This window comes from Myodes glareolus, chromosome 7, assembly GCF_982192425.1.
Source record: "Myodes glareolus chromosome 7, mMyoGla1.1, whole genome shotgun sequence".
NCBI lineage: Eukaryota > Metazoa > Chordata > Mammalia > Rodentia > Cricetidae > Myodes > Myodes glareolus.
The window spans coordinates 31,550,885-31,695,063 of record NC_142032.1 but is presented as its reverse complement, the minus strand read 5'-3'; the positions used below and the strand labels follow the sequence as shown (position 1 = coordinate 31,695,063).

Genomic DNA, 144,179 nt, shown 5'->3' with positions numbered 1-144,179 from the left:
CTATTTAAAGTTAAATTGAATAATTGAAGCCAGAGCATCATACTTTGAATGAAGTAAATCAAAGCACATCACAGTCATAAAAATGCAGACGAGGGAAAGCATGAATGAAAGAAATCCATTATAAAAAGAAAGCCAGACTATTAGAGACCAAAAGCGCTGATTAAAATTTATCATCTCACACAACACTGATAGGAATCAATTGGTAACTGGTCATAGTTCCGAGACCAGAATTAGCAAGCCTGCCTCACTATATAAATTAGACAGGAGCCTTTTGTCAGAATGACCTTCTCCACGAGAACTCATGCACGACCATTCTTCTCTTGAATGGCTGTGGGGATCAGATGTAAAACCTCTGGCTAATGATAAGAGACATGGGCCTGAAATCTAACCATTTGACCAGCATAATGCTTTCAGAGGTTTTAACAAATCAAGGCTTAGCTAATGATTGATGGTAGAGAATGGAGACATGTTTTAAAGTCTGATTTAAAAGAAAACGAAGACAGGAAGGACTGTGTGATTAGAGAGGCAGACCATGAGCCCTAAGCATTAATAAATGTGGATTTTAATAGGGAAAGATCTGGCAGCCTGCACACGGAAAGAACTTGTGCTGATTGAAAATAAATGAGAACTTTTAGCATTACTGCTAAATTAAATATCATAAATATGCCAAATAATAATACTAATTTAAAAGCATAGACCAAAGCTACTGAGACTGAAATAAATGTGAAAGCGTGGCAGGATATAATTTTAAAGAAGTTGACTGGTGCATTCCATTTTATACTTTTTTTTATAATTAATGGTCAAGTACATGAATTCCCTCTAAAGAATTTCCCTAGAAAGCTGTAGAAAAGTCACTGTCTAAATATTGATAAATTATTGGAGCGTTATTTGTTTTTGTCACACTAAGATACAAAAAAACAGCAAAGCCTATTATATAGGATAATTTAAATATTTACTTAGTATCTTAATAGTTTTTGGTTAATTATAAGACATAACAATGCTGATGTATAGGAAGTGAAAAATGCTTTGTTCAGAGAGGATGGTAGAGTCTGTTGTATGAGAAGAAAGACCAAGAATAAACTAGTTTGGATAGTGTACACATAGTTAATAAGTGATGCATTTGGCTTTGTCTAGATGTAGATAGAATGTATCAGAGTCGTGCAAACTAAAGAAGAGGAAGCCTGTTTTGTAAGCAAAAGGAGTAAGAATTTTCTCTAGCCTATGACAGCTGGAGGAAAGAATTTAGGGGATCTCAGAAGAAAGGGGGAGAATAGCAGTGGCCTAATACAAGGAAGACGGCAACACCAAGGGCAAATGAAGTTTTAGCTCATAGAGATACACAGTCCTTGTTATCATTTGGAAAGTAAATCTTTCAAAACTTTAGAGTTATGATACCTAATCTACAAAGATACAATGCAGAATGTATTTTATTTTGTACAAACATCCAGCTAAAAAATTAAACTTTTGATATTAATTCTCTTTGAAAAAAGGGACTAATATGTTGGCGAATATGAGAGAAATGTTCTTTCACATGAACATAAATAAATGTAAAAAACGTATGATTCAGATATATATATGAATGATGAGCCATGAAAAAATAAGACCACGATTTGTCAACTGCTGTAATATTGAACTTGCACAGTGACTAATGAATACAAAGGAAATGCTTTGTTTCTTGTAATTTACCATATTAATGTGTCAGTAATTTGAGAAATGGCTTAGTGATGTATCACCAAATCTGTCAAACGGTTATTAGTCATTGACAAAAATTTGCTCACATTACTTCTTTTCCAACCTTACAGTGTTTTTAAAATTTAAAGAGAGATTTCTTTTTATCTCTACACGGATTATGCCTTTCTCTTTTTGACTTTATTGGCTTGGTTATCGAAGTTTTGCATTACCATTTCAAATTGGTTGCACTCAGTTCTCATTGGGTGCAGTTCTCATGGCCCAGTTTCTTGGGCCATGGGGTATCTAACCAGATTAGCTCAGTAATGACGATTTTTCTGGGATGCCACTGTACCAACACAGACTGAGGCTACCGTTGCCATCTTCTCACCATATGTGTGAAGTGTTGGTAAAAAAAATTAGAACACAGAAGCAGATAGCCCTTAGGAATTATGAAAATCTGGATCTTGCTATATTTTTTTAAGTCCAAAAGCAAGATGAGTTTATTATCTTTATTTAGACTTTGCTACATGAATCAACAAATTCCATTTTTAGATGAAGACTTTTTAGTCTCTCTCTCTCTCTTGTGTGTGTGTGTTTACCAAGAATCCTAACTTATGCAATGAGAGCTTTACAGATGAAACAACATCAGTGATAATAATGAAAGCTATCATAATATTAAGCAGTAAATACTATGACTTTTGGACAGGATGTGATAAGATGACAAATTCTACATGGTTTATTAGCATCTGTTCATAGTTTTCAGACATGACAATTGACAAACTTATTTTAAGATGGCATATATACTCAGAAATAAAAAAAAAAGAAAATTTCAGTTTACCAGTAGTAGAAAGTGTAGACATAATGATAAATGTAAGAAGATTATGGGCACATGTTTTTGTTTGTTTGTTTTTCTCATATGATTGCACCTGAAGTTTAATGACCACTTAAGAAATAACAGTAACTTTGTAACAGTTATATATATGGAATTATTCTAAACTCTTGCATACGTCAGATTGTTCATAAACCTATTACATTCTTACGACTATTATTATTCATTTTAAAGAAATTGGAGTAAAAAATGAATTCACTTGTCTAAGACTAGACTGTGACCTGAAAGAAAAGAAGGACAAGTCTGCTCTAGTAATAATCTAGACATTCTTTATCTTACTAGTCTAAAGGGGAAACAAAAGCAGTTGGCCCATGGTACGAGATACTTTAATTCAGAAATGAATTTAATCTACACTTAAATCATCCAGACCATATTAATAGAAGGCAATTGTCTAGTAGAGGAAGAAGGAATAGGTTTATGGGTGGAGACATTTGACAATGTCTGATGTGAGCTTCTGAGAACAATAAGGAAAACCATAACTTCCTTCGTCAAAGTAGTGAAGAAAAACCCCAAACAGGTTAAAAGTATTAAAAATGTCCATATTTTAGAGGTTTGTTTCTTCAAAGGCAGCTTGAGTTTGGAATAAAGGGTCCTGGCACAGAAGAAATAGATGCTATGGGAATTAAAAGAAAGGAAAAAAAGAACAAAGAAGAGAGGGGTCAGGAAGTAAGGTTAAAGGCTGGGAAACAGAGTTTGAGTTCTTATAGTGAGAAACACAGAGAACTAAGAATGCTTGCAGTTGATGCAAGAAGCTGGGTCTATGTTGGCTACCATTTCTCATAGTACCCAAAGTTTTATATATATATAAAATTTTGTTTGAATTCTTAGCTTGAAACAGCTTAGGAGTAGATACTCACACAGCAATTTTGGATTTCTGATTTAACACTCTGAGAAAATCAAGACCCACCCTTGGGAAAGGTCCAGTCGTAGATTCTAAGAGACCTGATCATTTGTAGTAGATAGCGAAAGCTTGAGGGTAATGTTTGCCTCCTATTCAAAGGGCATCACTTCCCTGTGTCTGTCTCTTCTTTAAGAAAGGAGCAGATGGTTGTCATGCTCTGTAGTTTTGCTCATTCAGCTCCCGGGGAGATAGATAAATTTCCTTACTGGACTATTCAGATAGAAGTAGCTATTTTGTTTTTTACTTTTATTGAATCAACTTTCATAAGGTCTCAGGCATTCTATCACACCAGAAATGCTCTGCCAATACATCTTCTCTATGTCCATATGGAGAAGTCTGGATAGATGACAACACATACCTTTGGGCAAAATCCATGTTACAGTTGCCTGAAGTAATACTGACATTTTGATCTTTCCATTTTTCTCAATGTCTTACAATATTTCTAAAATTAATTAGGCTGTAGGCAGGAACTAAGGACAACATTTACCATATTCTCCCTGTCATCATCATCTAGTAAAAGGCTGTGTGATGGTATGAACATTCTGACATGTATGCTGGCTGATTTGGTAGCCATTGGATGTATGTGACTCTTCAGTGTGTGGAATATGCTCATTGCAACTAGAGAACTGTATTTTAAGTGTTCTGGAAGCTCAGCTTGTCACATGTTAGTTATCATATTAGTAAAGTTCAAACCCAACACAGAGGTTACTCACCTGTTTTTCCAAACTCACCATAGTAATACATTGAAGAGTTATTGGTATGGTTAATTATAATTAGAGTATTATATTATGGTTTTAGCTTAAGTGACTATATCATAAGAGAGAGTTCTTAATAAAACATAAGTAATTGCACAGAAGGACTAATTATTTAGAGAAGTCCATAAAGATTTTCTGAAAATGTGTTACTGACAAAAAACACATTTATAAAGTAAATAATAGGCCCTCGGTGTGAATATGCATGAGAATTATAGATTTTACCTGCTTTGTAACTGTGACTTAGGTTTTAAGCATTTACTTTTAAGATACTAAATAAACACAATATGTCATCAACAGAAATTCTATGTCACTGGAATAAAAGATAATTCTGTCAGCTCTATAAAGAATGTACTTCTTATTTAATATTGTTTGCTGTGTGTTGATGATACAGCTGTCATTGGCTGAACATGTGAAGGAACGTCACAGGAATGGGAAATTCTGGTCATGCTATGCTGTGGAATAATGTTCTTGTACACTGTAAAGATTTGTCACCCATATTAGTTAATAAAATACTGATTAATCAGTAGTCAGGCAGGATGTATAAGCGGGGCAACCAGACTGAGAGAATTCTGTGAAGAGGAAAAGTAGAGAGTCAGTCACCAGCCTGACGCAGAGGAAGCTCACCAGTTAGATGCAGAGGAAGCAAGGTGAGAATGCCTCACTGATAAAAGGTACCAAGCCAGACTAAACATAGACAAGAATTGAGGATTAAGTTATAAGTGCTAGTTAATAATAAACCTGAGCTAATAGGATGAACAGTTTATAATTAGCATAAACCTCTGTGTGTTTCTTTGGGACTAAATGGTTTTGTGACTGGGTGGGACAGAAACTTCTGTCTACAATGTCCCCATTAGAAAGTCAACTAGACATTGAGAATCTCCTCATTCAGTCACAGGTCTTGTGGTTTTTTTTTTAACCTCAGTATCTTTCTCTACAACCACTTTTTCTCCTTCTTTTTTTTTACCCTTCCCTTTCTCCTACCCCTCCTTCCATTGGCTGTCTTTTATTTCTTGGTCATGATCCTACCACACTGTTTATAGTTTTAACCTCCAGGACAAGGGCTCCAAAATAAACATTTAGAATGCCTTTGCTTCAATTGCAAATTCATCATAAGCACAATTTTAGCCAAATACCTCAAGAGGATAAAGCAGGCAGACCACTGCTGTACCGCTTCCCCATATTAGCTTTGAGAATGTGGGGAAGCAGACACAGATGAAAGAACAGGTCTGCTTATCCTGGCTCCTTTCTACATATCAGAACACTGGAACTCAGAGAAGCTTAGCAATACACAGCTTAACAATGTTGGCAGGAAAAAGTGTTTTTGTGCTTAAAAACATTCTTTGTTCACTCTTTAGGTTTACTGTCAATACTGAGTGCCAAGACTTTCTAATAGATAGGAAGCAGGTAGATTCTGAGATATACCATGAATTTTGGTGGGCTTTCTGCTAAAGACTAAACTCACAAGGAACTCTCCAGGCAGCAATTAGATCTATGGGTTTATGTTCCATATATACACAAATGTATATATTTGTGACTACATGCATATGTGTGATACTTTCATGAGACTGGTCATGATTTGAGCATGGAAAGACTTAGACCCTTGTTTTAGTCTTTGTGTACATTTATACTCTAAGTAACTAATCCTCAAAAAAAACTGAAATCACATTGTTACTGAAGTACAGAGATTTCTAAAGGTAGAGTTCAGGTCAAGAGCTTTGGCATCAATTAAATCCCTCTGGATTTGCTTTTCCTTGAGACAGTGGGAATGGCTGATCAAACACAATGTGATTTTTATTAAATACTCATGGAAGGTATAAAGGGCACTGCCCAAAAATTTAGTCTTTGAGTATACAGACAAACAGCAGGATCTGAGTTCTGTGCAAAGCCCATGGAGCGTTATTTACAGAAGGACCAAATACAGCTGGAGAGTACAGTAGAAGGAAAATAGAGAAGTAGCCATGCATTGCGGGCCAAGCCTAGAGTTGAGCTGCACTATCTTGAAAGTCCAATAACTGAAATTCTATTTGTATTTTATTGCTGGAGAGTTTTGTAATTTATATAATAATAGTTATTTTCATCCTCTGTTCCCCTCTCTCACCCCCTCTCCTTTAGCTGGAACCTTCTCAGTCCCCTCCTACTTTCATGTCTTCCGTTAGCAATGGAAAGGCTGATGGTTTTAATTTGAAGCACATTCTTGCTCTAGAGTGAGAACAGTGTGAGGGAGACAAGTAGAGATATGGATAGTTCATTCAGGAAGCTTCAAAAAGACCCACAATAAGAATGACATCTTGACCGGAGTGGTGGTGACACGGGCAGCGGAGAAGATGGGTGGGTTGTAGAGACAACTGCAAGGCTTAGTGACAAGAGAGGGAGAGAGCAGACAGCAGATTGAATGGGTGACTAGGATTTGAATTATCAGAACACAGAGGCCATTGACGGACTAACACAATCAAGGACTTCTCCAGAGTCATAAACATAGATTTAATTATGTTCAGCTTGAGGCAGTTTTCAGGTGCTCGGGATGAGCCACTCTTCTATGTAGTTCAGAGAAAGAGATGCAGGTCTGTGCCTAGCAACTTATAAGTGATACTCAGAATCAATGACTGGCTTGAAGCAGCACAGAACACAAGTAGAAAAGAGAGGGACTGGAGTGAAGGAATAGGAAGTGGCTGATCATGCAAAAGGAGGAGAAACTAGAGGCCGGAAGAGTTATCAAGACAGCAAAGAGCGAATGTCACAGGGCGTAGATGAAAGTTCACATGCTGCCGAGACTATGGGGAATGGAGACGAGAAAGCTAGTATTGGAACCCAGAAACACTGGCGCTCATTATTGTCTAAAGCAAGAGCAACCTAGGATGAAATTATAGAAGCAGAAGTGATCTTTAAAGGGTTTGGGTAGGAGGGGCTGGGGAAATGAGTTAGAGGTTCAAAGCACTTATCTTTCTTGCAAATTTGATTCTGTTCCCTGCACCCACATGGTGGTGCACATCTGTAATGCTAGTTCCAGGGTGACCCAGCACCTCTTCTGCTCTCTGAGGTCATGGAGCACACACAGGTGGTATGTACACAACGTTCAGGGAAAATGCTCATTACATAAAATAAAATAAAATTTGACAAAAAAGAAGTAACTGTGACATAAACGAATGGAATTGGGCTGCAGAGAAGGGACTGTTTATTTTGTTGGAATTTTACTTTTCTGATGAGAAAAACCAACAGTAAGATCCAAATGGGAGGAGAGGCAGCATGCACAAATGGAAGAAGGAATATGTAGTAATAAAAAGATTAATTGCTTCACCAGCAGTAACTTTTAAAATAGTCCCTTACTGAGCCAGCACAAGAGTATATTCCTAGAATCTACTACTCCTGGTATATATAGTTAGACTTACAGTGTGGAAGAAAGGGCCAAATGTCTATGGTTCCATCCTCAGGAGTTGTGTTAGGAAGAAAGAAGACAACCTTCATCCAATCAGCTTCAGAGGACAAGGAAGTGCTCCTAGGAGCACTGGGGAAACAGCAGAATGAGGAGTGGTGTCTGTGCCTTAGGGTGTTTCCAACTCAGGGCTCCTGTTTTCTTTTAAGTACTTCAGAAGGCTGAGGTAGGTACACATCAAGGGGAGGGCAAAAGAATGAAAACAAGATCCCAAGAGAGGACAGAGTTGCCATTTGTAAGTCCCGGAGAGTGGAATTAGCTGGTCCTGGTGCGAGCTTCTTGGAGGCAGGTCGTCACAAATCTGTGGAGGTTTTACAACTCCTTCTGTAACTTATTTTCTGGCAGGCCTTGGATGCTTGTAAGCAGATATGGAAACAGGAGATGAATTGTTCATTTTAGGGCTCAAGACAACCCTCATGCAGTGCAATTAAAAAGCAAATTCAAACTTCTTTTAAAAAACCACCCAGTAAACTGTCTTCTATAAAGAGTTTTGTTTGTTTCCTACAAAGGGGAAGAGAAAGCGTTGTCACTTGTCACTTTCCAAAAATGGCAACTTAATGGTTGTGGCTTGATATATAAATAGGCGTGAAATAGTTAAATTGGGCAAGTCAACACCAGCTGCTGTGACTAAGAAGATTTCTAACCTTGAAAAGGAAAAAGTCAGAAAATACAAATAGGGCTTCCCAGTCATATAGGAGAATCTTTCTGACAAGACAAACACAACTCAATGTCATTGTCCACAGACCAAAAGCCTGACCATTTCCTTCATGTAAATGGACCCCACAGCATGTTAGACATTTGATGATGGAGGTGCTTCCTGATCAAAAGTCAAAACTTCTCTATCATTTTGTTTGGTATTACTCTGTTGTTTCTCTAAGCGTGTTTTCTGGGAACAGTTTGGATGGGTTATAAATGAAGACAAGAACATTAACTAAATAACGTATTCTGTGATTAAGCTTAGAAAGAGGACCTAGGGTTACAGAGGCTCATTCTGGTACACATTTTTGTATATTAAAGCAAGTCATGAATGTCTGAATCTTAATTACAGCATGCAGACCTCCTGGAATTATTTGAGACTGGAGTTCTTTATCTGAGAAGCAGTTGGTGATTGCTGTGCAATAGTTCTATAGATAGGTGTGTAGCATGCTTGTGTGCTTTTTGTCTGCTTGCATGTTACCTAAGTTCCTTGTGCTATAGCTTAAAACAGAGTTTCTTTAGTATGGCCCCAGATCGCCTATATTAGCATCTAGTGGTTGTTCTTCTTCTTCTTTTTTTTTTTTTTTAAAAAAAATGCAGGTCTCTTGGTTTAACCCAGAAAATAATAGATCTAAAGTGGAGCCCAGGAGCTTACTTGTAAACATAAGCCCCAGTTATCAGGACTGTTTAGGAAGTGAGGATTTCTGTCTACATCCGTTTACCAGGTATCAACCATCACCCATGCAACTGACTTTTAAATACACCAGGACGCTGATTTGAAGTTCCTTCTTCTCACCAAATCCTTACTTTGGCAGGTTCCTTATTACCCTGCACATTTGTTTTTGGGGTTTCTGTCCTGCCTGGTTCCTGCAGTTGTTAAATCCCAAAGAAATCACACAGAGGTCTACATTAATCATAAACTGATTGACCCATAAGCTCAGGCTTCTTACTAACTCTTATAACTTACATTAGCCCATTACTCTTATCTGTGTTAGCCACATGACTCACCACTTTTTTCAGCGACAAAGTCACATCTTGCTTCTTTTGTGTCTGAACAGGACTGCAGAGGGAACTTCCCTCTTCCCAGAATTCTCCTGTTCTCATTGATGGGCCTCTACTTCCTGTCTGGTTGTCCCACATGTACTTCCTTCCTGGCTACTGGCCAATCAGCGTTTATTTAAAACATAATTGATAGAATATAGACAATTGTCCCACACCACACATTTATATTGGGTTCCTAGTTTATATTATCTAGCTCTGGTTTTTCTTTCTTTGCCAGATATATGAAAAATTTTACAAGTATAATTTGCTAAAAAGAAAGAAACAAAAACCTAAGTACAAACATTTCTTCTAATGAAAATCAATGCCATTTTCATTGATCACTCATTGATGTGACCGAATGCCTGATGAAAGCAGTAATTCTTACCCTGGGCAAGTATTTACTTGAACTCACAGTTTGGGGTACAGGTCATCACGGTCGGGAAGGCCTGGTGGCAGGAGGGTGAAGCCGTAGTCAACACTCCAAAAGCTATGGAATATAGCTATGGAATATAGCTATAGTATCAAATACTATGTTGATACTATGCTTCTGTTTTCATGTTTATTCAGCCTCCTGCATTCAGGATGGTTTTCTAAGACACACCCACACCCAGAGATCTGTCTCCCAGGTGGTTCTAAACCAAGATTGATTATTGCAGCATGTGTGAAAATATTGGTAAAGGGAAAAAATGGAAATTTTTGTGCATTTAAAATCTACTCACTTACTTTGTAATAAAAAAATAAGCCTTGACATATCTTCAACAAAAGAAGAATAAAAACAACTGAACTAACCAAAATACTACAAAAATTGCCCCTTGGTGTAACCATATAAATGCAGACTTCAGAGTGCTGCCAAAGTTAAGGCACTGTATGATAAGGTGTTGTGGTTGCATAAGGCTTTTGTCATTAAGGAGAAATATTTAAAACTTAAAATACTATAAAACATACATCACATTAACTTTGGATTTTATTTTAAACAGTAAAAATTTAGATATAGCCCAATCTCTTTTGTGAGAACTAATACAGTCTTTGATTATCTTTGGGTTTGGATGTTTGTTTTCTGCTGATTTGGAATCTAGTCATTGTATGAGAATGAAAATATGCTTTAAAATTATTGTGGAAATTATTATTCGTAGATCTCAACTTCTAAACCTTTAAAATAGAAGAACTGACTGGGAAGCATTTTCAGTCCTCCTTAAGGCTAAGATACTATTTATTCGGCTTTTGTTTGTTTGTGGGGACACACACACACACACACACGCACACGATTTGTCCACGCTAGACTCTGCACATGTATAACATACTTCTTAAAAGACATGAAAGATAGTCCCTATTACATTTATCTGTGCATATTAAAATCCTTGCCTCCTGTCAGTAATAAGATGAATGCTGCTTTTCCTTCCGCTGACTCTGGTCAAATGCTAAACTAAGCCAAAAAGAAAATAATTTATTCCATAGGAGGAACTTTCAAATGTGTATTTTAATTGCCTTTACATTTTGTTTAATTAGGGTGAGGAGTGCACACTGGAGAGCTTTGTGTGGTACTGATTACTATTTGGAATGCAGCTTCCCGATTGAAGTCGTAATAACTACAAGTCAACACAACTTGTATCAATAGCTGCAGCCAGGCAGGAGCCACGGCTCCGATGTTATGTCTCTTGTCACTAGCATGTGCCATTGTGAGCCAGGCTGCAGCACAAGGCCTGTCTGCTTCCTCACAATAGCTCTTGCTCCCAGGGGAATGCAAAGGCAGACAGCGGCTTTTCTCTTGCCTTCAACAGACACTCATAGGGTCTGTTACTTATTATCTCTGGAAGAAAGGACACAGGTTTCCACAAGCAACTTGAGCTTGTATCAGCTCTGAGATCAGAGAGGATGAGTTAGGACCCTAAGCCCCTTCTGCGAGGCAAAGTTTATTGTCAGTGCTGCTGATAAGAGTTAAGAGTTAAGATGCAGGGACTTTAACTACATCCATTTTTTACTAATGTTGTTGTAGGAATTGATTACATCTCCTGCAGAGAGGGATGGAAGCTTCATTGTAGTGGCAGAGAGAGAGAGAGAGAGACAGAGAGGAGGAGGAAGAGGAAGAGGAGGAGGAGGAGGAGGAGGAGAAGGAGAAGGAGAAGGAGAAGAAGAGGAGGAGGAGGAGGAGGAGGAGGAGGAGGAGGAGGAGGAGGAGGAGGAAGAATTTCATGGACCCTACAGTTATAATTTGAGAAAAGCACCCCATCATGTTCAAAAACAGCTGACTGGGTTGCCATTTAGCATAAGAGACTTTCTTACTTGCCTCATCCAGTTGATACCACAAAATTGATCACATTTTTAAAATCTTTAACTCATTTTCTCCTTTAAATAAAAAAATTCATGTGGCCTAAAAAGGAGTCTTGTACCAGAGTCCACAAGAACTGGAGTCTAAGCCTGATAGTGGCAGTGGTGAGTGTAAGGCCTTGGGAATATGATTCCGAATCTCTGCATCATGGTCTCCCTGACTATAACGTAGGGAATTTGACACAATACCTTTGGAGCTGCGGAGAGGAAGTGGAGACTCAGCTCTCAGACACAGCGAGCCATTTTCTTCACTTGGTTGGATGTAGCTGTAAACTTCAACCATTTTAAATTAATGCAAATTTACTCAGGCAAGCTAGAAGCCCCTCAGTTTACTTACACTTTCCAACAAAATATCTGTGCATCTAAAGAGCAAAACTGTATTTCAGCAGGGCCACCTAGGAGCAAGAATAAAAACCAGCTGTAGCATAATACTCTCAAGGACGGGCCTTGGTAAGAGTTCTGAATGTGTCTGTTCATGATGAAAACCAAAGGGAAAAAATGCGATGTTATATTTCCCTTTCATTGGATGGAAACCAATAATACATAGAATAAAATAAAGGCCCCAACCCAAAGGCTTTCTTCTTTTTAACTAGAGCATCTGTGTGGACATTGTGGAGCCGCCGAGACTGAATTCTGCAAATCCATTAGGAGAATGCTCATTTCATCCCAAGTGATCGAACAGCAAGTAGAAAAGTGACTGAGAACAGAGATGTTTAGGGCAGAATCCCAAGGCCGACTCCGCTTCTGAAGCACCAGTCCAGAATCGACCCTGGTTTAGGCTCTGCTAATGGTGTGTTTATTGTCTGGAATCAACCCCAGATTGTATTTTTCTCTTAATTGTTTAAAACCCAAACAAACATTTGTTTCATTTTTAGAAAGCAGGATTCAGATTTACTGCGGAGCCAAGTGGGCTGATAAGAAGGTTGCTGACGCTGTACCTGGAGATGTCAAGATTCTAACAATACTACTTCCTTGTTGAATTATTGAGCTTCTTGTAAACAGGCATAATCCTGCCACCCCCAAGAGACTCACCACCGGCACTGGCGTGTTTAGCCCTCACTCGTATACTTAAAGCCTGGCTTTGACGTTTTCCTGGAACAAAATGGCCCTCCTTTTCCTATGCGTGTCTCAAACGTGGTTCTTTGGGACCGTAATAAACCATCAGCAGCACACATTCCCATTCCTTTCCTGCTATCGAGAGCGCTTTGCTTCACACAGTGTTGGACCAGCCAGCCTTCCTTTTATAATTAACTGTGCTTTCAGTGTTGCTTAGAATCAATAGACAAAATCATTCTTTCCTCCAAATTCTAAGCCAGCTGAAGTACAGATACAAGAGCGAGTAGAGAGTAAGGGTACTATATTTACTGGAGGCAAGGTTGAGCTGAAAAAAGGGGGCTTGAATCCAACCAAGTTAAATATCTTAATCTTTGTTCTTTAAGCCGAAATGACTAGTCATGGGCAAAAATGCAAAACATGTCAGCTTATGTGGGGAGAAATAAAGTGTGCCTAGAATGCTTTCCTGTGTCCATTAAACACACACACACACACACACACACACACACACACACACACCCCTTATAGAAATGTATTCCTCCTCTAATTACCTAAACAGAATTTCCTAATTAAAACAAATTAATTATATATTTTTTTTTCTTCTCTGAGTTTGGCAGATTCTTTTTGTACTATTTTAGGCCATCATAGCAGGTATTTAAAGAATCACCCTGCACAAATATAAGGGATACTGAGAAATTATTGATGACATTCATTTGAGTAAGTGAGAATCACATTTACCAGTCACAGGGCTGTTCCCAGGTTCGCAGCTCTAAGAAAAGATCCAGGGAAAAGCGCAGAGCAGGAAAACGAAAGGAGGACCATGAGACTCAAGCTGTTTCAAGTTTGTGTTAGGGCTTTCTGGAAGCATGCCAAATGTTCAAGCATCTTTAAAAAACCACTAGATTTCCTTGTAGACAAAAAATAATTAAGAAAGCCTTTGAGGAATGGTAGAAACTGGCATTCGCCCATCATTACAACATAATCCCTAGGATACCCTGGGAAGCCACCACAGTGCTACATCAAAACCCAGAAAGAATGGTTATTTAAAAAAAATACCCTCTGTGTTATAAGCCCATGGCACATAGAGATTTTGGCTTTCAGGCTGTTGCTCAGTTTGATATTTCTCTTTTATAACAACTGCTTATTAAAATAGAAGGGGCAGGCAAACACTAAATGTGGTCCTGATGTTTGTTCTCTTGTAATGGAAGCTACCTACCATTTTCGCTGGATATGTAGCAGTCTAAAATAATGATCATCTTAAGTCTCTTGATCTATGTATTGCCCTGTGTCTACATTCTTACTAATGTAGTGTGACAGCTACAGGGAGGTGCCATTAAATGATGTGATTTAGCTCCTTTACTTCTTGTTTAACATTTTGCTTGCTGGAAAGCAAATGGAACGGCTGATGCTCCAGCATTGCCTCTGCCTCATCCATAATATGACCCACGATCAAAACTCACACAAGAAAATGTCAAGTAATAAATGCAACAGTGGACACAGCAGTCATCAAAGATCTGAGACTGCTTTTGGTAAGATTGCTATTTTTACTATGGTAATCCTGCTGATCCATGAAGGTTGGAGATCTTTGCTAGAAATCCACAAGGAAGAACCCAGCTAAGACTCCTAGCAATAGTGGAGAGGATGCCTGAACTGACCTTCTCCTGTAATCACTTACCTATATTATATTTATACTAAAGTAATAAAACATTATAATGCACCCATTAAAACTAAATCATTAAAAAAAATACCTGGGCCCTCAATTCCTATTTAAGGTAGGTTAGGTCTTACAACCTGTTTATTTCAGTCCTTTCTGGTTAGTCAGGCAGGATGGTTATGCCTGAAGTTCTGCCAAGTCCCTGATGTATACACCCGACTCCTATAACCAGCACCGACCGTAGGTTTCTTGGGATTTTATTTCAATCATTGAATAGTTTTCATTTTTGCTTTCTTCCTATCTCTATTTCTAAGAGTTTCAGTTGCTCATAATCCAGGAAATAAAAATAATATGACTTCTTTATGCTCCTCGGTTTTAGTGTTCTGGGACATAAGAAGTGTGAAGCCTCCCAAGTCAATATTTTTAGTTTTGTTGCTAACTCTTCTCACTTTTATGACATCAGTGTTATATGTTATGTCTTTCTGTGTTTTACTTCTTCAAGCCTTATCCAAGTTGCAAAGATGCTAGGATTTAATCATGTTTATGGTTTAATACAATTTAATTGTGCATATATATCACATGTTCACTTCAATAGATTCTATATCTTGTCTAATGTGGATACTACCATTATCAATGTGGAGTTGTTGATATCTTTTTGATATGTTAATTCATTTTCTTTGAATATATACCAGTAGTGGAATAACTGGACATGTGAGTTCTAATTTTAGCTTTGTGAGGGATGTCCACACTATTTTTAATAATGGTTCTACCAATTTACAGTCTTGTCAGCAAGAATTCCCTTTTCTCTGCATCTCACCAATGTTTCTTTTTGTTCTAAACCCTGAAATAGACTTTTTAAAGAACAGGTGACAGTCCGTTCATGCAGTTCCTTATGCACTACATGCAAGTTACATTCTTCTTCTAAACCATGTAACAAGCAAAAAATTATAAAATCTTTTTAGCAAAATAAAATATTAACTCTAAATTTATAAGTAGATTGATCTACCCTAGCAGTTATATAATTAATATATCAACTATCCACTTTAAAAATTAAATGCAGAAAAGTCAAAAAGCATGAGAAAAAGTCTAAGTGTAGCTCAAGTTCTATTCAGTTATTAGTTCTTCATAGGACATGCTTCTCATGGTCATACGCATGACTCATTTTACGAGGCAAATTGTTAGGTCTTCATATTCCAGTCTGCCAAGGACAGGAGTTGAGATCTATCTTTTTAAAAATTTAATCACTTCATTGATCGCTTTTCAATTTATTTTCCTGGTTGGAACTAGAAGGACATTGAACACATGAATTTCTCTACCACATCTATATTTTCTCAAGAAGTTATTGCAAATGGCCACTCACAAAGACAAGGATAATCTTCTCCAATGGTGTCTCACTGTTTATACAAATCACACTTAAAGGCAGATCTCATGCCCAGCTGTAGATGACCAACACAAAACAAACTCATTGGTATTTTTGGAGTTTGTTTTGTTTGTTGTCTCCTAATGCTCTGTTTGTACTTTTATATTTTTCCCTTACTAGGTCTTTTGCTTATATATTATATTATGGTTTCTAATTTTATGTTTTTATGGTGAATGTATGTGTGTGCATGTGTGTGCCTCTGTGTGTATGTGTCTTGCCTTTTACTTTTTGTTTGTTTAATTTAATTCTATTTTTTAATTGCCTGTTTATTTTCTAAAGAGAGAGAGAGAAAGAAGGTGTAAAGTTTGGGTGGGTAGGGGATTGTGGAAGATATAGAAAGAGATGAAGGAGGAGAAATTTTGATCAGAATATAGTCAATGAAAATTTTTATTTTCAATGAAGGAGTTACTGCAAGTGTCAATGTACACCACACAAACTGTCTCAAGTTGTTAGTTATTCTGCATATACTACTACTGAGATAATTATTTCTCTGACTTTATCATGTATCTACTGGTATCTGAAGAATTAGTTATTTTAAAAGACACATACAGAGTAGACTACTTAAATATATACTAAAATAAAAGTGTTCTTGAAAGAGCCAGAACCAAAACTAGAGTGACGTGGGTGTCCTGAGCATGACAGGACTAGAGGTCTAGTCTTCAGGATGGAGCATGGCGTTTGGTGTGAGAACGTGTCAATCAAGAGTATGTCAATCAAGGTTTTCTCTGTTTTTGCCCAAGGTGAGGGTCTCATCTGCAAAGTCATTGCTCATGACTTTGGAGCTAACACTGCTCTTGTATTGGCATTTGCTTTTCTCAAGTGGAACTGTATGGTGTGCTTTGGATACTCTATAAGAAAACTGGACAAAATTGAGTTTAAATGGTATAGGATGTTTTTCCTTCTATGTGTTGCTTTCATTGGTCAAATAAAGAAACTGTCTTGGCCTTTTGATAGGGCAGAATTTAGGTAGGGAAGACAGAACTGGATGCTGGGAGGAAGAAGGTAGTGTGGCAGACGCCATGATTCTCCTGCCCAAAACAGACGTAGGTTAGACTTTTGCCTACGGTAAGCCACAATCACGTGGTGATACACAGATTAATAGAAATGGGTTAATCAAGATGTGAGAGTTAGCCAATAAGAGGGTAGAGCTAATGAGCCAGGCAGTAATTAAATTAATACAATTCCATGTGGTTATTTTGGGGGTTAAGCTAGCCGGGCAGTGGGACGCGGCCCGCTTGCATCATACTACAATTGTCTTTTTGCTAATGTGTATTTCTAAGACTAGGATTAGAGAGAAGTAAACACACTTTGAGAGAGAATGTATTACCATTGCAATATAAGGTACTCTTTCCTTTATTAATATAGTTTTGTCAAAGTACCATTTGGAAGTTTTATCTTATGGTGAGGTATATGCAGTTTTTAAATTTTAACACTTGTCTGACAAAGGTAATATACAGAGGCTTATTTCTGCTTTTGTCATTGTTGTTTGTTTACAAACTGCAGAAGAGAAGAGAATGTATTCCTAACACAGACCAAAACCAGTTAATGAAAACAGCCCATTGGAACGGAAATTCAGCCCTCTAGGAACTGAACTTGCTAAGTTGCTTCAATGACTCATAAAAAAGTTAGATAGAAAGCCGTTGATCCTGGAAACTGAGAGATATTTTGATGAAAAGTAATGGCACACATCACACCCACAGTTTCCCCCTCATTGCCAGGGCTTTTTTTTTAATTATGTTTTATTTTTTGTGTTCTAAAACATGAATATTATTGCAAAATGCTGTATCAACAATCTTGCATGAAGTTCTTGCCCTAGTCTCCCTGTCTAGATTTCATTTTTAATTACTTTTATATGTTTTCTTTTATGTGTAAAAGTTTTGCCTGCATGTATGTATGTGCCCCATGTGTGTGCTTGGTGCTCGAGGAGGTTAGAAGGGGGTACTGGAGCCCTAAGAAACAGAACTACACATGGTTATAAATTACCAGGCAGGTGCTGGGGATTAAACCTGCAAGAGCAACGGGTGCTTTTAACCTCTCAGCCATCTCTCCAGTTCCTCTGCCTAGATTTTAAAATCAGAATTTGTAGGCTTAGATGCATGTCTTTCTGTTGATTGAATGGACACACAAATTTGAAGACCACATGTTTGAAACCGATCATATCAGCCAAAGACAATGTAATGTTTTTATCAACAGGAAATTATACCTGCTGTAGTGTGACACTAAGAAATTTAGATAGTAAACAAATTAAATATTATGTGGTTTTCTAAGTCATTAGTCAGGCTTCAGAAGGAGAGATTGTTGAGACTATTATGGTCTTCTCATAGTCAATACTTTTGTCAAAAAAAATGTTCTTGGACCCATCCCACCTCTACCCATAATTAGGGCAGAGATGAAGCAAAGGTTGCAGGATAGGCCAGGAAACTGATTTCAACTTAAGACCTTTATCTGGTACCTAACAACGTGAATTATGGAAAGAGTCTAAACTATCTTGTCAAAATTAAACTTATACTGAAATGAAGCTAAGTTTTTACTTATTTTGAATACTTATGCAATTAGTGTTTCAGCACACAACCTTTTCATAATGTTTCTAAACTGTGTAACAATGTGAAGAAATAACATGATTCTTGGTAAATAATATGGCATTGTTCTTAGAACAGCAATAGTAAAAGCAACTGCAAGGCTAACATTCACTGAAAATACCCCACATTTTAGGTACCATTGCAGCCAACTGTACATACAATAACATGTTTATTATTCATAATTAGTAAGCATAATTAGTATTCCTACATTACAGTATAAAAGCAACTTATAACAAAGTACCAGGATTTGAACAAAGAATCTCGTTTAACAGCCCATGAACGCAGGTGAGCAAAATATAATTGATTCAAGAGAAACACTGGATTTAGAAGGAAATTACATTTTAAATATGGTAAGTTCCTTGAGTCATATTGGCAGAAATTCGGTTATTCTCCACTTAGGTAGGCACAAGGCCGTGTTATGCAGTGTTCTCTTCCTTTTCCACCCAGCAAAGTGGCGATTTAGGAAGACTGAATCCCTCAGTGAAGCCAGTATCTTACAAGTTAAGCACCTAAGTTTTCAAAGAAGATAACTTTGCCTTTTAGATGCCCGCTCCTCTGCTACACAAATGCAAAGCAACCATTGTCATTTCACTTGGTGATTGGTCGCGGATACCAGGGCATTGGAAGCAGATGACATTTAAGTTCATCATAGATAAGAACTACACGCTATGTATATTGTTCCTCTCTCTCTCTCTCTCTCTCTCTCCCCCACCCCTCTCTCTCTCCTCCTCCTCCTCCTCCTCTTCTTCTTCTTTTTAAAACATGTTAGAAATCAAAACTAACGCCCTTTGTTTGCTAGACAAGTGTTTCTCCAGCCCAGTTCTTACATTTTACCCACCACTCTGGAGAAGATGCCACGCGTACCCATTATTAATCTTCGAAGGTCATAACTTCCTGACATTAGCTAAACTTCAATAATCTTTCAAGCCTAAAGCAAGTCCTAGGGAGAGGCAAAACATTACCTCCCCTACCTTCACTGATAATAACTTCTAAATGAAAAGCAGAAAACTTTGGGTGCAGGAGCAAGAGCTCCAAATTCTGACAGTCTTAGAAAATTTAGTTAATCTCAGCCACGGAAACTGGGCATTAGCCAGTTTTTCTCACTGTAGTTTATTGGCTACTTTAACAAATCATTTGTATTTTCTGTACACAATAGCACTTTCTGACACCAGGTGGCGATAAAGAGTCACCATTGCTTGAGTTTTTTTTGGGGGGGGGGCCTTTATGTTAAAAACTAAAACAAACAACCTCGAGAGAGAGAGAGAGAGAGAGAGAGAGAGAGAGAGAGAGAGAGAGAGAGAGAGAAAACAAGAAAAAAAGCAACTATTGAATTAGTTTCGTTGCATGAAAAAGAAACATTAACTAGGGACTTACTTGGAGAAAGGAAGACAGCAGTGTAAAAACTGCTTTATCTTCTTGACTGAGAGTGCCAGCTCCAGTTCTCAGTGTAGCCTCCATTTTCAGGCAGGTGGTCTGTGTCTGTGTTTTTCAACCCTAGCTTCTCATTAGAGTCGCTTAGGGGGCTCCATTTGTGTCCACCCCCTTCCAGTCTAAATTGGTTGGATTTTCTTGAAGTTGAGCGCAGATATTCTATATATTTCAAAATTTCAGATAGCTTCATATACAAGCAAGGTGACACTTTCTATGTTTGGGCTAAATGTTTTGATAGGGCTGCAGATTTTGGAAAGGAATTTTTATCAGGTACAGAGTCTGGCCTAAACTCAATGACTTATAATAATAGTTTAACTCAAGACCTACTTATTCATTGCCAAGGTTATGATTATGACCCAGAAGGTCAATATGTTTGTTTATTTCAGGAAAATTCTTAAGTGGGCTATTCTGGTTATATTAGAGAGTAGAATCTTTTATTAAATATTTTTTATTGACTTTTTCCCTTTACCATTTAGAAGCAGCAAAACTGAAAACTAAAATTGAGATGTCCATTTAGATAATTTGATGCAAGCAGGAATTTAACCCAGGATGGGAAGAAGTCTTCAGAGACAGTGTATCAGCAGGAGCCTGATTGACGACCTCTTTGTTGCTCAGCATTTGTACAAACCACAGTTGCCCATCAGTCAGCCAAGCCCCTCTTTTTAGGTTAAAGTTAAAAAAACAAAACACCGACTTATTAAAACTTTCGATTTTCTGTCTTTATTATGAACATAGGATTCACCTGTGATGGGCTAAGGGCGATAAAAAGGTTATTTTCTGGGGGAGGGGTGGTAGAGAAAACATCACCACCGAGGCTGGCATGAGATCAGACGGCATGCACAGTGTGATAAAGACCAGTCTGAGGCCTCAACAAATAATCAGCCAAGAGGGGACTCTCAGGCTAGCGGGCTGACAAAAGAATGTCAGAGAAGTCACCTCCCAGTGCCTGAATTGTCGTGTTGATGGTCGCTAAGCTCTGGACACACACTGCAGGATTAGAGTGGAATTAAATATGCATCTAAGGCGCTTTTAAGATGCATAGAAAAGGAAGGTTAGTCAGAGCAAAGCTGCCTGTAGTTAGTTTCTGGAGGCTGCCCCTCCCTGGAGGATGCCTGGAGTCCAGGAGAGGTTACAAAGTAAACCCACTCCGTGAGGTACGTTGGCCCTAGAGTCAGACTGTCTAGGACTGACTTGGGCTCTGACACCGCTAAGATGTGTATTTTGGAGTAAATTTGCTGTATCCCACAGAGCATCTTCTTCCCCATCTGTAAAACGGGAGAAATAACCGTCCCTGTGTTCCAGGGCACCTTGGGAACTAGAAATTGAGGACCGTGGAGATGGCACAGCAATAAAGGACTTGCGCTGCCCTTCTAGGGGAATGAAGTCTCTGCACTCGCATCAGGGGTCTCCCAATCACTTCTTAGAAACTCCAGATCTAGGACCTGGTCACGGGCAATGTTCACTCACACTCACACACTCATGTACACACACACACACACACACAAACACGCACACACACACTCACACACATGCTCGCACACACACCACAAAAGCAGAAAATATTATTTTAAATGAGTAGAGGCAAATCATTGCAGTTCTCGAAATATAGTTTTGTGGATTCTCGGCAGCCTCCTAAACTGGGAGGTGATAGTGTTCTGACCCAGGGAGCTAGGAACTCTGGAGGTGGGGTTCCGAACTCAGCATTTTACTAAGCATTCCAGGGTTTTCTGATACACACTAAAATTTGAAAACTACTAATTTAGAAGGTAGTAAACACTGAATAAATGAAAGTCCTGGCCAGGGGCAGGACTTGCTGCTATAGAAGGAGAACCCTGCAGGAAAATGGACTCAACAAGAGTCCCTCCCTCTGCCCCTGCCAGCCACTGCCCCTGTCCTATCAACTGCAGTCAGCCCAGAAGTGGGAGAGCAAATATATGACTCCAGCAACTGGAAAAGCGTCACCAGCAGTCAAACTCTCTCTCTCTCTCTCTCTCTCTCTCTGTGTGTGTGTGTGTGTGTCTTTTATTCCTAAACTCAGGACAAAGCTGAGAGTCCAGTGTCTTGAAGAGGCAGCTTGGAGTAAATACTGTGTTGGGAACATTCCCAACTAACTCTATTTATTCTTTAGGGAAAAAAAAATCAAAACTGAAGATGGGCTTGCAGCTTCCTCAAGCAATGGCCATCAGAGAGAAGGTACTTTGCTTGTTTGCAGCAGTCATGTTAAATCCTCTATTTGTTTGCGTTAAGTAGAAACAGATTTTCCCTTAATTTTCCCCTTCACTATCTGACTACAGTACTCCAAACAGATATATCTTTATTTTCCTGGCCAACATCCCTGATTCAATACGACACACTAATCCCAAACACGCCTTACGACACGTCAACCCTATCGGCATCGCATCCCCCCCAACTGCTAGTTAGTTCTGTCAATCACTTTTGCTCTGGCTGGCTCACGTCCCTATTAGATTACCAGCCACCTAAGATCCAAGAATCTGCATCTGCCTTCATTTCTCATGTCTATTATAGAACTCTGAGATTGTTTTCACAGTCCCAAGCACATCCCTGGAAGCTTCCTATATGGTGCTCCATTCATGTTTTAACCATAGAAGAATGAATATTTTTCACCCATTAGAGAGCTATAATTACCTCACTGTTTTAAATGGACCACCTACCATTTTGTATATGTCTCTTTGCTAGCTGGCATTAAAATATAAAGAAGGTCACAAGCACATTTTACCATACATCCAAATAATATCCAGATGCGTCTTAAGCTTAGCTTTAATATATGGATCTGCATCATCTCATTTTAAACCAGCTATAATGATAAAAAGGTCTCAAATAGCTATGTGTTCTATAATCATAGACAATGTACACAGTTCACAAAGTTAGTCTTATAAAAGTCAATGGATGGAAGCATTTTGAAGACTACATATCACATCCTTTGAACTTAGGCATAAAGCATAGCATTTGAAAGTGAGTATTTTTTATAAGGGGGGGGTCTCTAGAAAACCAAAGTATTTGCCAGCCTAATTATTCACACATTCCTGCCCTTGTCACTCTGCATCAGCAGATTTGCTGAGGGCCAGAGGACTATATTGTACTGAGTAGAGCGCATGTTAAAATGGAAACAGTTGGGGTGAGAGAAGAGGGAAAACCTCTCTAAGGAAGGTGAAGCTGGAAAGTCCTCCTCTGAGCCTTGGGCAGAGCCACGGCTAGATCATGCCTGGAAGTGAGAAAGGCTTTTGAACTTGTTAATTTATGATTCCCCCAAACTGAAATGAAATTGTAGATTCAGGGGAAAGGATCCATGCTCACTCAGATCTATGGCCTTTTCTGCTGGTGTAGAAAGACAGACATAGGTACAGAAACAGTGCCAGACTGCAGACAATCAAGATTTCTAAATATACATCTTTTGTGGGGAGCATTTTTGAAGGTCTTTTTGAGATTTTTCCAACTGCCAAAGCTTATGTAATTTATTTTATTCTTAAGTTCATACAATTTTTTCCTCACTGGCAATAAACAAAAACAAAGGACATTTTCATGAGACTTTTTTCCTTATAACCAGTCTCTGCCCCCTTTGCTGCATAATGAACTCTTGTTCTTCATTTCTTTATATCATATACAAACATAATCCCTGGCTAAGAGTTTCCTTAACATGGAAGCTTATGAGTGGGTATAGTTTGGTGGTGGTGGTGGGTGGTTATCTTCTTGGTTTATTTTTTTGAGTGCCGTTGGTTTTTGATCTTACAAACTCCCTATAGTAATCACATTAATTCTGAAAGTATTTCTAAATAGATAAAAATGTTCTCAATCTGACTTTTTTCCTTAACTGGCTCTTCCTCAGTTCCTCCCCTCTTCTTGCAGCCACACGAAACACCACCTTTTATTTTTCTGAACTCTCTCCGTATGCAGCGTACACTTACCTATGTTGGCTAAACAGAATTTTGAAATCTAGCCCAGAACTAGTTGATATTTCTAAGACTCTTGGGCTGATTAAAATCCAAGATGCCAAACAACTAGTGTGGCTATCAGTTTTAATCCAGTTAGCAAAAAAGAGAGGGCAGCAAATTTGTTAGGGTGTTGCCGCTCAGTAAACATGGTGGTTTAAGGAAGTCACCTAGTCTTTCTTGGCATCTTATCACTTTCTTCTAACAGAAATCCTCAGTGGTATTGAACAGGACAATTAAAGTAAAATTGTAGCTTGGAAAGGAGTAAAGGGGCGGCGGGGGTGGGAAAGGTTCAAAGGTGGATGGACAGACCAGATGTCTGAGTTAGACCTCAATGAGACACTGGGGATCTAGGAAAACCCTGATCTAATGAGTTAGTCACCACTTTAAAGTTAACATGAAGCTTTGTGAAGATCCATACTAACACCAAACTAGAATAATGAAGAATCCTGCACATATGAGGCGGGCATCTCTAATTGGGATAAGTGCTAGATTGTGGAAAGAACCCTTATTGCCACATTTCAATAGCCAACTTGGACTTTTTACACCTTTGGTAATCAGGAGCTGCAGCAACCTCTTCTCTGTGTATACGTTCCTAAGTCTTTTCTGTTCTGAAACCAACTTTAACGGAGAAGAGATTTTCCTCTAAGAGAAAAAAAAAAAAGAATCATAGCTTGAAAAAGCTGTATGGAGTCTAAGCTTGGACCACCTGTGATTGACAAGTTCTCAGTAAAGATGGAACCTTTGTCACCAGGATCTTGCCATCTTCTTGCTTGGTATTTTAGGACCGTCGGCTGTCTGGAAGAACCTGCCTACCTGAACAACATCTAGGTTTCTATTATAGCAAATTAGCGGGTATATGGACTTTTTGGAGGCTCCCTTTAAGCTCCACCAAACTCAGTATTAAGTTTCCATGGTAACCAGTTCTCTTTGGGATGCTCTCCTCCTGGCTTTGGGCCTCTTTTGATCGTAGGTATATGTCTCTGTTTGTTGCTAGCCAGTTCATTTCTAGGACTTCAGCCATAGTAACATACATTTCAGATTTTCCTCCTTGAGCCTCTCAATTTATATAAAACCAGTGCTATCCCACCATTCTACAATGGTATATATTTTAATTTTCTCTGTCTTTGATATTCACAGTCTCCGATGTGCCAACAGAATGCATCTCAACTAGGGAAATCATAAGGGTTAATGTTTCCAATTCTATAAACCAGAATCTGATTTTTTTAAATAAACAAAACCCACCATACACAAGCACATTCAATTTTGAGAAACTTTCTTTTAAATGTGTGATAATATGGACACAATGGCTCTGTGAGGAGACTGTCCATCTGCTGAGACTGAGCGCCCCTATAGTCAGTTTCAAGATAGGAGACACTTTTCCCTACTTTAAAATTAACTTGACCTCACCACCAATCCCACCTGTAAGTATGTCATACATACTTTGGCTAGCCTCAGATGCTAGCATCCTTTCATATGATCTTCCTTAAAGCATGTTAGGGTAAATATTTTCTCATTACCTATTATTCTATATCAAAGCAAGATTATTTAAGTACTTAAGCAAACTATTCATAGCACATGATTTCAAGTTTCATTTCACCTGAAGACATCCCAGCTTGACTCTGTTTAACAACAGAAATCCTAACACTTGAGGCTCTCTGAGCCTAGCATTCAGGGACTAGATGGTTGGCACAGTCCCAGGATGGCATGCCTGAGGGATGGAATTTTCTCTTCAGTCTTCTTTCTGCTGTGCTCTTTTTCATCAAAATTTTAATTCTCAATATATAACATGCTATATGCTTGAAATTTTATCTCTGGCTGATATACATACTGGCGTTTTCTCTCTTTAAGAACATTTTAAATGTACTGAAACCTAAAAATCCCCAATACATTCACCAAACCTTTTTAAACCTTTACATACATTTTAGAGGGGCTGGAGAGATGGCCAAGTGGTTAAGTATGCAGACTATCCCAAATTTAGTTCCCAATACCCACACTATGTGGCTTACAACTGCCTGAAACTCCAGCGGTCAGGAATTTGATGCCTCTGGATCTGAGGATTCCTGTTCTCACATGTACATTACCCAGTATGCATACACAATAAAAAATAATGAAGTAAATCTTTAAAAATATGTTAGGTTGTTGCCTTGTTTGGAAGAGATGAGGTTCTTCCTTTTAATAAAAGCATCCCTGATAACTGGAGCACCATTTTAATTCTCTGAACTTGCAGCCACTAAAAGAGAACCATTATGAGGGCTTAAGCAGCAATATTGGCATGGAATTGTAAGAGTCAAATGCAAAAATAGAAGGCTGTGTTCTCACAGGGGAAAGTGCAGTCACCAACTCTATGATGACATTTAGCCCTGTGGAAATACGAGTGTTCTCTAGCGTTCCAGCACTTAGACATCAATTCATGGTGGTCTCGAGCTATGTTTTTGTTCTGGCACATTAAACAGAATGAAGACATATGTCTAAATTTAAGACATCCTTTTAATGCTCTGTGCACGAGAGCCAGCTGAGAAATGTGAACTATTTCAAAGCACTCGAAGAGGAATTGTAGACACATCCTTTGTTTGGGCATATATTTTTAATTATCCTGCCTTTTAATATTCTTCTCCATTTGAGGATAATCAGACAAAATGGATCCTGCTGGGTATTGTCATGCTTAATAAACGTAAGACTGAACATCTGCAAATATGGCGACAGTGTGGCGCATAGGACGCACCAGTGACCAGGCTGCATTCTGATGTAATTATAACACCACATGGAGCTGCAAGAATGTAATTCCCTGTTTACATTAGTGCTAGCGCTTGGAGTAAACTCTTTTTCAGTTAGGTGCTAAGCGATGTCTACTGGGTGAGCTTGCAGGCTAATGAAGGCACGGATTAAATGTGCAGTGGGATAGAGATGGGGGCAGGCAGATGAAAGGCTGTAAGCTATCAGGGCTCAGGGCTGCAGCCCCAGGTTAATTTAATCAAGCGATGGCTGTGTTAACCCCGAGCATCAGGGAAACCCCTGTGCAGCTCTCATGAAGCTCAGGAGAAAGGGAAGCATAGTAATATATGTGGCATTTTCCTTCTTCTATTTGATTTCCCCCATTCTTGTTACCTATGTAAGTATTTATTGTCCACTTCACAATTTCCAAAAAACAATTAGGAAACACCAGCTGAAGTGTTTGGGCCAAGGTTGGTACATCTTGCCCTTTTTGGGTCCGTGAACAAAGTGAACAGTGGCTAGGTGGTGTCAGAAAATTGATGACACTTGAGAGTCTGAGGTAATGAACGGCAGGTTCCTTGCTGTCAGACAAGTGAAGTGTGAAAGTGGAGAGGAGGAGCGAGGATAAGTCCTGTGGTCTTGGATTAGAATTCAAGGCATCATTAGATGCTTAGCATCTTCCAGATGAGACATACACACAAATAAATGTAGACATACATTGTGCATCTATTCATATATATGTTATATATACACTTACATGTAATCTATAACTATACCAGATGATTAGATATCTATCATTTATCTGCTTGTTTCTCATCTATCACATCTATCTATCTATCTATCTATCTATCTATCTATCTATCTATCTATCTATCTATCTATCTATCTATCTTCTATTACCTCCTAGCTTAATACCCTGAAAAACTCCAAGAACAAAATCATGACCATGTTCACATTTGATACCCTGGTTTTAGTTTCCAAGCATTGCTCTCTAACAAAAGGAAACTGAGAGCACTAGAAAAATGTCCACCCTGGGCCCATGCCAGGAAGGGAACAGGACTGTGCTCCAGCTCTCTCTCTCTCTCTCTCTCTCTCTCTCTCTCTCTCTCTCTCTCAAGAAAGGACCTCACCACAAACTGATCTTGAACTAGTGGTCCTCTTATCTGAGCCCCGCAGGCACTAAGATTGTAAATTATGCACCATCCTGATCCTGGAACTTTCTGTTATACCATAAGGTATGGACAGACTCAGAGAAAATCAGCTATTCCAGAACAGAGAGGCTAAATTGAAAGGACTGCTTCTGAGCATCAAAACAAAATGTGACAGTAGAAGATGAGAAATCACTGGAACCTGTGAGCCCATGGGGATGGAAACCAATATACATATATAAAGATGAATGTATGAATGAATTTCCACACTTGAAAGGCTGATACAAGGAGATTATCACAAGTTCAAGCCCACAGAGTGAATTATATGTCAACCTGGTCTACGGAGTGAGACTTAGACTCGAGAACAAGCAAGCAGGCTCTGGAGAGATTGTCCTTGGTTCCTAAAGACACGAGTTCAAGTCCCTAGCATTCATGTAAAAAGCTAGGTACTGGGCACTCCTGTGTAAATCCTTTGTTGTGTGGAGGGAGGGCAGAAACAGGAGAGTTGTTTGGGCTTGCCAGCTGCCAACCTAGCTTGTGGCTCAGTGAGAGTCCCTGTTTTGAGAAATAACATGGAAAGTGAGAGAGAGCAGGACAGCTGTGTGTACATGCACACACAGAGAGGACAACTGTTTGCTACAAGTAAATAAGGCAAAAGAAGTGAATGTGAAAATGAATTTGAGTACTCTTCTCTGTCATAGGAAGTTGGCATAAAAACTGCAATGGTAGGAAATTAAACATTTGTTAAAACTCAGAAAGAATCATCAGTGATGCCACAACTCGCAGGTGAGCTTGAAGTAAGAAATGGGATTTTATGTGGTCTCTAGTATCTGCCATCAAAATATTTATTTATTGTTTTAAATGAGAAGGAAGACATTTCATGTGGAAAAAGCTGGCAAACATCGTCTGCTAGGCAAGGGATTACAAGTAACACCAACAATAATGCCATGTGCTAGTCACAGTGACCCAGGATGGAATCTGGTCGAATGGAAACATCACACACACACACACACACACACACACACACACACACACACACACACACACACACGCACGCACACACACACACCTAGCTTTAAGGACATTCTACCCAACTGACTTATGGCCATCAAGGCACAATGAAGTCACTCAGTCATGGCAGCAAACCCTGCAATTCCAGCTCTGGGGGAGCACAGACAGGAATGTCACTAATTAAGGTCAGCATGGGAGACAGTGTGTCTGAGCATCCAGGTTGTGAAAGAGAAGGGGATTCTAAAGAGCTATTCCAGACTAAAAGAGACTAGATAACCATACAGAGTACTAACTCTTGGCAGATGTTTGTGCTAGGGTATTACTGAGAAAATAGGCAAAAATTTAAATTTGAATGAACATACGGCACTTGAGGGTTTTTTTTGTTTTTTGTTTTTTTGCAGGTTTTACAACTTTTCTTTAAGATTAGGTCCTATTCAAAACAAGATTATTAAATTTGTTAGAGCCAGGCAGTGGTGGCGCACGCCTTTAATCCCAGCACTTGGGAGGCAGAGGCAGGCAGATATCTGTGAGTTTGAGACCAGTCTGGTCTATAAGAGCTAGTTCCAGGACAGCCTTCAAAGCTACAGAGAAATCCTGTCTTGAAAAACCAAAACAGAAAAAAAGAAAAGAAAAAAAGTATAAGAGAAACAAAATGTTATGCATCTGTCATAGCAGGGACACATTAGAAATTTAGCAGTCTTATTTCTTCAGCCATGCTCAGAAAACCTTTGATAACAGATACCACCCTACTATTCTAGCCATCCTAGAAAATCAGAATGTTTAATCTTTCAGTGATGTGCTGCTTTATCTTTTCGTTAGACATTAACTTTTGTAGTCTTGTGCATCAAAATAAGACAAGTTTAGCTGTTGTGTCTTCATTAAGAAGACACAACTAAGAGTGTCCCCAAGTTATGGAAAGAGTAAAATGTTAAACCTGTAAAAACGTGAGCATCTTCAGCATTGTTTATAAAGACTGTTCAGATTTCTACGTCGTGACACCATTTGCTACAGGAACATAAGCATTCACTTTGGCAGACAGTCTACAAAGGTTTACCTCTGTGTCCAGACTCCTATTTGAAAATGGGGAGCTAAAAAGAAAGGGGAGCGTGTTTAAAGGGAAACACAGAGGACCCCACCACGTCCATTCCCACAGTACTAGCATTTCAGTTACAGACTCAACACATCATGTGCACAATTAATTCTTATTTCCTTCTTTCTTTCTTTCTTCCTTCCTTCCTTCCTTCCTTTCTTTCTTTCTTTCTTTCTTTCTATTTGTTGTGCATGCATGTGTTCATGCTTGCGTGTGTGTGCACGTGCGCATGTGTGTGTGTGCATGTGTGCATGCATGCACATGTGCCCCAGAATACTTATTGAGGTCAGGGGACAATTTATGGGAGTTGGTTCTCTCCAGGGTCTGAACTTGGGTCATCAGTCTTAACTGCAAGTACCTTTATAAAATGAGCCATTTCATTGACCCAAGAGGTTTTTCTGTAATCCTTGCCAGTATCTGCTACCTTTCATTATTATGACAATATTCATTTAAACAAGTATGAGCTGACTTATCACTGTGGTTTCAATATCTTTTCTCTGATGAATAGTGATATTGAGTACCTTTTAAAAAATATATTTCCTGTTAAACTGTGTATTAGCTTTTAAGAAATGCGTTTTGGGTCCTTTGTTGAAAGAAGTGATAGAAATGAGTATCCTGGTGTTCTTGATTTCTGAGGTGAAAAAGAAAATCCTTAAGCATTTTGTTATTGAATACACATAGGGTCTTGTCTGTGTTAAGGTACGTCTTTCTTGTGTCAAATTTGTTGATGCAGGATGTTTAATTTTGTTAAATACTTTCCCTAAGTCTATTAAGATCACCATAACTTTTTGTCTCCTTTATGGTTAATAATGACTATTAATGTTTTTATGTGCTAAAACTCACTCACGTCCTTTAATCTTACTTCATGTAGTACTTTTCTCTTTATAACAACCTAGCAGCATTGGATTTACTTTATTTCTGCATAAATAATCTTCCTTAGCTGATTCTTTTAACTTTTAACTTCTGTGAACCAAATGCTACCTGCAGGCGTTATGTGTGAAATACAATATGCCAAGCTAAGAAATCCTTTGATAACAGATACCATCCTACTATCCTAACCAACCCTGGAAGACCAGAAATTTGAATCTTTCAGTGATTTACTTTTTTATCTTTTCACTAGACATTAATTATTTTGTAGTCTAGAAAATAACATGTTCAAGAAGATTCCTTTCTGTTTGGTAGCGCTTATAGTACTGGAGGGTGCTGAGCATGTTACCGGGACAAATCTTGTCAATAGTTATATCCAGCTCAGAACCCCATGAACTACAGTACTGGCTACATAGTATAATGCTCATGGGTGTAGTAGTGGCATAAATAGTATAGGAGAAACCACTACTTGCTAATTGGATGTAAGGCCCGATCCATAGGCAGAAACACATTCCTGGTAATGTAAATCTGAACAAGAGCCCATGGTTGAGGAACTCATAGGCTAAATGGCCAGAGTATCAACCCACCCTCTCACTTCACATCCCTATTCATAAATGAGTGTAGCTGTCAGACCTTCTCAGAAAAGGTTCTTTGTGCAGCCAATGGGTGGGTAACATAGAAATTCAAAACTGACCAAAGTGCAGAGAAAGTATCAATGCAATTCTCAGCTAAAAATGGTGTGTGTGTGTGTGTGTGTGTGTGTGTGTGTGTGTGTGTTTGTGTGTATCTTAGCCTCAGGGACCATGGTGGAAGATGAGCCAGAAAGATTGTAGGAACCAGATTTCAGGGAGGACTGGAGTGAAGCAGTACTTTTTGGATATGACGGAGTTGCAGTACCAAAGAACTCACAGGAGCTGTTGTTAGCTACACAAGACCAAGCCAGTCAACATTCTAGCATGGAGGTGGGGAGGGCCTCATGAGCCCCTCCCCTCAATGAGAAGTTATTGACTGTTGATGACTTCTGGGGAATATAGAGTTAGTTTTCTTTAAGGGTGTTGTTCCAGATAAGCTAGCCACCGCTTTCCAGTGGATGGCTTCATATCTAAGAATATACGGGCAGTGTGAGTTAGATTTTGATCATATATGCATATGTCTATATTGGACTATTATACATATATGATACATAGATACATATGCATATGGACACAGTGCTGGGAGAGAGAAGGAGGTGGGGGTGGGTCGGGAAAGATGTAGAACGGGGGATGAAAGGGTGAATATGATCAAAATGCATGTATGGACTTGCTCAAAGAAGTAATGAAAATGTTACATTAATAAAAGCTTAGATCTCAAGGATAACGAAATAATGAATATATACAGACTAAAATGCATTCTTTACTAAAAATGATCACTTTAGAAAATAATGAAATAAACTTCACTAAGTAAAGGCATTATAGATTGTCAAAACAGATGTTTAGGGACTTTTCAACCTACGTATTATGTTTAATAATATCACAAGAATTCTTAGAATTAATTTTTCAGGATAACACTGAGGATGTTATTAGGCTTATTTATGTGAAAAAATTAAAGTTAGGAACCGTTGCTGTATTTCCCTTTAGAGACAAAAAATATAAAATAATAAAATCAGAACTTTATTAATTTAATTTTGGGAATGCAGCTCATCCGGTTTCATGAAAACCATGAGAAAGCATTGACACTTTGCAACTGAACATGGAGACACTTGTAACATTTGAAACTGAACATGGAGACATTCTGCTACTACAGCTAGCATGAGCTTTGTGACCTCACTGGCACGTGACTTTCAAAAGCACAGCCTACAAAGCAGTCATGAGCCTCAGGCAGGAGCCCCGCACTTGCTCCTCCTCTGTCATTTACTATTCTTCACAAGAACTCCACAGCACAGAAACATGAAAGAAAAACTGCAATGAAAGGGAAAATACAATTTTCATGTGGCAAAATTATATGATTCTTTAACTAAAGGAATTCAAGAAAAGCCAAAAGTGTATGCTTACATCTTCTCTATTCATAAAGGTTCTGGTGCAAATTCCACACACACACACACACACACACACACACACACACACACACACACACCAGTGTCCTGCTGCTCACACAACCAACCATCTAAGAAACTCATATCTTTGTCTATCAAAGTAAATTCTCTATGAAGTTCTGATATAGACTTCTAATTTGCCTCATGGACATAAAAAGCCTACTCGAATGAGACAAATGGAAGATATCTACTCATAAAAAGTTTTCCCTTGATTGGGAATGTAGCTGAATGGTAGAGCTCTGGCCTAGTATGCAAAAGGCATTGGGTTTGATGCTCAGTAACACACACACACACACACACACACAAGCATGCACACACATACATGCACACACACATGTGCACACACACACAGAGAACAAAGTGAAAACATGAAAGAAAATAAAATAGCAAAGAAAAAACAAAGTGGAATTGGCTTGGCTTTGAAGGTGCTTTCGTGGAAAGGTGCTTGTTATCTACCTATGAAGAGCAGAGTTCCAGCCCCAGAACCCATATCGGAAGGCAGGCATTATAGTGGATACTTGCATCTCCAGGGCTGGGGAAATCATAAGTATCAAGCTCCTAGGGCTTGCTCTCCAGCTAGCCTAGCCTAATCATAGAGTTTCAGGCCAATGAGAGTTCTTATCTGATGAAAGCAGGTGCTGGCTCCTCAGGAACAACTCTTTCCGGCTTCCACACATGTGCATCCACACATGCATATGGTTTTACTCCTACACACACACACACACACACACACACACACACACACACACAGCAGCAGCAGCAGCAGCAACCAGTAGAGCAAGGACAAGAAGAAATAGCTTTGCTTTTCTAGTTCCTTGTCCTCTCTGGAGCTTTGGCTGACCCTCGAGTCCACATCTGCTCCTCGTGCAGCCTGGCTGTGATGTTGTACAACTCACTTTGCTAAGCCTTATCTGGGACTAGCATGTTTCCACAGTCATCTACAACAGCTCCAAGTTGTCCGTACTCACCAAAACTTTGGCCCTTGTTTGTCCAGGGAATACTTAGTGGTAACCGTTTGATGCTTCAAGGACTTTCATTTGATCTTTTGGTCCTGCAGCCTTGCTCTGTAATATAAGGAAGTTTGGGTTGCTAAATTTGTTTTGCTTCTTGGTTGCCTTTTAACTGAGTTCTGACTTAAAGATTTCATACTATAAGACAAAAAATATGATCATTGTGATATTTTCCATTAATATTAGCCAAACTTTAGTAGGACTGTATGCAGAGAGAGGGTATTATATCCTCCAGCTGAGAAGCAGAATCATTATCCACAGTGATCTATTCATACTAACTCCTCAAAGGATGCAGTCTCATTAGCTGTGGTTATTGGGTAGCATATTCAAATTTTAAGAATAAGAATTACCAACCTTTTGTGGTTTTATGTACTTCCCCTTAGATGCCAATGCTTGCTAGTGTTTGGAGGTCAGAGTTCGCCTACTAACTATGTAACTGGTGAACCAGATGTCACAAAAATTTGGAAGCTATAAAACGATTCCTTTAGACCCAGCTACAGTTAGAAGGAACGCTGTGTTGCCATGGAGGTGCATATATATTAAACTTGTTTACAAGACTGCTAGCATGGATGAGATATTTCTATTTAGAGAATGATTTGTTGACCAGAATCTAACCCTTACCAAGGTATGTGGGCAACAGCGCTAAGGGCAGGGATTACAGCAGGCTCAGCAAAACCCACCAATTTTCAAATTACAATGCCTTACAGGCAGCAAGTACAGCCATTCCTTTTTTGATATCACAGAACTTGCTTCTAAAAATTGGAAATGACTGATTAATTTTATGGCCTTTGCCTTAAAAAATTGTTAAGTATTTTCAATGAAAATCAACAAGGCTCTTCCATCTGTAACTTCTTGTTCTTTCCCCTTGTTCTTCCTATGCTACAACATCCTCTTGTGTCTTTTATGGTTGATTAAACCTGACATTTGCTTTTGTTCTTAACCTGCATAGACCAAGGTTTGCACTGTTTAGTCTTGGATGGAGAACCTACTTATCTCAGTACTGATTTAAGCAGCTCATAAAGGAATTTTAGTTTGGCAGAAATTATAGTTGGTGAATGAATCAAGAGGATCAATTTGGGTCACCAAAAGTAGGGTAGTAGTAATAGAATATCAGTTTTAGATTGCAAATATTGAGACAGACAACATGCTATTTGATCTAAAATTGCAGTTAACGATGAGGCCGAAATAATGTTCCTTTTCCTAATGTCAAGTCTGCCACGCATTTCAAAATTTTAACCCCAGGAAGCTGTGGAAAACAGGCTCACACCACTCATCTACACTGTAAATCATCAGCTTCAAAGCTGGTCAGATGAAAGGTACAGGCAAAGGGGATATTGTGCTTTGTCCAGCCATACAGTGTTAAAGCCAAGAAGACAGTCTGCTAGATTCTTATGGGACTTATTAACTAAATAGTGTTTGTCTTCCCTTCCTGGCTAACTAACCTACCCAGAGTAAGTAATGAGCTCAGAGAAAATAAAACAAATACTTAGCCCTTTCCAATGCTTCCAACTGCTCTGCCACCCACTAGCCCTTTGACTGCTGTCTTCTTAATTTTGTTTGACTTAAGGGTTCCAAATGAGCTAAGCAAGAGAGTGCAGGAGATGGTGCCGAGAAGGTAAAGAAGGTTTCTTTGTTTTCCATGTGTAACCAGAAAGATTCTCAGAAACATGTCAGTCAACACATTACACGACTTTAAGATTCAAGTTAAAAAGAACTTCCATTCCCAGCTCTCAATCTGTTGCTTGTCTGAAAGGGGTGTGTGTGTGTGTGTGTGGTGAAAGCATTTGTTCTTAGCCACATCTAAGGCACTGATGGGTTTTCCCAAGACTTCCAACCTCTGCCGTCTCTTTTGTCCCAGCCCAGGGATCCTTCCAATCTACTTCTCAAGACGGGGACACCAAGAGGATTCTTTTGTTTGCTACTTCACCCAAAGCCTTCTTGCGGGTAAGATCAAATTCAGTGCCACTAGTAATCAAATGACAATTTTCAGTAATCAGGAAGATTTTTAATTTTGAAAGTATCAACAAATAATGACTCCTACAAGTGTGCAATGCTTCTATTTACCATAGAGAACAGCAGAGAGTATAAAAAACCTTTGACATTCATTATTCCTTTTTTTTTTTCTTTTTGGTTTTTCGAGACAAGGTTTCTCAGTCACTATGGAGCCTGTCCTGGAACTTGCTCTGTAGACCAGGCTGGTCTTGAACTCTCAGAGATCCACCTGCCTCTCCAGACTGCTGGGATTAAAGGCGTGTACCACTACCATCCGGCTCGACATCACGTGTGTTCACTCACAAGTGGCTTTTAGACATAAAACTAGCCTACAATTCACAGTCCCAAAGAACCTAGACAATAATGAGGCCCCTAAGAGAGACATCTATCTACCTAATTTACATGGGAAGTAGAAAAAAAACAAGATTGGGAGTGTGGGGACCATGCGCGAGGGTAGAAGGGGAGGGGAGATAAAGGGAGGGGTACAGAGAAAAATAAATAACTCAACAAAAACAATAAAAAACTTTGACATTCAAAAAACACGGAATGGTAGGGTTAGAGAGATGGCAGTTAAGAGCACTTGCTGCTCTTGGGAAGGACCTGGGTTTAGGTCTCAGCTTCTGCACCAGGCTGTTCACAACCATCCTTAACTCCAGTTCCAAAGACCTAATGCCCTCTTCTGGGCTCCACAGACATATGTGTACACTCAGACACCCACACATATATGTAATAACCCGTAAGAAGAATAAGGAGTATAGATTAGGGAAGGGATGAAGAAAGATGGGCTTGTTAACACAACAAATGGTGTACAGCCTGAGTTGTCCATTTTCCCGAGAAATGGCGGCATGAAGTCACAAGTGTCCTGCAAGCTTCCTATTTCCTGAGGCTTTTCAATCAATGGGCGTTTGAGTGGGCAACAGAGAAACCCAAATGTGCTATTGCCGCTATGAATCTGTGGCAAATTCATTCCTGCTACAAACTGATTAGTTTTTCAGAGCTATAAGTTGATTTGGCTAATTGAATTTCATGTAAGGAAATCCCCTAACTTTAAAAAAAAATTTCCATATTGTAAACTAAGTCTTTCATGTAAATGTTTTAGGACGTAGTTTCTCATTACTTTATTTTCCTGATGTATATATGTGTATATTAGTAATGGAATAGATGATACTAAATTAAGGGCCTTTTTATTTTATGGCATATTAGAATACCATGCATCTCTGAAAGTTCTTAAGTGGCATTGCAAAATAGCCAGTTTATTATAACATTATTCCTGTAGTTATAAAGTGTGAACTTGAAAATATCTATAATGTTTAAAATAAAATTAAACATTGAAAGATCAAGTTTATTGAAATTTTTTTATACGTGGGCCTTTCTAACTCGGATCTTGCCTCAGAGAAGAAAAAAATATTAAAAAGTTTGTAGGCATTTTAGAGTAATTGAGAAACAGAAGAGGCTATTGGTGGTTTTCACTAAGAGATAAGATGATGAATTCTTAGAATTTTAAATTATTTTCCATTTTTCACTTTAATCATACATTACATGTATCGTTTAAAATAATGTGTCTGTGTGTGTGAAGCGTGCGTGATATGTCTGTGTATACGTGTTCATGTGTTTATTTAGGTATGTATGCATATGGGCACACATATGGAAGTCAGACTCAGTAGGTGTCAATCATTTGCAACTTTATTTTCTCAGACAAGGTCGCTAACAGAACCTGGAGTGCATTGATTCAACTAGACTGGCTGTCCAGCGATCCTGTGGATCTGCCTGTCTTCGTCTCTCAGAACTGGGGCCACAGGCGCTCACTGCAACGCTTGGTGTTTATATGGGTGATGAAGATTCGAGTTCAGGCCCTCGTGCTTATGCGGCAAGTACGTTACCAATTGCCATCTTCCCAACCCAAAATGACAATTTTTAAAATGAAAAAAAAAAAGAATGTCTTTTCTGCTTTCATCCAGACATGGATATAAAAGGAGCAAAGATGGAAAGATGAAAGCTACAATCCTTACTTTGATATATATACCTCTTCCTCCCCTCTCGCCCTCTCTTCCTCCTCCTCTCTCTGTACATTCATGTATGTGAATATGGGTGTGTACATCCATGGTATGTATGTGGTCAGAGGACAGCCTCCAGTGTTGTCCTGGCCTTATACCTTATTTGAGGCAGGGTACCTTTGTGTTCGCTGCTGTATATACTAAGCTGGCTGGCCCATGAACTCCCGGGGCTTGTCCTGTCTGCCACTCATCTTTCCTTAGAATCACTAGCATTATAGACGCATGCTACTAAGTCAGCTCTATATGGGTTCTGGGGATTCAAACTAAGGTCCTCACCTATGTCTAACAAGCACTTTATCTCCCCAGCCCAGGTATAATACTTCTAACGGAGGCCATATAGCTTACCAAGCTGCATGCGCATGACCACACATTGCAAGGCTGAATGGGGCAGTTTCCTAACTTGCTGAACCTAAGGAGCAAGACATTCAAATGAATTGTTCAAAGTTACACAGTACATACATGACTGAGCCAGTACTCAATGATTTTACTCTTGTAAGTTCTCTTTCCATCATGTCAGTATCATGCACTTGCATCAGCCCTGAAAATCTGTTTGGTTTTGCTGCAGCTAATACATCGCAAACAGACTGTTCTAAGCACTTCACAAATATGAGCTTATGCACACCAACCTTATGGAGTAGATATCATTATCTCCGTCCCTCTTTGCACAGAAGGATGCTGGGGGTACAGAAGCTGGCTCGAGGTCATACAGGCAATGGTAATTGAGAACACAGACCAACTGATTTCCAGGTCTACTTGATCACCACACTGAGTGACATGCTAACTCGTGCCCCAGAGGTTGTGTTAGTCGTTAAGCGCTCCTCTTTTTACTGCTGGGTCATCTACGAGATGGCTGATAAGAAACATTTCATAAAGAGCGAAGGGAATTGCATTACTTCCTCCAGGGATTGCTTTGCTTATGTACTCCCTGATTATGAAGGTCCCATTTGACATATTCATTCTCTTTGGAGCTTGAGTCAGTGTTTGGTCCTTTAACAGTGCAGGAAATGGTGCCCCGCGCACGAGGCTGACGGCAGAACCGAGAGTGTACTGTTCCGCAGACCGTTTGCCCAAGGGTAATTTCCTTGGCCTCTACCATTGTTTGCTGGTTACACTGTGGCTTACAACATTTCAGGGAGCAAATACAAAATGTTCTCCTCATGCTATGGTAGAACTTTCCATTTCAAGGAAGCAGATTCCAGTGGGCGCGAGGCCGCATAGAAGCAAAGCCCTTCTTATGAGGTTAATATAAAACACAAAACCAAAAACACACTGCGGAGCATGACCCTTTCATGGTGCACGTGTACTGCATCTGGGCTGCTGTGCAGTGTGGGCCCCTGGCAGGGGCTCCATCCACACATGAAAAACAGGGGAGAGAGACTCCAAGAATAAGAAGAGGCGGGCAAAGCTAATACACTCTGAGTTCCCATTTGGACTTGTAGTAAAATACACATAACATAAATTTGTCTTCTTAACCATTCTCAGCATGGAACTCAGGGACAAGAAGTAGGTTTGTGTTAAGCAACATCGCCTCTTCTTCCCTGTGCAAATTTCACCACATCACCCAACACCCTCTAAAGACAGATTCTCTATTTTGTGTCTCCTCACCCTTGGCAGCTAGTGGTCTACTTTCTATCACAGAATTTTCCTATTCATGATACCTTCTATAAATGGAATCATGCAATGATTTCCTTGTGTGACTCGCTTATTTCATATAGCTTAATGTCACCAATTTTATCTGTAAAGTAGCATGCGCTATAATCTCCTCCATTAAGGATAATATTCCATAATATGTGTATAATAAATGATTCACCTATTTATCAATAGATCAACTCTTGAATTTCTTCTACCTGTGTTTACTGCAAAGTAGACTTGCTAGACCTTGAGATTATATATATATAATAATATATATTAATATATATATCCCAGCCATACTGTTTCCTACAGACTCTACCCTATTTGACAACAAACAGGTTTTTAAGTAAACACATGTCTCCAGTGTCTCTGTCCTTTTTATTTTACTTCCTCATAAAGGTTAAGTGTCTAGCAAGTACGTTTGGTTCTTAATCATTTTGTGACTGACAGCTGGGCTAGCTTTCATCTGAATCCAAATCAGTTTTTTGTAAAGCATAATAAACAAATAAAAATAGGCAACTCAAGGATTACAAATCACTGTGTTTTACTCCCATCATCTTTACCCCCAAATCGAAACAAATCAAAATAATGCAAAAAGCAAGCGCCCACATAGATCTTTGGAACATTCTGAGGGCACAAGGAGTACAGAGGGAACAGAGAAAAAGTCTTGACGTGAAATAAATGGTTACTGACGACCGCAGTATTCCACAGAAAGACTCCTGTTTGGGGAAGACAGACATTCTCTCTTTTCCTGGATCAAGGAGGAGAAACAAGGTCCAGAATCTGGGGCCGTCTTTTCTTCTAATTGGAAATGGCTGGTGTCAGAAGAGTGGACAGCCCAGGGAAGAATGTGAGCTCAGTGGCAGTCACAAAGCCAGGTTCTCATGGTGCCGTCAAGCTAGAAAGGACACACGACACCAGCAGCTCACACTCTGGGGCCTGGCCTCTTCATAGCTGGCTGACATCTTCCTCCAGCTGGCTATTTCCTGGGCTGCGGCCGACTTCTTCATGCACATCCCCTTCGTAGCTGTGGTTTGGCACTCGGCAAGGACCCCACTGCCCCAAGTTCCCTCTGGGCTTGTTTCCAGAGAGCAACGGTCTGACTATTTCCACTACTGAATTTACCCACAGAGACAGGCGGAGGCAGCTTTTTTTAGATGGCCAAAGCAAATTGGCATAGCTGACTGGGAGTCTTGTGGTCATAATCCGATCTGGTGTCTGGGACACCGAAGCACACCAGCGCAGTCGGTGAGCTGCTGGAAAGGTTTTTTCTGCTGTCAAAGAGACACCCCTGGCTTAAGATGTGGAAGCATTTGAAGACTGAATGAAAACTCCTCCTCATACATGGTGTCTGGCTGTGGCCAGAGGGAGTTTAACAGTTTTACAGTTGTTTTTTGTCCCCGGTGCCAAGAAAGTGACTCTGAGTCTATACACCCTGGCGGTGTCGAAGCAGAGAGCTGCAAACCATGGCCTGCAAAGCCAAATACATCTTGCCTGCTGTTTTCATTCACCCTCTTCTTTCGGCCTGGTTTCTTCATGTTTAGATAGTTGGGAAGAATCAAAAGAATATTTTGTGACACATGGAAATGATACGAAATTCAAATTTCAATACCCATGAATAAAGTTTTATTGGAACGCTGCCACACCCATTCACTTACGCACTGTCTCTGACTGCTTACAAGCTTCAAATGCAGAGCTAAGTAGTTGCAGCTGAGACCTTCTGCCCTGCGAAGTCTGAAATGTTTACTATCTTGCCCTTTACGAGCAGCTGGTTTCCCAACTCCTGTGCTGAAGCAAGGGCCAATGGGTGCAAGAGAAGGAAGGAGACGTGGGAGGGAACTTGGAAAATGAATATTTAGACGTATTGTTTTTTTCTGTCCTTGCATTCTTATGTTGGACTGTGGCCTCCATCACACAGGGGAACAGTAAGATTTCCTTTATTATTATTGGTATTGGTATTTGTCATGTCAGATACACACACACTCAACACACTCACACACACACCACACACACACACACACACACACACACATACACACACACACCACATGCATGCTCAGATCACTCTTGTATCTCAGATGAACGGAGCAATGGGCTTGTGCTTTTCCAAGGCTTGACAATTGCAGAAAGAAGCAAGAGCGTGTGAATTGCAGACTCCCCTCCTGATGGACCTCAAAGGATTAAGCAAAGTAATCTGGGGGGACGTATTCAAATGTACAGATGAGATGATAACATGCCAGCAAGCATGTCAGTGCAGTATTCTAATTACAGACACTATTATCAGAGTTCAATCAGGCTGCATGGTCAAGTTATATGTTATGGACCCTTCAAAACGGCGTGGTTTAAACTGACCACTTAAAATGAGGGCTATAGTTTGGAGTTAGATAATATGCAAGAATGACTTCAGAAACCACCAACCCCCTATCTAGAGTCCACAGGGAGCATACTGCTGCTTGGGCTGTGCAGACCTGTAATATCCAGTGAGTAATCTGACAGCCAGCGGCAGCCAAACAAGACCCAAGAGGAATTAAGAATTGGAAAGGGAGTTGAAAAACATGCCCACAAAGGTCCAGGCCTTCCACACTTCCTTCTTTAGTTTAAGAATCCTCTTTGTTTTCTCCTTGTGAAACCTGATCTCAGTAAGTTTGGCTCCCCACTCACCGGGCTGCATGTAGAGAGAGATGTCTATATCACCAAAGCATTTGGAGGGAAGTAGAGAGTGTACTATGCTATATATGATAGAGGCCTGTTTCAGTCCACCAATGCAATGACATATTTGGTGAACTCTTTTTGATGTTGAGATTTCTCTGCTATTCTTTTTTTCAACACCAAGGCTTTTGGTTCTCAGTTGAAGCTGCCTGTAATTCCTTTCACTAATTCTTTCCTGCTCCTGGATGTCACTGAACCACAGCCTGTAGACTGAGACCGCACGTCAGTTTCCCGGCCACCTAGACCCGAGTTATCACACAAAAACTACATCAATTACAACACTGCTTGGCCAATGGTTCAGGAATATTTCTAGCTAGCTCTTACATCTTAAATTAATCTACTTCTGTTAATCTATGTATCTCCATGAGGCTGTGGCCTACCAGTTAGTTTCCAATTTCTGTCTCCTTCGGCAGCTACATGGCATCTCCCAGACTCCACCTACTCTCTCTCTTTATCTCTGCTTGGATTTTCTGCCTGACTTTATTCTGCCCTGCCATAGGCCAAAGAAGCTTCTTTATTAATCAATGTTAATAAAACATATTCACAGCATATTCACAGAGAGGAATCCCACATCAACAACCTGTTGACGGGATCTATGCGTAGCTCAAGCTTTTTTTTCTAGATGTAATATGGTCATGTCTAGCCCTTTTTATCAAATAGAATATGCAGCTTCCTTCTGACCATAGGGACTCCAACACTTCTGTTCTTTACTAGAGTCTTAAACTAAGAGACCGAGGCAAAGTACTTGCACCCTCTGGAAGGACCTTGGCCTTTTTCTGATGCCTTTTCTCACCAGACATCTTTGTGAGACATATCTGCATGCCTGTTCTATTGTAGGCAGAAGTTTCTGTCCTGCCAATAACTCCCAAACAAACACACTGAGACCTAATATTACTTATAATGCTTGACTGGTAGCTCAGGCTTGTTACTAGCTAATTCTTACATTTAAAATAATCCATATTTCTTATCTATGCTTTGCCATGTGGTTCATGGCTTGTTACCTCATTTTTTACACACACTACTTTCTTAGCTGCTGGCTGTTGTCTCCTCTGACTCAGCCCTTCTTCCTCGTCCCAGCATTCTCTCTGTCTCAAGCTGTTCAGCACCAGTCTCTTCCTGTCCAGCTATCAATCAATCAACTTTCTTACTAACAATGAGAGAAATACATATTTACACTGTACAAAATTGTAACATGAGGGCCTGCTTGTTGTCTCAGCTGCCCAGCTAGCTTAGCTCCAAAATAATCACACAGAAAGTCTATATTAATGATAAACTGATTGGTCTATTAGCTCAGGCCTCATATTACCTCATATTAGCTTTTATAACATATTTTATAACATATATTATAGCATATTAACCCATTATCCTTTTCTATCTTAGCCACATGGGTCAGTACCTTTTTCAGTGGGGCAGGTCACATCCTGCTTCTTCCGTGGTCTTGGCAGGACTTCAGAAAGAGCTTCCTTCTTCCCAGAATACTCCTGTTCTCATTGTCCCACCTCTACTTCCTGTCTGGTTGTCCCGCCTTTACTTCCAGCCAGGCTACCGGCCAATCATCGTTTATTTAAAATATAATTGACAGAATGCAGAATTTTCCTATACCACAAAATGATTATTACACAGCATTTTCTCTTTTTGTTTAATTAAAAAGAAGGTTTTAACTTTAAAATATTAAAATTATATATGACAAAAACAGCTATCAAGCAAGAATCACAGTCACAATAATCAGTCCATTTACAATTGGCAAAATCAGAGAAAATAGTCCATTATTTATTTTATCTTTGTGAGTTCAAAGGTCTGTACTTAATTTCCCTTTTATCATAACTACGAAAAACTATGACTATGATTATCTAGTCTTCAATTCCATTAAATATCCCAGAAAGATGTGATGTTACCTAATTACAGTGACATCAGGCTATCTGAATAGTCTTTTAAAGTTCCTCTGCAATACTGTGTCGTCCAACTCTAGCCTATAGGCCTAGCATATCTGACAGACTTTTCTGTGAAGAAGGAATTTTGAAGAAGTGTCCTACCTTGTCTTGGCAAGACACCTTTTTTGTGCCTTGTTTGTCCATTTGGGGCACCATACTGTCAACAGTTGAGGCAAACGTAGTTTCTTGTCCAGTGGCTAACTTTTGCCACAAAGAAAACAAGTTCTATATGGAATTTCTTTGAGGTCCATCATCTTCATTGAAGTAGATCAGTGCTGCCAGGAGCAGACATGTCTCATTGTCATGAAATTCCTTAGGCTATTAAACATATTAAATGCTATATTCTTTAGGTCTTTGAAGCGTGTGAGCAGAATGTATTGTGTAAACCCTTCCTGTAAAATCAGTACATTAATGAATTTGAATCTGTTTAATTTTCATATTAATCTTGAGAGCTTTCAAACTCCCACTTTATGCTAATTTTTAAAGGTAATTAAACTCAGAACAGAAGGGGAAATACTAATATTTTTGAAAATTAATAAACAATGAACCGATTACATGGAGAGAATTAATTTCTTCTCTCCCTTATTCCAACTTGCTTTGTTTTGAGTGCTGTTCTTGACACCTAGGCCGCTTCTACTGGGAGTGAAAAGGGCAGAACACTTTAAAGGAAAAAGAGCAGAAGAAAGGTTTGTCCTTAATAGTAAATATTTGAATATTCTTCAGATTCAAAGGAGCACTACAGCTTGAAGCAACATACCTCTTCCAAGTTCAGGGTGCAAGTTGAGACACACTTCCATGCAAAGAAAATAAAACACCTTCAAACTTTCAAGGCAGGATGAACACAAGAAATTCTGTGATTAAAATATACTTGTTATAGATAGAGCTGAGTCCACAATTAAGTTAATTTTCAACTTGCTCAAGTATCGTCTTTCCTGATGTAAGCCTTTTATTTGCATGAGAAGATTATCAAGCTAGCACTTGGGTTCATGAGAAAAAAACTTCCAACAATTAATAAACAGATACACTTCCAGAAGTGTTATTATAAGTTAATACAATTAAAAAGAGTGGTAATAATGTCTGTCCCATGTAGATTTTTTCTTTGTAACTGTTCTTTGAAGGCATTGATTTGTCTGCCTTACAAGATCCATACAAAATACAAAAGAATCAATACTGTTATTTTCATCTTAAGGTAACAATATCTTCCCAGTATATGATGTGCTACAGTCTTTTATGCATGTTCACAGTACCTTGTGCTAGATGTAAGTCAGTCTGGTGTGACTTTCCTAAGTTTGTCTTCAGAGAGATGGAGTATCTGTGTTCTGTGCTTAGCAAATGGGGGTCAGGGTCTGTCAGGTCAGTAATTGCTGAAAAAAGACCAAACACATAATTCTGTATATCAGATGATGTCAGCTCAACAGTGTTGGTATTTTTATGTTTCTAGAATTACAGATTCCATGCTGTAAGTTTCTCAAGTACAGGAAAGTACCTCCTAGACTTTATGTATTAGGATCAGTGTTATGTGTTCCATTCCAAAAAATTCTAGCTGAATGTAGAAAGTTTTTTTTAAACTCTTTGGTTTTTCATTTTTCAAGCCTTGCTCAGATGATGCTATTACATACAGAATAAATATTGAATTGTCTCCTTGTCCTGATGATCTTTGTGGTGGCAAGTAGATACTTCTGTGAAGATATTTGCTCCCTGAAGATCCACAAGTGGTAGTTAGAAAGTGTCCCCAAATTAAAGGCAATGAATGCTCACTGACCACCAAGTAAGATACATTATTAAAATGTGAGTCACATAAAATAGTTTTAATAAAGACTTGTGAACTGGATTCCCACCAGGTGGCTACTATGGGACTGTTTTCTCACTTTTATGTATACCAAGAAATTTTATATATGCAAAGATGCTTTCCACAAGCTGTGCAGGATAAATATTTTCTATAATTATTTGATTTCATTCCATTTTAAATGGTGGTAATATGCGAAAAGATTGTTGTCCAAAGTTTCTGTTCCACCCGGTCCTGCAGCCATTAAGTCCCAAAGAATCACACAGAGGTCTACATTAATTATAAACTGATTGACTCATTAGCTCAGGCTTCTTATTAACGAATTCTTTTAACTTACATTAGCCCATAATTCTTGTCTGTGTTAGCCATGTGGCTTGGTACTGTTTTCAGTCAGGTAGTCACAGCTTGCTTGCTTTGTGTCTGGTTTCCTCTGTAATGACAGCAGGCTGACTGGTTCCTCTTCCCTGAATTCTCATTGCCCCCTCTTCCTGCCTGGTCACCTCACCTTTATTTCCTGCCTGGCTACTGGCCAGTCGGTATTTATTTAAAATACAAATGACAGGTTACAGACCATTTTCCCACAGCAGAAGATAACTTGAATAGTTCAAAAGCTTTAACGTTTCTCAACAGTCATACTTTTGAAAGACTTGTGATTTTAATGAGAGAAAAAATGGAGTAAAAACATCATTGGGTCAGTGCTGGTGCAGACCTCTGTAGGTCTAGCATCCTAAGGACAGTTGGAGAAAAACAGAAAGCAAATATTTGCTTGTTTTTCCCACTAAAGAGGTTTGTCTTCTCCTTTTTTACCTAATAAAAATCAATTACATCTTTGAAGACTTACTTCAAAATCTTTCAAGAAACATCTTCTATAATCTGATCTTTGTTCGGTTCTATTGTGTCTGTAGCTAAAGTCTGTCCCCTTCATCTCTTCTTTCCGGCCCCCATTCACCCTCCTCTATCTTAAGCTTTTATCTCATTTTGATGAGATTTTATCTACGCTATCCTAACTTTTCCTTGTCTTGTCTGTCTGTTTCTCCACCAATCCCATTTGTAAACAGCTACGGTTTAAATCTTCTTAAAGGGCCACCCCAAATCGGCTCTTTTTGTTGAATTTTTTTCTATTGATTGTTCCTATGTACCAAATAAAACAATCATTGAATCTTGCATTGTTCAGTTTTCACTGATGAAATTTGCCTCATCTTCATCAACAATATTTCAGCCAAGAGAACAGAGCAATATCTGTGTCTTTTCTTTCCTGTAACCAGTCTTTACCTGTTCCCCCAACTTCCTTTCCCTCAGCCATATTTTATCCAGTTTTCAAAGCCCTATATGAATGTTGACCTTCTGAATACTTTTCCAGAACACCCGTTTAATGGTGTCTTTTTTTGTTCCAACACTCACCCATTGTCTTTAGCTGCAACACTTACTCTAGTTCTTGCTTGGTACCTAAAAATTATAAGTAGAGAGTACCAATAGAACATAGTTGTGGGGAATAGTATATTTTAAAACAGGTAAAAGTAAGTGCCAGTCGGCATTAGATCTTGCTAGGTACCTCATTTCTCCCCAAAAACTTCCAAATTCTGTATGAGGATTTAGGCTGCTTATTATTGTGTCCTAACACACTGTCAGAACACATGTTCGTGTTTAACCTATGTATGCCAACGAATCTGTATTTCTGAAGTCCCATTCTGCCCCCTTCCATATTTCAAATAACCTTAGGTGGCTCCTAAGGATCATAGTTTACTCTTGATCTCAGCAGCTTTCCCATTCCATTCTTATGATGTATATGGTATACTTTTGGGACTTAGATTGCATGCACCAATATTCCTTAGAAGAATGCTTTCCATTCTCAGAAAGGTGGGAAGGGTGATCTTTGATTTTCTGTTTAATGAGATATCTAGAAACATTGATGATGAGGAGACATTGGAGATGAGGTGCAGAGTAGGTGCAGATTCTATCTTTTAGAATACTCTAAATTAGAACTGGGGATATAAGTCAGTGGTAGAACATTTGTCTAGAATATACATGACTCTAGGTTCAATCTCTAGCACCACCAGCCTCCCCAAGCAAACTAGATAATAGGCATTTCTAAACTAAGAGATTAGGAACCAAGAGATTCTGTGTGTACTTCACTGAGACCCATTTTAAGGATCCTCTTTGTCTACAGCTATATTGTGTGTCTTTAAGGAAACAGGGTACTTACTCTGTGTTGACATTGAAATATATAGAAAGGGAATGCTGTAGAATCACAGAGACAGCATTTACACACACACACATACACACACACACATACACACAGAGAGGGGGAGAGAGAGAGGGAGAGAGAGTTACAAAGACTTCAGTTTGTACTAAAATACTAATATTTGTCTTTCGTATTAATAACTTGTGTGTTTTCTTGTGAAAAGGAAGAATTTCCTTTGCTTGCCCGTCAGCCTCTATTATTAACACTCTCAGACACCCTTGTAGAAAAGCAACCACCATTTGCTATGTATGTAACAATACAGTCACTATTTTAGTTTAAAATCGGCTTCAAGGTAGGTATCATTATTACTCCTGCCTTGGAGGAATGATATAGGAGCTTAGGGTGGTTCACTTGTTTGAATCACAAGTCATGTTTTTCATAAGCAGAGGAGGCAAGACTCACCACCCCCCATTTTAGTCTCAAGACTGCTTCATCTGGAATTGGTTCATAAATTTGGTGTATAAAGTTTTTCCTATAAAGTGTATTATAGCTATAAAAGTTTGAAATCTGTTCCTCTCTGAGTACTTTAGTCCACTTTTATGGTCTCCTGTCATGTGATCAGTACATATTTATTAGAATGGACTTTGGGGAACTTATCCTGAAGATAGCTCCTTCACTCAGCCTAAGCAGATATTCCTTAATGATCGACACTTTTCTCTTGATTCAACACAAAGTCTTAGAATGGTTAGTCTAGCCAAGGACCTCCTGTCCTTAAGTCAAAGAGGCAAGAAATATGCACCTTCTGCACAGGCTTCCTAGACTGGCTCAATGCTCCTTACAGAGAGGTGACTTCATCCACTAACAAATCGCAGATGTCTTGAAAACATTCTCAGGAGCCAGAAGGTGAGATAACTTGTATCTAACAATGGAAGGCTGGCTTAAACAATTCATAGTACATAAATGTAATGGAAACCTGTTCATTCTTACGAAAGGATGAACCAATGTTACAATATGGACAAACCAGCCTGGAAGACATGCATAAGAGAGATAAACAGTGTCTGATTCCATTTACAGCAAGTACCCGGAGGAATTAGATGCTCAGGGGCAGAAAGTAAAGTGGGGGTTGCCAAAAGTGGACAGGGGGATGGAGTGTCATTTTTATTAATGGATTTAATGTCCCAAAATAACAATGATTTGTTGCAAAAGAGTGCGAACGTATTTAATACTATTGAGATATAATCTTGAAAATCGTAAAAACAGTAAAAACGTTATGTACAGTTTCCCACATACACTCACACGCACACACACATACAGTGGGAAACATGATTATGGTAAATTATCAATGTTTCAGTGTATAAGAGAGAAGACCATTTGAAGAGTATACCAATTGCCAACTGTAAATGATGTCACTACCATGCCAGCTGCCAAGGGAAGGAAGCAATTAAACAGCCCTGCACAGCTGCAACACCTATGAACCAGGATAATTACCAGCACAGCAAGATTTATATAAAGGGGCAATAAGGGGCACTCACCCACATGCTGGTGGCAGCGCACAGCTGTTTAGCTGGACCTAAGGCCCTCTCCACAGGAGGAAAGTCATGCCCAATACTGGAAACCTAGCCAGCTTCCTGGGGCTGGTAGGTCATGGATCTGAGAAAAGAGTCTCTTACCATTGTTTCTCAGTTAGCTGATTTCTCCATTCCTTACTACCTTCCAAAGCTTATCCTTATACCCACAGGTGAGTGTAATTACCACTCCTCATCAAAGAAGCCTCTAGCAAGTGGAGACCATCAAAGAAAACCACAACTAGATGCAACAGAGAGAAGAACAGATTGTGGGGAGCCCAACCCCAATGGATACATCCATATCACAGCTCCCGTATCTACGGTTCAGAGAACATCTCGTCAGAAAGACTGTAAGAGACAGAAGTCTGTGACGCAACAAGATGGAACATTCCTAAGATTGTCTATCTCTCTCCCCGATCATCCTCTTTTTTAGTAAATGCTTTGAACACACCTATTAAATAAAAACAATCTAGCATCTCTCCCAAATCATTCTTTAAATCTCCCAGACCACCCAATCCATCAGCATATTCTTGCACGGCCTTTGTACATAGAGGAAAGCACTGTGAGTTGAAAAGATGCACACCAAACAGTTCAGCTATAGGGGGACCTTAATTATAGTGTCAGCTGCCAGATAAAGCTTGGCTTCACCTTCTCTATCTTCCTCTGCCAGCATGCTCAGCCCACCCACCTGCATTCACCTGGACTCCTCGCCTTTCCTAACTTCATGTTATCTTATATTTCAATTCCATAGCCAGTCCTCAAGTGTATTTCTGTAAGGCGTATTTCTATAAGGTAGAATGATCATCTCAAGGCAAGTCAGACTTTGGAATTTCATGCTTTTAAGTGTCCTTTACTTACTTTATTTTTAATTTGACACACGTTTATCATTTACTTATTGTGTTCCCTGCACTATCCTCATTGTCAGAGAGACAGCAACAAACACAACAGGCAGAGGTTCCTGTCAGATGTTACTTACATTTAATAAGGAAAAAGAAGAGCGATAGAGAAGAAATGAAGAAGGGCAACGATGTAGCATGTTGGGCAGTGACAAATGCAATGGTGAGACGTAAAAAGAGCTAGCCAGGGAGAATGGGAAGAATGGGAATCGTGACTTGAAGTAGGGTGGTCATGAAAGGCCTCGCTGAGGAGGTGGCTTTTGAGTAAAGGCCTGAAGGAGGCTAGGAAGCAAGCAGGAGAAATTGGAGGATGATCCCAGGACACAGAGAGAGCAGGTGCACAGGAAGGACGAGAGGAATCCCATTACTGGGCTGTAGTGAGCATGCTTTTAATCCCAGCACTCCGGGAGGCAGAGACAGGTGGATCTCTGTGAATTCAAGGCCAGCCTGGTCTATAAAGTGAGTTCCAGGAATGTCAGGGCTACACACAGTGATACCCTGTCTCATAAAACAAACAAACAAACAAGCAAACAAAAAACAAACGAGAGAGAGAGAGAGAGAGAGAGAGAGAGAGAGAGAGAGAGAACACACAACTTCTCTGTGACTCTTTGGGTGAGATGGTAGAACTAGGTAAGCCAAAAACATAGTGACATGGTGTGCTGCTGTTTGGTGGGACAGAGTAAAACAAGGTTATTTCCAAGGTTTCAGGCTGTTCAAGTAGCAGCCTAGGGTTACCGTTCTAATATGAGAAAACGTGAGGGAAGAAAAGAACTTAGGGAACTCACCAGAAACCTGGATCTGAGTGGCTTTCGTTAGGGAATCGCATTAGATACCCAAGCAACGACAATCAAGCAGATGTTTACATATAGATTTCAAATGAAAGGTAGCAGCTACAGATGAGATTCTAGGGCTTTCTCAGACACGTGTGTTTCTGGGGGTCAAGCGAGCTCCTTGAGTCGGTCTGGAGTCAGTCACCCATGCCCCCAGTGTGACCTAGGTTTCTTCTCTAAGACTCCATGCCTGGGTTGACTCAGCTTTGTTTCTTTATTTCTGGTGGGTTTTTTTTTCTCCATCAGTTGTTCTACTGTCTATGTTCTTTGCACCTCATGATTGTTTGCTATCAGTACTGCTTCATTTCATCTCCTTCCACCCACTGTCTGAAAATGATTTTGTCCCACTCACTTTGTATGCTTTCTGATACTCAAATGACTAGTTTACTATTGACCTTCCTGTATGTGTCGTTTTGTTCACTGAGAGAACAGGCTAGTAAAAGGAATAATGCAGTATGCAATCAATAAATACTCACTGAGTGAGATAATTTACTCATGAGGCAATTAAACACTCAAAATAAAATCATCATAAAACATACCTGAAACCAAGTGCAGGCAAATAACTCTGTATTGTTGTATAGAATGACAGAATTCTGAGAAATTTTATTTGGTTAAGTTAGTGTCTTTTGTAAGTGATTTCCTATTTCACGCTACTAAGAGTATAGACCATATTAACAGTCCAGTCAAGACTATAGTTCATTAACAGTTTCTCCCTCTGCTCTTGGGTCTTTTCTGATGTTCACCTGAAAGTTTTGCTGTGTTTGCCTTGTCACCTTTCAGAGTCACTGGCATCTGTAACAGTAATATTTCTATAGATCTAACAGATGGTAAACACTTCTGGACTGCTCATTGAAATGATGTTGAAATAGATTGCTTGAAATCATCATGGAAGAATGGCTAGTAAGCATGGGTATGGTCATGTATGACCATATATAATCCCAACCCCTGGCCATTGAGTGGCAGAGGCAGGAGAATCATTCCAAGCTAGAGGCCATGTAGGACTACATAGTGAGTTCCAGGCCAGGAAGGGCGCCACAGTGAGATCCTGAGTGGCAAAGGCAGGAGAATCATTCCAAGTTAGAGGCCATGTTGGACTACATAGTGAGTTCCAGGCCAGGAAGGGCACCACAGTGAGATCCTGAGTGGCAAAGGCAGGAGAATCATTCCAAGCTAGAGGCCATGTTGGACTACATAGTGAGTTCCAGGCCAGGAAGGGCGCCACAGTGAGATCCTGTCAAAATAAACAAACAATATAATAATAACAACAATAACAACAATGCAGAGGCTGCTGAGTGGTCATTTTTCCCCCCTGTCTCATTTCCTTCCACATTTCTCAGTGTTTCCTTTAAAGAGGTCGACTTAGCTTTACTTATCATCACAATCTCTTTTTTTCCTTAAATCTCTCTGGTGAAATCCACGGACTCACTAGTCACGGGGTCTGGGCCGTCTTTGCCCTGGTAATTTGGTGTGGCCTTTCATCTTCCCCCAGCAGACCCATGCTTATTGTTTGGTGTGGTAAAGCAGTAAACGCTGTTTGTCTTCACTGTGAAACCAAGGCTAGGGAACTTTGAAGTGTTTTCTGTTGCTTAATGTCACCTACTGTTCCTGTCAGCAAACCGAGATAAACCTGATGGACCGAGGTGTCTGGTCTAATTCCTTTATTGACACACAGTCCTGTCTTCAAACACCAGTGTAAATGAATAAGTACTGAGATAGTAATGTGTCAGTAATAGGCTGCCAGATAAATGCTATTGTTTATGTACTGATCCCTGTTCCCTAAGGCCCAAGCAGCTCAAAAATCTTACAAATTAGCACCTCACTGAGATCAAAGATTTGTCTCTTCTTTCTGCACTTGGAGGGCCAAGCTAGCAAATGAAGTAAGTTAAGCTGCCTCTCTCCAGCACAAATCTTTCTTTGGAGGTAGACCAAATGGGGCTTTGCACTGCCGCACAGAGAAATGCTGTTAAAAGAAAATGTTTTACTTTATTTTGCTGACTTGCAAGAGAACCCTCATGCTCGCTTCTTCAGTCATTTTACCATTTCATCCTCATTGCAAATCCTATATTGGAAGATCAATAGTAGAGCCATGTTCACTTTTAGCAATCAGTCTTTTGAGAACAAATTAAACAGCGATAAAGTGATTTTTGAATCAATTGAAGTACCATTGGAACCACAAGCTTAAGCAGAAGACATGAAAAAGATAATTTTTTGAAGGAATTAAAAATTATGGTTTAATTGGAAATCAGCCTTAGTGGCATATAAAGAAAACCATTATCAGTCATGCCAACATCCGCATATTTAATATGTTGGTGGCATCACTCTTAGAATCTCCTTGTTCCCTGAGTAGAGGGGCTTGTTCTCAAGCACATTCTGGCTCCATTAGGCTATAGAAATCATTCATTGACTCTTTGAAAGACAGTAAGAGCAGAGAGAAGCTATTTGATGTAAGCAATTTCCTGCTACTCAGCATTCCCATATTTCATGTTAATCACACAATTTTGAATTAAGAAATCAAGTGCTCAAGTCTTGATCTGGCTTCCTTCAGCATCAACTTATTTATAAGTAGGAAAAAAACTTTTTTTTTTGATGTCAGGTTTTACCTTTTAGGTAAATAAAGAAAATCTTTAAAATTTTAATAGTATAATGGTTGATACTGTCTTCATTGAAGCTTTGATTTCTATCAGTGAATAGTTTAAAGATATACATATCAACACAAAAAATAGCCAACTAGAAGAAGAAAGCTGGACATCTTGCCCTGACATGCATGTACAAACTACACTTATTCATGCTATTATTTTTATTTTTAATAAAATTTTACATTTGCTTATTTTATTTTTTGTTCATTCATTCATTAATTTATTGCTTATGTACATGTATATTGATGTGGGTCTGTGAGTATGTGTATATGTGTGTGAATGTGTGAAGGCTGGAGGAAAATTTTTAGGAGTTGATTCTCTTCTCCCATCCTATGGGTCTTCAGGCTTGGAGGCAAATACCCTTAGTCACTGGACTATTTCTCCAGCCTCACAACATATACTTTTTATATCAAAATTCATAAAAATGAATTGAACCTGAGAAGCAGGTTTTAACATAATTTGGTTATTTTTCTTGATACATTTCTAGAAAAAAAATTCCTAACGTCTTTGAAACCAACCAAGACTAGAGAAAGGCTATCTCCATGTTTCTGCAGAGTGCTCATCCATAAATGGGACATCTACATCACACTTGCACCCTAAGGTTCAAGCAACATTACTGAAGATAAGGTAAAAAGAGCGTAAGAGCCTGAGGTCAGGAAAAATGGGGGTGAAACTGAGTCTTCTGAACACCACTGGGCCAGGGCATTCAAGAACTCACAGCACCTGTGGTTGCTTGTGAAGACCTGCGCAAGGTCAAAGTAGTTGACATTCCAGCACGGGGAGGGAAGGGGTTCACGAGCCTCCACCATCAGCTCTGTTGGCAGTTGATGGATGCTAAGGGAGGGAGAGTCAAACATTTTTAGAGGTATAGTCCCTGGTAGGTTAACATACCCTGTGGATGGTACTACACCCATGAGTGTATGGATGGGTAGCACAAATTGAACTCAGCTGACTTAAAAAATAAGGAGGGTACATGAAGCAGGACAGAGATAGAGGGTGGAGATGGACCCAAGAAAAGTTGGGGGGAGCGCAGTGAATATAGCTAAAATAAATTGTTGGGGCTAGAAAATTGACTCAGCGGTTAAGATAACTGGCTGCTCCTCCAGAGGACTCGGGTTCAATTCCTAGTACCCACATGGTAACTCACAACTGTCTGTAACCCCAGTTTCAGGGGATTCGACACCCTTTTCAAGCCTCCATGGACACCAGGAAAACACTTGTTGTCCACGAGGCATGCATGCAGGCAAAACATTCACACACATAAAATAAATATTTTAAAATACATTTTATTCATATATGACAGTCTCAAAAAATTAATAAATTATTGTATTAAAAAAAACAAAAAGACCTGCTAGCAGCTAAATCATGCTAATGAGTCTGAATAACCAAAACAGCACTTACATTTCTGGACTGTATAAATACAAAGGTTATTGAGCGTTGAAAGGCCAGTCTCCTTTCTTTCTTATTTTACTGAAATAGAGGTTATATTGCTCAAGCAATTTTCAAGTCTGGGCTCTGAACTCATTGGAGGGAATGGATTCAAAGGAGCACACATTGAAGAGAATGGATTCAAAGGCACACATATTGGAGGGAGTGGATTCAGAGGCACACACATTTGGAGGGAATGGATTCAAAGGCACACATATTGAAGGCTCCAGTGTATTTTCCTTTTGAGTCAGGTTTCAGGCAGTTGGATGTCAGATACCACAAACCCAGACCCTTAATCTTTTGCCTCAACCTAGTAATAATGTTTTTGAGGCTAATAAGCCACAAAGTGGATATTTTCTCCTTCCTTTTTTGAAGACTACTAAAAAAATAAAGTAAGTTCTTGTGCTTTCTTGTTACATTTCAATTTTGGTCTTTGAAAGAAAAAAAAAGTACAGGGAATATTCCAACTTTGGTGTGTGTTTCTTTCCTGGGAGACAGTCAAAGAAGATGCAGGTGAAATTTTGAATGCAGTTCCCTAAGTGAGCAACTTCAACTCTCTAGTATAGCTATACTGGTCATGCAGATCCAGAGTAACCGCACCAGAGGGATGGGGTGGGGTGGGAGAGTGCACCAGAGGGATGGGGTGGGGTGGAGGAATGCTTGGTCTTTCCAGAAACCTGCAAAGCACCTGTAGTGAAAGACTGAAAAAGGTGTGGGCAGTCAAAACTTGATTCCTTTGCCACTGTTTAGAGCAAATAAACCCCTTACAGATTCATGGTCCCACGGATTATTTATAAAAATGCTGTCATTTGAATTTTTTTCCTGCCACTATATACACAATAAAGCCTGCCCCCCCCAAGTGATCAGTTTCCCAAAATAAAGGAAACTAATGTCCACAGTTGCTACACTGCAGGCTCTATGATGTCATTATTTTTCCTTTTGTACAAGTTTCATACCTAGTCAACTGTTCTGTGGGTAATAAAGATGTATTACCTTTACCATCACAGATTTTGGCATTAGCAAAAGACTCAGAAAGTGTTAAAAATTCAGATTTATTATTTTTTCTTCACTTTGGAAAAAAGTAATTTCAAAATGTATTTTTTTTAAAAAAAAGATCATTTCGAAGTTTAAAGTATGAAAATTAAAATAAATTTTAGAACAAAATAGAAAATTTATTTCTTGTACATACTGGAGGGTCATTTAACAAAATTAACAAGAAAAGTGCTCTGTGAGTACCCTTCTGAGAGACGCCTACTTTTATTGACAGGAGCAAGGGATGAGTATGGAAGACACTGGCTCTTTCCAGTTGGACAATAAAAAGTCATCCCTCTAACGTGGGCTAGGCAAACAACCCTTCATCCAATATCCTTTGTGTTGATTTATTTCTGCTCTATTTTGTTCCCCAACCAAGAATGGACTCCACCTACAGCCTGCTGACTTACCTAGCTGCCACAGAGAAGGGTAGTCTAGTTCCTTGAAATCCACATAATTAAGTTCCTGTGGGCACTTCTAAGGACCCATGAGCTCTGTCCTGGCACAGTCCATCCCTAGGCTGGCCTTTGTCCAGAGTGCAAAAAACTGAAAAGAGATCATGTTTTGTCCTACCCCACTACTTCATAAATCATACTTTATCCCTCCAAATAATCCTCATACTCCACCATGTTCTGAAGTGCACACTGAATGCATTCTAATTTTACCAAATGGCTTACTTTCTGAATAATTCTACATAATTTTTTCCACATAATCGTTTTAGCAAATATGTATAATTCTTTATATTTATGCTATACATTTATATAAAAACAAACTAGGAAAATCAGAACATCAATATTCTTATGCCTCATAAATATTTATTTGTCTATTTATTTATAATCCTGTTTTGAAAATAGAAAAAGAAATGGTTACCAGAAAAGGAAAGAACCAATGGAAGAACTATGGAGCAATTTGTAGAAATAAAGGCAATAAGAAAGGTAGATTATAAAAAAAATATGCTTAATTAGGCTTAAGTTGATACTTATAGTGCTGATCCTAGGGCCCTATCAGGTTCCAACTTACAAGAGGCAATTTTCAAAGCAATTACCCTAATACTTGAGACAAATGTAGTTCAATTCACAATTGCATACAGAACAGTCATCTCGCTAGTCCTAAATCACACCACATTGAGAGAAAATATGCTTTTTTCTGTTCCTACAACACATGAGTGATTTTCCTAAAGATTTCTCACAAAGTAGATATGAAGTAGCAAATGGTTGTTATGAATCAAGCATTTCAGGGAAAATGGGAGACAGTGTAGGAAAGAGTCACTTGTTGGTTTCCAGACACTTAGCTCGAAATAATCACACAGAAACTGTATTAATTAAATCACTGCTTGACCCATTAGCTCTAGCTTCTTATTGACTAACTCTTACATCTTAATTTAACCCATCTCCATTAATCTGTACATCACCATGAGGTCATGGCCTACCAGCAAAGTTTCAGCACATCCGTCTCCAGCTTCTCTCTCCCAGCATTAGTCTTAGTTTTTCTCTGCCTAGCTCTGTTTCCCTATAGCTCAGCATACAGAGGGAAATCCCCCATCATCTCCCGCCTTTTCTGTTTAAGTGAGAAAGGTTTTAACTTTAACCTGGTAAATTTGCATATAACAAAACAGGTATCAAGTAAGAATTACAGTTACAATATTTATATCTACTTTATCTTTTATCATAATTAAGAAAAACCATATCTATTCTTCAACTCCATCAAAGACTCCAGAAGGATATTATATTACCTAAGGAAATATTCATGGAAGTGTAGTGTTTGCTTTGACCTTGCTTAATAGTTTTATTATGAATTAATCAGAACACACATTGTGTCAAAAACAACTAGGCTCACCATTTTTTAAGTCTCCAGGCTTTTATCAAGTATGAGCCCAAAACATTCAGATTTCTGAAAAATTTTATACTCTTCCATCTTCTATATCTGGAGATGGTCAGGAGTGTGAAGAATGGAAAGGAGATGCATTCTCCCTTACAGGATGCACTTCAGGCTTTGCAGAAGGCAGATTTCAATAGTCTTTGCTACAGGACTCATGTTTGCAAGCTACCCAGTGTTAGAAAAGTTGAATGCCCTCTACACACAAACTTTACAAATGAAAAGTAGTGTATTTTGCAAAATCATGTTGAAGCTTTGATCTGGAAGTCTATATAAGTAAGGTCCTAAGGGTTTTATGAATTAGATATAGGACAATGTACCATGGAAGTGAAGGCATCATTATCCATGGAATTTCTTGAGTCTCTTCCTGTAGTTCTCAGAGCAGTCAAGAGTGTGGGCAAAGCCCTCACAGTCAGACATCCAGTCAGAGTTCCCAAAGGATAAAACTAGTCAATTATCAAGTCTTTCAAATAAATATGTAGGGTTTTCATTTGAATTTGAATTTTAGATTTGCAAGAAGTTTTAATAAGTATATTCCAAATATCTTATACTAAATGCTATCTATTGGGATCAGAAACTCAAATTTAATTTGGTGTCTTTTATTCTATCTGGCAACTCTACCAGGGTAATACTACTAGGTTTTCAAACTGAGGTTTGTGAGATGCAAAATTCAACATTTTTTATCTCTTATTATTATTGTTATTATTGACATATATTGAACAATTAAGCATGATTTTTTATCTAAGTAAAAATAAACTGTGCAATATTACTTAGCATTTAAAAACTGAAATTGTATATAATGTACTTATTAAAAGCTGTTTTAAACCTTTTAAGTTAAAAGTTTAATTTAAATAATAGTTATAGAAAAAATATAAATAGATAATAGAAAATATTAATAGTCCTTTTCAGAGGTAATTTTTCATTATCATCTAATTTATACTTTTTCCTTTTTATATAAATATACATTACCTTATAAATGATTTGTACTATGTATGCTTATAAAAACCAAATGATTTGAAAATACCTTTTTTTGCATGCTGGTCTTTGTTTGTGATGGTTAATAAACATTTGGAAATCAATTACAGTATTTGGATTGTAAACATCAGCAAGTATAAAACCAGATGTAAAAGTTTTTCACAAAACATCTCCCTTCCTTTGAAGAGGGAGAGTAAGGGCTCTTATCAGATGGTGAGTCCTGTCTAGTAGATAGAATGTGAAGCATGTCAGGCTCCCGCATGGTGCAGGTATGAGGAGCAGGCTAGAGGCTCCCGCATGGTGCAGGTCTGTGAAGCATGCCAGGACCCCACATGGTGCAGGCATGGCTGAGGAAGAGATCTTTTGAACTCAGATGAAGTGACTTGTCTCGTCATTATGACTTGTGTCTTATAGAGCCAAGAAGACATGAAAAGAAAATCTTCTGACTGATGATTTGAGTTCTTAGGGCACATTTAAAATAAAATAAGTGGCTATTTTAATAGGAAAATAAGTCAAATGCCTCTGCAAGGTTGTTCTTCATTGTGTATAAAACAAATACTAGGTTTCCTTTCAGAGGAGAAGCAAAGAAAAAGACAGATATACATCCTTTATGTCCAGGATGACTTTTTTTGTCAATTCGACACAAGCCAGGGTCATCCTGTGAGTGTGAAATTTAATTGAAAACATGCATCCATCGGGCTGACCTGTAGGCAAGTTTGTCGGGCTTTTTCTTATTAATGATTGATGTGGCTAGTGCCACCCCTGGGCTGGTGGGTCTGAAAGCAAATAACCAGTGTTGCTCCACAGAGCTTGCTTCAATTCCTGCTTTCCCAGTTTCTGTCTTTAGCCCCTGCCCTGCTTCTCTGAATGGTGGATTAGAAAACAAAACAAAACAAAAAACCTTTTCTTTCCCAAGTTGCTTTTGTTCACGGTGTTTATCAAAGAAATAGAAAGTAAAATGACAGAGTATAAAACTTGTGAGAGGATGAACAACAGAAACAAGCCCTTCACAGGTTTTTATATGTGAATTTTATCCTTCACAAAATAATTTATAATAGACAAAAACCAAACACATCAACAAAAATCCAAACCAAACAGAACTGATATCCAAACTAAAACAATCAGATAGATAAGCAAATAAAGCAACAACAACAAAACTCTCAAACCAATGATCCAGCCCTCTGATCACATTTAGAAAATATAAATTATTGGCTAAATATTTTTTCTTCCTTATTTCATCTTGGTTGGATATATGGACCTAACTCAAGCACACTGAGAATTTCCCAAAAGTGCTGACCATGTGTGCATGGCTATATTTTTAATGCATAGAGTATGTCTAGAATAAACAGAAGATAGACATTAATACTAACTAATTATTTTTGCAAAAACACATATGAATAGAATGACATTCTTGGTTATTAAGCAAGTTATCTCAGAGCAAAAGTAACTGAAAGGCATTTATTTTTTGGGAGAATATGCAGCAGTTGTATTTTATAAGTTTTTCACAATGGATTGAAATGTATCACATATATAAGAAGACAAGTAAAGTTATTCATTACGAAACAAGGAAAATCTGTAAAGGCTGCTACCAAGCTAGGTTGACGCAATGGTTCCATCCTATTTACATGAAACATTTTTTAATTGAAATATATGAATGGGAAATTTTTGTGTGAGGGGTACATCATTCCATTCCCAAACTTACATAATTTCTGCAAAAAATATGTAATTTATTTCATCTCCCCAAATATTATTCAACTATTTCCACTCATCAGTCAACACACTTAAGAGGGAAAGCTTCAAATGATAGCAGAGGGCTCCAGGGAATTCTCACATGGCTCACTGCTGATGCTTGGGTCAGTGCTTAATGATAACCTATACTAGTTTTGTTCAATATTGGAGGTCCATTTATTAACTCACTATGTATTCAAAAAGTATAGTTTTATGACTCAGAGGAAAAGAGACACAGTCCTCCATTTTTGGAAGCTTGTACATTGGAACACAAGGCTGAAACTGAACACGTTATATACCTGGGAAGCAGAATGGAGACTGGAGGGGAAGAAGGCAGAGAAAGCTGTGAAAGTCTGCCGGAATGTTAGCATGTTAATTTATTTTTTAGACAATAGAAGTAATTATATTAACTCTTTTTTATCTATTTATTTATTTTTATTGATTTTATTGAGCTCTACATTTTTCTCTGCTGTCCTCCCTTCCTCTCTCCTCCTCCCTTCAACCCTCTCCCATGGTCCCCATGCTCCCAATTTACTCAGAAGATCTTGTTCTTTTCTACTTCCCATGTAGATTAGATCTATGTAGGTCTCTCTTACGGTCCTCATTGTTGTCTAGGTTTTCTGGGATTGTAAATTGTAGGCTGGTTTTCTTTGCTTTATGTTTAAAAATCACTTATGAGTGAGTACATGTGATAATCGTCCTTCTGGGTCTGGGTTACCTCACCCAATATGATATTTTCCAGCTCCATCTATTTGCCTGCAAATTTCAGGATGTTGTTATTTTTTTCTCCCTTGTGTACTCCCTTGTGTAAATGTACCACATTTTCCTTATCCATTCTTCAGTTGAGGGGCATTTAGGCTGTGGCAAACAGTGCTGCTATGAATATAGCTGAGCACATGTCCTTCTGGCATGATTGAGCATCCTTTGGATATATACCCAAAAGTGGTATTGCTGTGTCTTGACGAAGGTTGTTTCCTAATTAGCTGAGAAATCACCACACTGACATCCAAAGGGGCTGTACCAGCTTGCACTCCCACCAGGAATGCAGGAGTGTTCCCTTTACCCTAAAGTTCTCCAGCATAAGTTCTCATCAGTGTTTTAAATCTTTGCCATTCTTACAGGTGAAAGATGGAATCTCATAGTTGTTTTGATTTGCATTTTTTTTTTCTGATGGCTAAGGATGTTGAGCATTTCCTTAAGTGTCTTTCAGCCATTTTAAATTCTTCTATTGAGAGTTCTCTGTTTAGGTCTGTACTCCATTTTTTATTGGATTATTTGTTCTTTTGATGACCAATTTCTTGAGTTCTTTGTATATTTTGGAGATAACTCTCTATCTGATGTGGGGGTTGGTAAAGATCTTTGCCCATTCTGTAGGCTGCCGTTTTGTTTTGTTGACCGTGTCCTTTGCTTTACAGAAGTTTTTCAGTTATTAGGGGGTCCCATTTATTAATTGTTTCTCTCAATACCTGTGCTGCTGGGGTTATATTTAGGAAGTGCCAATGTGTTCAAGTGTATTTCCCACTTTCTCTTCTATGAGATTCCGTGTGGTCGGATTTATGTTGAGGTCTTTGATCCATTAGGATTTGAGTTTTGTGCATGGTGATAGATGTGGATCTATTTTCATTCTTCTACATGTTGATATCCAGTTATGCCAGCACCATTTGTTAAATATACTTTCTTTTTTCCGTTTTATATTTTTTGCTTCTTTGTCAAAAATCAGGTGTTCAAAGGTGTGTGGATTAATATCTGGGTCTTCGGTTCTGTTCCATTGGTTCTCTTGTCTGTGTTTAAGCCAGTACAAGGCTGTTTTCGGTACTGTAGCTCTGCAGTAGAGTGTGAAGTCAGGGATTGTGATGCCTCCAGAAGTTCCTTTATTGTACAGGATTGTTTTGGCTATCCTGGGTTTTATTCTTTTCCATATGGATTTGAGTACTGTTCTTTCAAGGTCTGTGAAGAATTTTGCTGAGATTTTGATGGGCATTGCCTTGAATCTGTAGATTGCTTTTGGTATCTTTAACTGGTCTTGCAGTTTTTTAGATTTTCTTCTTTCTCTGGTGTTCCTTTTTGGCACAGAAAACAACAAAATGAGAAAGATTAGAAGCAAGTGAGCGAGGCCTCTAGTAGCTTCCCTGAGGTGACGTGAGAGCAAGCGGGGATCAGTTGTGTTTGTGGTTTAAGGGCTGGAGTGGAAACTTAGGCTTCTCAGTGGCTTCTGCCACTGTTGTGCTGTTGCCACGCTTCACTGTGTGGCGCTGTGGTTTGTTGCTTGCTTTTTGCTGTTGCCTCTTTACATTGTCTCCTCTGAGGGAAGCAGCTGGAAGAGCTCCAAGAGAGCCAATAGGTGATATCTGTAGGACACCCTGCACCCCTTGATTCTTTTCTTATTTCTGTCCACATTCAATGTGGCTGTTTTGTTTTTAATTAATTGGGGTGATGGGCATGCTGCAGGGGTTAGGGGCAGATATGGGTGGGGGCTTGGAGGTGACTGGGATTAGGATGCATGATGTGAAATTCCCAAAGAATCAATAGGGAACTATGTTAAAAAGATTTCAAGGTGACTTCTAACAGATGTGGTCTGTGCACTTGCTACGGGACCATAAGGTCTGGTGCAAGCTGTGTCGCTGGATGGTATCTCTCTTGTCTGTTTCAAGTTAAGAAACGGATGCTACTCTTATCTCATCTTCAGATAAAGAAAGCAAGATATGAAGAAAATAAATAACTTGCCCCAGGTTATGGAGCTACCCAGACAAGACAACCTCAAAGCCAAACAGCTCAAGGGCTGTTAGTCATTGACATCATCCAGGGCATCTTTAATTCCCTCCATCTCGACTGGAATCTATTTTTAAGAGGGGAGAGGCAATTTCTTAGGAAGTTAAATCCTTTAGTTCGGACAGACTTTATGTCTTTTTGTGTGTTGAACCTATTAGAAGACATTAAATAAATGTCAAATTGCAATAAATAAACAACACCAACTGGTCCCAGTCAGTATGTGCACTCTGATGTAGGTACCCATCCACAAGGACAGAGTCGATGTCTTTTTGTTTTGTTTTTCTTAACTTAAAACCACTTGACACTTATGTAACCCAGGCTAGGACTTTTTGTGCAGCTACCCCAACTTTCAAGGTGTCTTCCAAGTATAATATACAAAGGAAGATTTTGTGCTGTGACCACTCCCACATGTGTCCACCCTTCACATAAGGTCACCTGAAGGAGGAGGCTGCTTGTTCGTCCGGGCTGCCCAGAACCAAAATAATCACATACAAACCGTATTAATTAAATTACTGCTTGGCCCATTAGCTCTAGCTTCTTATTGGCTAACTCTTATATTAATTTAACCCATTTCTATTAATCTGTGTATCACCACGAGGTAGTGGCCTGCCAGCAAAGTTTTAGCACATCTGTCTCTGGTGGTGGATCCATAGCATCTCCCTGACTCCGCCCTTCTTTCTCCCAGCATTCAGTCCAGTCCTCCCCACCTACCTAAGTTCTGCCCTATCAACAAACCAAGGCAGTTTCTTTAATCACAGCATACAGACGGGGCTCCCACATCAGTCACCTACTGCCCTGACCGCAAGTAGCTGTCACTGTTGGGTCTGAACCCACGACTGTTCCGTTCTGAAATAATAAAAGCAGATCAGCCTTGGGATGACACTGTTTAAACTGTTTTTTTTTTTCAGGAGTTTATTGTTGTAACTTCCACTTTCTCGAAACTGTTACACAAATACCAAATAACTAACACAAGAAAAATAAACCGGCTTTGAGAAAGATGGATGGTTAGAAGCTGCCTCCATATGGCCCGGGAAATAGATGCAAGATTCAAGATGCAGGATGCAGGAGGGTAGACCTTGGTCACAAGGGAGAGAGCAGAGGAGTAGGAGACACACAGGGGGAGTGTCAGGACAGAGGCAGATAAAAGGAAGAAGTGGAGGCAAGACTCTGTGGTTCTCACAGCCAGGATCAATCTTGGTGCTGCCTTAGGAGGCTACCACAGAATTGCGACATGGGAGCCTGATGCTGAGTCTCCTTGTGCACCCTGGAGTGACTAGCCTCAAGTACTTAGAAAGCACCACCCCTGCCACTGCCTGCTGGAATGACAAAGGAAGTCTGCTGGACTTGTCACAGACTCCCAGATGGCTGCAAGTATCCTCATGCAAGAATTATAGGGACTAGTAAATGCTCATCCAGGGTCTAGGTGGGAAGAGAGCACCAATGGAAATGATAAATATGAGTGCAGGTGAGCATACAAGGCCCACATGAAGCTCTGAACTCAAAAAATCTGCCGGAGAAGATGTCATTCCAACACACAACAAGGTTGGGTCAGAACGAGAAAATGCTACAGAAAGCTGAATTTGACACTGAAATTGCTCTGAAATTCATTGAGGGGGATGAATTGATGTAACTTGTTTAAATCACAGAGACCATCTTCTATCCACATGTAGAGTCAGCTACAAAAACAGAGGAGAAAGGGAGCCTAGATTGGCTGTTGGTCACAATGTTCAAACACAATAGTGTTCGTCGCAGCAGGAAACAGTTTTGAGGGGCTAAGGACAGGGAGCTGGTAATAAAGATTATTCACCAGGAGCTCTGCTCAGAATTACTAAGGCTATGAAGAAGGTATCTTTATGCTCCCATCCTGACTAGAGTTCTGGTCAACCCCAAGTAAATACCCATCTACTTGAAGGTATCAAATCTACAAATAATATCATCAGCGACACTGTCAGGTAACATGGGCTCATTAGTTCTTTTGTAGTCAGCGGTGAACAGGCACAGCTTTCTTTAGTGCAGGGAAGGGAATGAACTTATAGCCATATGTCAAAAAGATTTAAAGAGACTTTAATAAGGTGAACACACCTAGTAGAAGCAAGCCTTCTCTATAACTGTGCTTGGACTTTACCCTTTACTCATTAACCAACACACACACACACACACACACACACACACACAGAGTAACCAGACTCCTGGTTCTAAGCACATAAGTAGATGAGATTTCATGAGAATTTCTGAAAGAGTAAAAATGGTAACTGGTACATCCATTATATATGCTCCTAACATGGCTATGCAGATTTGAGCTTCTCTGAGGTGTGTTCCCAGGAACTGTAAAGCTAGATTGCATGGAAGCACTAGTTTCAGTTTTTGAGGAACCTCCTAATAGTCACGTGATCATATTACATGGATGTATCCCCACCCATTGTTTTTAGAAAATAAAGTTGAGATTTAAATAAATAATTTGTCCAAAATTGTAGTTTTAAGTGGTTATAAAAATAGAATTTGAATAAAAAATAAAATAAAAAAATAGAATTTGAACTAGAAACAACTCTGGCACCAAACCGGGGCTCTAAATCATTACACTATATATCTTCCCCAGACTTGATAGATTTCTTGGAATTTATCTAATTCATCGAGAGGATTCTGTTTGTTTTGTGCTACACTGATTGTGAAATAGTTACAAAAAGAAAACACCTGCGAAGTGGAAGAAAATTTCTGCTAGGTATCTATCAGCACAGCATGAATATGTAGAATATGTAAATAACCAAACAACAACAACTAAAGAAACCCAAACACTCAAACTCCAAGCAACTTGATCCCTGATGGGGTCAAAGAAATGAAAAGACAGCTCTGAAAAGTGAGAGTAAAAGTAGTGAATAAACAGGATATCTTCAGTTCCTTAGCCACTTGGGAGCCATAAATCAAAACCACTTTTGAGATTATACCTTTCCCCGGTAAGAATATCAATAAACTATAACAAATACTGGCAAAGGTGTAGGAAGAAAGAAATTCTTAAACACTTTAGGATGAAGCATAAGTTAGCATAGCCACTATGGAAATCAGTATGAAGGGTCCTCAAAAACTAAAACCAATGCTTCCACATAATCTAGTTTTATAACCTGGGAATATATCTCAAAGAAGCTAAGTCAGCATACTGCAGAGAAATCTGCATATCTACATCAATTGCAGCCTTATTAACATAGTCAAGTTATGGGATCAGCATAGGGAGTCTGTCAAAAGATGGATAGAAAAAGATAATGTAGCATATGCACACAGTGAAAATTATGCATAAATTATGCATGGAATTAGAAGTTATCTATTATGTGAAATAGACCAAACACAATGTGTATTACCTAACTATAAATAGAAATAAATATGTGCATCTAAATAGATATATATTATCTATCTATCTATCTATCTATCTATCTATCTATCTATCATCCATCCATCCATCCATCCATCCATCCATCCATCCATCCATCTGTCCACCTATTTCCTTTACCTTGAAAAAGTTTAAAAGCATGGGCAGGCCCTTGCAAATGAACATGCATTTTCCTCAAATCTTGATTTCTAAACACTTAAAGTAATGGCTGATTTTAAATGTACTTAAATAGGAAGGATCTAAGATAAACCTATAATAACTTGTCCTCATTATTTGTGCAATAGTGAATGGGCATACATCATAAGGACCCTGGAGTTGTTACTATACCTAGCACTATTTGAGTATCAAAATAAAACTGGTAAAAGTGTATCATTGAATCAGAGAGAAACCCAAAAGACAATTTTCATATAAGTTAATTTAAAAAATAATGGAAGGATAACAGAAATTATTTATGAGAGAATATTAAATAATCAAATGGAAAGTTTTCATTTGACATTCATTATAGTTATATCTAATTCAGACAGGCATCATCAATGGATACTAAGGAAGGAAGACAGACTTTGGTGTGATACAGTACCTTGTGATAATTCCAGAGAATCGCTCTACAAAATGCTTGCTAATTAAAAAAAAAAAAAGTTAATGGTGATGTTTTGGTGAATAGAACACTGCAGACCTCAATTGGGCCTGAAAAATCAAAGTTAATGCCCCAAGTGGTGCGAAGAGAGCATTGCGATGTGTTCCACAAATAAGGTTAGAAGTACTTCCTTTGATATTCCTGCTCATGTTATGTGATTTAAAAAGAATCACATGGAACCCTGGAGATATCACATGTAATGAAAGCTTAGTCTTTTAGAAGCAGTCAGTGATAAACACAGAAATTCGGGAGAATTGCCCTAGATTGACCACTGCTAAAAAAATGTTCAGTTCAGTCACTGTGTTCTTCCTGACTGAATAGTGAACAACAACAACAAAATATTGTCAATTCAGTTGACCAAATTTGAATGAGATTGACACATGTTGTAGTAGGAACTCAATGTGGTATCTTCTTAAAAATTTATTTTTTATTGAAAATTTTTCATTTCATATGATATATTTTAATCATATTCTTTCCTCCATCTCTTTCCAGATCCTCTCTACCACTCTACCCACTCAACTTCAAAAAAAAAATCAACGCAAAATAAGAGAGAGAGAGAGAGAGCACAGAGAGAAAGAAAGAGAAAACTAGTAAGACAAAAATACCAAAACAGAAAAAAAAAAGTACCCCGCCCCACACGTTTTGTGTTCCCCAACTACTCCTGAAGCATGAAATGGGGCCGGCCAGGGACTTTGGATGATTGACATAGTGACAATCCTTTGGAGAAAATGGATTTTTTTTCAGCAGGTATCAATTACAAATAGCTTTCTGGTTAGAGGTGGGACTTTGTGTCCACTTCTCCTTCTGTGAGCTTTTCTTGATTTGGATAGGTATGTTGCATGGATGTGATGGGGCATCATACCGAAACTTACTCTCTAAATGGCTGCAACTTTTTTCTGGGGGTAGAGATATTAAAATCATTCCAATTAAAGTTAGAGTTTTAATGCAATTCTTGTAAACATGTCAGTATAATGAGGGAAAAGTAAGGAGAGCATCTGCATTTCAACGACGAGGACAAAGTTTTATAATTTGAATTTCCGTTTTTGGTTATAATTATGTAACACCGCTTATTACAGTAGATACAATCCCAAATACTTACTCCCCAAAGAGCTCCACTGAAGGCAAAGCAGAAACAGCATGACTGGTTTAACTTCAATGTTTGTAAAAGTTTTCTTCAGCCAATTAAAATTTCCCATGGACAGGGAACACTCAGTCAGGACCACCTATATACAGCTCAAAAAGACGAACTGTGGGCACAAATATCCCTATAGTAAATGATAAACACATGAATCTACCAAAGGATATTTTCATAATGCTGTAACTTTAGACTTCTTCATGTGCTGAGAAAAATATCTTTTTGAAATAACTCTGGAACTGTTTAACATTGAAAACGAATGTGCTTATGTGCAGCATTTATGGAATGCTGGCCATCAAAGACACACAGACACATCACCGTAAATTTGCTTTGGAACTGGTTCTCATGACCTAATTAGTAGTCACCTCTGCATCTCAAAGAATACTGCCTTCTTCCGCTCTTAGTTCATGTTTATTTCTAGTTGGTCTTTTAATTTTTCATTCATTGTAAAAGGCAAAGGAAATCCAACAGTAATTCTTCCTTTGAGCCTCTATATGCTTCCCAATCTATTTACATTTAATTTTATAACTTTATCAATACACCATAGTCACTTTAATTCAGATTGACTAAACTCCAGGGGTGATGTAGTTAGAATTATGCCAGAGACGACAACTGTCACATATTCCCATAAATGAGGCTGCTGATGCTATCCTGGTCTCAAAAATAACGAGATAAGATAAAAAGAATATCACTCCCAGTGCTTCAGGTGTCATCTCAGGAAACTTTAGCCTTTGATTTATTGACATGGATGCACTCATGAGTTTCTCAACTAGAACTTAAGAAGGAATCTTTAGAAATATTGCTGAGAGATTGCAGGAGAGAGAAAATCTACTTCTGCAAACATCTAAATTAACTAAGATGAATCCGTGTTCAAGCAGAATTTTGAGAAAATTTTAGAATTTCCCACTCATTGTCTTTTATTTATATGATCATTGTTGCTCTTGTCTATTGGATTCTTAAACATTTATTCTTCTGTTTGTTGGTGATTCCAGGCCTTAGCGTTGAAACCTGCCCTCACTGGCACTGGATATGTGCAAAGAAATTTAAGATACTATGCCCATATTTAATTGATTCTCTATTGGCTTCTATTTCATGGGGGCCATCAGACTAGAAAATGACCCTACTCTGAGACTTCTAAGGGGAAAAAAAGTCTTCTGAAATTTTTCAATTGAAACCCCAGGAGTTCATCACCAGAACTTGGCAGCCAGTCATACCATAAGAGGAGCTAGCTGTGGCATGAAACAGCCTAATTCAGGGCAAAACAAGAAATCCTTACTTAAAAAGCTAGAGGACAGCAGAGCAAATTAAAGATCAACCAGCAAGCAATAGCATTGTTGAGTGATGGACAGAAACCACCGCGAAGCCTTGTTTTCTCCAGACTCCTGCTTGTGTCAGATAGCATGATGGAACTGAATTGTCTACCGCTTGTAACTATGTCCTGTGAGCACAGTCATTTATTGGGTTCTGTTGGTGACGCCTGCAGAACCAGCAATAGTGTTTTCCCATGGTGTAAGACACTCAGAGATTGCTGTGTTCTGTTTGTGTGTACGTTGTAAGAATTTGATGCTCTTCTCCTATGGGTCGCTCTTACCGTGGATACAATCCAGATAATTGATGAATGAGTAACTGTGACCATTTTCATTTCATCCTCCATGACCCTCAAGAAGGGAACTGTGTGTTGAGTTTTGGCTTCCCTCTTTTTTCCCTCAGGGAATAGCTTCCTGACCTACATGAAATTCTTTTGTTAATTTTTTTTATTAAGCAGTATAATCATATTCCAAGCGCTTGAAGAACTGTCCCTGAGCTGACCAATTTAATCTCAACAACCTTACTTTACCAGCTCCCTTATCCCGTTTTATTTTATTTGTGCTGCGACACCTACAACAAAATGCCCAAGAACTGGGTAATTTGTAAAGACCAGAAGTTTATTACTCGGTGTAGGAGATTAAAGAACTGACTGGTATTTGATCTGGTGGGGCTCTCACTGTTGGTGTCTTATGCAGCACAAAGCAGAAGGCCAGGGCGGTTTCTCTTAGATTTCTTCAAGCCTCTTTTGTATATTTGCACAGACTTCAATGCTAGTGTAAGGGAGAAGAGTAGTCCTCTGTGAAAGGCCTGCTGCTTAACATCACTCCGTTGGCAGCATCTGAATTCGGTGCTTTCCCCACCTCACAGGTTGAGAAACTAAGACATAAAAGAGTTGGTAAGTCATGCACGGATACAAAGAAAAGATGGGAGTAGGAGTCAAAGCAAGATAAGTAAAACTCCTAGCTGGTGTGTGTGTGTGTGTGTGTGTGTGTGTGTTATGGGTGCAGGTGTGTACATGCTACAATGAAAGTGTGAAGGTCAGAAGTCTGGGGTCACTTCTTGCTTTGCGTCTGTTGAATTGGGGGTCTCCTTTCTGCTACACTGTGTTACCCAGAGAGCTGCCCTGCAACTCTCTTAGGGACTCTCTTGTCTCTGACTCCCATCTTACCATAGGAGTTCTGGGATTACAGATGAGGCCACTTATCGAACTTTTTTTTTAAATGTAGACTGGGGTGGGGAGAGATGAAATTTGGGTCCAAGCTTTCTCAGCAAGTGATTTTAGCCACTAAGCTATCCTAAATCCTCCCTGGTAATGACTACTTTAAATGGCCATGCTGCATTTTTTTTTTAAAAAAAAACACTTTGTCATTAAGCATTTCCTAAGACAATAATTGAAACAGCATTCAAATCTCCTAGAAGATGCAGAGATCATACCTAGTGTGGTTTATTGCTGTCTTTTTAATTCTCAGTACAATGTTGCCTTCTCAGTTAGGACTGAATGAGTCTTTGCTAAATGAAGAGAAAAGAAAAATAGGAGACAATATAAAGAGAAAGGAAGAAAATGAAAATGAGATAATAATACTGACCAAGGCTCAGAGAGGAAGCTTAAGGCAAGTTATCAGTGAGAAGTATTTGAATTATGCCGGTGACTTTTCTGCTCAGGTCTAAACAGCTGGATTTCCAGATGAATGAATGATACTGTTTATATCAGTGTACTTTCCTATCTTACAGTGTAAAGGAAGCTAAAAGAGTCATAGTAACAACCAAAATATATACTCACTACACTTACATATCTACACCCAAAGCTGAAAAAGGAAAAGTGGATAAATTCCTTAGATACCATGTAACCTAGAAAAATATATTAGTAAGATATAGACAAATTAAAAAGGTTCACAACAAGTAAAGAAATAGAAGCAGAAACAAAAAGTTCCTCTCCCCCAGAAAAGCCAGGAGTGGATGGCATTTACTACTGCTAAATTGCACCAAATCTTGTTCTAAAAAACAGAGCAGGAAAGAACACTACCAAACTCATTCTATGAAGCCAATATTATACTGATAAGTGAAAACATATAAGGGCACACAAAAAAAGATTATTATAGACAACCTTCCCTGAAAATATAGGCACACACAAAAAGAACTCAATAAAATAATTAGAACACAAATTCAAGAAAACATTAATGTCATACTCCACAACTAAGTTAGCATGATCTCAAGAATGAAAATTGGTTTAATATTTACAAACTAATAATTATAATAAGGCAAATAAATAGACTTAATAAAGGAGATCACACGATTATCTCAATGGATGCAGAAAAGGCCTTTGATAAAGTTCCCATCCCTTCATGCTAAAAGTCATGAAGAAACTCCAAAAAGAAGTACCATGCTTCGGCACAGTGAAGACTGCATATGACAAACTCATGGCTAACATTATACTAAAATGGTGTGGGAGAATTGTCTGTATTCTATTAATTGTGTTTTAAATAAATGCTGATTGGCCAGGCAGGAGGTATAGGCGGGAAAACCAGACAGGAAGTGGAAATGATGCCAGGAGAGCAGGAGAATTCTGGGGAGGAGGAAGTTGATTCCTCCCACTCCTGTCCAGATCACCAAAGCAGCAGGATGTGAGCTGCCCCACTGAAAAAGGTACTGAGCCACATGGCTAACATAGATCAGAAAAATGGGTTAATCAAGATGTGAGAGTTAGCTAATAAGTAGCCTGACCTAATGGGCCAATCAGCATTATAACTTGTAGAGATCTGTGTGTGATTTTTCTCTGGGACTAAACAGCTGGGGGGCCTGACAGGACAGAAAATCCCAACAAGCAATGCCCCTCATGTTACACTAAAAGGGGGAGACAAAGAACATTTTCACTAAAATCACTACTGAGTCAACTTGTGCCCTTAGAGGCTATGCCATGAAAGAAAATGACACTCCCTTCTCCAGCAACCAGTAGCCACCAGCAGTCAGTGGGCCCTCAGGAAGGGGTTGAGGCACCTCCTTTGTCCATAGGGGAATGCTGAAGGCTTCTATGCGGAGATCCATAGCAACTGTGTATCATATCCGGGCTGCAGCATTTCAGGGCATGCTTCTGCATCCTCCAGTCCTGCAGTCCTTGCTGCCCCTCTTCTGTGATGTTCCCTAGGCTTTGGAAAATGGAGATACAGAATGTATTTTATTTTAAATTCATAATAAAATATTTCTTCACAGCAAGAAAAAAATCAGCAAAATATAGAAGAGGCGAAAGCATCTGCTCACTAGCACCAGGGAGTGGATCAGCATCTAAGGTCTTCAAAATTCAAAATTCCACACTGAACAGCCATCCATTGGGTCATGAACTGAATGTGTATTCAGATGGGAGGAAATGTGGGCATAGAAACTTGATAGGGGACTATGTGATTAGAAAAAATAGAGGCTTTAGGAAAGGGAATAAGGAAGACAATATAACCCAAAGAAGGGAATTCTGGGATTCCCTTCCCAGAAAGGGTACAGTGGAGAAGATAGGGAAATAAGAGGGATGAGAACCAATCAAAATGAAATGTGTATGAAAATCCAATATTGAAACCTGTCACTCTGTAAGCTAACTTCAAAAAATTAAAATTTAAAAGAAAATACAAATAAATATTTTTTAAAGTTATCATAGAACTACAATTAAAACTGTTTTGAGATTCCATCTTTACTTTTTGTAGAAAGGCTATCATCAAGAAAATAAGCAAAAAATGCTGGCTAGGCTGTGGGAAAGGGAGCGAGCAGGCATTGCTGGTGGGAGTGTAAACTGGAGCAGTGATCATTACATAAATCAGTGTGACAGTTCCTCAAATAGAAGTCATCTAGGCTAGTCCTTGGTGTACAGTCAAAGGACTCTAGGTCAACACAACACAGAGATGCTTGTGAATCCATACTTACTGCTGCCCAACATACAACAGCTAAGGAACAGAACAAGACTGCATGCCCAACAAATGAATGGATTTAAGAAAATATAGCATATACATAACACATTTTTTAAGCCATAAAGAAAAAACAGATCATGGAATTTTCAGAGAAGTGGATAGAAAAAAAAAACAAGTATGTTAAGCAAAATAAGGTATACTCAACAAATCTCTCCCTCTTCTCCCGCTTCCCCCATCGTGTGTGTGTGTGTGTGTGTGTGTGTGTGTGTATGTGTGTGTATGTGTATGAAGGGTATGAAAGTAGAAAGGGGAGGGAGAGATCATAAGAAGGTTTGGAAAGGGAAGGAGAAGGGATTGTTTGGGAGAGTGCAATAGCATACATGCATGAGAATGCCAAAACAAAACCAATTACTTTACAAAGTAACTTCAAAAAATAACATAATAAATGGATATGTCTAAAAATAGACTAATAACCAATACAAACACATCTTTAAACTTACAGGAATAAAATTATAAGGGTGAATTTTAAACTAACTGCATGATTGAACTTTAAGGATTTATAAAATAGAATAAACCCTCCTAGGGGCTTGACAGTTCTGGATAAGTAAAACAGAATAAGGGAAGGAGGAAGGGAGAAAGGGAGGGAGGGAAAGGGAGAGAGAGAGAGATGGAGGGAGGGAGAGAGAGAGAGAGAGGTTATTAGTCATCTACTGCTACACATTTAGGTTCTTTCCGTGAGTGCGGTGTGTAACCTGAAGGACCCCCACCACTGAATTCCAGGAGGTAGAAATAATTGTATAAATCAGAATATCTCTTTCTATAGCTTAAAAAAAGCTGAGTTTAAATTATGTAACCTATTCATAATTATATATTTTTGTCTTAAGGCTATATATATATATATATACATATATATATATATACACACACACAATCAGTATATGTGTATTTATTCAATTAAATGAATAATTATTATTTTCTGTGAAAGTGGATCAGAATAAACCAGAGGTAAAATTAAAAAGGTATTTTTAATTTAAATGTGTGTGTGCAATAATGTGTTTTAATTTTTAACTGAGACATATGGGATGTCACCCATGTGTGCCTTCTATGGGGTGTTTGACAAATAAACATGGAGACAAGAAGTATCATTCACTGGGTAAGGAGGAGAGAGTGGCCAATGTATAGAAAACAAGAATAAAGTTTACATAAAGGAGGACTGTTTTTCTGCCCCGAAAGTCCAAGAACAAATCACTGTAGGAACTACTCTTCTCTCCAACCACCCACCTCCCACCACCACCGTCCTGGCTTTCTTCAGGAAGAGGAGATAATCTTCCAGAGCAAAACTTGTATGTCTCCGAACCACTTCCTGAGTGTTTGGCAGGAGCAGGAAGAATCCATTAGTATTTCTCAGAACCATCATTCATAGTGTTTCACTGACTCTTCAAAATGGGACATTCCCATAGAGACGCTGGGGGAAAGTATCCCTTTTAGAAACAAAAGGACAGTACGTGTTTGGTATCTTCTGCTTTCCATTGGCCTGAGGTTTCATGAAGCTTTATTTGCCCGCGAGGCCTATTTTCCTCCAAAACATAACAAAACAATTGAATGTCAAATTAAAGACGGAGAAAGCTGCCAGAACACCCACTGTGAACTACAGAATTTTAGAGTCAGTTGAAGTAGGCTTTGCTTGTGATTCAGGTCACTGCATGGGGTGTGGGGAGCACCATGGGGGGTCTCATCAGGAAATCACCCGAAATGCATGTATTTTATACCCACCCCCTCTAATTTTGCAGAGAGAAGAAAGCAGCTAGTCCAGCAAGGCTAGGGAAAAAGAAGCAGTGGCAGAAACACAAAACTAACTGAAGCAGAAGAAACCTAGACTGAGATAGACCATGTGACTCCCCTTGCCTCGCTCCCAAGGAACCACTAAACCACAGGGCACACCAGCTTAACTCAGCACATCCAGACACTTGTAATTTCTTATAAACCCGAATTTCTGAAAGTAGCAAGGGTTGCTTCCGAGGATTCCCTCATGGAACTAGGTCTACATGTTAGTTACCTGTGTGGAACTCTTATCTCTGTGGAACTGACCTCGCGTTCATGGGAAAGATCTTAGAAGATCCTTCGATCTGGCCTAACAACCACTCCTACAAAGTGGGAGCAAAGACGCAGGGAGCATAACGTTTCCAATCACCATCTTTTCAAAATGACATATGAGTTATATGTATTTCATTAACATAACTTTGTATTGATTCTTTTGAAATTTCACATCATGTGCCCCCCCTTATTTTCCCAGTTCTTCCATATCCACCCCTCACCTGTACTGTCCCTTCCAAATGAAAATTTAAAAAATATGAATTAATAATACAACAAACAGAACCACTTTGCTCCTCCTCCTTTCCCACCTCGCCAACACCTCTTTATCCATCTTCGTGGCACTGGGAGCTGTGGTGTGTATCTAGTATCCCCTTTTGTACACTTGGCTTTACTTGCAAATGTTCATTGCAATGAGTTATTGATCTGGTTCAAGGCCTCAGGCTTCTGGTACATCATCAATACTAGACCCTCAGCGAAACTCCTCTAGGAATAAGACTTATGTTTTATACTTGTAGAGCCTGTTTTTGAAATCATAATTAGCTGCCATTCATTAATTAAAAAATGTCTATGGCTTCTAGTAAGAACAAACTTGACAGCCTTACTTCTAGCCAAGAAAACACTAGCCAATTTAAGATACCTTGAAAGAATTAGCTGTCCTGGAAAATGAACATTTTCTTACTGACTCCTATGGACAAAGTTATCTGAGAACTCCAAGCTTTTGTGTAACCTGGAAGGACCAAAAGGTTGCTATCTTCAGTCTTAGAATATTGGTCTTTATTTTGCTAAACTCTAAATTTTGCTTGCTTAGAGGGAAGGAGTAGTGGAACAAATTGATTTTTACTTATTGAAATAAGGAAGGTCTTTTTTTTTTCTTAGTCAGGGGTGAGACTTTGTGCCCATGTCTTCTTTGTTTTGGGATTTGATCTGGCTTGAATTTGTGCAGGTCTCTTGTCTGCTGCCACCGTCCCATGAGCTTCTGTGTGTATCAGCCCTGCTGTGGCTGGAAGATGCTGCTCCCTTGAAGTCACTGATCATCTCTGGCTCTTAAAATCTTTCTGCCTCCTCTTCAGTAGCACAGGTCCCTGAACTTCCTCAAGAGGGAATGAGTTTGATGAAGACCCATTTAGGTCTGAGTGTTCTAAGATCTCTCCATTATTCAGTTCTGGGTTTTTGTGTTAATTCCCATCTACTGTATGGAGAAGATTCTCTGGTAAGGGTGGAGCAATACACTGATTTATGGCTACAGCAATATGTCATTAGAAGCTATTTGCGATTGATAATTTTGGGGAGATGGAAAATTAATTATTTCTAATGGAGTGACACTGGATGTATCAACCATAATCCGGGACAAGTCTCATGCTCAGGGGTCAACACAAAACAAACTCCATGTTCTGCTTTGTTTTTTTTGTTTTGCCTTAGTGTTTTTCGTTTTTGCTTTTTGTTTTTCTATTTTGTTTTCTTGAAAAGGAAAGGACAGGATGTTGGGTGGGTAGAGAGGTTGTAAGGATGTGGGAGGAATTGGAAGAAGAGGAACATATGATTAAATTCCATTGTATAAAAAGTTTTAAAAAATTAAAATAAAGACTGAATAAAAGCCAAACAACCCTGGCTCCTAGAGGGAAAACAGAGGGAACAAAATGATTCCTCACTGTTGTAGTTTGGACCTTCAGTATCCCTCAAACACCCCGTGTTGAAGCGATGAAAGATGGTTGAAATCTTAAGAGGTTCATCATTGGAGGTATGCCCTTGAAGGAAGCGAGATCATTAAGTATGTGTCCTTGAAGATGACATTGGAACACCAGGCTCTCTCCTCTCTCTCTTTCGTTCTTGGTTGCCTTGAAATGCTCAGCTCCTCCACCACTCTCTCCTGTGGTGACGAGCCACAAACTCAAAGGGGCCTTGGACAAGGTTTCGTTTTATATGTCAATTTTCTCAGGTATTTTTCACAGGAGAAGAAAGCTACCACATCCCATATTGTGTAAGAAAATTTTAATCTGATGCATAATGTTTTTAGAGACAGGATTAAAAAAACTGATGTTTGAATAATTAAATTGCTTGCCTGGTAACTAGGTCAGGAAAGCCAGGACTAAAGCCCAGATCCTGAATTCTGCTGTCCTGTGTTCCACACTCTGTGATTATATTTTTTCTGTGTTTTGTTATAAAACTTTGAAGTCATATTAATAAATGAACATTTAAGTAATTTTGTATTGAGGCTGAGAAAGTAAAGCTTACTAATGGGTAGAAAACAATTTGGTGTTTATTGGATTAAATGTACACTTTGTATAGAATTATGTAAAAGAAAACAACAGGTTCACAAAATTATATATTAATTCCTAAGCAAGGATATATGGAAGTTATCAGTTATACATCTATAAAACAGAGGTAAGATTGCTTTTTTTGAGCTTTGAGACAACCCAGTGAGAATTTGACATGGCAAATTTAAATGCATTGTTTCTTTAATAGTGACGTTCACATAAGTATAAATAAAGCAATAAAAAAGAATGATTAGAATCATAATTAAAATCCTTTTACTGCATAATTAAAATCCTATTGTTGTCTTTCAACAGTAGTTACTGATTGAATGACCTGTCCCCTTTTATTAATGATCAATTGATCCTGTTGCATTTGAGTGCCCCTATGTTTGAATTCAGTGCACTTTACTTTTGTAATATAGTTAACATTTTCCAACAATATTTCAACCTAAGGGATTTTTCAGATAAACTGTCAAGTCAGCTCTTACTGAATACAAAGCAAATCTGAAAGTTAACAGTTTTTAAAGAAGTGTTTCCCAGATAAAGCTTGAAATCATTGATGACTAAGCAGTCATACACAAGGATTCTTCTCATTTTTGTTTTCTTAAAACTCTCTGTGTAGAATGCTGAGAACACTTGATCTCAGTGATCTGAGTATTGTATTCGCCTCCCGTCATCCTGAGCTCACATTTTAAACGTAGTGAGCCTGGTGCTGAACCCTTGTAGACGGTTCTTGATGAACCCTTGTAGACAGTCCTTGATGAACCCTTGTAGATGGTTCTTACCACAGGAGCTACAGTGCTGGAGAGGTGAGCAATTTTCTTTCAATCTGGTAGCTGTTCTGAGCAGAGAGAAGTTTGGTGGTAATTGGTGTCATTTGCCGGCAGTTGCCAACCAACTGCGCATCGTCTTGAGGAGAGTAACAGTTCAGGGGAGCGGGAGGGGTGGTTTATACATGGAGCAAAGCCTTATTTATGGCCTCAGATGATCAAAGCCTCGGGCAAACAGGTGAGAACTGTTCACTTAGAGGGTCATCCGTGGAGAGTCATCAAGGGCAGTTACAAAGCTTGCTAATTCCATTTGAGATTCCACACTAACCCAGAAAAAAAATATAGAAACCAAGAATGGGCCTGTTAAGAGAAAGTGTCACATTTGGCTTCTTTCTGAAGCAGTTTTCAGCAGTGTGGCCACATTGCCTGATGAGACAGGCCCAACACTTTGGTCTTCAGGAGAGGATACATTCCTAAGCCGAAGGGAGATGGTAATTCCAAAAGGAAATCTGGAAGTCATGTGTCTGATTGCTTCAACGAGATGCAAAACTAGGACACGAGGCCTTCCCATAAGGAATGTGGCATAGAAGAAGATGAGAGAGAGAAAAATCAGATTCTGTAACAATTCTGTGCACAGTAAAGGCACAGAAGAAAGCAGTTTCATCTGAGATTTATCAACACAAAATAATATCTATGAGGAAGAAATCTGATATCGCTGTTATAGAAACTACAAAAAAAGACTCTTATGGAACATTCGTTGAATGGATGAATGAATGAGTGAATGAATGGATGGGTGATTAAGAAGCAGTCCTAAGTTCTAAGAAGCCTGGTATTCATGTAGAAAGACCGACATTCTGGGGGTGATCGTCACTAACAGTGGATGAATGCTGGGTATGCCGTGCTTCTGAGGCACATGTCCAAGATATGCTAACTCATTGCCATTGTCCACTCTTGATTCATCTGGAAAACAGTACCTCCAGTAGAAGCCAGGAAGAAAATCAAAGGAATAGCTGAAGTTTCAATGCAGAAAATAAATAACAAATTCAAAAAGGAATTGTAAAAATATGCAGATATGTATATTCTCAGAACCTCATATATCAGTGGGCAGTTCATGAAAAACTACAGTGAATTTATTATTCATAACTTGGTAAAAAGTGCAGATTAACAATTCTTTATGATAAAACATTAAAATTTATATAAGATGGAGGTATTATTGAAAAGGAACAGAGTAGTTTCGGTGGGGGGAAGGGGGAAGGGATTCGATTATATCTAAGACTTATTTTAGTCCTAATATAAATAATGTTTTCTAATACATAGCATGAAATTAGTAAATATTTTTATTAAATATGCAAATAAGGAAAAATTAAAACAATCGAGGTTTCAAAAAATGCAGAAAACAGCTAGAGAAAAGTAGACTTAGATGAATAAAAATTCAAAATATTATGAGAAAGATTTTAAGCTTAAAAAATTTGACAAAAGTGAAATGGAATGAAATATTAAAGATAAAATGGCACCATTAAACATTTGCCATTAAAATTTACGGCATAATTCAAAGGAAAATGAGATGCATTTTCAAGTATAGGATAATTGTAAATTAAGAATTAAACAAAGAACAGAAAAAAACGTAGCTAGTCACAGACAAGTCATGCGGGTCCACAGGGAATTTCTAGGGACAGTCGAACTTCCTGGACTAACAGTTTCCAGCTGAGGCAGCTGGCATTCATTCTTCCATGGCAAGGAACAAAGGGGGAGAGATCCATATGCTCTCCTTATGTTCGTCACCTTATGCTGGAACACGAAATCTCATATCTCATCTGCCATATCTCCCTTGCTTTCCCCATTCTTAGGAACCCTTGTAGAAAGCTAGGACTACTCTTGATTTCTACCTGTGCACCACTGAACAGTTGAAACATCACCACCGTTCTATCATTTGCTACAGCTACACCAGCATGCTGCCTTCAGAAAACTCTGGGTTCTCAGATCCCTAAAGTGTTAATATACCCAGCTGCAAAGTTCACGAGCAGGGAAGGTGAAGCACGAAGGAAGTCACGGAAGAAAAGGAACACTGGGAATGATATGTACTTTATGTGTACAAGAAGAACATGGGTGCATCTGCATGTCATACTAGGGGTACAACCTAAACTTGGGGAGCATCTCACAGTAAATCAGAGATTCAGCTGAAGATAGTCAACTAAACCTAGTGTATCATTCAGATTTTTCTGTTTTCATGCCCTTCCCAAGGAACAGAAAGTACTGAGGAATTATAATGATGTGACACCCCCCCCCCCCAGTGAATTTTAGAGAGATAAACTTCACTTTAGAGGGCTGGGGAGATGGCTTAGTGGGTAACATACTTGGTGCACCAGTGTGAGTATCTGAGTTCGGATCCATGAGCATCCACATAAAGCCATCAAGTACAGTAAGGTGTATCTGTAAATCCTGCACTCCTACAGGACAGAGTGTTGGAATCAGAAACAGAATAATCCACAGATCATGAGTCAACTATCTGCTATATTCAGCAGCCAACAGCAAAGAGTTCTTGTCTCAAAGAAGATGGATAGCAAAGACCAGCAGACAAGGCTCTCTTCTTATTTCTACTTGTATACACACACACACACACACACACACACACACACACACACGAGAGAGAGAGAGAGAGAGAGAGACAGAGACAGAGACAGAGACAGACAGACAGACAGACAGAGAAAAAGATGAAAACAGAAGCAGAGAAAGAATAGGTTTTAATGTAAAGAAAATTATATATATATATATATATAATAAAAATTTAACCGTTAGAATTAAGCAATGGTTCATCAATGTTATAAAATTGTTTATAACAGAAATTAAATAGTAACATTACTTTTCTTTTAAAATGACACAAAATTCAAGTTATAACTGGAATTCTCAATGATTTAAGTACTTTGTCTTACTTAAGATAGTCAGTTTTAAGAAAGCATTTCTCCAGATAAGCTGTCTATTGGTCACTGTCTCACACAGTGGGGTAGCTGGCTGCATTGTCAATGCCAAAGTGGTTGCTCTTGTTCTTTGTTCCCTGGGTCATGGCACCTGGGCATCATTCAGGACCTGGGCTGTTCTTGACAAGCCTATATTAATTATTGTTTGGGTGTGTTCCTTCAAAACCATAGCCACTTATCACTTAGATCATTCATTGGGATCTAGGTCTTGCTGCTATAGTCTAGATGATTAAAAAAAATATACCCCTAGAAACAAAACTCCTGAATTCTATAAATGGATGGGTGAGGACTAAAGAGATAGCTAAGCAGTTCAGAGCTCTTGGCACTCGTGCAGAAGACTTGTGCTCTGTCACCCAGAGCGCACGTGGCTGCTCATCTCTGTCTATCTCTCCAGTGCCAGGGGGTCTTGTGCTCTGTCTGTTGTACTAGACACACATGTGGCATCATACATACAAACAGGCAAACGCTCACCTATACAAACAATCTTTTAAAAAGAAAGGACTGGAAGGATGCATGGTCCCCATTCACAGCATCACCTTGAGAGACAAAGAAAGTCTGTCCTCACAGCTTCAGTCGGCTTGAGACAAGGTACAGTCTTCAGGTTTTTCTCATTTTGTGAAATCAGCTTGCCAGTTATTTGGAATATCTGTCCTTCTAGGGTGGGGTCACACTAAAACCCCAATCAGAACATCCATCAATGGCCCTGGTTTGACTTAGGCATCTAACATGCTCTCTCTCTCTCTCTCTCTCTCTCTCTCTCTCTCTCTCTCTCTCTCTCTCTCTCTCTCTCTCATATTCAGTCTTGGTATCTGAAGGCAGAAACAGATGAAACACTTTCCACTTCCTGTGTTTCTGGTGTTGGAAACTGTCCGTCACCTGCCTGAATCCTTCTTTGCCCCTGCCATCAAAGGGCTAATTACCACTGTGAAAATGCTTGCTCTGTGTTTCCCATTGTTCCATTTAATAACTGAAGTTTTTCAAACTGATCTTCATCCTTCCTCATGGAAGTCACGTGGTCCTTTGGGTCTTGGCTTCCACTAGGGCCACTGCGGTTCAAATTATTTTTATTAAATTTTGGAGTCTTTAAGGCTACTTCAAAGCCAGCATCAGCCAGGGAGAATGAAAGATTGATGATTCAAAAACCTGGGAAACCACATGTCAGGGAGTCATCTTCCATGAGGTCACTAACAAGAATTTTTCCTTTAGATTTATTTATTTTTTTTATGTGTATGAGTGTTTTTCTTGCATGTATGTCTGTGTACCACATGCAAGCCTTGTGCCTTCAGAGATCAGAAGAGGGCATCGAATCCCTTGGAAGTGAAATTATGGATTGTGAGCTACCATGTAGGTGCTGGGAGCTAAGCACACAAGTCTTAACCACTGAGCCATCACTCCCTCCCCAATTATGAGCAAGTGGTTTTAAATCTGGGTGAGGAAGATTGATTGTGGTCTCATAGGGAAATAAAAGAGTAAGAAAAAGGGTTATAAGTGGCTGGTTGTAGAAACCTTTTAAAAAAGCAACACTTTATACTGTGAAATTCTAAAATGATGATTAGCTCAAGTTTAGACTCTTTACAATGTAAACCTGTCTCCAAAGAAAGAAATCAAGGGCACTTAAGGAGAATAGAATCTTAAAACAAGTTCATAAAGAAAAACAGAGAACCAGAGAGTCTAAAAAACAGAATATTCAAAGTCATGGGCAGTGGCGAATGGTGGCTAGGTTCCTCTTAAACTTGACAGTAAAATTATATGACGAAAAAGAATATTGACGAATATGCCATTTGTAGGAAGAAACTACTCTAACTGGTGATCTGTAAATGAATTGCTAACTTGAGCTCCTTTCAGGAAACCGTGTCTGGAATGAGATTACAAGTAATAATAGCAATCTGGTAAACTACTCACACTCTAGAGAAAAGAATGTGTTAACAGAAGGTGATGATTGGTAAGCCCAAAGCCTAAAATTTAAAGATGTACACACATGTGATTTTCAGTGTATCTCTCCCATGAGCCTATTAGATTTACCTGCATGAATCCAAGCATTCTACTTCTTTCACGTTCTTTAATGCTTGTGTTCACCAATATCACCAAGCAAATTTTTCCTGAAGATTCAAATTTTATGATTTACTGAGTGTAAAAATTTTATTACATCAGGCTGGAGAGATGGCTAATTCATTTGGAGCAACTGTTACTCTTGCAGAGGATCAGAACATGAGCAGTGAGTAATTCCATCATCGGGGAACCTGACACCCTCTTCTATCCTCTGCTGACACTTGTTCATCCTTACACACACACACACACACACACACACACACACACACACACACACAGAGAGAGAGAGAGAGAGAGAGAGAGAGAGAGAGAGAGAGAGAGAGACAGAGAGACAGAGAGACAGAGAGAGAGAGACTCAACTGATCAGGCTACAAGTTCTTAATCTGTTATCAACTCTGTGTCTTGGAAATTTCCTCAACTAAGCAAGTAAGGTTTTCGTGAGCAGATGAATGTATGGAAGCATTAATTAAGAACTGTAATGCATCGCGCAGCCATCAAGACTGCCACTTCAAATCTCTGTAATTCTCTGAAATAAGTAGTTATTGCTTTTAGGATTTTTTAAAAATAAATTTCAAACGTCTAATGAAGCAGTAGAGAAATTCTTTCTTATGAGCGAACAAGCCCCACAACATGAAAGGAATTTTGCAAACCTTTAGTTTTGCGAAAAAAGTTAACCTAGGGCTGGTTATACAGCTGCTAGGACCAAGTGCTTTTGTGACTACTACTGAAGGGACATACCTACAACAAAGATTGGTCTTCTCCAAAAACCCTTATTCCCTGAAAGCTGGCAAACGTGCTGGAATCAATGGCTGTCTTGGACGGAAGGAACATAGATTCTCGATTCACTGTTTCTTCTATTTTCCTCTTCTCAGGAACTGAGAAGAATGGTTCTGATGAAGCCATTCTACATCGTGAGAAACTTCATGTTGCAGGAGTGTGACATTCTGACCCCCCCCCCCCACTTTGATCCTTGTTCATTGACCCCTTTGATCTCTGAACAGTATATACAAAGTTCACTAATCAGTAATCTTCATTTTTTGGTGTGTGCTCACGTTTAAATTATTGACTGGAATAAGTGAATGTGTATGGTGTACTTCTTTTTCCATTGGTGCTTGTGATTTTCAAAGACAGAAGCAATGAGGATCTTTTAATTTTCAACTATGTTTTTATTATTAAGAGCAGAGTTAAGAAACAAAGTGCATATTATTACTGTGAGTACAATGGTATTTTTTTCTCTTCAAAGCATTTAACTGACTTTCTAGGGAGAATAATATGATGAAATGGAAGTTTTAGGCTTGTTTTCACTTTCCAAAAATCACACAAAGTGCACACAAAACCCTTTCATCTTATATGCCCTGTGGTGGGCTTAGTGCCACTTCACCCAAGTACTAAGGGCACCCTGTTCTCAGAGACTCTATAGACTTGGGCAGATAATTAGCCTGCCACTGTCAAAAGACAAAAAGTTAAAGAATGAATGATATTTCAAGAATACCAGTAATCAACAGTAATGTACAGCTTTGAGCCTTGTAAGCTACCATAGCAAGTTAGCTGGTAATACACATCCCCTGGTGTGCTAGTGGCACAAATGGTTCGGGTACAACCAACCACTTTTTGCCTGGACCTTACTCTACAAGACTGAACCCATGCCTGACACTCTTAAATAGGGCAGTAACCCTTGACTTCTAAGTCATAGGCCCTAGGGAAAACCAACTTCGATCATTGGGCTAAATGATTATAATAATGAACTTCCTTCTAAGTTCTTATCTTTGTAATCATTGGTTAGTGCTTTCCTCAACCCTAACAGAGAAGCTTCTTTTTGCAGTAGATGATGGTTAATACAGAGACACAAAAATAGCCAACATATGAGAATAAGAGACTAACCTGCTCAGCTCTAAACGGAACATTTATGTCACAGAGGTCCTCCCTCACACACACACACACACACACACACACACACACACACACACACACGCCTTGGATTTTCATGGGAGGTGATATGGGAAGATGGTACGAGTCAGAAGGAGAAGTGAGCAGTGGCATTGTATTTGCAGGTATGATAACACAGTTTCACTCATGAGCTCACAGTGCCTGGGACTGTATGCACAAGACTGACAGAAGATCAGGCTAGCCCAAACTCCAGGGTGGATGTAGAAGTGGCTCCCGAAATCCCATCCCAGGTGAGAAGCTCCTGGCATTGATGACTGCTGGAGGAGGTAGAGTCAGGTTTCGTCAGAGATGTGGGTACCGAGAGGTTGCATATGCTTTAGTAGATGGTCCCATGACCACTCAGGCACAGGCTGCAGCAAATAGGCTCTGAAGGTTTTGTTTGTTTGTATGTTTTGAAAACAGGATGCTCTAATTTGGAAGGGGAAGTGATGATGGAGATGGGGAGGAATGGGAGGGGAGGGAATGAGGGTGGACTTGATCAAACATATCAAATTTATGAAAGGATGCCAGAAATAGGCAGAGTGGAGTTCCAGAATGGAAAAGAACCAGCAAGAACTGCATAATTAGAGGAGTTTCTTAAGTAAGTTTCATTGGGTCAAAAAAATTAGAGAAAGTATGAGTTCTATGCCAAGTGCTGGAGGTGGAAGTGGGACTAGCAAGTTCTGGGCTGGTTATCCAAAGTAACTAAGGAGTTAGGAAAATGTTGGCATACTCCTTAAAAGTAAACAACCGACAGAATTTGGCAGGTCTAGTTTGACATTCTGAATGTCAGTTTATTTTATTATGAGCTGCTTTTGGCAAAATAAGCAATTTATTTCAAGCATTGGAAGTTGTAATGTTATTTTGACTGATAATGGCTCTATTATTATTTGGCCATCAGAATGTGTTAAATAAAACAGCTTGTGTCCTTTCTTTAGTTTGCCCTCATTTCCTTTTCTGCATGAATCCAAAATTTCATTAATAGACAATAATAATAATCCGGACAAATGTCAGAGGAAGACTGCCAATATGTGCCAATATTTCTTTGTACCATGACTACTCTTTATAAATATGTAAAGGGTTGACTTAGAACTGAGTAGTAGTACTACACACACACACACACACGATCCTTGTACATAAAAGGGTAAGTGAGGAAAATTGAGCATCTGAGGGCAGTCGAAGCTACAATGTGAGAAAGACATACAAACAAAACCAAGACTTAGTCATTGTTACTCAACTAATTTCTCATCATCCAATCATTTTTAGCTCTATTTATTTATTTCTCTTTTCTGTGTAGCTATGAGTGTCTGCACGTATGGGTGGACACTGGGTAAATTTCTGATGGAAGCCAGAAGAGGGTGTCAGATCTCCTGGAACTGGAGTTACAGTCCTTTGTGAGCCATCACGCATGTGCTGGGAACTGCCTGGGTTCTCTGCGAAAGCAGCATGTACTCATCATCACTGAGTCATCTTTACAGCCCCCTAGCTGCCAATTTTCTGAGGAGGGAGAAAAATGAAAGCAGGTTTTAGGAGTACCGAATTTTTCAATGGGGTGTACTGTGTTCTGTACAACCTCATACCCACTGCCCATCAGACAAGCCTGGCAAATGATGACAGGGGAGTCGGTGAGACTGTCCCACCCATTTCTAAGGTGGCCTGAGTAGTTATGCTTTTACTATAGGGAAAAGAAGAAGACATATTTCATATTTCCATGCGAAGAACTGACACAAAATCACCTTTGTACTTTGATAGAATCATTGCGTCATACAGCTGGATCTGGGAATATGAGGTAGAAACAACACTGTGAACTTTTTAAAAAAAATATTCATTTATTTATTATGTATACAATATTTATTTATTTATTATGTATACAATATTCTGCAGGCCAGAAGAAGGCACCTCATTACAGATGGTTGTGAGCCACCATGTGGTTGGTGGGAATTGAACTCAGGACCTTTGGAAGAGCAGGCAATGCTCTTAACCACTGAGCCATCTCTCCAGGCCCTCACTGTGAACTTTTGGCAAGTACATCAGCATTCAGATGGGCAGACCATGACCAACACGAGTTCGTGGTTTCTTCAAACTTCCTGATGAATGGAATCACAGGTGCCCCATTCTGTTCTTCTCACTGAACTAGACTTTCCTCTTTTGTTAAACAAGAGTTGCAGCTTGGAGGATTTATTCTACCTTAGAGTCTATGGTGTCCTTCTGTATGAATCTAGGAGAGAAGAAATCAAAGCCTAAAAGGCAGGGGACTGCATTCTAATTTCACTTAGGAAGGACCACACTCAGAGGACCTGCTGTGGTTCCAATGGTAAGTACTAAATGGCAGAGCCAGTTAAAGCCCTCGTTGTTTGCTGCTGGAGGTAAACATGTATCTGTAGGACTCAGCCAAGTTCCTGTGATCTCTGTCCACATCCCCAAATGTCACACATCCTTGGCAAGCATGAGAGATATAGCCAGATGAGGCCCAGATCTTGAGCAGCCACAGTGTTTTGAGTGAAGAACAACATCCAAAAGAAAGCGGTTCTCCTGAAGTATGTCATGTTGTCATTCTCAAGTTCTGGAATCTCCCCCCGCCCCGTTTTTTGCATCTTGCCACCCAAACTCTGTCAAATTACAAAAGTGCATTTTATCGTTAGTAATCTTAATATAGGATAATAGCCCAACCATCCATCTACATATTGCTTTTTATTTTCCCCAAAACTTTCTCCGAGGTGATGATATATAGAGAAGAGAAACCTAACTAAAATTTATTGATTGTAGACTACAAAGGAATGCATAGCTAGAACGTCTCTATTTTCCCCCAAAGAGGATTTGGTTTAGTTTTCTCCCCTATATTTTATAGCTGTCATAGAACTCTTTTCCTTCCTGAAGCAGGCTTGAGTGAGACACTCGCCCTTGGGGCTGGTCGGGTTCTTTTGGAGAGCCGGGTGTATTTTCAGAAGCAGTGAATACAATTTTAGCACACTGGTTGAAATAGAGTCAATGTTGCAGTCAAGATGTATGATTTTAAGATGTTTAAATAGTTGCTGGGCTTGCAGCTCCACGATGGAGAACTTACCTGCTATTTGGGAGGCCCTGGATTTGCTCATGAAAACCCAGGAAGACTGAGACCAGAGGAGTAAGGCAAGGCTGGGCAACTTAGTGAACTCCTGTATTAAATTTCTTAAATATTATAAAAAGTTCTAGAAATATAGCTCAGAGAGAGTGCTTACATACTGTGCACTAAGCCTCGGATCCTCCAGTATTACAAATACACACAAAGACCAAAATATTTATATGAACTGTGCATCTTTTAGGAAAAGTATTTTTATGTTGAAATATTATATAATCATATACTTATATTTGCACATATTTTATAAATTATATAATACATGTTTATAGGTTATAAGTATATATTTTATATATTAAATATAAAAACAAGACAACATATGCTTAGATGAATCACATATATTATAATAATATTTCAATATATTTGCATATGTTTATGTATTATCTGTATGCCTGTCTTAAATAATTCAATGCATATTATATATAATAGTGCATTATTTATATGAAAATATTATTAATATAAATATAAACACAAGCAAACAATTATTGTAAGGTTTAAATGAACATTTTTATTTTCCGAAACATACTTGATCATTCTATTTTCTTACTAAAGTATTTGAAAGTTGAATGCTTGATTCAATGTTGCCTCGTACGCACTGGTCCAGACTGGAATTTTGGATGGTAAGAAATTATTTGTTGATTTTGATGAAGGAAAGAATGAAGTGAGATTATAAGAAATTACGGTTCTGTGTAATTAAGTGTGGTCTTTCAAGGGAAGAAAATGCCCTTCACTGTAGAGTTTCTGAAGCAAGAAAGACCAATATGTGAGAGGTGGAGGAGGGCCATTTCGCTCCTAGAACAATTTGGAGACTTCTAGACTTCTACAGGAAGTCGCTCACTTCTACTGTTTCCCTCAACTGGCTGCTTATAGGTAGAGCAGTACTAATTGCAGGGTGGAAAAGGTGGGATGCAGGGTGGAATGTCGGGATTGGAAAGAAATATAATATCCCCATCCACTTAAGTCCTTGTGTAAATTTTTCTGATGAGAGCAAATAAATCAGGCTGCGACTGATGATATCTAGTCCGAAAAGCTGATTTCAAATACTATATGTTCATTCTAAAGATGTACACACCCATTAGAATAAAATGTCTCTGAAATGTGCTACAAGGTGATGTTTCCATTTGAGGAAGCAACAGCTCTAAGGTAATTACATTTTGGAGCTGGGAGGAAATTATACAACTGTGGTTAATTATCTATACTTTCCTGTTTATAAAATGGAGATAAGTTTAGCTCAGAAAGCCTTTGGGAACTATAAATTATTTGTGCAATAATTATAAACTATTATGCATATACAAAGTACAAGACAATGCTTAATAATAATATTCTGTTGTTCCACATGCCAACCCACCCACTGAGTACCCGCTAAGGAATCCCTGTTTAGCTAGGATTAATTCCTTGAAACGGTTTACTCTGTAAATAAAGCAAGGCAGTATGGAGAGGAAATCAGCGAGCATACTTGAGGGATATTTTTATAATTCAGGAAACACGAATTCCAAGAATTGTGCTACCACCTTCCCTCCAACCCTGATTCTTCCAAACAAAACTGAAATTAAGTCTGAAAGCTGCACAGTCAGAGAGGAAACAAGATTGGAAGCAGAGGACAGATTCTCCTTGATGTTTCGCTCTCTCTGGCATTTTTTCTTTTTTATCAATTTGGTTTATTCTTTGACAACCCCCTCCGAGTGTACATAATGAATAATGGTCACTCCCACACCCCACCCTCACCCATCTCCATCCTCCCCTGTTTCACCCCATTCTTTTCTTCGAATCTCTCCCTTACATCCTTTAACTATTGTTTTTGCTTTGTTACCCATTGACTTTACTCGGGACTGTATAACAGTGGGTTTGGAGTTATCCTTCAACACTTGATGTACTCATCAGTGGATACATCGCTAAAGACAATAGCGCCTCTTCTCCCAGGATCTATAACTAGACAATAGTTCAGCAGTAAGAGGTTTACCCCATGAGGTACAGAAGAGAATGTTTAATGGTGGAGAATGAAGTCACTTGATTGAGACAGCCCAAACAAAGGGCCTAAATGTTAATATAAACCTGTGCGTTAATTCCCTATTTGTCGAAAAGATATAAGGACTTAGTCTAGGCATCTTTGTCACTATAATTGTAACTTGTAATTCCATAGAATATTGATATTTTGCAGCATCATTAATTCCTTCAAGATATTCATCAATGAATGCATTTACTTTTTCTTTAAGACAGTGACTTTAAATTTTATTTTCTACCTTTGTGTGTGTGTGTATATATATACATATATATATGCATGTATATATATACATATATATACATGCATATATATGTATATACATATGTATATATGTGTATATATACATATATATATATAAATTTACCTTTGTATCAATGTAATATGGACTGTCTAAACATGGAATTTGGAATACTGAAACTGTAAACAGAATTCTACTGTGTTCCTCCCACCATCTAAGCCTGCAACTGGATGCATCTGCATGAGAGTGAGTGGGTGAGGTGATCACTGGAGAGTTGTAGGTAGTCTTTTATTCTGATAATATTGTCACATGTCAATTTACAGAGCATCCCAAGTGGGGAGTTCAGTTATATTGGAAAACTGATCTATGTCAAGTGTTCAGGAATAGCTTAGCCTCTGAAAGGTACAGCTGCTCCCTCAGATGAAATTAACATACTAGTTCTAAGCACCAAGTTACCATCAGCAGCAAAGATTTCCTACTCTGAGAGGCCCACAAAACACAGGTCTACCACTTGGGAGCCATTTGTCCTCTGCCCTCCCTGAAATGTTCTCAAAGCCTTCTGCCTACTGATAATGAGGGCTCTGGACCCTCTTTTGCTTGGAAGGAAATCAAGGGAAAGAGCCTGCTGGTGCCTCTCCGATGCAGTACACAATGCAAGACGCATCAAGTGTCAGTCTAAAGCACAGGAAGTAGACCAGAGCGAACAGGAAGTAGACCAGAGCGCACAGGAAGTAGACCAGAGCGAACAGTTTCTATTATGTCAGGATTTTTAGTTTTTGAATAGTAGCATAGTTAGCATGTGTTCTATGGAGTCATGTGGTCCAGGATTGAATCCTCTCTGTTGTTTAGCAACCGGTGCAACCTTAAACATTTACATTATTGATATTTCTGAAGCTTCATGTCTTTTCCCTATAAAACAAGAATTGTTAGTACTGCACAACCCACCCCAAGGTCATTGTAAGCACTGTCGGTGACAACATCATGCATTTTCTCTAGTTTCTTTCTTTCTTTGTTTCTTTTTTCAAGACAAGGTTTCTCTGTGTAACAGCCTTGGCTGTCCTGGAAATTGCTTTGTAGAACAAGCTAAACTACAAACTTGAACTCAGAGATCTGCCTGCCTCTGCCTTTCAAGTGTTGGGATTAAAAGTATGTGCCACCACTACCTGGCTATCTAGTTTCTAATACCAGAGCTCATCTCAATAATCATTAGATACTAGCATGATCATGAGACCACAACCTTTTATCTAAAATATTTTGACCACTTGTATCTCTGAACTCAGTAGTCTGCAGATTTGGGAAGCGAAAACCAGACAATTGCCTAAATGAGAAAATACCCACAATAAGTTCTATGGTTAGACTAAACTTCATCAAAAAAAATCAAAGATGAGATTTGTCAAATTTGGAAATGTAGATGTTTTGGACTTAAAATGCTGTACATTTTTAATTTTACTCAAAATTAAATTGTAATAGCAATTCAATCACAAGTACTTATCACCTCTTTTGAGATTGCTCCCAGCACTGTTCAGGGCATCCCTACACGGTGACATCCTTCTCACTAGGTAAGACTCATCGGACTCACTCGTTATCAACACAGTCGAAGGTCTGCCCTAAGAGCTCTGTATTTCAGAATTTGTGAAAGAGGAGTCTAGATATTTAATTTTTAAAAACCATTACACACAAACACGGTTGTAGGTTACATCTGCAAAACTATGCATTCTTACACACTCTGTGGACAAGTGGCCTACCCATTCTCTTGACGTACACTCCCAGGTTTGGGATACATTCTCTAGCAGCATTTATCACTAGGACGGGGAGACAGATTACCACTAATGGTGGCATTCTCTCCCCTCTCTCCTCTTTGCTACCATAATATCCAGCCAGCCACAGTAGTTGATCCTTCATTGTTATCAGATCTGTTTTGCCAGAGAATGTTCTCCAGGCTGGCATTCAAATCCCACATCTTCCAACCTCCAGCTCTGGAGAGCTAGCATTATGGGCAGGGCTGCACACCTGGCTGTTCCGGCAGAGGTTCTAGTCCGGGCTAGGCTTTAATCCCTCCTGCTCTTTGTCGTTGGCAGTTTCTCTACAGCTCCTCTACCTTCTTTCTCCTCTTCCCACCTTCATCTCTTCCTTTTAATGGATTGGCTAGAGGAATATGGACCCTCGAAGTCTGCACATTGCTTTCAAAGGCAACAGAAGAGATGACTCTGCCGGGAACTTGACAATAGCTTACACCATGGTGCTGAGGTTGAACTTGCTCTTCTCTGGTCAGGTGAGATGAAGTCACAGAGTAAAAGGTTTTTATAACCCAGGAAGACTCACAGCCCCAAGAAGTTAGTCTATAATGTTTCTTTAGGAAGAACACAGTATACTATCATATGATAAAACTATTTAGCAGCAAATTAGAGGAAAATAATAGAAAATAGACAAGGAGACACCATTTGATATTAATTTATTTACAGACATCAAATAAATTAGTCCCTACATAGACCAGAAACAGGTTTTGAATTACCTTACCAATTAAAGAAAAGAAAATTTCTCTAGACTACAGTTCGGGCAGGATTATATTCAAAACAGACAGCTACATGTTAATTGTTCTACCCTGACTATTAATTAGTTAAACTGTATCTTTTATTTTTGTTTGTTTGAGACAAAGTTTCACTGTGTAACTCTGACTAGCCTCAAATCCTCTATGTACTGCAGACTGGCCTTGCTATGGCAATTCTGTCTCTGTGTCCTGAATGCTGAAATTACAGATAAGCACCACCATGACCAGATTGCATTATATTTTTTAAAAAGCATTATTTTGAAACAATTTCAGACATAGAAGTTTCACAGACACAACAGAAAGTTTAAGTATTTTTTCTTCAAAGATACACGCATATGTACATATTACATACACCATATGTAAATTCTATCTACTGTAGTGATGTCATTAATTTATTTGTAGCCTTCATTACAATTTAACATATTTATATAAGTAATCTACTTGGTTATTACATATACATTATGAGGGAGTATTATTATAATATATAAAATATCCTAGTTTTATCTTCCTTTGATTATTTTTTAATTAACACAAACAGAAGCAGCTTTTATTTCAACATTTTCTTGTACACTTTATCTGGCTTCATCCTCCTCCCAAGTTTCTTCCCCTATCCCTGCACCTCTACAACTTTTATCCTTCCATCCCCAGATTCCTTTTTGCCCTTTCACGTCACATGTATTATATCACCCTCCTTTCTCCTTTCTTTAAAAATCTGTTTCTTCCCTCCTGGTCCCTTTTGTAGTTCATGGGGGATACTCATACTCATACTCATACCCATATAAACGCACAAATATTAAAACTAGAAGTTAGGATCCATCCATGAGAGAGAACATGGGATGTTTTTCTGAGCCTGGGTCTCAATACAATAAATTTCAGTCACACTAGCTTTCCTATAAATTTAATTTTTCTTTATTACTAAAACCATTTTATTTTATTTATGTACCACATTTCATTATCCATTTATCTGTGATGAGCATATGGGCTGGCACTACTTCCTTGTTACTGGGGATAGAGCAACAGCTGTACATGTGTGTGGAAGTGTCTTGGTGGTTATTTGGGTATATGTCTAGCGTTGGAGGTGTGTGTGCCCAGATATAAGTGTGCTACCCATACAGGAACAGTAACGAAAAGAGTTTAATGCAGGGTGTCTTCCTCTATCTTTACTCATCTTACTTTGAGACAGGGTTTCTCACAGACCGAGTCTCTGTGAACCTAGAGAAGGTCATTTGGATTTGACTGGCTGGCCAGCAAGCCATGGGAATCTGCTTCTTTCTGCCCGTCACTGAGTAGGGATAGCAGGCATGTGGCTATCACCATGTTGGGATGGCAGGCCTGTACCATCACGCTCAGAACATGAATGCTGCACAGCTGAACTGGGTTCCTCCCCTACACCTAGATTTTAAGGTGCTGTTCTCTGTAGTTTGCCACCACATTGTTAGTTAGGGGAAATGCTTGATTGTAGCCGCAGGGCGATTGGTAAAGAAAAGTCCCCAGACTATCTTGATACAAAATATACAGCTTTAATAAACAGAAGTAAGACTTACAACAGCTTACACCAGAATCCAAACGATCTATCTGGACGCAGGAGCCAGGCAAAAAAAGAGAGCTAGCAGAGCGCGCTTGCTAGGTTTATAGGCAGGCTTTTGCCTGAGGGCGGCACGCCCCCAAAACAGAATATGATTGGCTGAACTCCCCTATCACTTGGTTTTGAGTTTGTTTGTGTGCAAGGCATGAGACATGGAGCTATTTCATTCTTCTGCTGGTGGATATGAATTATTGAACAATTTATGTCTTTCCAGTGTTTTCTGTTGACATTTTTGTGGAGAGTTAGGTGACTAAAGCTGGGCAGGTTGATTTCTGGTCCTCTATCATAGTTCATTCATGGTTTCGCCTGGTATTGTGCCGGTCCCTCATTGTCTTTGCCACGTGTTCTCTGAAGTCAGGTGTTGTAAGCAGTTTGCTGTGCAGAGACATTAGCTAGCTTTCACTTAAAGAAAGCCTATCAAGTCTTATTTCTGCTCTCTCCAATTCTTTTATTTCACACAAAAACACACCACGCACTGATATGCACACACAGGCACACATGTGCACATACACATACACCATGCACAAAAGAAAATTAGTTTCTAATTAATAAAACAATTAGAGGAAAATAAAACTAAGGTAAAAATAAAAATATTTATTAATGGCTTTGTATTTTGAATTTCTTCCTTTCAGTTTCATGATCTCACAGACAAGGCATCTAAGCTGACATCTTGCAGTCCCCCCATATTACATAAATCATGCTTCTCTATTTTCTAATAATTCAATGTGTATTTACTAATAACATAAACTTTATATTTATTAAAGACAGCACAGCTACTAAATCCAAAATGTGACAGTTATTCAAGTTTTAAACTAATCTATTTCTACTCCAGACTGTGCACTTAATAATCTTCTCTGCAGTGTTTCAATAAGAACTCAGGATGGATAGTCATCCTCTTCTTCAATATAGAAGAATCCCTCCACTGAAGCATATCTTCTCCATGACACTGACCATTTTAGTGAGCACATGTCAATGATTTATAAACATTTCCTCCTTTTGGTTTCTTGCCAATTCCTTACAGTAGGACTCACGTTGTCCTGATCATGTGTCATTTTTGGAACCCTTCTGTACTCTCAGTCCCTGAACCCTTCCCTGGGGGTATTTGCTTTAGTCACCTAGCCAGAGAGTTGCCTTTTCTCCTTTTTATAGTTATACCTTCTCAGAACTATAAAGAAACAGTGACTCTGGGAAGTCACTTTAGGCCGATCAATCATTTTCCTTTAGATCCGTAACCACTGATTAACCATGTGTGTGTGTGTGTGTGTGTGTGTGTGTGTGTGTGTGTGCACCTGTGTTCGTGCATGCACTCGCGTGTGCGCGCCCACACACACACACACACACACACACACACCAAAAAACAAAAAAACAAAACAAAATCTTCACCATGGAGATAAAGAAAAGACAAGAAACAGTGATTTCCCAAATTGGCTTATCTTCTAGAGTAATGAAACAAAACAAAAACAAGCAATCAAACAAAAAAAAAACCCCAAACTCCTACCCCAAACCAGAAAACCGTTCCTTGTTTTTCTCTTCACCTACATAGTCACCTATGTACCCAAGAATTTACATTCTTTTTCAATGAGGTCTTTCTTATTATATTTAGTTATATTTTCTCATTTTTTTGGTGACTATTCTCATTTTTTAAAACTCAGCTTTAAACCTATAATGAATGACAATTGCTTCTTAGATTTGTTCACCATTCCAGGTTTTTGCAGGGCTTCATTATAATCTGATGGAAATTTTACTAAAAACCTTGTTTCAAAAGCAAGCAAATAAACAAAAAGATGCAAACTTGTTGCAAAAGGAGGGATTCTTTTGTTCCAGCTGCCCAGCTAGCTTTCACCCAAAGTAATCACACAGAAACTCTATTCATTTAAACACTGCCTGGCCCATTAGCTCTAACTTCTTATTGACTAATGCTTACATATTAGTTTAACTCTTCTCCATTAATGTGTATCACCACGTGACTGTGACTTACCGGCAAGATTTTAATTAGCATCCATCTCAGGCAGGAGAACCATGGCACCCACCACTCTGCCCTTCTTTCCAGCATTCAGTTCGGTCTACTCCACCTATCTAAGTTCTGCCCTATCAAAAGGCCAAGAAAGTTTCTTTATTCAACCAATGAAAGCAACACATAAACAGAAGGACCTCCTACACCACAAACTTTAGTGGGACAAGATTATGAACTCATGGAAACGTCTTAGCACACAATTTCTAGGTTTCTGGTTGCCCAGGGTTCCATTGCTGTGACAAAATTCCAAAAACATGCAGAAGAGGAAAGGTTCATGTTGGCCCACAGTTTCAGAGATTTCGGTCCAGGGTCACTTGACTTCATTACTTCTGGTGGGAATATTACAGTAGAAACATGTCGCGAAAAAAAGCATATAGCAGAAAGGGAGAGGAAGGGAGGGGGGTTAGAGGGAGAGAACCAGAGAAAAGACAGGGAGGGAGCACAGACATGTAAGAGACATGGCTGCTTCTTCAACATGTGAACCTTTTTGATGGATTCTTCAGATCCAAACTATAATAACTTTAAATCAGAAAATTTGTAGATGTGTATGTGTGTGTACATGTGTGGGTATATGTGCATAGTGTGTGTGTATGTGTGCATTTGTGCATGTGTGTGTATATATATACACATAAATATACATATATATATGCATGGTGTGTTTTTGTGTGAAGGTGTGTGTGTATGTGTGTATATGGTGTGTGTGTGTTCTCTCACATGCCAGTGAGTGCACATGCATGTGAAGGCTATGGATAGACACCAGATCTCTCTCTCTCATTTACTCTCTACCTTATATCTGGAGTCAGAGGCTTGCACTTTTATCCAAAATTTATAGATCCAACTAGTGTAGAACCTAGAAACACAGATGCTTTGGGAAGCCCCAGTGTCAGCATCCTTCACTCCGGATTGCAGGCGGGCTGCCGTACCAGCCCGCATTTATGTGGATGCTGGAGATCCAAAGTCGGGTCCTTAAGTTTGCACAGCACATGCTTGACCTGTGTAACCACCTCCCCAGCTCCTGGAAACAAAGGTATCAATCGTTGATCAGCAATACGCTAATGTTTCAGTTCATAGGAATATTAATAACACTCAGAAAACTATCTCCGAATATAGACATTTGTAATTGTATTCATGTTGTCAAGCTCTTCTTCCTGGACAATCTTTTGAGTTAGCTCCCAGTCTGTTTCATGATTCCATTGAAAGGAAGCACTTTAGTGGACTTAAAAGACGTAAGCGCCATCACGGTTCCCTTACCCACCATAGAAACTTCCCCGATTTTCCTGAGTTAGCTACACTCCCCACGCATCGACGGATCTCACTTCCACGCTGACCACTCCAGAGGTACAGACTATAATGCTGCAGTAAACAGATTCAGTTCTTTTTAGCATGTTTCCTGTCGGATGGAAGCAGGAAGGCGAGATGGGTTACATGGAGAAAATTCCTGACTTGATCACACGAGTCTTCAGTGACTAGAAGTTAAGAATGGACACACAGCCAATCTATTCAAACTAAAGCAGCATTTGCCAAACAACCCATTTCTAAAGTCCACTGAGTCTGACAAGCTGTTCACCAAAACAAGTAAAAATGAAATTCTAGCAATTGTTCAGCCAGCATCACATAAAAAATAAAAAGTCAAAACAGAAAGTCTGCCTAGACGACTCTTTAAGAGAAGAGCTGTAGGTCTTATGAGTATCTATTTATTCTCCACTCAAGTAAAATTAATATTAATAAAATGAACAGTCCTAGTAGAATAAAATAACAAAGATAGCTGGTGCAGGTTATTGCTTTTTCTAAAGGCAGGCTTAGGATAATCTTCCCTGCTTGGTTCACAATGATGCCTGTTTGTAAAATGCATCTTTATATACTATGAAAGCCCATGTTCATTGCATTTGATTCATTTCTGTTTTATAAATGGATATTCCGTGTTGAAAGGAAAATATCCAACTGACCCGTTTAAAAAACTGAAAGTCACATATTTTAAGTCCTTGACAACAGACTCATTTAAGCTCCTTTAAAATGTGGAAACGTAGGTGCTGAGAAAGATAAATCCACTAGGCTGATGAATTTGCAATTCAAAAAAAGGGGGCAAAGTCAAGATGTGTCAGATTTAACAAAGCTGATGCTGGGGTCCCATTTTGGAGTTAAAAGATGAAAGGCAGGCAATCCACTTTACTCCAGCAGCGCAGTGAAAGCCCAGTGGTTTCTATTGCTTCTTCAGGTAACTACAAAGTACTTTCCTCCCAGAAAATGGTGTGTGTGTGTGTGTGTGTGTGTGTGTGTGTGTGAGAGAGAGAGAGAGAGAGAGAGAGAGAGAGAGAGAGAGAGAGAGCGCATGTGCACATGTGTATGGATTCTGAATATCTGACTATGCCATGAGAAGGTTTGTTTATGACAAAGGAAACTAAAATCTTCATGCTCAGTGCTAGCACAGCTAGTAACACATGACCCCAACACTAATAAACTTAAGCAAAAGTCAAGAAGTGGGGAATTGGCATTACCCTTCTGAATGTGACGTATTTCTGCGTCCGTCTTCGCCAGTTTTTTCTTTTTCCTTAGGAGTTTCAGTGTACATTCTGATGCTCCTTGCTGTTCCCATTTCTAATTGTGTCAATATTTCAACATTCTGAACCATGTCAAAATATATAGAACTAATATACAAAATATATACTATATAAAATATATAAAACTAATATGTAAAATTTCAGACTCCTCCTAACAAAGAATTATCTTCACAATCTCTTTATTTGATTAAAAAGCTAGATATACCTGTGAGTTTCTTGGTTAATTTTGATTTCAGAGGAAGCCTGAACTCTTTATGAAAATATTCATTAGAATTGTGGGCCAAAGTGTCCTCAATCCATTTGAAAAAACAAAAAACAGAAAACGAGTCACAAGAGCAAACGAAGTTTGCTTCGTTAGAGACAGTCTAGGAAACAGATGGAAAAGCTGTAAAAAGGCCTCGGATTGCTTTGGTGGACAGATTCACTTTGAAGATTTCACTGAGTTCTTTTTTTTTTTTTTTAACCTGTAAGCCACTCACGGCACAAGAGAGCCAGTTTACTGTGCAAACCTTCACCAGATACTAGCCACAATGGAAGAGCCTCAACAAATGTAGATGTGTGGTCCAGATAATTCCCTTCAATGTGCAGATAATTGCACAAAGCTTCTTTAAGTCTATGGAGAGACTTTACCCTCCTCTTCACCTCATCTCTTCCTTTCTTTCTTCTATAATCCTCCCCTCCCTGCTCTGATCTTTCTGTCTGTCTCCAGAGCAGCCTATTTAAGTCTCTCTCTGTTAGCCTAAATTTCCACCTCTCTTTTGAAAAGATCTTCCCACACTGGCAAATCCTTAATGCTTCCTTGTCAAGTCCTCCACTTAAGCAGTTAAAGTTCTCAAGAGCAAAGAAGGTGGGGGTGGGTTCCTGGCTCTATGGAGAACTTATTAAGATGTTCCTAGAAAAAAAAATGAACATAGATTGTAATGCAAAGTTCTGAGTTCAAATGTGGCTACATGAAGTAGGCTGGATTAACTGGCCAAGGGTAATTCAATTACCCGTCCATCTAAGACATTTACCTTATCTCTGTCTCAGAATATCAAATTAGTAACTGTGGATATTATTCACAGTTCACAACCAAATAAGATGTCTGTCACATTTAAGTTTCTTGAAATATAATACAATTAACTTTAGGAAAGCAAAAAAAAAAAAAAAACCCTTTGTATGCTATGTTCAAAACCAAAAACCAGACCCATAGGAAGCAGAGGACAAGATCTATACCTTCTGGTAAATGAAAATACATTTTATTCTGACTAGATAACTCTCTCTTGATCAAGAGGTACTTGGACTGTCCCCGTAAGAATTAGCGATTGTATGTTTGTTCTTGTGGTTTCGGTTGAGACAATGTGTAGCTGATTGTCAGCATTAAACCCCCAAGGGCAGTCATCTATGTGTGATATCATTCATTCAAAAACTAGAGAGTACGAATCAGCTAAACACTAATCAAACTATTATTCAAAAATAAAGCAAATTCAGAAATAATTAAATACAAGAAAGGAAGTGGCACTCACCTTGGGGACAAATTGAAGACCATGCACATACATGGGAGGCCAGACCACAACCAGCAGAATGGAAGGCTTCTTGAGACATTGTATCAAAGTGGGATTGTACCTAAATGGCTGGGATTTAAACAAAAATGGGGAGACACGGTACTGGAAAGCATGTAAGTAGGACTCTTTGCCTGAACCCATAATCTGTACTAGAAATCAAGTAGCTAGTGTTGTTTAAATGATCCATAGAGTGATGGAAAGTGGACTGTGAAAGAAAACACTTTGTGAATAAGTCCTGATCAGTCTCTGAGGTTATGGGCTAGAGAGTCTTCAGAGTAGGCTGTAGTTTGAGTAGATTCAGTAGATATTGTGAAAACACCAAAAGCTTGCTAGAAGCCATGAATTTCAAATTGTTTTCAACAAATGGGTCTAAGAACTATTTATTCAGCAAGTGGTGTTGGGACAAAGGGAGATCCAATATAAAACAGATGAATAAAATCATATATAAAACATTAGCTCAAAAGTAATAATGAATATATTTGTAGGGGATATAATTTTAAAATCTCCAGAAGAAAACAAGAGAAAAAATGTATAACCTTATTAAGCAAGTAATTGTTAGGAAACAAAATTCATGATAGGTAAAAATAAATGACATGTTCTAAATTTTAAAAAATGGAAATTTATTGTTAAAGGTAAAGCACAAAGAAAAATCATGGAATGAGAGGGAATATTTTCAAATCCATAATAATAGCTTGCTCTTACAAGTGAATAATCACTAATTTTTCTAAAGAGTAATGATTGGAGCAGACATTTGTACACTAATGGCTAGCAAGCACAGGAAAAGGCTTTTGTTCTCATTAAACATTAGAGGAAACCTAATTGGATGCAACGTCATAATAAAACGGTTGTAATCGAAAAACAATAATAACATTAGTAAGGATGTGAATTAGAGCTTAATATCTCCCCCGTCTCTCTCCTTCCCCCCCTCTGCGTGTGTGTGTGTGTGTGTGTGTGTGTGTGTGTGTAAGTCATAACACAACTTGTGAGAGTTGATTTTTTTCCCCTTCTATTATATGGGTTTCAGAGAGTGAACTCAGGGAATAGTGCATGGTAGCAAGTCCCTTTTCCCCTTTCCCCATGAGTCATATTGCTGGCCCTGAAGTAGATGTTTTTATTTTAATTTTTTGAGAAATTCATACACAGGTATACTGTATTCACATCATTTCCACCTGTCCTCTCACCTCGATCTCCTTCCACTGCTCTCTCTCAGATTCATGACCTCCTTTGTATGATTGTTAATGTTATACATTCATAGTACACATATATCATTCAGAGTCACGCATGTGCACATGGGCTTATGACTGACTGCTTGGGACTGGATAGTTTGTGTAGACCCACTTAGCATATTGGCAATACAGCCCTCTACCAAAGATTCAGGGAACTTTGCAGAAGAAGGGGCAGAAAGAGTGTCAGAGTCAGAGGCTCTGGATTTCTGCTGTAAGACAATGTCTTCTAGACATGGCTTGGAGCTGTACCCGTGAAATCTCAACAATATAGCTGCCTAAACAAGACTCATACAATGGTCACACCAATCTGTGCCAACAGGATGGGGAAACTCACAAGTCCCCACCCCTTAGATGAGACAGGGACTTTTATAACGTTGTTGGGATATACAGTAAATGTTGTGACCGCTTTGTATGTCTGGCAGTACTCAGATATTTAAATATAAATTACCACGTAATTCAGCAATTGCACTTCTAAGCATATTCCCAATAAAAATAAAAATATATGTCTACACAAAAGCTTGTAAATATGTTTTTCACAGTAGTATGACTCATAACAGACTTAAACTAAAAATAGCCCAAATGTTTAACTCTCAGAAGGATTAAAAAAATGTATTAATTGTAGAGAATGGAACACTAAACCCTCAATACATTCTACAAGGGACTAAATCTCAAGGCAATGTGATAAATGAGAGATACCAAGCCGAATGCCTATAAATGGTATAATACCACTGTATATTACGTGTACGGAACAGTCAAATCTCAATCATCAATATTAACGTTTAGTAGGTTTTGAGGGAAGGGGAATCAATCACATATATTTCTGAGACATCCGTGTCACTTAGTGCCCTAATGGCATAGTACTAATTCCAATAATTATAATAAGGCAAAAAAAAAACCATAGAGCCATGTGCTTCTAGATAAATATTGTCCTCAGAATATAAGCTCAAACAATACCAAGTTTAGCTACATTTTTCTTTTTGCAGCAGGGGTAGAATGGAGGGGCGCAAGTCCTACAGAAAGATGGGGGGTGACAAAAGAAGGGGACTAATGCATAGACACTGCAGCTTAAACTTGTGAGCCCAGAGTCAAAACCATATAACCCTGCTGCTACTAAAGCTGTTACAGACAGAAGCAAAAACAGATGAAAGCAACACCACCGTGTGTTTAGCTGTGTAGTTATGGAGCAGATAGGACTTGAGAAAGAACTAAGCTCAGAGATGAATGAGCCACACTTCTTGCAATTAGAACATTCTAGGCATACAGGATTATACAGTCTAATAGGATATGTTGGTGCTTCCTAGGTACAACACAGTTGAAGTAATAATGTAACAAGAAGAAGCAGGTAATTGTGTCCCCCTCAGTGAGAAGATTATAGTATCACACTGTGTTAATACTACTAGCTAAACCCTTAGGATACCATGTGTCTGTGACAGCGAGTTTAGACAGAAGTATGGGATAGCCCCAGAGTTTGATAATAAGACCGATTCTCTGGGTGTACTGGAAAGATGAGATCTTGTCTCCTTTTCAGTGAATTTGCTTATCTTGTAAGGAAAGCACAATGTTCATTTGGAGTTGGGCTGAATGGCATTATGCTGCTGGGGACTTGTGTTTAGCGTCAAACTTTTCTTCTACTTGTCTTTTACACGCTTGCCTGTCTGCCTGAGTGCCCCTCACTCGTGTCTTCAGCAAGCACTTCATGAATCTGGCCAGCAGTGGATGTCATCCCATAGACTAGAAAAGCAGTGTTAAAAAACACAGGGAAGTTCCATGCCTGCGGGAGTTGGCTAAATATTAACCCAAGCAATACACAGCAAAAGCTATGGGCTGGGTTCTTTATTATCCTAATCTGAGCAAATCCACAGTGCTATCTCTTCTGATAGCTATTTGAATGGATACTATGTCTTGTAGGGAAAGTGCCATCAGGGGGATCAGGATTTGCAGATTCATATTGAGCTTTGTAATTGAAAGGAGAACTGTTGAAGGGCGAATTTTCTGTTTGGAGGGGACCATTCTGAGCACAGCTTTTCAGGGAATGAAAATAGTGCAGATGTGAAAATGTTATTACTAGTGAAAGCTCACATTCACTAGCGTCTGTGGGGTAAGAAATACTTAGGGAATTTTTTTTTTTTTGGCTGTTGTTTTGTTTACCCCAGAATCATAATTTTTTTCTGTTCTACTGTCCCCTAAGCTAACTGTACACATTTGTTATTGTTCTGTAATCTGGCTTCTTGGAATACAGACCAAAACCAGTTTGTTTTCTAAGGGCACCCACTTAAATTAACTGGGCAAACTTGATCAGACAAGAAAGATTTGAAAGGACACACTTCTCTCTTTTTCCATCTGCAGTTCTGTAGGACAGGCCCAGAAGTTACTTGTATTTGTGCTGTAGGATTGTATCTCCGTGTTTTGAAAAATGTGTTTCTCCCCACAACTTCTGTTCTGCCTTTGGTAAATGGAATTGGTTAAGAGCAACCCTGCTAAGTTGTGGTAAATTCTGTAAGTCATTGAAATATTGGATTCACAGAAAACAATTCGTAAATATTTACTGCTATGCAATTGGTCCTGTACAAACAGCAGTAAGCTATACCCTGGTATAAGGTCTTTAATTAGTTACACTGAGCTCTGCATTTTCCTAGCAGGAGACGGACGTTTCACTTGAGGTGAAATTGTCAGCATTGACTGCCATTCTCATTCCTGAAAGGAAAAGCATGGATTGTGAGAAACATTGATATATTTGCAAATGCTCTGACAATAGTACTAGAAAGAAAGAAATATGTACTTTGATATCCCAAAGAGCTGGATTTGACAATTAGATTCGCCACTGACTTTACAGCCTTACACAAGATAGCGACATCTCTCATCCTTTGCTTTTGTATCTGGAAAACTTGTGTAATAATGCTTTTCTTCTATAACGTCGGTTGTTTCAAACACATGAGAGGTTTGTCTAAAGTTCTGGGCGCTGGGCATAACCATTCATCAAATCGATGCTGTAAATATTTTCCTCCTCTCAGCTGGTCTTTTCCTCTTTCAACAACAACAAAAAGAAGAAGAAGCACAACTTCTATTTTTTTCTCAGTTCAGTTCCAACTGTATACTATCTTGTATAAAATATGTATTTTGTATTTATTTACTGTTTTTATGTGTATGGGCATACATCTGAATATCATTTGCGTGTGCCTGATGCCCCTGGAGCCAGAAGAGTACATTGAATCCCCTGGACCTGGACAGTTGTTAATTGTCATGTGAGTGCTGTAAATTGAGTCCGGGTTTCTGGAAGAGCATTCATTGTTCTTAACTGTCAAGCTGTCTGCTCATGGCCAATCAGCTGCGTTCTCAATTGTTTCTATCAGTGAACATTTATACTACTCTCGTCTCCTGTTCCCATCTTTAATTCATCTTTTTAATCTGAATTGATTTGATTTAAAAATAGTTTTAACTTTACACCATTTTATATCTTTGAAATTACAAAAGAATATTTATTTATTATGTTTGTAAACATGTAATCTAGAGATGACTAACTATGGACTTAACTTTGACATCCCACCTCTTCTAATCACGGCTTTTGCAGTATAACCAGAGAGTACGTTCATTGTGGAGAGATACTTTTTTTTCTGAAAAGGAATGATTTAAAACACATTGTTTATCTCTTGCTTGACTTTAACATTTAAGATTATTTTGCATAAATCTATCTTTTCACACTTTCTTCTAGAATTATCTCATGTTTTCAGCAGCTATGTTATGTGCATGTGTATGTGTGTGTGTGCAAATGTTCTTGAAATAGTCTCATATATTTTCCAGAGAAAGACTGGCCAATCAATTTTGGAGGGAGAGAGATTAAAAAGTAGAGCATGGGACAAATGACAGAAACAAACAAACAAAAAAGCCCTTTGACAATTACCCAATATAATTAGAATGTTGGGCTTATTCTTGATACTAACTCGTGATCATATAACGCCATTCTCCTTCTCTTGGATACTTTCTTTCTTAGTCTAAATTTTCTTAAGGTCAGTGATAACCTTTCGGTCACACTCTTTTGGTCTATCTTCAGAGGTAGATAGTAGATATACAGCAGCCTTTAGAAAAAGTAACTTAGGTAAAGGTTAAGAGCCCTAACTTTTCAAGTCAAAGAGATTTAGTTTCAAATCCTCTGTCTGAACCTGGGTAAGTAGTTCAGTGGGTACAGCAATTGCTAAGCTGTCATGAGCACCTGAGTTCAGACCCCAAGTGTTCGTATAGAGAGCCAGAAACAGTAATGCACATCTGTACTTTCAGTACTAGAAAAGCAAGGCTAGCCAGTATACTCGGTGAGGGACCATGTCTCAAAAAAAAAAAAAAAAAAAAAAGAGAGAGAACAACCTAGGAAGACAACCAGCACAGAGTCACCCTACAGACTCCAGACTCCATTTGCATGCAACCACATGTGCACTTACCCCACGCCTAAATTCTTTTCTTCCTACTGATAGGCAAATCACGTGACTTGTTTATTACATACCAATACATCAAAAATGAAAATAAGAACATTTGTGTATTTACTATAAAGATGTGCTGAGATCACATTACTGGGCTCATGAATGGTCAGCTTTATAAATAAAAATGAAAAAATATACAGGAGGAATATTAGCGATCTTAAGAATTGAGGGGACAGTCTGGAATTTTCTAAATCACTTCTAAGCCTTCCCTATTGCCAGTTTCTGGGGCCTTGACACTTCCCTCTGTCTGGGGGACTCTTTGGATCTGTCTTTTCAGACATCTTAAGTTCTTCACTAATTTCTTTCAAAAATGTCTTTATCTTACACCTTCTCTTTTGGCCTTTGTAATTATTCCCTTACACTTAAGAGAATAGTTAATGCAAACTAGTCAAGGGTAGTAAATGAAAATGTCCTTCTAAGTGTAGCTAAGATGTAAATCAGTTATCATTAACTCATAGTCCAGTGCCAGGGTTATTGCTACCATAGTCCAGTGTCAGGGGTCTGCTACCATAGTCTAGTGCCAGGGTTATTGCTACCATAGTCCCAGTGCCAAGGGTATTGCTGCCGGAGTCCAGTGCCAGAAAATTGCTACACGAGCTCTAAACCATCCTTTAGCTAGGAACCATACTGAGGGCTCCGAGCAGCTTCCCTCCCCTGGGACACTGTGGAGGAGATAATAGAACCCGTACAAAGAGGCTTATCTCTCTGAAAAACATGAAAGAAGTGAGCAGTTTGGGCATTAAAGGTTATCAATGGCAGACAGAGTGACCTAGAGGACAAGGCAGTCACTTGAAAGATCTATGTGCCGCTCCCCCTGCTGGGAAGTGTGTAAGGCTCCCTACCTGGCAGTTGGTACAGTCAATGCTACATACAGAAAGTGACTAATAGGTCCCTGGCAATCAAGGACTCTCAGCAAAATTAAAATCATATACATTTAGATACTAATATTCAAAAGCCTTCTTGGGAAATTAAGAACAAAAAGCATGGTAGGGCAAATGAACACCTCTGTTCCTGCTTCCTGGAAGGCCATAACACTGACATTTACACTTCAGAGGAAAGGAAGAACATATAAGATGCTTTGTATTCAGTGGGAATTCCAGGAACAAAAGGTAACTTTAGTGGTATGATGGCAACTCAAGGAAAGAGGAATCAAAAAGTTAAAAAGAAACGAAATCAGTAAGAGGACAACTAATCAGCATGGGAGCTTTGACAAAGGAGAGGTCAAAGAAGAGACCAAAGAGGAGATAGCATTAAGAAACGGTTGGGCAAGAAGAAGAAAAAAAAAAAACGGATTTGGAGAGCCCGTAGATAAGGAGGAAGAAAAGAATGCCATGTGTTTGAAAGATGAGCAGTAGCATCGTCCTCAGTCGGTAGGAGAAGTAGTGCCTTCTGAATGATGTTAAGTTGATCTTACTGAATCTTTCCTTTTTCAATGTAAGTAATAAAATAATCCCAAAGAATTCTGGGCAGCTAGAAAGCAGCCCTAGAACCAGTGCTGGAGCTAAGTTCATGCAACATTTACCCCAAGCCTTTAGCTTTTTATGAAAGGTAATAGAAAAAGCAATTCACTCTTATTATTTGTCACTGTGACAATGGAGACTTGGTCAACAGTGATGTTAATACAGTTATGAGTGTGGGATGCCAATGGTTCACTCTATATTTAATTACTGACTCTTGTGAAGTTCACTGTTCTGGCACTCAGAGTCTAGACGTGCAACTAACTGTACAAGACACAGAATTATATGTATTGACCAACTAGTTGTTTGTCTTATTCGTGTGTATTCATTTTTGCTTGACAGGTCCTCACATCTATACAAAATAATTAGGGGGGAAAAGGAAGAAAAAAAGAAAATAAATGAAAAAGAAAAACAAGGATGGAATTTAATGTAGAAGTGGAAGATTTGCCTTAAAGTCCCAGAGTGATAACTTCATTCATGATGTTGGTAGGATAAAAAATTCATCTCCATATACAATAAACTGTTACTGGGAAAGAAATATCTTACATAGTACTAGACTTTGTCAACAAGACAAGAGTAAATGTGTGCTAAGGGGACAGTCAGACAAGGATTAAACCTGGGGAATGTAGGGCATAAAATATGTTAACCAATCTGTTAGGTCACCGAGAGCAAAACAGACATGAAAACAGTTCAGCCAACTGCAGTATGTTTTTCAAAAGCAGAATTGGGTCCAAGGAGGTTAGGCATAGTGAAAGCTGCACTTATATATAAAATCCTGGGGTTAAATGTAAGCTGCTGCTGTTCTATTTCTGTTTCAGTAAAAATTCTCCCATTATCTTTAGCATGCCATTTTCCCACCTTGTGGTCTTGCTACAACCTCCTCTCCTTTCTTCTGTACTCAGAACCACCGTCAAAGGATGGGTTAGCCCAGCTGTCCGGATGGTGCAGGCAAGCCCATTCTTTCTCCTAGGAGCTGAAGATAGAGGCACAGGATGTGAAGAGGGTGGGGGTATTTGATTTACAGAAAATGTCTCTGAAAGTTGGAGACAGTGTCTGTCCTGCACAGGGCAGAAAGAGAAGCCGGCTGTCCTTATCTTGCTCTGCTATCTGAAAGATAACGAGTCCATTCTTCTTCTGAAGAATTCAAGCTATTCCCCAGCAAGGCAAATTCCTACTGATTTGATCTTTATCTGAGACATAGCAGGCCTGGAGGCCCAAACTCTACCTATAATTAGGTGAATGGTCTTGGTCAATTCTAGACCTTGCTCAGAGACAGCCTCTGCCCCCCAAAAATGAGAAAGAACGTTGCTACTGCCTCCTTAGCTCTGTGAGCGCTGGGACCTTCCTTAGACACAGAAACTGCAAAGCAATGTGACTGGTCTAACAGAGCCCGAGTTAGTCTAGCAGATCTGCCTGGTTACACTTTCACTCTCGTTAATGTTTACCCAGTGACTGGAACAGCTCTTAGACCCCTCACGGGATTCTGCAGGTTCTCTCTAGAGTACAAAATTGAGCGAAGAATCCTAAATCAAAGGCCAAAGTTGAGATCTCAACAACCATCACTAAGCATGTGGAACGGTTTCTAAATACAGAAAGACTGAATCAAGTAAAACCACATTGATTAGGTGAAAGGGAAAAGGGATTTTTTTAAACAATTAAAAAAATATATAATATTTTTATTGGTTTATCGAGAGGCCTTTGCCAGGCCTGCTCCTCTTCTCCATAAGCTGGGGCAATGAACCACCTTCTTCTGTATAATCCTCAAGTTTCTCAGTCTTTCCTTCAAATGCTTGTTAACTCAGTTTTCTTCAAGGTGAGCTAGAACCTGCTAATTCCGAAACACAACCCCTGCCCACCAGGCTCTGGTGAGCACCCGGCCGGGTTTCTGAGCAGTTGCCCACTCCAAATTTATTTCCAGTCTTCACTGACTCTGTCTTTCGCCGAGTCCCTTTAAACCTCTCTGACCTACTAGGTTCTCCCTCTCCGCGCCCCCTCTGGGCCTTTTCTGTGTTTCTCTTCTACCTTTTTTCAGATTATGCCTCTTCTTAATTCTGAGACTTCCCCAGTGAGTCCCCTCCTCTGGGCTATCTTTCCCTACATGTTCTTCTAGGCTCCTGACTGAACTGGAAAGTTCTTCTGAAAGCTTTGACTTTGTTCTGTGAACACTCACGTCTTTCCCAACCTTGCTGCCCTAGGCGTTCTGCACACTATCCAACATATATTCAGTGGCCCTCGATAAGAAAAACAATGCCTTTAAAATAATGATGAGGGTTGATAGAGGAATACTGAGGCTCCAGAATGGTGCATGAGTTTTCTTAATCACCTGTCTAGGAAAATCCTCTAGAGCAATGGTTCCTAATCTTCCGAATGCTCTGACCCTTTTATGCAGTTCCTTATGCTGTGGTGACCCCCCAACCATAAAATTATTTTTGCCACTATTTCATAACTGCAACTTTGCTACTGTTATGAATTGTAGTATAAATATTTTTGGAGATAGAGGTGTGCCAAAAGGGTTTGTGAACCATCACTCTAAAGAGTTTATTATTATCAAATGTATTGATGAAAGTCCAGGATTCATTATTTTTATTTATATGTGTATTTTTTTCTTGTAGTGGTAGAGATTTAGCCCAGGACTTCATACATTGTCCAAGCATGAAATAGCCCTAGAGCCAAGATAAGGACCTTTAAAATATATAGAGAAAGAAGGAAGAGTCTAATTCTGTTAATTTATAGTTTATTATAATTTATTAAATATTTGAAGTATAAGAGAATTTACCAAAATATATTACAGTGAAAATCTGCTTGGATTTAAGATTGATCAGTGAATAATGGACGCTTCTTCTAAAAAGTGCCTAATCTCTAAATGCATTAAGCAGACAGGAAGAAAGGACACTAGATAGAATTGTTACAGAAAACACAATTTGACTCAGAAACCAGAGATGAAAGTGTTAGGGCCAAATCCAAGAAAAGAAAGTCTGGGTAAATCATTCACTGGACTTTCCCTAGTTCATTGTAGAATGAATGAACTAGCTCCATTCTGACACCAGAGGAAACCCTTGCTTACTTGCTCCCTGGTGCCTTTTATCCTTCAGTCTGCCTAGTGTTTGGAATGATGACTGTAGGCACTTTAGAACTGCTGTGATCTCAGAACTAGCTTTGCTGAGAGATGTGGTCTCCCCTGGGAGACATCTGCCACATTCACATCAAATTCTGACCCGTGGTTGGCACACAGGTCCCACTTTCCTAATCAGAGCAGCCCTCTGTGCCGCCCTGTCTCACACTTGCCTAATACAGGATGTACCAATGATCCAAAATGGCCCAGAACATCACCATCTATTTCCTCAAGTTCCTCCAGTCAAAGTAGCATGAATTAGACAACCAAAACATTTGCACTGTTATTTGTGTCTTACTATGTTTAGTTTGGGGGACATAAATTTTAGTACTTTAGCCCTTAAGTATTTAAAACAGAAACCAAGAAATATTCAAGCCAGTTAGCATTTTGTTGACAGCTGGCAAGTGTAGGGTGCTTATTTTCTGCTCTGATTTTTATAATGTGCTTGTTTCTATTGTAGATTTATAGTAACTGTCATCTCTTGGCTACTTGTGTAAAAAAACATCTACGACTATACAATGTACTCATTCCTAGTACAGGAGTAGTTGCCTGATTATTGGTGAAAGTACATTTCTCAAATGATGATTTTTCTCTAATTTTTAGACCTGTTGACAATTATTGAGCCTTTTTAATAACTCTCATTCATATTTCATTTAGAGTTTATGATAGTGATACTCATCTCTAAGCCATTTCTGAACAGACGGCTATAAAATTTGTTATATTTATCTTCACAATAACTTTCCAAGGTATCATTTTACCTCTCCTCTTATTATGTGGGCAGATCCATGAGTCTGTGAAACTTGGGTACTCGCCAAGAGTAACGTACCAAGTGCATCAAAGTAGATTTAGATCCAAGGCTTATGTTATTTACACTAAAGAAACAAAAACAAGAGGTATAATGCGGATAAAGCATAATTTTGGGTCAAAGTAAAGAGCTATCGCTTTGGTTATGGAAAATATTTGAGAAATAAGGGAAAGAGGTGAAATACACAGTTTTTAAAGAGCAAAGGGAATAAATGAGAAAGACACAGAAGGTCCTTGAAAAAAAAATGCTTGCCTACTTGGATTAAAATGGCAAGGTCTATTTGGCAAATACTGGGATAATGATATAAAAGTCTGACTGAAGTTTGGAACAAGGGATATGGCTCAGTGGGCAGAGTGCTTACCACACATACATGAGGTATAGGATTTTGATCCCTAGAACTTAGGTTAAGGAGGAATGATACAGAGTGAAATGGTGAGATGGGAGGGGTAGACAAGAGATTCCCCAGAGGGGTGTAGGCCAGCTAACCAGGCTGAATAACAGGAGACTCTGTCAAATAAGGTGGGAAGCAAGCACCAACCCTCAAAGTACTTTGATCTCCACATACACTCTGTGGCTGAGGGGCAACTACATTCGCACACACTGACAGGCACACATATGCACATACATATCACAGACACATGCATACTCATGTCCACATATTCTCATACGTACAAACTTATATGCACATACATATCACATACATGTATACATAACAACACCTACTCACATAAACACACACACACACATGCACACACAAATTTTAAAGTTAATAGTTAAAGTCATATAGCCCTGCTTATTAGAGACTGAGTCAGAAGCAAGTATGGACTTCATGAGAGTACAAAGTAGCTAGAAATAATTTAAGGGGTTACACAGGCTTTTGTAATAAGATTCTATATCAATGATAGTGGGCTAGACTCAAAATGAAATAAAGAATATGAGTGCATAAATAATTTTTAAAGATAAGTCTTTAAATTGGTAAGGTGAGGACTTGAAAATTTAAAATGTGGGTGTGGCAGGATTATACTACTAACATTGAGTTATAAAAGGTAAAATAATGTCTGGCACCTCAATTGGCAATCTCTGAGCATCCTAGATGTTGTAGACAGAGCCAGTAGTTAAACCACAGCTGTGAAGGTGGTTAAGTTTCCTAATTCAGACTCTGTTTAACTCCATTCATGTGAGTATCCGACAGAGCAAGAAGAAAGGACTAACTTCAACCTCTAGGGATCGTTATTTGATTGCCAGAAAATTTCAGTGTTAAAATTAAGGTGGGACGTGCCCTAGAGGGAGAGTCAGTTTATCTATGATGAAAAACACTCTAACGTATTTTACAAGTGTTTTCTAAAATGATATCTTTCTGTCTGTCTATGGAAATATAAAAACTACAGTTGAGCTTCTAGATTAAAGCGTCTGGTTTCTCTGATGAAATAAACAATACAGAATGCTTGAGGAAAGATAGACTTTATGGAGAAAGGGAATCTAAATTAGAGGTCTCCATTGGGTCCCTCCCATTGGAGATCAGGGACCCTTTGGACAAGGAGGAGGAAAGATTATAGGAGTCAGAGTTTGGAGGACACCAGGAGAACATGGGCCGCTGAATCAGCTAAGCAGGACTCATACGTTCTCACAGAGACTGAAGTGGCAAATACGGTGCCTGCATGGGTCTTCACCAGGTCCTCTGCATATATGTTATGACTTTTAGTTTGGGGATTTTATGGGACTCCTAACAATGACAGTGGACATATCTCTGACTCTTTGTCTACTTTTGGGATTCTTTTCCTCCTATTGGGTTGCCTTGTCCAGTCTGGATATGAGTGTCTTTGCCTTGTCTAATTGTATCTTGTCTTGCTGTGTTTGGTTGTTGTTTCTTAAAGTCCTTCTCTTTTTTGGAGGTAAATGGAGGAGAGGAGATCTGGAGAAGAGGGGAGGTTGGGAGAGCTGGGAAATGGAGGGAGGGAAAACTGTAGTTGGGATGCATTGTATGAGAAAAGAATCTATTTTCAATTAGTAAAAACAACTAATTTTAAGAAGAAAGAAATGTTGCAGTTAAAGTTACTTGTCCTCTTCCCTCTACAGGTTAAGAACTTACTTGATGCAACCAACTGAACTCCTTGCTCCTAAGATTTTGCTCTTGCACTAAATTACATGGATTGTGGGCTGAAGATCCCCAAGTTTTACTGTTTAGCTTCTTGTGTATGTCCTGATTCCTCCCTAAGTTTGAAAAACACTAATGACCTCTTTGAGTCTGTACAAAACTTTCTTTGACTTCATATAAATCATGTTTTTGTTAACTTAGCTAAAAAACAAAACCAACCAACCAAATAAACAAAAGAACTGAGCTTGCAGGGTGGAGGTATAGTCATCAAACTGCACACATCATCCAGCAATTTCTGAGTGAATATGGCCGATGTCTCCATGTATGCCTTATGTAGCTTTTGAAACAAGTTTTCTTTTAACATCAACTGCTTAGTCACTGTTCTTTAAACTTCTCTTTCTCTAATCAGACTCCATTTTGCTCATCAATATCAGATGGTGGTGAATTTCTGACTTCCAAGTTTGTTCTTCAGAGTTTATAATCTAGAATCACTGAGAAGATGAGAGAAGAAATTTTTACTGGCTGTGGGCCTTAAACACATACAGAAACGCTCTGGGGGAAAAGTTACAGAATTAAAATCACTTCTCATTGGTATTTAGAATTGAAGAAAAGCAGCCCAAAAGTTTCCTACATACTGTTTTACCCTATTGCACTTTCCCCCTCTTCCAGCAAGGTAAGTAGCAACAGCAGGGTTAATGCAATAAAATGAACAGTTTTGTATGCTGAAAAGCAAAGCTGAACACTGTAGAGCTCATAGGCTTGAAAGAGTTTAGCTTGATATGTAAACGAGCCAACTATTACACTAACATCATTGCATGCATGTTACTGACATAAAATGTCAGGCTTGCTGGCAAATTTTAAAGGACTATAAATTCTTTGACATGTCACTCCCTAGAAGAGATCCTCTTCCACGACTTCATACCTGGACTGGACTCTGACTACTTTGAAAGTAAATAAAAATTCACTTTGTCTTTCTCAGCTCTGATCCTTGAGAACCTGTAATGTAGTTTAGGGAACCCTACTGATGGCCTTACTGGTGGTATAAATGGAACTTTTTGTCATGACTGCCTGGTCCCAAATAACCAACACAGAGGCTTAATATTACTTATAAATGCTCAGTCAATAGCTCAGGCTTATTACTAACTAGCTCTTACACTTTAAGTAAACCCGTATTCTCTATCTACACTCTACCATATGGCTGTACTTTTATTAGCATGGCACATTCATCTCCTGCTCTCTCTGCATCTGGCTGGTGACTCCTGACTCTACCCTTCTTCCTTTCAGCATTCTTCTAGTCTGGCTCTCCTGGCTAACCTTAACCTGGCTATTGTCCAGTCAGTTTGTTTATTAAACCAATCACAGTGACAGATCTTCACAGTGTACAAAGGGATTATTCCACAGCAGAGTGGACCACAGAAGAAGCTTTGAAGTTACATGGATAAACAGAAGGATCCACATGACCCTGTCTTTTGCCTTCATCGCTGTGCCTGCTTGGAAATCAAGTATTAGAACCTTAAAGCTATTGTTAATTGAATCTGCTGTTACTGGTCTGAAGTTCTCTCTGTCCCTTAAACTCCTATACAAATAAGCTCTAACTAAATTTACTTAATAGATCAAGACCTAAGGATATATATATATATACAAACATCAAAGGCTCAGACATCAACCACTCACTCTCATAAGAGTTTTAGTCAATTACTGGCATCCAGCAGAGTAGGCCACACACAATAAAGCAAGTGCTTAGCAAAAGCCAAGTAGCTAACTTCACTTTGTTCCCATGTTCATTTAGAAAAGTCTGCAAATCAGAACAAGTGGGATAACTAATTTTCTACGAAATGCAGAAGCCCGAGCAGAAATGGTGAACGGAAAGATGACTTACTCAGTGAGTGGAGGAAGACATTTCCAGCTGATGGAGTAGTAAGAAAGAAGACAGAGGCATGGAAAATTGATGCATAGATTGTACCAAAACTTTGGAAATAAATGAGAAGTTGGGGATTAGATTGGAGGTGGTATGCATGCCTCAACTTGTAACCACTTTCAACTAGTTCATAGATGTGGAGGGAGAAAGTTGAAATCAAGAACTCACTTGGAAGGTGGCACCGATGAACCAAATGAAGCAAATGTAGTGGTATAAACAAAAATAAAGAGGTAATTTGAAACGCTGACTCCATGAGCAATACATTAGATGCATAAAGAAGAAACATTAAGAATCTTGATTAAACCTTAATTTTTAGATTTGGTGACTGAGCAGATGCTCACAATTGAATAATAAAGTAATAGGAAGGATTTAAACTTAGAAATGTTTTCTTTTTTAGCAATTTGAAAACATTTTGTTTAATGTATATGAAAGCCCTGTTTTATTAAATTGATTTTATTGAGCTATGCATTTTTCTCTGCTCTCCTCCCTCTCTCTCTCCTCCCCTTTAAACCTCTCCCATGGTCCCCATGTTCCCAATTTACTCAGGAGATTCTGTCTTTTTCTACTTCTCATGTAGATTGGAGTACTACATAGCATAAAAAATAATGACATCTTGAAATTTACAGGCAAATGGATGGAGCTAGAAAATATCATATTGAGTGAGTTAACCCAGACCCAGAAAGACAATTACCATATGTACTCACTCATAAGTGGTATTTAGACATAGAACAAAGAAAAACTAGCCTACAGTTCACAACCCCAGAGAACCTAGCTAACAATGAGGACCCTAAGAGAGCCATACATGGCTACCTTTCTCACATGTATGTATGTGCATCATGTGTGTGCTTGGTGTCCATGGGTGTGAGAAGAGGCATTCTGGAACTGGAGTTACAGATGATTGTGAGTCACCGTATGTGTGCTAGGAATTGAACCCAGGTCTTCTGAAAGAGTGGCCAGTGTTCTTCATCTCTGAGCCATCTCCCCAGCAGTCACCTGTCTGAAGTATTACAAATAATACTTCCTGGGGGCTGCCTCCAGAGTTCAATATTAGCTGTGTATTATTGGAACATCTGCTGGATATAAAAAGTCTTTAAGTGTGATTTTAGGGCTCTTTCTCTATTCATATTATATAAATTATCAATATGTACACATATTAAGATATAACCACCCACAGAGAGATACTGAAAACTTAGCAATTAGATGTCAAACATGGCAAAATACGAAGATATCCCAAAGTGAAAGTGGGAAAGGCAAATATGACCGAAACTCTTAGTAATGCTAATGTATAAAGGGTAAGCTAGAGAAGCCACCAGGGGATCTAGTCAGCCAAACACACCATGAAGATCATGTTCAGAACTGGGCCATTCATTTCAGCTGCTCAGAACTCTGCTTGCAGACCCCACCCAGCAATCTAGACTTTATTTCAGTGTACTTGTGATTTGACTGCTAATAATATCTAAGTGTTATGTGAATTCAAATAACTATGAATTTAGGTCTGGGGGTAGCCAGCTATAAATATATATAATTGCCTTTTTATACATGTGCATTTATTCTATATTATTCACTCGAATGTTCACTTTAAAAATAGCCTTTTCACCACCATATCAAATGATCCATTGCTTCTTTTCAGCTCACTATCAAAAACCAAGTAAAACACAAAGAGTCAAAATATGTTGTATTTTATAAAATAATGGCATATTCTAAAGCTATCGGAATCAAGTTAGAAAATTATCATATTGATCAATGTATAATCGACATTTTTAATGAAGTGGAAAGTAAGAAAAATAGAAATACATTTTATTTTACTTTATTAAGGACTATTGTAATCTCAAAACTTCAAGGTGGGGTCAGGAGGCGTTCAAGGCTAGCATCAGCTGCCTTGGGAGGCCATCTGAGAAGTAAAACAAATAAACTGAAAACTTTAGGGAAGCACTTGCCTCTGCCACTGTAGTGTCTTGGTGGATATAGCTGCACTAATATACAAGTCTTCTCTCTTCTCCTGACTCAGAGAATATTTAACTGTTTTGAGAGGAGAACACGCTGACATGACTTGTGATTCTATATTTTTTAATATTAGAGTAGAAATGTGTTTATTTTTGCTCACTTTTCTAGAGATCAGGATTTGAAAACAAGAGCTTCGTTTCTTTTTTTCCTCCGAGACCTTCAGTCTCCTGTAAATGGAACATGGTCAGTGCCCACTTGTGGAATAACCACACGGCAATTGGAAGTTAAATTGTTGAGCAGCCCGCATCTAATTGAAGTCTCTCCGTTTTAACTATTTTATTTTTAGCACCTGGAGCAGTCTGTAGCTTTTCTAGCCTGTAATCATGTTTATTTAAGAGCAGTGTAGTCTTCAGCAAGAAAATACAAACCTACCGGAACTGCCCTACTGAATAAGTAGTGCTGTAGGCTTAGGAAACCGGCCGTTAGTCTCCACTTCCTTCAGTCGCTGCACAAACATTCCAGCCTAGTTTCTGCAGCCTCTCCCGAAGAGTTCCCTTCGTCGAGTGCAACGGACATGTTATCTACCCGCATATCCAAACTGCTTTACTTTACAGAAAGTTCGAGCTTGAGAATTCTGAGGTGGCTAAGTTTTATTCTGCCTGCCATTCCAGAGACTCGCCATATCTAAGGCTCTCAGTTTGACAGAAAACACAGGTAACATGTTTATAAGCACTCTGCTGTGCTAGTGTCCAGAGAGGAAGGATATTTGCTTAGCAGAAGCATTTATCCCAGAAAGAGCTCTAGAGGGACCTTTCCATAAACCCGAGAGTGTTTCCTTCTCCAGCACCTGAAAACTCCTTCCTCCCACAGCACCTGCTGTAGTTTGGATGTGGAATGTTCTCCAGAGGCTCGTGTGCCACTAACGTCACCATAAGACCCTTAGAGCTGCGCCTGAAGGACAAATAAGGTCATCAGGAGCATCAAAGACCCCAGCCTCATCCTTTCTAATTTCGCTGTGATGAACCTGACCACGTTTTTTGTTTTTGTTTGTTTTGATGGATTTTGGAGTTCGGGGCTAGAAAAGGCTGTTGCATACTCGGAGCTTAATAGAAATAGAAACAGGAGAGAGATGTGTCCTGGGGCACAGGGGCTGTTTGCAGCAGCTGGCTTGGGCACAGGTCCTGAGTTATCTGTGTACTCCCATTATAGGCCAAGGAACAGAGCTCTAAGGGAGGAGCCTGCGTGTTAATTTAATGCATCTGGTACGTGCTAAACCTTTCAGCTATTTCGGAATATGATACACATCACTGAGAAAAATCACCATTTTCTCTGGAGCTTTGGTCGTCATTTTTAAATGTTTCACCTGTTTTAGAAGTGATTTTCTGACCACAGCTTCAGGATTCCAGGGAAACGAGAGGCTTGGTCGTCAGTCTGTGCCGAAAACAAGTGAGGCGTTTAGTCACATGAGGATTTTAGATGATTCTCAGCGAAAGAATGATTCCCCAAAGAAGTTACAGGTCACATACACTGGGGATTCTTATCCCCATGATGGGAATCCACAATTTGACTGCTTCCCGACACGGCAAACAGCACTATGCATGTGGGGCTCCAAAGGAGAGTACTAGCGCAAGCAACTAAGCAAAGCGCTGCAAAGACTGGGGGTAGACTCTGCTGGCAACCGTGCCGTAATGTAGCTTCCAAAATGGATCGCACAAGTCCCCCAACTCTGTACTCTGGGGGATTAACAACAGTGGCAGTATTTATCTAAGTGTCCAGTGGATGACCAAAGCTGGGACTGGAGGAGGCAGTGAAGCTGGCTTAGCATTAGCAAAGCTGCTTGGGCGAGGAAGTCAAGTTCTTGCCCCTGTGTGATCAAAGTAACTTAAAACAGCAGAGTATTCTAGGTAGCTGTGGCATGCAAACTGATTCACTGGGAACGCACATGAAACTGTAATACTCAGCCCCCCCCATTATGGAATTATCATGGGAAATTATTGATATAATTAGCTGGTTTATGACTTGGATACACAGGGTTTGAAATGTAGAGAAAATTGTTTTATTATGGTGTAATGGCTAGTTTCACTTTTCAATTTGACACGATCTTAAGATATCTGGTTGATGGGCATCTGGTCATGCCTATGGGTTGTTACCTTGGTTCTACTGAGGAAGTCAGAACACCTGTCTTCTGTGAGTGGGACCATTCTCGGTGAACGAGGATTTTGGATTGTATAAAATAGAGAAAACCAGTCATCTAGCTAAATAATTTTCTATGGGCGTGTCTCTAGTTGTTCAAGTTCCCACTGTCTTGACTCACTGACAGTAAAGGACTGGAGCCTGGAATTGTGAGTCTAATAAGTTCTGTCTTCCCTAGGTTTCTTTGTCAATGCATTTTATCACAGCAATAGAAAGGAAACTACCACGTAGAGATTGTTTTCCTTCTAGTACGCAATGCTAGCTGTATCCGTACACAGCTGTAGACAGTCTAGATTGCAGGCAAACAGCACTCAATGGCCTGCTGCGCCATACTGATTCTGATTTCACAGCACCCATTTCCATCTCTTATATTACCCCAAATTGTTGCAGGTTGCATTTGCTCGTATCAACAAGATAACGAACACATCTAGAAACTTCAGGGAATTGATACTAACAGTTGAATGCTCCTCATTTAAAACAGTTGTGAGTAGGAATGCTTTGAATTTGTATTTTTTTTTAAAAAAAAAGGATTGAGGAGCTTCAAAAAAAAAAGATAACATTGTGGAGACAAAGCTTCAGCATCAACTCTGAATTTACTAACTCTTCATTTATGCCTAACACGTATAATCCAGAAGTAAATTGTATGGGGATATTTTCCTTGCACACACATGTTGTCTGTGACCTAGCACATAGCATCAGGGGAGGAAGTTTTCAATTGTGATATCATCTCAGTGTTTAAAAACTTTCACATTTTGAAGTATTTTGAATATTTTATTTTTGTGTTAGGTACAGAACATTTGGTCTGTAATGGATTAAAATAGCTGCTGAGATAACTTATGCTACAAAGTTTATAATCTCTTCCTGTTTAATGAGTTCCTAGTCCTTGGGTAGTTGGAATGCCACATCCCATTTTTCCTATGTGACTCCAATATAGCATTTATTATATTGAGTTGTCTATTTATCCTTGTAAACAAAGCTTTTATTATTTACTGCTTTTATGCACACGTGTGCACACACACAATGCTTATTTCTCAGTGGGTTATCCCCCATCCCTTCTGTAGCTTCCTTGTTCATTCTTCCTGTCCTATCCTCTGGCTCTCACTATAAGTAACTGAGGAATCATTACGACTTTCGGTCTGTTTCCCTATGCAGGATGCATGTCTATCAATTCTCTCTGGAACCTGCTGAACTCTGACACATGTCTGTGACTGCCCTCTTCCTTACGTTCCCTGCAGTGAAACTCTGGGCAGTACTCTCCAGCTGTCACCTTGTCTGAAAGAGATGGCTTGTTATTTTCCTTTGGGTATGCGACTACTAGCTTGCAATTTGGACATTTTAATATCCAGTCTCCTCGGACTGTCTTCTACCAGCCCAAATGATAGACTAAAGATTTAGAGAGAGAAAGAGGGAGAAAGGGTGGGAGATTTTTCAGCTACTCCGTCTCAGAATTTGAAACACATTTTATGCTTTTTTTCTCTTTCATTTTAAATCATCTTAATATAAAGTGGAATGACCTGGGAAGAGGGAGCCTCAGCTGAGGAATTTTCTCCATTCGACTGGCCTTGTGGCCATGCCTGTGGGACATTTTCTTGGTTTTTAAAGGATAGACAAGGACCTAGGCCACTGTGAGTGTTGCTAACCCTGGACAAGTTCTCTTGGGCTTACAAGAAGGCTATATGAGTGATGTAGGAAGCAAAGCAGTAAGAGATGTTTCTCCATGAACACTTTGTAAGTTCCTGCCTCTTGGCGCCTGCTTGAGTTCCGCTCTGATTTCTCCCAGTGGAGAACTGAGACCTGAACTTGCGAGTCAAACACTCTTTCATCGCCTTTGTTGCCTTTCATGTCAGTGTTTATTAATAGCAACAGAGCGAACTAGAATAGGAATCGGTAGCACAACAGAGTGCTGCTAGGACGGTGTTTCCAAGATTTTTGAATTTTGCCATAGAAACCTCTTTATGTTGACTTCGGTGTCTTCTAACAGGGCCCACTGATCTTGAGCGCCTCCTATTTGGGGCACAGTCAGGGGGTTTAGACTTGCTTTGTCTTTAGTCTATTCAAGACAAGAAGCTAGGACTTTCAAAGGAGCTTTCCCATCTCCCTATGTTTTTCTAAGTGGGGAAAGCTGCTTAGAAAGGAAATTATAATGGGTGTGCTTGTTACCACTAAATATGTCCAGACTCCAGATTTTTAGTATAAGGCAAGAGAGGAAAAGGTCATGTAAATGTGTTTGTGTATATGGTTTATGCATGTATTATTACACACCCCACCCCACACACACATACACACACACACACACACACATACACAAATACATATTTAACACAAATTTGTGCTGATGCCTTGGCAAATACCATCATCAGTGGATGTTAACATGAATTGCTTGGAAGGTTAATGAGACTATGATAATGCTTATCATTTCACAGGCTTTTATTTATTTATTTATTTGTTTGTTTGTTTATTTATGTTGGATTTTCAAGACAGGGTTTCTCTGTGAAACAGTCCTGGCTGTCCTGGAACTCACTCTGTATACCAGGGTGGTCTCGAACTCACAGAGATCTGTCTGTTTCTCTCTGTCTCCTGAATGCTGAAATTAAAGGTATGCACCATCACAGCCAGAACGGCTACTAGTTAATCATAAACAGAAGAGAGTATTCTTACAGTGAAAAGATCTAGTAGACACCATGTTAACCAAGTAATCTAACTTCACATTTGTAAGGCAACAAACTGACATTACAGGTCTGCTGATGTAGCAAAATGAAAAGTCACAATTGTGTAGCGTACATGTCAAAAGTATTTAACTGGAAATCATCACATGACAACTAGCAGATTCGTTTAAATTGTTAGCTAGGCGTGATGGTGCACACTTGTTCTGTAATTCCAGAGCTTCAGAGACAATGGCAGGAAGATGAGAAATTTAAGGTCACCTTTACCTCTGTTTCAAGGCCTCCCTTACAAATTAAAACTGTTGTCAAACGGAGACAAACACTTCTTAAACATCGGTAACATAAAAACATAAACGAGATTGTTTGATTTCTTTGTCAAAGAGAGAAGAGACATGGCAACCAAATGTAATGTGTGATTTGGTATTAGGGTCAAAATTAAAGATGAGCAGCGGTCATCTGTGTGGTCATAGGGAGGTGAGGTTGGGATAGCTCAGGAAATTGAAGATAGATTTCACATGAAGTGTTATTGTTTTTCGAAGTTAACTTTATTATGTTTAATCACGTTCATATGGTTATATGAAACATGTTCTCATCCTCAGGAAATATCTGCTAAATAAGCTGGAAAAATTGCCTACTATCTGCACTTTACTTTGCAACGCTTTCAGCAAACTGTACATAGGTAACAGATGGTAACGTGGCTTGGGCTTGCAGTTTGAATTTTTTTTTTGTAGTTGAATTTATGTGAATGATGTTCATTATACTAATTTTTCCAATATTTTCCAAAAAAGGAAGAAAATTTAAGTCAAGGTCAATATTTTCAACTAAAGAAAGTTGAAATCATCACCAACATATTAAAATTTGCTTAAAATACACAGTCTCATAAAGTTACAAGGAGAAAGATTGACTTTTTAAAATTAACCATTTTAAGATTGCCTTAAATTTAGCATTTATTAGGTACTTACTGTGCTTGTTTTCTCATCCTTATTTATTTAGTCCAAGAGTACAAGGTAGGCTCCTCTAAAAAAGCTGAGGATACCATAAATAGAGAAAAGACTGAAACCTGTATCTCTATAATAACAGAACCTGTGGCCAGTCTGCTGTTCCTCTCTGAATGATTTTCCTAAGCACGTTACTCTACTAGGTTACTTCAAGTACTTTTTTAATTTTCCAATTTATTAAAGAATAGACCAAATGAAATGAATTATAAATATACTTCACACCTTCCCTTTTTGTATATAGCAAAGTGCCAATGACAAAACCCCTGTTTGGTCTTGATTGAAGACTGTATTTTTACAATAGTACAGGAATTAGGATAAGATTTTTAAAGTGATATTTCTAGTTAAACCAGACTATATTTATGGAGCTACTTGTGGCTTAAACTTTAAGTTTAGAAATCTGTTAAGATTTTAACATATTAAGATATTTTAACTTAAAAGTATTTGAAGGCAACTTAGAAGTATTTATTTTATAAATAACAATGGACATGTAGGAATACAATGTTACCAAGGGAAAATGTGAAGTCTTTTAGGAAAGTGGCCTTGAAGTACCACCCTGATCAGAATCCATCTGAAGGAGAAGAGTTGAAACAGATTTCTCAAGGGTAGGAAGCTCCCCCATGGTTCCCCATGGACATCTGTGGTATGTGTTCTGAAGAAGGAAGGAAGATGAGACGGACAAGAAGAGAAAGCATTCTGTATCTGCTCAGTGACCATAGGTGAATCATGTTATGATACATCAAGGGAACTGCTTTTAAAAAGGAAAGTTAATCTAGGAGATTCAGATGTGCGTGAATTATTGAAACAGCAATTTCTTAAACAGCTCCCTCACGAAGCAAAAGTATTACAACCCTCTAAGGTGTAAATTTCTAAATGTCCAATCTGCTTCCTCATTTAAGAGACCTTATGGACACTACTCAGTTTAATTTCTGTGTCTGGAATTATTTTCCATGAACATTGAAAATTTGTGTTATTTATACTAGAACATATTCCAATTAAACTTTTTATGGCATTACTGATTTGTGCGTGTGTGAGTTACACCTATCACAGTGTGTGTGGAAGCCAGAAGACTTTTGCTTGTTCTCACCTTCCACCTTGTGAGTCCAGAGGATGAAACACAGAGGTAGTTAGAGATGGGGCAAATGCCTGTATCTCCTGAGCAATCTTACTGGCTCTACCCTTTATCTTTTTTTTTTCATATGAAAAAGTGCAAAGCATGTCTAGGTAACTCCTGATGAACTTATTTTTCACAAGAATTTTGGTAGGAATGCTTTAAATGAACTCCTTCTTCCCATATCCAGCTATTGTAAGTAAGAATGGAGAAAATTTTATGCAGCCTTTTGTGTAACTATAAAGGATCCTCATTTTGAGAAATGGGCTTATAATAAGACTGTGAGATTAAGATAGGCATCATCAGACAGTTTGACACTTTGGCGTAAACAAATTCTGCCAGGAAGTTATCTTGATTAGAATACTACTGTGAAGACCATTAACTACCATAGATATTAACAAGATTTTAATTCCACAAAATGAGGCAGGAAAGACATAAATAGATGATATATACATTAAATGAAGTTAACTTCATTAATAGCTCCAGAAAGCAAGTTAAAACCACTGCTACCCATTGTTTTGGTAAAATCTGAAGATAAGTAGTATTTCTCACTATTAAGGGTAAGGAACGGCATCACCTCTCTGACACTGGTATTGGGGATTCATGTAGCCAGTAACAATCAGGAGTTACTAAGCACCATGTGTCACATGATAATGTGGAAAACTTATATAAGCAAAAACGTACGCACATATTCAAATGTATGTATAAGGATGTTTAACACTGCATTGTTTGAAAGAATGTAAACTCACACACCTATTGTCACACCTAAGAAGGAAATGATTAATAATCTAGGAACATCTATGCTATGGAGCAGTGTACTGTTTTATGGTGAAATATCGTAAGCTTCTGTATATGTCTATAAAAAACGATCCAAGTTATATTGTTGGATAAAAAGGAATTTGAGGCCAATCATTACGGACAGTCATATTTATGTTAGAATGACAAATATTTAGTGATTAATTATTAATATTTGATCGTTGCAATCATGGATATGAAGAGTTTGAGGTAGAAGAAATGAACCATGAAGAAATACTGTCCAGGCATATATTATTGTACTATTTTAAATAATGAAGACTTATCTACATACTCCTTTGGCCTAAAATAAAAGATACTGGGTTAAAATAAAACCAAATCCACAAATAAGCAGATTTTAAAACAGCTAAACCTTACTATTATTAGGAAAATGAGAGATATGCTTATGTGAGTTGCTTTAAAAGCTATACGTCTTGATTCTTCAATGGTAGTACCTTTTATAAATATTAACAAATAGAAGTATATCAATAAAAATTTAATATATAGAAGGCATATGCAACAATGTGCTAGTTTTTTTAAAAAAACAAAAATTTCCTGCAGCAGTTACTAGTGAAATAAATGCTTGTAGGTATAAGACTTTGACTTTGGAAAATGCCATGCTTTCTAGAACTTTTATGACCTTTTGTTGATTTCTTTTGATACAGGAGTGCTTATCAATAACTGCTCTGGAAGAATAACACAGCACAAAGTTCTCGTTTAATTCAGACTACTCAAACAATTTTAATCCTCATTATTTTTGTTTTGAGAAATTCTCCAGATTAAATACTAATTACTTCAAATGCAGCAATAAATATCTGTGTCATTTCAGAATTATAGTTTCTAAGACAGTACAATGCAAATTAGCATAGTACACCAAAACTAGTTAATTTCTCATTCAAGTTTTTAGGTTATCATTTACTCTCATTTTGTATTTTTATTATGCGCTAAATCTTAGACTACATAGCTTTTCTCTGGGCTCAACATAAAAAAAATGCATGCAATTTTATCTGGATATGTGATGGAGACCTACTTCAACAAGATACCACTTACCAGGGTAGGGGCATGAGGATTAGAACAATTAGTGAGAAGAACAAAGACAGGAGTGAAAATAACAAAGAGAAGCGTAGGATGGTACCAGGAGGTGCTCCAGTGAATACTGAAATCTGCCCGCATTTAATTTTGCATACACTTTTATACCCCAATATAACAAGGGGAAAGAGGCAAAAGACTGCTTTAACACGATACTAAGGACAACTAGATCAATTACTTGCTTCAATACTTTGAGACATCAAGCCATTAATTCCTGAGAAAAGCATGCTGTTGTTTAGGCAGTGAAACCACCCAAGACCAAGTATCCTGAAGGCAGCCACACCCTAGGTCAAACTTCTTAATTCAAAAGAAGAAGCGGAAGTATGCTTGAATTCTTTGACCTTAGGTCAGGGTGGAGTGGATCTACCTGTAAGAACTATCTTAAAGTCCAAAACACAGCACAACCACACCTTAGGTCAGTGTGGGTAGCCACACCTGTTGTCAACAACTTTGAGCAAGCTAAAACTCTCTGACTTTCAGACAAGGTGGAAATAGTCTAACATTTTTGGGAGGCTTCCAAGGGTGTGTTTCTTTTTTTAATCTTGTTTTTATGAGGGTTAGCATTTCATATTGTCTGAGGTGTTTTTTTGTGTGTGTCTCTATATAAATAGATATGATACAATAAACAGCAAAGATTTAGAACTAAGGTCTTGGGAAACATGAAAAGTTTTAAACAGCAGTACTTGCCTCCACAAATCAAAACCAAGAACAGCTTAAAGTTTGTTCCAGTATAGTGTAAGGCAAAAGGAGCCAGAGGTGTCACTGTGAATTATTAATAGGGCAGCTGATGTTTAGTTTAGGGATAAAAGGTCTAATGCAGGACTAGAATCCTAAACTTTGACACCTGTGTGTTGCTGAATTTTTGTACTCTGTGAAGATGTGTCTTTGCTAAGATACCTTCTGATTTTGGTTTAATAAATGGTCAGTAGCTAGGCAGGAGAGGATAGATGGGATTTCCATGGAAAGAGAGCAAGAGGAGGAGGAGGAGGAATCTAGATGCACAGATTATGCCAGGAGATGTCAACTAATCACAGATGGAGTCGGACTTACAGAATGAAGGAGAGGTAAAATGCCACAGAACAGAACATACATTAATGAAAAGAGGTTAATTGAAGTTATAAGATGTAGTGGGACAAGTCTAAGCTAAGGCGAAGCTTTCATAATTAATCATAAGTCTGTCATTATTGGGGGACTGGTGGTCCCAAAAGAATGTCTGACAAGAAAGCTTGCTACATTTAGTGTCCGATGTCCAGCATGTAAATTCTCATAAGACCTGAGAAAGCTTTCTGGTGGCCAAGGTCTCTCAGGTAGTCTCAGTGCTCCTGGTGTACAGAGACACAGCTCTTTTAAGAGGCCCTGGCACCTAGCACTCGAATGGGACTTATGAACAGTAGGTGGTGCGCTTCACAGTGGCAGAGGACTAGGTAAAAATGCCTACTAGTGTGGACCCAGGAACTTCCCATGGTTGAGGTAGATAGACTAGCTCCAGGCCAGGGCCCACAGGCAAGAGGCTCCACTGTAACCAATCCAAAGTGGGTGGAGTCAGTCATCAGGCCAAATGCTAAGTTAGCCAAGCAGAGGAGTGCTTAGCAGGTGAGGGTTGGGCTCATACAGTCAGAGAATGCTGCAGATGCTTCGTAAAGCCAGGTCCAGACATGAAAAACCTCTCAAAAGATATGGTATGCTTTAAAAGGTACTTAGGTGCTGAAGAAAGAAAAAAAATGGTTATAGACAGTCATATAAAAATAAATAGTTTAAAAATAATAAGGTCTTTAAAGAGAGAGTAATGTAGAAAAAAATAAGACACATGAGGTTAGGAAATACATATAATATAGGGAGTTTGAACCTTATATGATGCTTTGTTAATTGTGAATGTTTTGAATGCTAAAGAACTAAGAATAACAGTTGCTGATAGACATTGGATTGGGAAAGAGACTGCTGAATTAAACCAGCTTATTACTTCAGGGATGTCTTAGCCTCAGAGTGGGAGTTAGACAATGTGTTGCATTGAGATAGAGGTTGTACTTTTTTTTTCCACAGGATTCTGTCAAAATTAATTGAGATCAAATTTGACCAGGGGAGACCTCCTGAAGATCTTGGCTATAGACATGAGGGAAAAAACCAAGAAAGAGACTACAGGAGAGGTGATGTATATACTGATCCCTCAACATGGGCCAACTCTGAGACTGAATGAGATATGATAGATCTTGTTGTCTACAGTGTCTTTATGACTTATTATTACATGCCATCCTTTCATATGACATGGATAGAGATGTATATTATAGTTTAGTTATAAAGTCCAAACAGCCTTATTTAGATAAAAGGGGAATATGTTGCAGAATATTTGTACACTGTGAAGATGATCTTTGCTAAGGTGCCTTCTTGCTGTGGGTCAATGGTCTTGTACCCTGTAACAGTTTATAAATTGTACTGGTTTAATAAAATGCTGATTGGCCAGTAGCCAGGCAAAAAGTTTAGGTAGGGTGACAAGAACAGAAGAATTCTGGGAAGAGGAAAGACTCAGTCTGCAGTCATCACTCAGATATAGAGGAAGCAAGGCAAGAATGCCTTGCTGATAAAAGGTGCCAAGCCACGTGACTAACACAGACAAGAATAATGGGTTAATGTAAGATGTTAGAATTAGTTAATAAGAAGCCTGAGCTAATAAGTCAACCAGTTTATAATTAATGTAGACCTCTGTGTGTTTCTTTGGGACCGGGTTGAAAGAAACCTCTGTCAGCACCTTCTGACTGCTTTAACAAATTGCTGAATAGCCAATAATTAGGTAGGAGAGGATAGGCAAGATTTCTGGGGAGTGAGAGAAAGAGGAGATGGAAGAGTGGAACATACAGAATGAAGGAGAGATAAAATGCCACGCAACACAATAAAGATTTATCTAAGTTATAAGGGCTAGTGGAACAAGCATAAGCTATGGCCAAGCTTTCATAATTGATAATAAGTCTCCATGTCACTATTGGAGGGACTGGTGGTACCAAAAGAAAGCCAAGCAAAAAAGCTTACTACAACTATGCCATTCATTGGGCACGAAATAATTAGGAATTAGGCCACCTGTGTGTGTTCTCCAATGATTTCCAGACTGGAATTCAAGGAATTAAAAGCCACCAGAGACCAGCTTAAGCTGGCTATCTCTTATAGCTGGGTATGTTACTAAAGATCTTCTTCCTTTAGTGTTTAGCTTTCTACAAACTCTGTGCCTTCCACACATAGACCATGTCACCTGCTGGTCTCTGCATAGGGTTTTCAGGCTGATAGAATGTAAGTTTTCACATTCACTGATGAGAAAGAAAAATGAAGGATGCATAAAACACATTATGGCCACAGAAGATGTTATCATGTAGGGTACTAAAACTTGACTGATTTCAAGCATGTGACTGGACGGTGGTGGCACACACCTTTAATCCCAGCACTCGGGAGGCGGAGGCAGGCAGATATCTATGAGTTCGAAACAACTTGGTCTACAAGAGCTAGTTCCAGGACAGGCTCCAAAAGCTACAGAGAAACCCAGTCTCGAAAAACCAACCAACCAACCAAACAACAACAAAAAAACCAAACAAACAAAATAAAAAACCAAAAACATGAAAGCTCTGTAGAAGTGCAGTACTTTTGAATCATTGTTTATTGACAGAAACTCTTGGTTTTGAATTCCATTCTGTGTCCTTGGTGTTTTATGAATCCAGTACACAGTAAAAGCAATCAAAGAATTAGCATGTTTTAGCATGTTTATTCCATCTTGCATCTTGGAGTTCTCTATTTCTTGATGATTTACAGTGATATCTCACCAGAACTTTCTATGATGCATCTCTTAAATTAGTAAGTTAGACTTGAAACTTAATTTAAGCCCAGTTTATCTTTTTATTTTTCCCTTCTCCTCCTCCTCCTCCTTTTCCTCCTCTTCTTCTTCTTCTTCTTCTTCCTCTTCCTCTTCCTCTTCTTCTTCTTCTTTTCTCCTCTTATTATTCCTCCTTCTTTCTTCTTTTCCTTCCTCCTCCTCCTCTTCTTTTTCTCCGTCTTCTTCTTCTTTTTCTTCCTCTTCCTCTTCCTCCTCCTCCTCCTCCTCCCCCTTCTTCTCCTTCTCCTTCTCCTCTCTTCTTCTTTGGAAACATCTCATGCAGCCCTGGATGGGTTTAAAGTTCTGCCACTGGGAGTACTGAGACATATTTTCTAAAGAATGAAAGGATTTTAGGGACAGGTGAAGTCAGATGAAGCTATGTAGTTTATCTTGGTGAATTACAGTTGAAAATAACATTTTTTGGGGGGGAAAACATAATGAGGCAACTGATTTATTAAGGTTTCCTGAAATACATCTAATAAGTAGACAAGTATCAATATACATGGAAATATTTTCTATGAAGAGATATTATTTTAAAATATTTTAATATTGTGTATCTAAGTTTTGGTTTAAGATTATAACTTTACAACAGAATTCTCTAAATTCAGAAGCAATTATAAATAAAAGTAAAGATGAGAACCATTTTGTCTAATTTTTAATTAGTATATTTATTTACATGATTAATAGGTAACTAACATCAAAAATGTGAAATTAGTAGAAATAAAGTTTTAAAACTTTGATTCCGTTAAATTGTTCCATTACAGAAAGAAATAGATGATATATTAACTGGGCCTTTTGCCTTATTTGTGTGTCTTATGACTAATATATTGGTCAATTTGTACACGGGAAGCAGAAAGTGAGGTCACTGACTTATTCAGCACGTTCTTAAAAGCAGCTACTATGAGAAAGTCCAGAACTGTTAGTTGTATAGAAGAATAAAGTAAATCTCTGTATTCAAAAGATTGCAACGTGAGGCTGATACCCATTTACTAAGAATGAGCAGCTTGTTAGTGTTGGCGTAAGGCTGTGAAAGGGAATTAGTGGTAGTGCAAAGCATGCTTGATTTAATCTGTGATGAGACAGTGGGTCAGGCAGGCTCCCCATAGGAAGGAGGGTATCAGAACACTGAATGGCCCCAGCTAAGTGCCTTAACTTGTTTGTTTCTGTCTCTCACTCCCAACTTTGAGGTTTGGCAAAATGGTTCTTCTTTTCAAAGTATCTGCAGAGAGTAAAGCCCAATCCCCCAAATGACAAGTAGATTTGTCACTGTTCTCACGAATGTCTTCCAGGCTATCAGCATCCATGCTTCACAAGTCATTCTTATATTCTTAGCTGTGTGACACGGAGACATCAATTTGTCCCCCAGTGCCTCCTTGTCCCATTGTCCTACCAATACATCTGAAAACAGACCCCCCTGCTGGAAATGCTGCCAGGCTGACTTCTCAACCAGCCATTCGCTGCCTGTGTGACTGATCATACTGCTGAGAGCAAAACATTTTAAATAAAGCTACATAGCAGTGGGTTCCAAAGTTAAATGATGGAATGAGTCAAAGGAACGACTTTAAAAACTACAGACTCAAAGGTCCAATCCCAAGAAACTCTGATTATGTAGGTTTCAGAATGGGTCAAGGGCTCTTTAGTTCAAAAAGTTTTCTGGATATTTCAAACAGTGAGTTTATAGCATCCTAACTAATGAATACGCTGCATTAGTGCTCTCCTGGGGACACACTGAAGGCACGTCCATACTATACCTTTTTTTCCAGCTTGTTGAGGGATCTCCATGTTTTTTCTCATAGTGCCTGGACTAGTTTACATTCCCACCAGCAGGATACGGGTGTTCCCTCTGTATGTACCTTCGCTACTGCCAGATATATTGTTACGGGTTTTCATGAAGTTTTACAATCAGTAACTTTAAGCATTAGATTATTCTAAATTAACATCTGGCCAGTTTACTATAACTAACTGATCGCATCGAACCTGAAGGATTCTGTAGGAGACAGACTGCACAGCTCTCTCGGCAGTAAAGAGCCTGAACTCTGTAAAATTCTGGGTTCAGACTCTAGAAGCTATAGAACATTAGGAAAACAACTTTAATGCTCTTTGCTTTGGTTCCCTTACCTATCAAATGAAAATAAAAGATGCACTCATCACATAAGCTATAACGTGCAAATGAGGCAATGTATGTGAATCACTCGATCTAGTCTCTGCTATGATATGCTATGATATGCTCTGAAGATTGGTTATCATTACTTCTTGTCAGCCCTATCACTTCATTTAGAGTCTATTTGCAAAAGTCACTATGAGAACTGAAACCACTCATGGAGTTTCTAATGCATGTCACACACGGTGGCATAAACTTTCACATTCACACATGTTAGCATGTGAGATAAACTGCCACCCACAATTTCATGCTCTTCTCGCCCGCTGGAACTTATACTTTTCACGAGAGCAGGTCTCTGGCAGAGGTACACTAGAGGGTGGCATTTGGGAAGAGCACAGCAGGGAGGAAGGAGAAAGAAAAGAAAGGAAAAGCTTGGAGGGTAGCATCGCAATTGATTTGTTAAAAACTGAGCCTGAATGGCTTACCAGAGATAAATTCTGTAAGTGATAAGCTGGGAATGGAGGTGGAGGAAGTATGGTTCTGCTGTTGAAATGAAACCTAGGCTTCGTGAGATTCTGCTTGTTCATCCTGTGCCGTTGTCTCCCTCAGATCTACAGATGGAGGAGCACCCCTAACACAGGTGCCTGCATGTAGTTTCCCATTGGCCAGGCTTAGTCTTGGTCACACCTAGCTGCATGGGAGGCTGGGGTATGTTTTTAGAAAGAGAGAACAACTGGTTTTAGCGTTAGTTTGTAGTTTTTATCACAAGGTGTTTTACCAAGAGGGCAAGTCTGGGAGGATGTTGTGCCAAAGCCTAGGTGGCTGGAATATGGAGCAAAAGAGTCAAACCACTGAAAGTCTGTGAGAAAGGCAAGGAGAAGATACAGAAAAGAATGGATGAAAACTGTAAACAAAACAATGTCAAAGAAATGATGTCCATAGCAAAAGACAAGTTCTCAATTGAAGTGTGACTGTAAAACGAAGGGAACTTGCTTCTCAGTTTCACTGGAAATAGACCACAGGCTTGGTGTCTTGGAAGTGCTGATGCATTTGTTTGTCTTAAACATTTCCTACAGTAGGCCATTTATGTGCCAGGACATGAGAGCACTTGACACTCCTTGATCAAAAAAATTGAGACTAAAGAAAAAAATTGCTAAATGTTGTAAAAGGAGTGATGGACTGCTTCTCGCCGCCCAGTTCCCAGCTAGCTTTACCTGAAATAATTACATGGAAACTGTATTTATTTAAACACTGCCTGGCCCATTATATCTACCCTCTTCTTGGCTAATTCTCACATCTTAATTAACCCATTTCTATTAAATCTGTGTATCACCATGTGACTGTGACTTACCGGGATGAGTCTAACCTATGTCCATCTCGGAGCAGAGAGCCATGGCAACTACCTGACTCTGTTTTCTTTCTCCCAGCGTTCTGTTCTGTCTACTCCACCCACCTAAGGGCTGGCCTATCAAAAGGCCAAGGCAGCTTCTTTATTTAACCAATGAAAGTAATACATAGACAGAAGACCCTCCTACAACAGCAAAATGTGTAGAATCTCAGAGTAAATATGCTCTAGCCTCTTTGCTGTCTTCAGCTATCTGCTTATATTAGCTATAAAATTCAATCTCCCAGTCAGCAAGATGGCAAGTCGGGCTGCCTGAAACTTTAGCTGTCTCTACAGGAGAATGGTGAGACTTTTTCTGACCAATGAAGCAGTCTATGAACAGGTCATGTCCTGCTCACATGGTTTTACATGTTCACCTAATTTATATTCCCTTTCAGCTCAGTACAGAATATAGTAACAACGTAAACAAAGGGAAAAATTAGAGCATTTATTAAAACATAACTGTGATTTGTTTTTCTTTGCCTATTTCCTGTTCCTGTTTTGGATTTAAATGTCCTATTTTATTGTAATCTCAGTAAAATTGACATAACCACCTCTGTCGCACGTTCTATACCCCTGGCACTCTTCTAACAGATCTTCCAGCCACTCTTCCCAGGGACACTTGCTCTGGTTAGCATTCCTTACTGGAAAGCAATGTGCTCAGTAAGCAGAGGATCCCCCCTCCTTTTTTATAATTTTGGGGGAATTATAAAAATTGAGTGAGAGTGGTTTTTCTAGTCAGAATGTAATTTATCAAGAGGCCCACTTTGTAGTTCATATAGAAAAATCTGAATTCTTTCTTTGCTTTAGAATATATAATATCTTACATGATTGATATAGAAAGAATAAAGAGAGATTAAATCATCCCACAGTTGTACCTCCCAGAGAGGCCGTGTAGAATTGGACTGGGTATTTGATGTTCCCATAATATCATGGATGCTTTGCAGCTTGCCACATTCTAACATTCACATGTGAGGAGAGCCCTACCATTTTCCATATCATTTTCATGTGGAAATTTAACTGCATAATTAATTAATTACAGATTTTTAATAGCATGCATACATTACCTAAGTGTTTCTGCCTTGTTGTACATTTAATCCCTTTATAACTTGGCTGTTATGTCACTGAAAGTAAATCTTTTCACAGCTATACTTCTTAAGATAGATTTGTGAAGATCTAATTATCACATAAAGGACTGTTTTCACCTAAAATATATTCCAAGGTTGTGTTTCAGAAACAGGTAAAGTCATTGCTTTCTCCGCTGGGGGCACTTTGACTCTGTGCCCGTGCCAAACGTAAATGTGCATCCTCTGCTTCTTTAAATACAATTAAATATGGATTTATTTAATTTAACATTTATTATCATCTCAGTCAACCCGAACTACTGCACGCAGGTAAATGTTTCATAGCTGCTTCCACATTAACACTAAACTGCACACTTTTTTCACAAGATGACATTTCAAAACTATTTTGACATAATAGTCATGTAAAACAGAATCTTGGGATTGCACAAGGGTTAAACAATAGTCCGTAATTAAATTGCTCTCATGTTTACAAAGTGATGCTGAAGCTAATGGTACCCGCCTGCTACTCTGCTGTAAGTGTTTTTGGTTTGGTTTAAACCTACAGATACATACATGTGTGTATACGTGCACATGCACACACTACCCTTTTAGAAGTTCTACAGTATGCACTTTTCGGACATGGTTCTTTAGGAACCAACCAACCCTTGGCACAGACACCAGTCCACAGTGCAGACTGAACAGAAGACGAGTTAACTGGTGTGAAGAGACCTTCTCTGCAAAGCACCCAAAGCACATGATTCTCCACAGCCAACTAGGAGTACTTTCAGATTGGCCCTGCCTTCCTTAAAAATAGTTCTGTTACACGGATTTAAGATGTGTTGTTGTTTGAATGTGAACTACCTCATAGGCTCACCTGAACACTTGGCCCCTGGCTGGTGGTGCTGTTTGGGAAAGCTGTGGGACCTTTAGGGGGTGGAACACGGCCAGAAGCGGGTCAGTATGGGTAGACTTTATGCCATGTAGCCTGTCCCCACCTCCTGTTCACTTTGCTTTCTGGATGGGAGGGCAATGTAGCCAACTAGTCGCCTGCTCCCATCACCAAACCTCCCCTACCAGCTGTTGTGTCTGCTCTGCCGAGATGGATTGTCACTCTGGAGCTGAAAGTTACAGGGAAACTTCTGCCTTTTAGATGCTTTTGCCCAGGTATTTTATCATAGTAACAGCGAACGTTTTAATGCTATCTAGTTCATTTGAGGATTACGTTTCCTTAGTATTAATGTGACTATCCTAAGTGAGCTAGTTAGTAAACTAGTCATTAATAGTTTGGCCACCAGGTACAGCAAGCCTGAAAACAAACAAACAAAAAAACAAAACAAAAAACAAAACAAAACAAAACAAAAAAAGAAAGAAAAGAAAAGAAAAGAAAAGAAAAAGAAAAGAAAAGAAGGGAAGCCGATATTCAGAATACTGGGTGTTCATCTGCCCTTCATTTGCTGTGAAATGTCCCCGTCAGGCTCATGTTTGCAATGTTTGATTCCCAGCTGGTGAAAAACTATTTTGGGAGCTCGGGAGGAACCTACAATGTGGGGTCTAACTGAAAAAACTGGGTCACTAGGAATAGACTCTTGGTGGTACAGTATCCCTGACCACTTCCGATCTCTCTGCTTCCTGCCCAACATAATGAAGAAGTCCCCCCACCCCGCGCTCGAGCCAAACCTGGTGACACATACCAATCCCAGCACTTGGGAGTCAGTGCCAGGAGGACCAGGAGTTAAGACTACTGATGCCGGTCTAGGGTACACAAACCCCCTCTCAAAGAAGCAAAACAAATGATAAAGAAAAAAAGAATGACTTTCCTTCACAAAGCATCCTTGCTTTCTGCAATGTTCTGCCCAAGTGTCAGAGGCTAAGAAACCATACATGAATCTTGTGAAACTGAGATCAGAATAAACGGTGACCATTCCTCTCTCGGACTGCTCAGCTCAGCAGTCTGTCAGAGCAATGACAAAGGGGCTACCTCATCTTAGTCCATCAAATACTTGAACTGTTGTCCAGTGTCTGACTACAGTAAGCCCTTTACCAAGGCAAACAGCATCTCTTCTAGGGCTTAGGTCTTAATCACCATTCTCAACACATGAAACAGACCTCCCACACCAACACCCATGGCGTCCACAACAGCCTTGTGATGCCACATACGTGTGGATCAGGTGACTAGATATTCAGTATTTCTCTGTTCTTCAATTTCTGTAATCTATGTGAAACAATTGTGGCAAACACACCTTTCTTCAAGCACACATGGTGCCTCTTTAACTTTTTTGGTCCCTGATCTTCCTCACAGGAAGAAAAAGAAACATCTGTGCTGTTTGACATAGTTAGTGCTTGGAGAAATCTTCCCCAAACAACAAAGCCCCTCATGGTCCAACCAGATTCTCTCGTCTGCTTTTAATTTGAACTTCAGAGTGTCACAGATACGTGAAAGGTTTCAATATAAGATTCTTTTTAAAAGCCATTTTTTTTTGCCTATGAGGAGAAAGTTGCGAAATATTGTAAAATGTAATATTGAGTTATGCTTAGTCATGTTTCATGTCTTTCTCCGAGTTTAGTTTTTTTTTTTTAAATGTGGAATTTGTTTAACAATTTATATTAGTATAGGGTTGGCTGCTACTGCTCTCCAAAGATAATTCTGCATTTAGAAATTGGGGGTCTAAAGACACAGTGGTGAAAGCATGCTCGCATGTGCAAGTCTGTCCCACCATGCCCCACACTGCCACGCTGCCCATCAGTGCTGGGGCTATGGCAATGGGCAACCATGAAAGACTTTCATGGAGTCTCCTGGTGTCATGAATTCAGGTCCTTGTACTTGCAGAGGGTGTTGTCCTGTCCATTTAGCCATTTCTGCTGCCTCTGTTGTGCTTTTAGACAATGTTCCTTGTTCCTGTTATCATTAAACCAAGATTACAGCCCTGAAAGCACACACACACACACACACACGTAACATTATACAGACTGAGCAGGCTGCATTTAGGAATGTGTGTGTGTGTGTGTGTGTGTGTATGTGTATACACACACATATATGTGAGTAAGAAAACTAAAAAAGAGGCCATGAATTTGAAAGAGAGGAAGGAGGGCTATATGGGAGGGGTTGTAGGGAGGAAAGGCAAGAATGGAATGATGTCTTTATAACATTAAAAATAAATTATTTTAAAATGAGGAAAACATTTAAGGTCTTCCAGCCGAGCATGAGAAGGAGGTGAGGGATGTGTGGTTTCAGTGTAACTACTGGAATAAAGAAGAAGTTAGTGTAAAATAGCCTTCTCCTAGGATAAGAGATTGAAGCTTACTGTAAAGTTTGTAAGAAAAACTGTATCCCCTCCCCTTTTTCCCTTTGACACGTTAGTAAGAGGGGATCACCATGTAAGTAGGAATCTTGCCGTTGTGACCATGCCAGACCTTGAGTAGGAAAAAAAAGCAAAACAAACAAACAAACAAACAAAAAACAAACCCCACAGCATTTGATACAGCATTTGATTTTAAATTTTATGTCAACACTCAATCATGATCCTACAGCTAGACTATGATGAGACAGGATGTTTTTTTGCCCACAGCACAGTATTTATTAAAGTAATAACTCTGGAAATCACTTGTCTCTTAGTACCTGGTTAAGCAAATCAGAGAATAGACTCTAAATAATGCAACCACTCAAAAGACTGAGCTGTCATACAGGACAGTGGTCAAGACACTCAGCCAAGAGACCTAGGTGTAGGGCAGTGTGTAACCACTGTGAGCTTAAACTGGTAAAAGAGCTGTGAGATGTTCGCGTGGGCAAGCAGTCAAATACATTGGTTAGGAGTCAACCACCGTAAGACATTTGCGCCGCATGTGTATTTGGTGCATACACATTTGTGAATCATATACAAATTTTAGATTCCCTGAGATCCTGTTTTGGGCTTGCATTTTATATGTCTTCTCTCTTCTAGTCTTCTACTTAATAAAGTACCTGTAGTTTTGAATATTTTCTATATTCATACTTTAGACTTTCCTTTTCTTAGTATTATCCTAAGTTCCCAGTGGGGTGGGAAGAAGAGGTTGCCCGATCTCTCTGGCCCCATCAGGAATGACTAGAATTGAGCCTGGTCAACAGGATGTGCAAAGAAAGACATTGCCACTCCAACTGGCTCCTGCAGAAAGAATCCAGGAGCCCGAACACATTAAACTTCTGCCCCACTCCCCTTCTAGAAGGCTCTGCTTTCTCCCATTTCATGAGAATATTTCCCATTTTCTTCTCTCTATTGTGGTTTGTATTTTCTTTTGAAGATAGCAGGTCTCGGGACTGGCTTTCCTGGGACACCAGGCAATCAGCACACTTAGAAAAAGAGAGTTTCTCTGGATGGAGAAGCAGTGACTTGTGGACAAAAAGGATGCTGCCAGAGACATCCTACCAGGTCCTCCCTCTCCATGAGCCAACAGAGTGCATGTGCTGTTGCCCGACTCCCTTGAAAATTAACCACTTCCGGGAACACAAAAAGCAATGAATATTCTAGGACATCTGTGCTGTTTAAGGAACACGTTGGCACAGTCAGACAGTCACTACTAGCCTTTGTATAGTGAACCTAGTGTTTTGTGGTTTTGATGCAGACGTTCAGAATACTACAGAAAAAATAAATGAGGAAGGTTATTTTATTCTTCCCCTGATTTGGAACATGTGTGTGTGTGTGTGTGTGTGTGTGTGTGTGTGTGTGTTATTATATGTGTAGTTTATAAATCTAATCTGTATAATAGATTTTTTAACAAAATTGTACATCCCTCTCCTCATTCTAATCAATGCAATACAGGTGAAACAAAAATTGAAATAATTACTTGGTAAGAGACGAGAAAGTGGGACATTCTAGAATTTGTGGTTGTTTAGTAATCATTTTTAAATCAAAGTAACTAAAACAATTCTTCTTGCATGCCAGAGTATATAAACTATTCCGAATTAATTATTTGGCTTACATTGGAATGCACTTGTTCACCACGTTTCCACACACCCTCCTCTCCTCTCTGCCCATCATCATGTACTTTGTAATTGCTTTCTCGGATATCCCCTTCCTTCTATTAAATATTGGCCACTTAAATAAATATTAATTTGTTGGAAACCATTTTTTTACAGATGCTTTTTTGAGACATTGCTCAGTGGCAGAAGTTTCCTTGGATTTCACTAGGTCGGCCAAGATGGACCTGAATTCATGGGCATATCCCCCACTGCCTCAGCCTCCAGACTCCTGGGATTACATGATTATATTCCAACCACACCTGGTAGAAAAGTATTTTTGAAAGTAGTAATATCCGATTCAATCCCATATCACCATAACCATTTGAGTTTATAAATGTGTAATACATTTTTTTAAAGTTACTCACACATAGACATATGTCTTATCTTTTTAAAACAACAACACACACATCTTCCCCTAAGATGACAGTTCCAAAATGCATCTATACTTGTAACAATTTATGATTATTAAATGTTAAATTTTATTTCAAGGACTATCAGAGCAGAGAGAGAGAGAGAGAGAGAGAGAGAGAGAGAGAGAGAGAGAGAGGAGAAGGACTATCTAAGCAAAGATAGCACATCTCAGGAAATAAACTAGTATTTTCATGTTAAAATTTACATGCCTATCACTGGCTATTCCAAGAACTCTTTGCATCCTATCTTCTAGAAATAAAAGTAGAAAGGGTTACACATTTAGGAACTATGAGCTGAAATTCCTTCAATATAGAATATTTATGAGTCAAGACAATCAATGTGTACAAAAATTTACATGCAAAAGAAACAAGACCAATGCAGCACCTCTAGCAAAATAATTAAAACTTTTGTTGCATTTACAGGTAAGTGCCACACCGAGGATTTACAACACAGTAATTTACTGCAACCACGGATGAGTTCCATCAAGAAACAAAGTCCTCACACTCCGGACTTGCGGAAGGTATTCTCGGAATGCTCAACTCTACACAGGAGGTTTGTACATCCTTGGGATCGAGCTGACAAATCACAAAGGCTTTCGCAGCATATATTAGATAAAGGAGTCCATCACATCTAGACAGTCAGTTTAATGTCTCTGGCAGGTGTGCAGCCTAGAAGAGTTACTGGCTTGGTGGTGCTCCTTCTGTATCCTGCAAGACAGGCCTTCCCCACAGTAACAGCGCTGGAATATCTCCAGCCCGTGGGAGCCTTTCCGCCTGTGCTTGGTGCACACCTGCCCTTCTTTGAGGACAGGTTTACAGATCTTGGACCAGAAGTGTCTCGCGCAACACAGCCCCATGGCGCAGTCCGAGGATCGGAGGCAGAGAGAGCCCTCTTGTCCTGTGGAGGAGATAGAAGGAAAATGACAGTTACTGCTAGGCCTGCACCGTCTTCATGAAGAGACCTCGGAATGTACTTCTGATAACACTAAATGGAGAGGCAGAATCTTAAAGCTACCTTTGGTGTGGTATATTTTTGAAGTCAGCGTGGTTCTTCTGGGATAGCCATCCAAAGTGCTGTGGTCGTTACCAAGGTTTTCAACGATGCTTTCCTCAATTTCCCCTCGCGGCAAATGACTGTGGTCAGAAGGCATGCATATCCCTATGGAAGCCAGAAACCGTGATTAATCCCCAGGCTGTTCATAATGTGTTGCTGTGACTCACGATGAGAACAGTCTATTGTGAGATAACGCCCTGCAGTCAATACCTTCTGTTCAACAAATCTCCCCAGACAAGGAAACACCAAGGAATGACCTGCTCCCTCATAAGGAATACCCCGGTAGAGTCATTTAAGATGCTTTCCCACTAATTGTGGAGGTGGCAGCAGGATATTTCTGTCTAGTTTAATATTACCCTTTGGGGGTAGGAAAGAAGAAATCTAGTCACTTAAAAATTAATCTTAAAAATAACTTCTCCGCTCTGGGTGCTCTCTGGGCAAGGCAGCTGTCTGAAAGACTACCATCTCACCCGCCCGTGGCCTCACTGTGTAATTTCGATATTACAGAGACTTAGTGAGTTCCCTCTGGAATGCTGTTGTGCCCTAGGAACTTAACCACCCTGTGGATTTATTTCTGGAGACTTCTTTGGGACATTCACATTTTGTGGATCTGTGGCTGTGTGTGTGTGTGTGTGTTGGGGTTCTTCTTTGAAAGTAGTTGAGAGTGAAGGGAGGGAGGGGAAGTTGTGGAGAGCTAGGGATGTAAGTGGTACAGAGATCTCTTTTAAAAGCTGTCCAGCAGAGCTCTATTTCCCTAGCCCTTGGCTGACAACAGTTTTAAAGTCCAGAGGCCTTTGAGAGAACCTGGCAGAGCCACGGGAATCACCGTAAGAAAAATGGGACTGGTCACAAAATGCCAAGGCTGTCTTGCTAAGGTTTCTCTTTCAGAATGACTTCCCCCCTCTTTCTCAAGTGTCCTGACAGAAGTGTCCACTCCAATAATGTAAAGTGTGTTAGATCACCTAGGGTGGCAGGGGAAGATAAACTTCCAAGGCCTCAAACACAAGCCTGTGAAGATGTAGCAGGGAAACCCTTACATGAGTCCAGGTTCGCAAGCGGAGCCTCGGCTTTGGCAGAGGTAGAGCTCAAAGGCAGAGTGGTTCCAGTTTCCAGGGGAGTACAAGACTCACCATTTTTGCAGTAATTCCCGGGGCAGCACATAGAGTGCCTCATGCAGCGTTTCCTACGCTTTCTGCAAGCCAGACAGATCTGTATGCCCACACCCGCACCTCCGCGGCTGGGACTGGAGCAATACTCTTCCGTGCCGCACTCCTCATCCTCTGCGCATGGGTAGGGCTGTGGGAAGCGAGCAGAGTGTGAGCAGCTCAGGCATCCTGGTACCCACACCTTCAAGGTCCCCATCGGCCTCTTCAAAAGCTCTTCCAAGCACTCTGTTCCCATGCAGTCATTCCAAACACACCCTCAATCTCACACAGCTAGGATACTGTATGCCCTCTTCTCTGAGACCCCTTCAGTATCACAGCATCCTTGGATCCCCGACGCCCCTCTCACCTGATAGTTGTCAAGAGTCTGGTACTTGTTCCCACCCTCGTACAGGACTCCTGGCGCCACGCTGACGGCCGAGCCCGGCTGTCCCGCAGCGCCACCCAGCGGTGGGGGCAGGTTCTTGATGGCGTTGGAATTGATGAGAACCGAGTTCAAGGTGGCGCTGACTCCGAGCAGAGGGAGGCTGCAAAAAGCCATCGCGGCTAGCAAG

General features: G+C 39.1%; 1 protein-coding gene across 1 annotated transcript in view; it reads right to left on the bottom strand.

Annotated features, from left to right (window-relative positions):
• Positions 1-141,307: 141,307 nt before the first annotated feature.
• Dkk1 (dickkopf Wnt signaling pathway inhibitor 1) overlaps positions 141,308-144,179 on the bottom strand; it is a 3,141-nt gene continuing 269 nt past the window's right edge. Inside the window, exons 1-4 of the mRNA XM_048438679.3 lie at positions 143,975-144,179; positions 143,593-143,758; positions 142,424-142,567; positions 141,308-142,306 (exon numbers count right to left, since the gene is read on the bottom strand). The exon at positions 143,975-144,179 is cut by the window's right edge and continues 269 nt beyond it. Coding sequence (XP_048294636.1) covers positions 142,053-142,306; positions 142,424-142,567; positions 143,593-143,758; positions 143,975-144,179 — 769 coding nt within the window. The 3' untranslated portion in view covers positions 141,308-142,052. The remainder of the gene's footprint in view (positions 142,307-142,423; positions 142,568-143,592; positions 143,759-143,974) is intronic.